The sequence below is a fragment of the Stomoxys calcitrans genome, chromosome 5 (genome assembly GCF_963082655.1).
Source record: "Stomoxys calcitrans chromosome 5, idStoCalc2.1, whole genome shotgun sequence".
In the NCBI taxonomy this organism is placed as follows: Eukaryota; Metazoa; Arthropoda; class Insecta; order Diptera; family Muscidae; genus Stomoxys; species Stomoxys calcitrans.
This window is the reverse complement of record NC_081556.1, coordinates 3540117-3684295: the sequence shown is the minus strand read 5'-3', so window position 1 is coordinate 3684295 and position 144179 is coordinate 3540117.

The following is a 144179-nucleotide window of genomic DNA, read 5'->3' as shown; positions in this document are numbered from 1 at the left end:
ATACTGATGATGGAGGCCACCGTGGCGCAGAGGTTATCATGTCCGCCTATGACGCCGAATGCCTGGGTTCATATCCCGGATTGAACACCAAAAAAAATTTCAGCGGTGATTATCCTCTTACTAATGCTGGCTACGTTAGTGAGGTGTCCTTGCATGTTAAAACTTCTCTATCAAGTCGCTATGGGGGACGCAGTTCGGACTCGGCATAAAAAGGAGGCCCTTGAGCTTAAATTTTAATGGGACTGCGCTCATTGATATGAAAGAAATATCTCCTGTTCCTTAATCGAATGTTCATGGAAAATTTATTGGATGTATACGCCTGATTAGTGATCGGTTTCAATCCAAAATAGTTTGGCCCATGGGCAGGCCACCATAACGCAGAGGTTGGGATGCTCACCTTTGACGTTGAATGCCAGGATTAAAAACCTGACGAGAATATTAAAAAAATGTTCATCAGTTATTTAGGTAATCAGCCATGTTAACTTCTCTACTAAATGGTGTCGCTTTGCTGCACATCTTTCGGATTCGGCAATAATAAGGTCCATTATCAATGAGTTTAAAAGTTATGGGAAAGCAATGAGATAAGTATCCTCGTTGTTCCTTAATGAAATGTTCATGGCAAACTTGCAAAATTTGCAATCCATTGGCTCCTGCCGACTTGTTTTTTTCAGCCGGTTTATAGCAAAAACAGGAACTAAATGTTCAAGGATTGCAAATGCAAATTTGCCCATGAACATTCCATTAAGGAAACTTCTCACATAGTAATGAGTGCTGCCCGATTACATTTTCAAGGGCAATGATAAGGGACTTTCTTTTTATAGCCGAGTCCGAATGCCGTGCCGAAATGGGTCACCTCTTCGTGGAGAAGTTTCTACATGGCTGCGATACCAAATGGTTTAGTGCCTCACTAATGTCTCCAGAAATAGGAGGGGATAACCACCGCTGAAAATTTTTATGATGTTCTTGTCAGGTTTCGACCCCAGGCGTTCAGCGTCATAGTCTGACCAGTTTTACCTCTGCGCTACGGAGGCCTCAAGGATTAGTTCTTTGTATTCTCGTCGCCTTCATTATAGGATACTAGCAGTTGGAAAAAAATGTGTTTTCCATATAATCTTTGCACATTAGATCCTTGTTTATCTTTACAGGAGGATGTTTTTGAACTAAAGTCATCGATTTGATGTTTAATTTATTATATAAAACTATCGTACTTTGGAGTTGGACTTCTAAACATCTATATCTCTAAATGCTCACCTTCAACTCTCCATTTCTCTACATTTCCTGGGTTAAGACGTTTTTCATCGCTCTTTTTTCCGATATCTCTTCTTCACTTAGAGTATGGCTACAGAGATTCTAGGGTTGCTTTGAAGCCCTACATTTTTGGCTTCGGCACTCGTAGTAGTACCTTGTGGGGAGACGTTTAGCATTTTCGATAGAGTGGGTAAGAGTTTTGCTCGTCGAGACAAAAACTTCTTTTTGCCAGCAATTTACAACCATTTATTTTTTTTTCATTCATAAACGCGAAAAAATTTAGTCAAATTGTTTTTATGTATCGTATTAATAAAAAATCCCTTAATGCTTACAAGCGCCTTAAATAAACTACTGGAAACACTTTTTTGTGTATATAAATGCGCTATAATTTCCCCAAAAGCGTTTCGATTTTGTTTGTTTTTTTTATGTTTTGCTACTACTACCTCACTAGAATGAAGTAATTTCCCAGCAAAAACAATTATTTACACCCCATGTGGCATTTAATTAAAACCAAGCGCAAAATATAATAAAATATAGGAATTACAGCAATTTTTTCTAAGGCTAAAATTTTTGAGAGGCCTTCTATCCTGTGGCTTTATACGCTCTTAAAAGAAAAGTAAATAAAAAAATTATTATAACGTTACCAAAACGCAATCAAGATAAGCGATAAAGTCTCGATGGTAATGCCACACACCCTACCAAGGTTGAGGTAAAAAACCCTCTTCAAGCAAAAAGAAAAAAATCAGTGGGTTTGTCGTTGTGCTTGGCTCATTTAGTCTCACGTTAAATGGCCAAAATAAATATTAAGTCTGGATAGCCAAAAGCCAGCCAGCAATCATCATCAGATATAACCAGCGAACATTTGCATACGCATTCAACAGAATTTGCTGGCATACCAGTTAAACGTAATTTTGGAAAGTCTGCCTTGGTTTTTCTTTTTCAATGTCCACAACATTGCGTTTGCTGCTGCTTCGTCCTTTGTGCAGGTATATACAGTGGCACAGAAAAATCTACATACATCATTCTAAAAACACGTTTTACAAAACGTAATTTTTTCACGAAAAAGTTTTTTTGCTAAATGTTTAATGTTGCTAAAATTGTTAACCATGAATCCCAGCATTATTAGGGAAGAATTTTATCCTAACTACGTTACAGTCAGTTTACATAACTGCTATTTATGAGAAAGTATGTAGACATATCTGTTCCACTGTATATTTGTATGTGTGTGGCCGAATAATTCGTAATTACCATCAAATGGTCATTTGTCAGGCTGTCAAAAAGCAAGGCAGCAAAGAAGACGAGAAAATAAGTTTTTCCAAAAACTAGTTGAAAAAATGCCACCAACAATAATTTTTCATATTGTTGCATGAATGTGGCATTGAGGCTGTAGTTGTTAGAGTGAGCACTAGTTTACATCTAAACAACATGGTTGAGAAATTTAAGAGAGTTCTGCTAAGGATCAGAAAGTATTGTCAAGAAGTCAAATCGTGATAAAGGGTTTAAAGGGAGCTTAACCAGGTTGTAGACCGACATGGCCAACACAATAAGCATCGAGAAAAAGGAAAAGTATCACCGGAGCCCATATAGCATGATTCGCAGGTCGCTTTTTATGCATGGAAGAGAATAGATATTTCTACAAATCAAGTTTTTGTATATAATTTTTTAAAGATTTATCAATATATACACTGGTCTTCCATTATGAACCATTTAAATTGTTACAGTTTATACTGCTGACCCCTTTGGCAAAAGATTTTCGTCAGTGGAATGGAATATTTATTATTAAATGGATTAATTTGTAATTAATATTTTATTTACTATTTGCTGTCGACTAGTGTAATTGTTTGAGTTGATTATTCGATTGCTGTTGTTAGCTAAAAGCACTCCTTTTTGGTTTTATTAATAGCAAACTGCCTTATTATTTATAAGTAAGCGCATGAGTGTGTGTGTTTATGAGCGGTGTAAACCGGAAACGGAAATGTTACCCCCACTTGCAACGCCAAAAAGAAAAGAACAAAAACCAACGTTTAAAAATGTTCATTTATGTGGGTTTGGTGGTGGCACACTTTACCACACACACACACACAAACATGATTCGGCTACTGTAAAGCTTTTCTGCGATAGTTGTTGGCCAACAAAACACGCATTAAAGTACTTTAAGAAATTAAATATAATTCCAGCACACAAAAAATCTAAAAGCAGCCGCCAACACCACAAAACAGTAGCAGGAAATAGCCATCAAGCTAAGAAAAGCCCATGGCAAAATCATGGGCCCAGGCCAAACGTCCGAAAATGGTATATAATTTATTTGATATGCCGTAAAAATGGTTGGTGTTTATGTTGAGCAATTCATCATCAAAGCAACAACAACAAAAACAACAACCTTCATCGCTTGCGCTGCCACTAACACAATCTTCAATCTCTACATGGAAAGAGTCCAAGAAAAAGAAAGGTTTTTCATTTCTTTTTGGGGAATAAGAAAACGATTTGACTTTTTTCCTTAAGGAGTAACTAAGGGCTGTGCGGCAACGGTATTGGGGGGGTGGGGGAGTAACTTAAGGGGCCCAAAAGCACTTTAGAAAATCATTATGTTGGTGTTGGCAACATTATGTGATTATGGTTGGTCATTTATAATACCAGAGAGCAAGTAAGAAAGGCAGGCTGTCAGTCCAGCAGGCAATCATCAAGCATAACAAAGTCATACCCCAAGAATGGCAACGAAACAAAACAAAAAAACAACAACAATCATTTTCCTAATATACATTTTGACATTTGTTTAATGTTGCATCAAAAAAGCAATGTTTTCAAATCTACATCGCCTTGACCGCATAAAGAATTTTCAGTTTCCTTAATCAAAGAGAGTAGGACTTGATGAAAAGTGTTTTTAGGAGCTTTAAAATATTCAATTCTATAAAATTATCAACAAATTAGGAACATTTTTGAAAATTTTCCATTATAATCTTTATGAAATTTTTTAAATAAAAGTGTGAAGTCAAGTAGCGGTATAGACTTCGCCTAAAATTTATTACGAACTAAGCAGCGAAAGATCAAGACTTCAGTTGGGAATCGATCCCACGTTACAGTGTTGCCCCAGTGGACAAAAATACAAAACATTTAAATGAAAATTATTATGAAATCTTTTAAAAAACTTCAAAAATCGGATCCGATTTTTTTAAATCCTATGACAAAAACGTAAACTACATGCTATTATAAGAAGTTTCTCCGAAGAAACCATGTAAAATCCTAATCCGCACATTTCGACTATAATTTTTTTTTTCTGTTCTTTCGATATGTGATATGGGTGGCGCCCATCTCCAAAAACACCCCCTAAAGGGGACAAATTTAGGACCATAACAATATGGGGCTCAAATGTAAGGTCTTTGGGAGTAAATCACAAATCTGATATCAATATTCGGGAAAAAGTGTCTATGGGTCCACCTCACACCCATAACACCAACCAAATATGACGTATTTGCTTACCATTGCAATATGGAGCTCAAATAAGAGGTATTTTAGAATAGAACCCGAATCTGATATATATTTTAGGGCCAAGTCACTGGTTGGCCGTCCCATCCCCCAAAACTCCCCCCAAACAGAACATGTATGCCGACTATAGAAATATGGGGCTCAAATGAAAGTTATTTTGGTGTAGACTACGAATCTGATATTAAAATTCGGTACCAACTATCTGGGGAACGTCCCACCCCCCATAACAACCCCCAAAAAGGATGTATTTGCTCACCATGACATTTTGGGTCTTAAAGAGAGTGGAGCACGATATTGATAGTTTTTAAGGCCCATACCCCAATCGGGACATATTTGCTGACTTTTCCAAAGAGGGGTATAAATGACAGGTATTTGAGATTACAGGCTTAAATGAAAGGTATTGGGGAGTAGAACACGAAATTGATACCAATTTTCGGGACCAATTTTCTGGTGGTCTACCCCTTCGTCAAAACAGTAAATGTTTTGGTAGACGCCTGATCACATAAACTCCCCTTATACCAATGACAATATGCGGTTTAATAAATGTTATTTGAAAGTAGAGTACGATGCTGATTTTTTTTCAGGGCTAAGTATCTGGGGTACTACCGAAAACACCCGTAAATGGGACAAACATATTGGCCGGTCATGGCAATAGGGAGCTCAGATGAAAGGTATTTGGTAGTAGAGGACGAAATTCGTACCCACTTTCGGGACCACAGTTATGGGGGTCCACACCACCCACTACCTTCCCACTCCCAGAACCCCCATGAGAATATCGGGCTCAAATAAAGTCTTTTAAGAAAATATTCAAATAAAGTCTTTTAAGAAATATTCTTTTTGTTGTGAAAATATTCGATTATATTTTCTCTGCGAATTGAAAAAAATATTAGGTTATGTTGAAGAGACGTTGCGGATTCTAATCCGCCCTCAGCCACTATTGACATACACCTGCTTCCCTCTGATGACCAGTTTACTGTCCGTAAAGATGTTCACACTCGGATCTCTGCCCGCAGATTATGTTTAGGCAGTCGGAAAAAATTCTCAGGGAGCTTTCTCTTCGGTGGCGCAGAGCATTCAAAGGGATGACTGAGCAGAAGAAAAATCCAGAACACATGCAGTGGAAGAGAACTGCTAGTGTGAAAGGTGCCAAACTTGTGTTAGTGTTGTGCTTACATTGTAGACAATTTTTTGCATTATATTCGATATAAGTACAACCTACCAATGCATGGCCCTTGAAGCTTTCACACCTAATATGTTTGAGTAGTCTTCTAACCAAAGCTGTGTTGTGATCTCTGGCTTTCCTTCTCCATTACATAAATCTCCTATCATTAAACTGATCTCGAAAGTGCAACAAACGAAAAAACTGCACCTGTTGTGTGTACCAACCCACAGGGATATTCTTGATAGACAGAAGAACTGAAAGCTGCCACTGTGAGGATGTCGCGGAAGAGGAACCAAGAGAACATCTGTTGTTTCGTTTGCCAAAGTGGCAAGCACACGGTTCTCATTATTTTATGTCTTGTCTGCTTTTTTCCACAAAATTATATATGAAAATCCATTTTCCGCGATACTCTAACACCCATAGCATTCTATTATTTCGCATTTGTTGCTCACTTAGCTCATGGATTAGCTGACCATTGTCTTTTTGCTCGCATTCTGGCTGATTTGTGAGAAAAGTGAAGCATGCCACTCTGTTGTAGTTTCCTTCAAACATAAAGTTGAGCTGTGCGTTGTCACAAGGATGTAAGTGTAGTAGAAGGGGGGAAAAGCCGAAGTATTTGTTGGCGCTGTTGTTTTCTCCAACAGACAGGACAACACTCATTGCCAGTGACATAACAATAGTGACGGTAACGTGCCGCCAGTAGTCGTAAACATTGTCCGCGTCAAAAGGACGGCTATAGAAACAGCCACAGACAAACAACAACTATAAGGCAGTTGTCTGTCACATTGAGCAAAACACACTGCAAATACTCGCTATCCAACTATACACCCACACCCACACCACACTGACACTCGGCTGGTAGTGGGGCAGACTAAACAAACCAATTTGAAAAAAGAGTTGTTCGTGCTTAAACAAGAAAGGACGGATTTGCTATGGCCACCAACCGATCAACAAACCAACAGCAGGGGGACCTATGTGAGATACAGATTGAGAATCCGGGAACTGGTCTTGGCTACATAAAATTTAACGAATGACGTGCATTGAGACAGATAAGTACCTTTTTGCAATTGTGTAAAGTCCCAGCCATATCGTCGGCCACGCATACGCACACACGCTTACGCAAGAGAAATGCTGGGTCATTGCTTTGTGAGAGATGTGTGGCAGTGTGTGTGTATGTTTGAGGACATACGGTGCCTGAGTGTGATTTACATTTAAATGACGGTAATGATTAGACTACAGTGACACATGGTACGTGTTGCGATATTTCTGTTAAGTTTTGGGGGAGTAGACTGATTGTGTCCCACATGATTGGTGAGAAATTATAGTCGACATAAAGTAGGAGGTTTGGGGTACTTCTTTAATCATGTATTCACAAAGTTTAATGGTTTCAATCAAATGCCTTATACAATAGGAGAGCATAATCACGAATACAGAGTGATGACAAAAGAGGCATTTATATGTTCACAAGGATTGGAACATTTGGCAATTATGACCAGAACTCCGCAAATTCTGGAAAATTTTGAAATGGAAAATTCTAAGTCTTTCCTTTCGCTGATGTGAAAAAGCCAAGCCATACTTTGGATCCGACCAAGTATCAAGCAGTAAGTGGATTTTTAAGCTACGTCCACCAGGCCACAACACCATATAGCATTGTAGAAACAACTGCTGAATACAGCCAGTGTGTAAAAGTGGTTTAGAAACCCAACGATTGTCAATAGTGTATAGGTATGTGTAGGACAAGAGTTGCCTTTTTCGCCATTTCCAAAATGTTGGATGCTCTAGTTAAACATCCGAAAATATTGCGTTTCAGTAACCGTGGGTACTTTTCCTTTTTTGCTAAAAAAAATAAGAAGCTTTGCTAGAGTATGGCTCAATTTGGACTTTTCTAAAATTCTTGAATATTCTGTTGTACCCATAGAAGTAATGAAACGTTTTACCTAAACAATTTTCACATCTTTCATTTTATACTTAAACCCCGAAATTTGGCCATATAGACAATTAACATTACCCAAGTACGAATTTCAATTGTGGTCAACACCTACAGTGATGATATTAAAAGTGTCTGGTGGTCGGATGTAATAGCCAGCAGACGATAATCTAATTACCTGCTTCAGGAAAATGTTCAATGCTCTGTTCTGTTCTCTATGAACCTATGGCAGTGACAACTCAACTCTCAATAAAAGCTATTTGAAAATCCTCTTTATTGTCAATGAAATTTCATGGGACGTATTTGTCGATAACTTGATTTTAGCAAACATTCCCAAAGAAATAGAGTAGAGTAATCGGCGCTGGAAAAGGGAACAATCACAAACTCTTATAACATAAGCTAGATGTAACAGTACTCACAAACTTCCATACATACCTGAATACCTTGGAAATATGACATGCATGTCATCCCATCGTTTGAAGTCCTTATGTTCGTCCAGGGTCTTTACCAAAAGAATTCTTAATACAAACATCCTTTAATCACTGTTTTGTGTTTGTGTGTGTTAGCATAGCAGCAACTTCATGTTGGCCTGGACTGCATGTTTGGTTGATAGTGGTCATTGATTGCATAAGCTTGGACTACTCTCGTCCGGCAGACGGCAGATTGAATGAATGAGTCGTTGAGGTATGATATCCCTATGACTATGTTTTTGGCCATAAACATCACTTGCCATTGTCAGTCAGTCAGATTTAAGGGGAGGCCAGTTGCAGGGAAAACAACAAAAAGGAGCGCCATGTAACAACAGGAACTAAGGCAAAGTGATAGCAAAAAAAAAAACCCACCCAATGAAAAAGCAGCAAGGATAGGTGAATGCACAAAAAACATACACCGGATACATGCATTTTAATAACCTCCTTTGTATAACAAGTTCATGTCCTGTTTTACTCTATTCCATTTGCATGCATTATATGCTCTAGCTGTGTGTCTGAATGTGTGTGTGTGTGTGTGCCAGTCTTGCTTTATTTGAGCTCTTCTCTATGCTTGTGGATTTCTATGCTGTTGTCGAACTACTTACTATTCTATGTTACTGTTGTGGGCTATGGCCATGTATGAGACTGTGTGTGTGTGTGTGTGTGTGTGTGCGAGAGAGTTTGGCTATGGATCTCTAGTCTGGTAGTTTATAATCAATCATATTGTTTACCATGCACAATTGGCCAAAAATGCTCGTTTACAAGCTTTGAGTCTTTCGATAGTTGAGTATAGTATTTATCCATCAACAACGAGGTGTGGTATGTTAAGTTTAAAAATAGGAATTCCAGTTTGCTGATATAAAAAAGAATTAAAAGGTCAAATCTTATATAGATCGGTCTGGCCGAGTCTTGAGTACCCACCACTGGAAACTGCTAAAATTGTACACATATTCGCTTAGTTTATATCTGGTTAAGATTGACGAAATAAAACAGGATATAAAACCGGTAAGGACGGGCAAAAGACGGGCTAAGCCGACTTTCAGATACCCTACACCACATAAGGTATGCAGTCTAAGTCGTCGAAATTCATATTTGTTTAAAATTTAAATGAACAATTTCGACCAAAATCCGTACATACAAAATTTTTAAAAGATCAGTTGATAAATGTGCTTGCAAAGGCCCTTAAGACGAAAATCGGGGTATACATGTGTATGGGAGCTATATCGAAGCGATTTCAATGAAATTCGCCTGTCATCTGTGGCAAATTTCGTGGGGATCGTTTAAAAAATCACCAAATTATTGCTGTACTAATAGTTAAAATAGAACGGACATATAAATGGGGGTTATATCTAAATCCGAACATATTCCCACGAAAATACCTACATATTGTTGTTGTTGTCGGAGGCCACCGTAGCATAGAGGTAAGAATGTTCGCCTATGACGCTGAACGCCTGGGTTCGAATCCTGGCGAGAACATCAGAAAAATTTTCAGTGATGGTTGACTCCTCCTAATGCTCGCAACATTTGTGAGATACTATGCCATGCATAGAAGCCACTTCTTCTCCCCCAAAGAGGTGTTGTACTGTGGCTCGCCAATATGACTCGGCTATAAAAAGGAGGCCCATTATTATTAGGGCACAGGGGCAAACTTCTTGATATGTGAGAAGTTTGCCCCTGTACCCTAATGGAATGTTCATGGGCAAATTAGCATTGTTGTAATCGTAGCAAAAAGCGTTTTGCAAAATTTTGACAAGATCAATTGATAAATGCACTTGAATAGGCTCTAGAAGTGAAAATCGGCTTATAATTCTGAATTTGAATTGATTACTTATCAAATTATTGCAGTAGTTGTCAAAATTGGTACCCATAGCAGAAGTCATAAAAGGAGACATTGTGCAAAATTTTGATAAAATTTTTTAAACTGTTCAGCCATCTTATTGAAACATGTTAAAGTCCAGTTTAGGTTTGTGAATTCAAATATACGTTCTTGAAAGATTTATTACCCAACCGTTATTTTGACATTATATTTTCGCCACTCCCAACATATCTAAGAAGTTTGGTCGAAATCGATTCAGATTTAGATATAGCTCCCATATATATGTTCGCCCGATTTTGAGAAATATTGCAATAAAGTGCTCTTTTGTTAACCGATTCTCTCGAAATTTAGCAGGAAAGATTTTCTTATGACTGTTAATATTACCGGTGAATTTCATAGAAATCGGTTCAGATTGAGATATAGCTGTCATATATTTATATCGTTCGATTTTCACTCCAAGAGCCACTGCAAGAGCATTTATCGACCAATCTTGCCAAAATTTTGCACAACGCTTTCCTCGATAACTACCACAATATCTAAGAAGTTTCGTCAAAATCGGTTCAGATTTAGATATAGCTCTCATATATATATGTTCGTCTGACTTTGAGAAATATTGCAATAAAGTGCCCATTTGTTAACCTATTCTCTCGAAATTTGATAGCAAGGGTTTTCTCTTGAACATCGACATTAGTAGTGAATTTAATGGAAATCGGTTCAGATTTAAATATAGCTCTCATATATGTATATATCGCCCGATTTGCACTTCTAGAGTCACAGCAAGCGCATTTATTGACCAATCTTTGGTCGAAATCGGTTCAGATTATTTGCAATAATGTTGTCATTTGTCAGACGTGGTTATTACAGTTTGAACATATTCGCCCGAAATTTGATGCGGATTGTGTAATTACCCATCTGAAAACATCCGCTGAGGTCCATCAAAATTGGTTCAGAATTAATTATAGCTCCCACCTATTGTATAGTATATTTGTATATTTACCACTATCTTTACACCTCCCCAACTACAAAGCGTTTTCTCATTCACTTTCTTCATTTGCATTCATCTCTATAAACTCTTTTTTGTGTAATGGCCATTCTATCTTTGCCTGGTTTAGCCATTTGTTTTCATTCTCTGACTCGTTTCAAATGTAGCAGAGAATCAGCACAAAAAGTATCAGAGTATCAGCACAAGCAAAGGCAAAGGCAACGACAACAATAACAACCAAAAATAACGACAACAACTCCACACTGAATCTCCGTTTAACAAGTGAAAACTTCCGTTTCCGTTTTGTTGTCGTGCTGTGTACTTTGTGTTTCAAGCAGCCACCTTCTTGTGGGTGTTAAGAAAAATACTCAATGGTCTTGTGTCCAGTGTGTTTTAAGACCGGTATAAAACAGTCTTCTTGGTGGCTGGCATTATGAGGGGTCTTCGTTTAATACTAGTATCCTTTACCAGCAATGGCCATTGTTGAACAGCTGCACTAAAGGATGGCAAAGATACTGAAATGCTGGTTTTTTGAAGAAAAGGACTTCAAAACATTGCTGCCTTGGTTTGTTTGTAATTGGGGAGTAAACTTTGTGGTTACACCATGTGGTTTCAAGGATACAGAGTCTTGCTGGCCACTATGTTGACCATTTCTTGCATAGCTGTCTGGGTTACCTGATGCGGCACTGTAACCTTTTTTTTTAAGGGTGTTGTTGCCTACCGGAAGTTGTCGTTTTTAACTGCAAACTGCAATTGTTAGCTATAGGTAATGAGTAAAGCGGAAGTTGTGTAGATTTTTTGCATTTTCAAATGCACCAAAGAGGAAGCAAAGCACCTGCTAAAGGAGTTTGTAATCATGTTATAACCATACTTATAACTCTAGCCAACGGCAACGTTTGTAGAATGGTTTGGTCTGGTCTGGTCTTTAGTATTACCAACAATGCAAGTAGAAATGCATTTACAAAACGAAAAATAGTTTTGTTCATTTCAACAACATTAAACAGAGTGGTTAAAGAGTTTTCTTTACTTTTATTTTTATTTCTCAACTTGCTTTTTCTTTTCACGGTCGTTTATCGAAATGTTTACCTTTTTAAAAGCAGCTACCCAAAACTTTCTTTTGAACATTCTACACATACAACATGGTAAACTAGTTTTGTAAGTGAAATTTATACGATTTGCATAGCAGAAATTGTGAACAATTCCATAGAATTTCAAGAATTTGCATAGGATCCTCCAACGAAAACTTGTTAAAAAGTTTATTTTGTAATATGTACTTAGGTTGTTAATATTTTTTGAGGGAGTTCGAATAAAATTTACAAACTTGTTAAAAAATGTGCCATGATATCAATTACCAAGTCTAAAACGTCTAAGGCAAAATTTTTTAAGTATAATTTTTGGGAGAGTAAGAATTTTTTTCTTGTTTGTCCGCCTAGCTGTCTATCTGTCCATGTTAATTGCGGGCAGAATTTAAATCTGTCTTGAAATATGGCGCGCTCATATTTTTTTTTAGCCTAGAGTTAAAGCCTATTGAAATTTGGTTTAGATCGCACAGTGGTTGCTGCCATTGGCCAAAATTCAAAAAATGAAAGTCTTATATTTGGTACCATATTGACTCTTAAGAGGTAAAGCATCTCGAAAGTATGGATGTGATTGACTCATTCTAACGGTACTCTTGAAGAATAGCACCAGACGAGAGTTAAGTGCAAAAGTGAGGTGAAATCAATATATTTAATAAAAGAAACAAGTAAAAAGGCAATAAGTTCGGCCTGGCCGAACTTTCGATACCCACCACCTCGGGTATATATGTAAACCCCCTTTCGTCACAATCCGGTGAAAATTGGATAACTTATGCACCCAAATTCGGCAATGACATTGAGTGGTCCAATAAATATAAGTCACTGTTGAATTTTGTATTTCAAATTTCAACAAAATCGGATAATAAATTAAGATTTTATGAGCTTCAGACCCTTAATCGGCACATCGGTCTATATGGCAGATATATCTTAATAAAGTCCGATATATACCATATTTTGGTAGGATGGCGGTTGGCCTAAAACTACTTACTGTTTCAAATTTCAGTGAAATCGGATAAAAAATTAAGTTTTTATTCGCTTCAGACCCTTTATCGGGAGATCGGTCTGTATAGCAACTATATCTAAATATAGTCCGATCCAACCCATATTTGGAACAGATGTCGGGAGACCTAAAACTACCCACTGTTTCAAATTTCAGCGAAATCGGGTAATAAATAGAGCTTTTATGGGCTCCAGATTCTTCATCGGGAGATCGGTCTGTATGGCAGCTATATCTAAATATAGTCCGATCTGAACCATATTTGGGTCCTATGTTAGGAGGCGTAAAACTACCCATTGTTTCAAATTTCAGCGAAATCGGGTAATAAATAGAGCTTTTATGGACTTCTGGCCCTAAATCTGGAGATCGGTCTATATGACAGCTATATCTAAATATAGTCCGATCTGAACCGTATTTAGGCCACATTAACAGATAAAGCTTTAATGGGCTTCAGACCTTTTATCTGCAGGTTTATATATATGGCAGCTATATATAAATATAGTCTGATATGAACCATATTTGGGTCAGATGTCGGATGGCCTAAAACTACTCATTATTTCAAATTTCAGCGAAATCGGATGAAAAATAAGGCATTTGTGGGCATTAGACCTTTTATCGGCAGATCGGTATATATAGCAGCTGTATCCAAATATAGTCCGATTTGGCCCGTTCAAGAACTTAACCAGCGTGCATCAAAAAGACGTATCTGTGCCAAATTTCAGCTCAATATCTCAATTTTTTAAGGCTCTAAAGTGATTACAACAGACGGACGGACAGACAAACAGACATTGTTAAATCGTCTTAGAATTTTACGACGTTCCAAATTATATATACTTTGTAGGGTCGGAAATTGATACTTCAATGTGTTGCAAACGGAATGACTAATATGTTGCAAACGGAATGACTTTTTATAGCCGAGTCCGAATGGCGTGCCGCAGTGCGACACCTCTTTGGAGAGAAGTTTTAAATGGCATAGTGCCTCACAAATGTTGCCAGCATTGGGAGGTGAAAACCACTGCTGAAAATTTTTTTCTGCGCTACAGTGGCCTCCAATTTTGAGGGCAATTAGTATTGAAGGAAAAATGTCAATGGGCCCTTCGCGTTTCTGATTTTTGGGATTGTACTGAGTAAAAAGTCGACTAGGCCATAAAACTTCGGTGAAAATCGAGCCTCCAAATTTTGACTTCTCAAACTTTTGTCACATTTTTTTTTTGATATTTTGGTCTATAACAGCCAAACCATTAAGATTTTCGATCCGGAACAAAAATTGTAGCCAAGGCAAGACTTAAGAACTCTCTAGTACAACGCAAATACATTGGAACGCTCCTTCAGCCGGTTTTGGCCTTGTGAAACATTGAAAATTTTTCGTGAAAATATTGATAAATTACTATGAACAAATGAAAATGGTCTCGGTTGATCGGGAGTCTATATGGCAACTAAATATATCGAATTATATTGTAGTTCGATTTGGACCATATTCGTTTCGGACATCGGTAGGCATAGTAAAACCCACTGTTCCAGAATTCAGCGAAATCGGGTAATAAATACGGTAATAATGAGCTTGAGACTAAAAATCGGCAGATTGGTTTATATGGCTGGCAGCTATATCGAAATATAGTCCGATTTGGATCATATTCGGTTTGGACATTGGTAGGCACAGTACAACTCACCGTTCCAAATTTCAGCGAAATCTGATTATACATGCGGCATTTATGGACTTAAGACTAAAAATCGGCAGATATATCGAAATATAGTCCGATTTTGATCATATTCGGTTCGAACATCGGTAGGCACAGTACAACTCACCGTTCCAAATTTCCAAAATACGTCCGGTGTGACTAGTATTGCAGTAATATCGTCATTCTTCTACCGACCCTCACGGAATTTGTCGCAAATAATTCTCTTATGACTTTTGCGAATGCTGTCGAATTTCATAGAAATCGTTTTAGATTCAGATAGCACCTATATATATGTGTCCCCCGATTTTCTTTTCTATAGCCTTTTCGCCAGAACTTTGGGATCCCTTACTTTTTCTTTCTTAAAGAAAAACTTTTAGTTTATCATTTTGAATTTTGTTAATAGTTTTTTTTAAATTTAAATTACTTGGCAAAAATATGGAGTTTTTTCAAATGTCTCAGCAATTTTGAGAAATTTCTAATCCCTTAAATTTACAAAAGTATCAACTATCTAATAGCAATTCATTTAAATTTGCATAAGATTATTTGCCTAAAAGACTTCAAAAACACTTCTCATCATCTGATTGGCCTTTGTGGGCTGTTTAAAAGTTTGCTGAGGCGTAACAAATCCTAGCCGCTTGTCAATGCCACAATGTTCCATTTAAGGCGACTCAAAAGTCATTGCAGCAAATTCGAATGTCGTCTTTTTTCGCAATGACAGTCAAAGAGATTGTCTTAACAGTTTGTTAAGATTTCCATTCACCATAATGGGGGCTATACAGTGGGTAATTCCATATTGAAATATTTAAGCAACCATGAAATTAAAGAGCTCTCCACTCAACCAACTAGACTGACTTCAAGCGCAGCAGCAGCAGCATCATCTGCGAATCCTTGCCAAACGATGAGTTGAGGTGGCTTTCAAAGCCACATTCAAATACATATTCACTCACTAAGGCTAAGGCAAAAAAAAGGCCAAAACCAGCCATCTCTGTATATATGTGAGTAGAATTAGTCAAAGCCCCAAAAGGAATATGGAGCATGGTTGAGTCAAAGCGTCAAGCAGCCATTAAGGCAGTCGCCTGAAACTAAGCAGAAAAGTAGAAAATTTGCACGAAAATCCCACCAAGTCATTGTGGTATGCATTGCCATTGCTGTTGCTCAGTAAATTTTTACGAAATTCAAGAAGCAAATTAGCAAACAAATCTCCATGACAAAAACTTTAACTGCACATATACACATACATACACATGGCCAAGCTACGGCCAGGCAAGGGTAAATATTTAAAACACAGGAAAACTTTAGCAATACCCACACAAACGCACGGGCTCACCAGCAAGGTGAATATATTTTTACAGACCTTGGGGTTGGCAAAGATTCCAAGGTGTTAGCTTAGTATTGGTATGCTAGAGAAATTGTGGTAACCGGAAATGGAGAACATATGCTAAAGTGTGTTTGTGTGTTCTTGTTATTTTGCCGTTGTCTGTCTGTTGGCCTTCTCTGGTTTAGTCTACGAAAACAAATTGTTAAAATTACTGCACCCTAAGGTGTAATTGAATCAACCCCGAAAGAAACAAAACTCGAATAATGAGTAAGAAGAGAACACAAACAAAATAAAATATGACTTATAAAGCGAATGATAACGACTTTGGCTAATTTCAACTAACTTCTAGCAATGCCATAAAAATGACTTTAAACAATTTATGTAGAAATTCATTATTAAATGTTGAACCGGGAAACGTTTAATTAAAGACGAATAAATTGATAACTTGGAAAATGTATGCAGGTATGCCTTATTTATAAGAATGGATAAAAATGCCATAGGATGGGAGTTTAAAAAAGAAATAAAGTTCTAATAATAAGCAATGGCTGATAGATGTTTATACCGCACAGCATTACTGTGGCGCAGGGTTTTATAGCTTTGAGCATTTGTTGCAACGCTGTGACCGAGAAAAGCTAGACCCATTGTTAAGTATGCCGATCGGTTTAGATTTATTTCCTGATTCGATTTAGATATGTCCTTCTGCCCATGAATTCTCGTAATCAAGATACAGGTAGACTTTGTTGTGCGATTGTCATTAAATTTTTCACATAAAACTTTTTTGGTCCAATGACGCATGCCATTAGGTAAGGAAAAAATCGGTCCAGATTAACATATAGCTCCCATATATATCTTTCATTCGGTATGTAGCTGCAGTAGGCAGAATTGCTACGTTCAGTACACAACTTTGAATGAGTTCAACATTTTGGCATGAGTTCAAAATGTTTGCTGGGGTTTTGACGTCTCAAAATTTCATCAAAATCGATCTACACGTAGATTTATATATAACTCCCATAACTCGCGATAAGCCAAAATTCTGCGTGAGGAAATATATATGACGTCTCAATAGGAGTACAAAAATTCATAAAATCTCTACCCTTGTGTGCCAGTCCACCTCAGATATCATGCTTATCATATCTATCTATTCTTACATGCCCATTTGAAGCATCATTGGGGGTGGGGCGACCCGCCTCGGAATAGACTCCAAATTTGTAAGTGTAAATCGGGCTAAACATATCTATCGGAGTTATATCCAAATCTAACCCGATTTTGATGAAAATGAGTAAAATTTCATGACCTTGCTTACAGGAATGTATGGACTCACAGACGGACTTGGCTAAATCAAATCCGAGTCGATCGGGATACTTATCAATGGGTTAAGCTCTTGTCTTTCCAATCGTTGCAAACAAAATGCACAAAGTTATAACAGCCTGTACCACAGTGGTGGTGTAGTGTATAAAAAGCTTCATAGTTTCATCTACTGAAATATCGGGTGATTTAAAATAACACTTTTTGTTGGAAAACCCTTTATTAAAGCCATACATTACTGTAGCCTTACTGTACAATTGTTGTACAGTACAGTACTGTAGCTTTACGGCTCTACGGTACAGTAGTTTTACAGTACCTGCTGCCAACTGGCTTTGATGTCCAACCACGTGAGGTTGTCGGGCCACAGCCCCGTCTAGCATATTGGTCTGGTCTGACTATTAATTTCTGAAACCGATCAAGTTGCAATAAATTGTACATTGTCCTTTTGGCCGATTTTCTAATATATGGACGAATGGTACCTCTGGCACCACTTATAATTGGTATGGCTGGATAACCTATATCCGACCCCATATAGGTTGCAATTCGATCTGTCACCAGTCATGTCTGGTGGACTATTTATCAGAAGTGGTTACTTCGCTGTCAAGTACCGCTAGTGCATAAGCCTGGGTTGTAAACTCCATCTTCTTCCTATAAGCTTTTGGCATAAACAAGGAACGTCAAATTCTTTCCGGCTCCAAATTCCCTATTTAAACGCTTGCTTAGCTTTCTGTCTATAATCACCCCAAGGAATTTAGCCGATCTTGATAGCTCCAAGGTTAGCCCTTGTAAACTTGGTAGTCTAAATCCAGAGACTTTTCTCCTACACTGAACAAAATTTTGTCCTAACTTTGAAGATTTGTTAAACTCAGATATAAAGATGACCAGTTTTCCAACTATAAAGGCAACAAATGTTTTTGGTGAAAGATTTTGTAGCACATATTAAGGATTTTTTATATACCCCCTTCTATGGTGGTGGGGATGGCGGTATTCCGTTTGCAATACCTCGAAATGTTGATCTAAGACCCTATAAAGTATAGTATTTTATCGTCTCGACACGATAGCGGTCAAACGAGTAAAATTGCTTGAAATTTTGCACAGATACTTGCTATTGATGTAGGTCGTTGGGGATTGTATGTGGGCCATTTCGATTCAAATTTGGATATATTGTAGTTCCTATGTAAACCGATTGGGCTAAAATTTTGCAGATAGCTTTCTGTTATGACTGCCAACCAACAACTGTGCCAAGCACGATCCAAACGGTCTATAACTTGATATATTGGGTTGCCCAAAAAGTAATTGCGGATTTTTTAAGAGAAAGTAAATGCATTTTTAATAAAACTTAGAATGAACTTTAATCAAATATACTTTTTTTACACTTTTTTTTAAGGCAAACTAAAAGTAACAGCTGATAACTGACAGAAGAAAGAATGCAATTACAGGGTCACAAGCTGTGAAAAAATTTGTCAACGCCGACTATATGAAAAATTCGCAATTACTTTTTGGGCAACCCAATATTTTCTATATAAACCGATCTCCCGATTTGACTACTTGAGCCCTTACATGCCGCAATTTTAGTCCAATTTTGCATGTAGTGTTATGACTCGGAAAGATCGGTTTAAATCTTTTAATGAAGATCATTTAATGGCTGCACACGTCTTTCGATTATCTGGCTGGTAAGAGTAAAAGTAAATATGCTTTGTTTTAAATACAAGATTATTCGAAATAGATGAAATTATGAGTCAATGGTGAAGTCATGTAAGATTCAGTTCCAGCTGATTTGAAATTCGAAAGGTTGTCTCTGTTAAGCTTAGCGGTTTTAATTTAAAGAACGTATTTTTTCAAAAATCTTGCTTCTTTGATCCGAAATCATTACCAAAATCCTTATGGGCGAAAGCAAGACCAACTTAGTCTTTCTAGGACTTTACCGCTTGGTGCTATTGGTGTTAAATATGTAATATTGTATAAAACTTTTGAATCAACAACCAAATCTTGTTAATATATAGAAAGTGTCATAAACTTTTATATTTGTTATATAAAATTTTGCTCTAGTTTTTCTGTATTTAAAAAAAAAAAAAATCTATAAACGAAATATAACCTACTTATAAGTCATTTACTGACATTTCTGCCCTTTCCCACACTTACCTGGTGTTCTAAACCATTTCCAGGGTTACTTCAACAATGTGGCAAATGCCCTTGAGCGGAAATGACAGCATAGGGCAGAGAACAAAAGAAGAAGAAACTTTTTTCTATTATTGTTCATTGAAACATTGGCAACATTTTATAGCTTTTATCTTGTTATTGTTCTCTTGCAGATTGTTTTCTTTTTCTGCACACTTTGTGAAAGTGTTTTGTGAGCCCTCTATTATAAAGAGTTATTGTTAGCTATATGATTTTTTTTTCTAATACACTGGTAAAAGTGGGGCTAAGGAAAACAGTGAATAGAGAGGTTTGATGAAACCAAATTGACGCAGAAGTGGTTTTAGAGGCTTAGAGAGTCAAAATTGGGGTTTGGTTAACTTGGAGCTATTTCCACTTTTGAAGCTATCTGGTAGGCATTTTGGGTGGGTTTTAGTGGTAATTTGTGTACGACACCAACGACCTACATCGATAAAAAATGTGTGTACCTAGTCTCAAGCAGATAGCTTTATTCTTCCGAACCGTATCGTGATTTCAAGAGATTGTGGAACGGACGGATATCGATTGATCGATTTTCGGGGAAATTGTATGATAATTTCGAGAAATTGATATTTTGAGGTTTTACAAAGGGAAAGACTATTTTCATATAAGAAAATGTTGAAAAATTAAATTAAAAATGAAAAGTTTATTTTAAGTTAAAATTCATGCGAAAATATAGAGTGGGTAGGCCCCATGAACATCATTAAGGATGTCATATCTGCCGATTGATGTCATCAAATAGAAGAAAACGTAAACAAAGAATGAATGTAAAAATAGAAAAAGTTGACATTCTCAATGCCAAATACTGCCAAAAATTTTATGTCGGCTGATTGCTTGGCTTAACCTTATTCAGTGAATCTTGGTTAAATTAAACAATAGAATCTTCAATAAATGTTCTTATGAATTTTTCATTTGCTTTATGTGATAAACTCATAATTCTCATTTGCAATTTGTTTTTTACAGAACTTTAAAACTTTCTACTGGAGTTGATGGTATGATGAGTTTCCACACGATTCGATACCGACCTGCTGGAGCTGTTCAAAGAAGCAACAAGTTGGATTGGGCAAAGCAGAGAATCTTCCCTTTATAAATAAGTAAGTATTATATAGTAGTAAAATAAAAATTTTATTTAAATCCGGGCTAAATCCTTGGTTGGATTCATGTATTTTATACCCACAACGTTTGTAACACCTCGAAATATTCGTCTAAGACCCCATAAAGTATATATATTCTTAATCGTCTCGACGTTCTGAGTCGATCTAGCCATGTCCGCCCGTCTGCCGAAATCACGTTAGGTCGTTGGGGATTGCAAATGGGCCATATCGAATCAGATTTAGATATAGCTCCGATATAAATCGATCTCCCGATTTGACTTCTTGAGCCCCTGAAAGCCGCAATTTTTGTCTGATTTGGCTGAAATTTTGCACATAGTATTCTGTTATGACCTTGTATAGCTCCCATATAAACCGATCTCCCGATTTGATTTCTTGAGCCCTTAAAAGCCGCAATTTTTTTCCAATTGGGCTGGAATTTTGCATGTGGTGTTATGTTATGACTTCCAACAACTATGCCAAGTACGGTTCGAATCGGTCAATAACCTGATATAGCTCCCATATAAACCGATCTCCCGATTTAACTTTTTGAGCCTTTGTTCAGCCCCATTTGTTGTCCGATTTGGCTGAAATTTTGCGCATGGTGTTCCGTTTTGACTTTCAACAACTGTGCCTAGTACGGTCTAAATCGATCTATAACCTGATATAGCTCCCATATAAACTAATCACCCGATTTCACTTCTTGAGCTTTTACAAGCAGCCATTTTATCCGGTTTGGCTAAAATTTAGCACGTGCTTTTCCGTTATGTCTTCCAACAACTTCTCAAGTACGGTTCGAATCGGTCCATAACCTGGTATAGCTCCCATATTAACAGATCTCCCGATTTGACTTGTTGAGCTCTTACAAGCCGCAATTTTTGTTCGATGTTTTCTGAAATTGAGCAGGTAGTGTTTTGTTATGACTTTCAACATCTGTGCCTAGTACGGTTCGAATCGGTCTATAACCTGATATAGCTCCCTTAAAAACCGGTTTTCCAATTTGACTTCTTGAGCCATTTTTTGTCCGATTTGGCTGAAATTTTGCGTGTGTTGAAATGTTGTACGGTCTAAATCGATCTAAATATAACCTGATTTAGCTTCCATATAAACCTCCCGATTTGACTTCTTGAGTCCTTACAAATGTTCATCGAACTTGCCTCTCAATAAGTCCATTGTTGCCCATGGTGTGTTGCATGTCGCACCGTCTTGTTAAAACCACATGTCATACAAGTCAAGCATCTTTGAAGAAGTACGGCCCAATGATGCCTCCAGCCCATAAACCGCACCAAACTCTGACATTTTATACCCTCCACCATAGGATGGGGACTATACTAATTTCATCATTCCTTTTGTAACACCTTGAAATATTCGTCTATGACCCCATAAAGTATACATATTCTTGATCGCCATGACGTTTTAAGTCGATCTAGCCATGTCTGTCCGGCCGTCCGTCTGTCAAAAGCACGCTAACTTTGGAAGGAGTAAAGCTAGGCGCTTGAAATTTTGCACAAATATTTCTTATTAGTTGGTTGGGACTGTAAATGGGTCGAATCGATCCATGTTTTGATATAGCTGCCACATAAACCGATCTTGGATCCGATATGGCTAAAATTTTGCACGTGGTGTTTTGGTTTCACTTTTAACAACTGTGCCAAGTATGCTTTCAATCGGTCCATAACCTGATATAGCTGCCATTTAAACCGATCTTGGATCTTGACTACTTGAGCCATTAGAGGGCGCAATTCTCATCCGATTTGGCTGAAATTTTGCATGAAATGTTTTGTTATGATTTTCAACAACTGTGCTAAGTACGGTTTAAATCGGTCCATAACCTGATGTGGCTTCCATATATACTGATCTAGGATCTTGATTTCTTGAGCCAATAGGGGACGCAATTCTTATCTGATTTGGCTGAAATTTTGCACGTTGAGTTTTGGTATCACTTTCAACAACTGTGCTGAGAATGAGGTAAACCGGTTCATAACCTGATATAGTTGCCATATAAACCGATCTAGGATCTTGGCCTTTTGAGCCACCAGAGGGCGCAATACTTATCCGATTTGGCTGAAATTTAGCGTGAAATATTTTGTTATGACTTCCAATAAGTGCGATAAAAATGGATCAATTTGGTACTTAACTTGATGTAGATGCCATATAAACCGGTCTGGGATCTTAAACCTCTAGTGGGCGCAATTCTTATCCGATCCCATGACCTTCAACATACGTGTCCAATTTTGTCTTAATCGATTTATAGCCTCATACAGCTCTCACATAAACCGATCTCCCGATTAAGTTTCTTGAGCCCCTACAAGGCGCAATTCTTAACCGAATATTGTATAACCCAATGACTTCTACTATGGTCTTCAACATTCAATTCACTTATGGTATGAATGGGACTTTAACTTGAGATATCTCCAATGCAATGCCATAACAATTCTTATCCATTATCGACAATACTGCTTATTTACGTACCCGTTGAGCCAAAAATTAGTTTCGCTTCTTCACCCTTTATTTGGTTGGTTGGGGTTTAGTGTTTCCCAAATATTGCATTATCGAACAAATTAGAGGGAAACTAAAATTAAAATATTCCAATTCGTACCACTGTTAATTTCGCTAAGTGTATTGGAGAATTTTTCCATAATGCCAGTACAGTAACCAAAGGCTTCAGTGGGTGGTGGTGGTACATAAACCAAAAGTCATAACTATACTAACTACAGCTCAATAGGTTTTGACATAGACGTGGCCGGTGGCCGTCAACATTGCCATCATCGACAACGGCATTGCCATCAACATCAACATCAACATCATCATCATCTTCATTGGAGGGAGGAGGGAGTGGGTGGTTGCTGTGGCTGTTATTGTTGTTGTTGTTTCTGCTGTGTTATTAGTTGCGAACAAACTTAAGCACTAAAATTGTTTCTGCTGCTTTTGTCAGCGCATATGTGTGTGTGTGTGTGTGTGTCTACCGCAAAAGAGCGTTTAAAACAAAGAAAAAAAATGGGGAAAAAACTACGAAAGTTCATATATTTTGTTTTGTGTTGGAGTGTTGTTTTTTTCTATGTTCTTTGGTTGGTAAAATGGTTTTACGATCATAAACTCATAAAGTTGCTATTGTGCAACACTTTACCACAAAAGTGCAACAAAGTGCAAACACTGGATATGGCAGTGGCAGGCAAAGCATCAATAGCCCCACGTCGCAAAAAGAATGCAACAACAATGAATTCTACAATTGTGGACCACACAAATTCAGCTACAGTAGCGGCTGCCACATAGTTTTAGCCAAATTCAACATACAAACAGAGAGTATTTTTTTTTTGCAAAGTTTTCAGGGCAATTGGGTTAAGCATTCCGCTCTTTGGCATTGGCTTTGCTCTAGGCTATATGGAAACAGCAGTAGCAGCAACGAATATCCTTTGCCTGCGGTCGAAAAGAACCAACAAAATCGCACTAAAATTGTTTTATTGCGATTTGGGCATTAAGGGAATGCTGCAAGTTCACTTTTGGTTGTATGTATTTCAGTTCTATTGCGGCCTTTTCACATTTGTTTTGTTTTAGCTTTTTGGCCATGGATATTCAGCGATTCTTTTGTGTGCAAAGAAAACTAAGCTTTGGTTACACTCCTATAGGAACTGAAAATTGTGCTAGGCGCCATTGGGCAGGTAATCGAAACAGGGGAAATATTGTATGTGCACATTGCAACAACGAATTAGCCTCATAAAATATTTGGTATTGTGATTTAGAATATTTTACTCACTTTATAAAGTGAAATAATCGAATGCGGTTTTCCTTTCTGTTGTGTAGTAGATTTTTTTTCTGGCTTATTTTCTACTAGGCGGTTGAATAAGCAAATTGGTTAAAATAATCAATGGAAAAGAGGTAGCAAAACCATTTAGGTCACAAGTCTTTCTCACAAAACTTTCATTCCAAGACAGGGGGGAAACTTTGGTTGATCTAATCAATGTTTTATTATAGGGCAGATAGAGAGATATATGTATTAACCACCTAGGAATTTGGAGCAATAGGTGGACATGCAGATACTATGTACCATGGTGTTAACCACGGTTTTAATGTCTAGTAGCATTTGATAGATGGTATATTAAATAATAGTTATGGCGATAGGTCATCCATTTAGGACCACAGATGTGAGGACATATGAAAGTACATTTCTGCGTTAAATGGTTATAAAATACTAGGTCAATGATTTTGTTTGCAGTATACGTTATGGCTTATTAAATAAATATCAAAAATGTAAATAATAAAAATATGAAATGTCATCAAAATGTGCAAAATGTCAGCCAAATCGGTTAAGAATTGCGCCCTCTAGAAGCTCCAGAAATCAAGACCCAAGATCGGTTTATATGGCAGCTATATCAAAACATGAACCGATTTGGCCCATTTACAATCCCAACTGGCTTACACTTATAAGAAGTATTTGTGCAAAATTGCAAGCGCCTAGCTTTACTCCTTCGCAAGTTAGCACTGCCTAACTTAGCACGCTTTCACTTGTTATACCCTCCACCATATAATGGGGGTATACAATTTTTGTGATTCCGTTTGTAACACATCAAAATATTGATCTGAGACCCAGCAATATAAATATATTCCAGATCGCCATGACGTTGTTAGTTGATTAAGCCATATTTGTCCGTCTGTCCGTCCGTCTGTCTGTCCGTCCGTCTGCCTCTCGAAAGCACGCTAACTTTCCTAAGAATAAAGCTAGGAGGGATTGTGAATGGGCAAAATCGGTCTATGTTTTGGTATAGCTGCCACATAAACCCATATAGGATTTTGACTATTAGCTTCTAGAGGGCGCATTTCTTATCCGATTTCGCTGAAATATGTACCAAGTATTTTATTTTAACTTCCAACAATTCTGCAGAGTATGGGCCAAATCGGTTTATAACCTGTATTCCTGACTTCTTGAGCCGCTAGGGGGCGCAATTATTATCTGATTTGGCATGAAGTGTTTTGGTATGACCATCAACCATTGTGCTAAGTATGGTCTAAATCGGTTCATGTTGTTGTAGCAGATTGTTGTGTTCTATCTTTCGTCTGCTTGATTCTGTTGAGTTCTGACAGGAACTCTGCAATTAAGATGGGGTGCGGTCTGGGTGTGAGTCGAGTGGGTCTGGCTGGGCAGTTAAACAGGTGGCGTGTATCGTGCCATGCCTGGTTACAATCGGGACATACATCTTGCACGTCGGCATCAATCCTTGCTCTGTAGGAGTTGAGGCGGCTCTATCTGCCGGAACATAATTGAGCCAGTACTACTCTAGTTTGCCGGGGGAGGTCAATTTCTTCAGGTGCAATGGGAGGCGGTCGTTCCCAAGGACTACATTCACCGGTAGCCATTTATCGCATCTGCTACCGTGTCTGCATGAATGTTGTCTAGACCTGCTTGACATGCCGCCTGATTTAGATGTTCTCTCTTGTAGCTCTGAACCTCACGCTCTAGATCATGTAGATCTACCTTAAGGCTTCTGGGCGGTGGATGTCTATCCACAAGATTATGGTTTGGATGGCCTCTGCGATAACAGCCTAAAAGGTATTGCTTAGACAGGATGTATTTATGTATTCGCACTGGTAGGATCTTTGTCTCCTGATGGAGGTGGTCCATATGAGAACTGAGAAGACAGCCCGTCGCAAATCGGTTCAGAACCTGATGTAGCTCATATATAAACAGATTTCGGATCTTTTCTTCTTGAGCCGCTAGGGGGCTCAATAATTATCTGATTTGGCTGAAGTTTTGCATGAAGTGTTCTGTTCTAACTTCTAACAACTACGCCAAGTATGGTTCAAATCGGTTAATAGCCTGATATAGCTCCCAAATAATCCGAACTCGGAAACTGATTTCAAGAGCATCTAGAGGGTACAATTATTATCCGCTTTGGCTAAAATTTTGCATGTAGTGTTTTGGTTTGACCGTCAACAACTGCACCAGGTATATTCTAAATCGGTTCACAACCTAATATTGCTCCAGTATAAACCGATTTCCCGATTATACTTCTTGAACCTCTAGATGGAGCAATTCTTATCCGATTTGGTTGACATTTTGCACAACGACTTCTTTTACGACCTTCAACATACATGTTAAATATGGCCTGGTCCATAACCTGATGTAGCTTCCATGTAAACAGATCTCCCAAGTTTATTTCTTGAGCCACTAAAGGACGCAATTCTTACCTGATTTGGCTGAAATTTTGCACAATGAATTCCACTTTCGCCCCCAACAGCCAAGCCCAGCATGGCCCCAATCGGTTCATAACTTGGTAAAGTTGAAATAGCATAGCTATTCTTATCCTTTACCCTTTGTTTGTCTAGTAACAGATTTCGGCCAAAGAACTTGAAAAATGCCATCCATGGTGGAGGATATATAAGATTCGGCACGGCCGAACTTACCACGCAGTTGTTTTGTTTATTTGTTATAATTCTATATTTATTTATATTAGTTTTTAATTATTTTTTTTTGTGGCCATTCTTTTTTACCATTCTTTGGAGAAAAGATGATGGACAGCACTGCTATCACATTCTCTAAAATAACTTTTATTGCCCTTTTCTTCTCTTTCGCTTTTTCAAAGAGACGAAAAAAATAATTTCACAATTTTTCCCTATACCTTATCTTTAGCAATGCTATCGTTTTGAAACAAAAAGAGCACCCGCTTTTTTATCAGCCAAATCTTTTAATTGCATGTCATCTGTTAAAGAAATGGAAACTCCATTGAAAATGAAATAATGAAACATTTTTGTTAAGGAAAAAAGGAGGGAAAGATAAAGAAAAGTCTCCAAAATGTCAGTGATTTCAGTTGCTTCCCAACCACATTGATTTGATATGGAGAGATGTCCTTACACCACCACTGGCAGACAACTTGACACAAAAGCACAATCTAAACAATTTGATGATATGAGATGAAGTCCTCCGCTCATCCAGTATACCATGGCAGCATACCCTTAAAGCAAGTGTAACCGCAACTCATTCAAACATAACAGACATGTTTTCGTTACGAAGTTAAGCTTGGCCACAATTTCCCAAAGCAATAAATCATTGACTTCAATTTGTAGTTATGACACCAATGTTGAAGTTGCAGCTGTGACTGTGATGTTGTTGCTGCTGCCCCCATTTTGGCCATGGCAGTATGCTTCATTTTGTTTGGCAGGCAAGTGTCTCTTTTGTTGGGTTATTGCGATTGCTGTCGCCGCCGCCACCGATGATACTTCATTCATAATGTTGCATGACAAAAGGCCAAAAAATGAACATACCCGCATCAAAAAAAAAAGGAAGTTTAAGCAACGTTGAAAGATGTAGATGAAGTTGGTTGGTGGACGCACAGCATAAACAAAACTAAAAAAAAAAACAATGGTTCTGTCCATTAGTAGGAGAAGGTGTAGCTTATAATGGTAGTCAGGGGGATCCCGCTAAGAGTGTCGTCACGACAAACACTTAACTGCCGCTGTCTGTCGAAATGGTCCATGGTGGCAGTTTTGACTTTGACTTTCCTCATCAAGTGGAGTGGTGTTGAACACTCAGTTGCTGCTGCTGATGTGGCCATTAAGCTTTCAATAAAGTAACGATGATAAGAACAACAACATCAAGTGGAAGCAGCAGCCAACAGTCAGCGACATTGCCAGCCGACCTTAGGGCAAAGGCAGCATGATGACTTTTACTCGCCTCGTCAGATATCGATTATTTATCGTCTTTTAGATTATTTGAGCTCTGCTTATTCATACCCTGGACTATGCGTTTCTGCTCTTGGTCAACGTTCGGTCTGTTATGGACTTTTTTTGTTGGCCTTATTCTTGTCACCGATGAAGGTTGCATGGAAATTTGATCCTCGAGGCTCAGAGAAAAATGTCTGAGTAGGGTGACATTTAAAATTTCCATGAAGGAAAAAGTGGGAATGTCTTTACGTAGCAGAATTAATCATTTTATATGTTTTACAAATATTATGGTGTTTTTTTTCTTCAATTTCTTCAATAAAAGAAGAGGAGAGCATCAGTTTCAGACAAGGTCGTTCCTTGATGGACAGTATTCATATCCAAGTTATTGCGAAAATGCGTCAAGGAAAAAGTGGGAACGTCTTAACGTAATAGGTTTTAATCATTTTATTTGTTTTACAAATATTTTCATGTTCATGATGTTTTTATACCTTCCACCATAGGATGGCGGTATACAAATTTCGTCACTCTGTTTATAACACCTCGAAATATGCGTCTGAGACCTCATAAAGTACATATATTCTTAATCGTCATGTCATTTTAAGTCGATGTAGCCATGTCCGTCCTTCCGCCTGTCTGTCGAAAGCATACTTTCGAAGGAGTAAAGCTCCTTCGCTCGGTTGGGATTGTAAATCGGCCAAATCGGTCCTTGTTTTGATATAGCTGCCATATAAACCGATCTTGGGTCTTGACTTCATGAGCCTCTAGAGGGCGCAATTCATATCCGATTTGGCTGAGATTTTGCACGTGTTATTGTGGCATAACTTCCAACAACTATGCTAAGTATGATTCAAATCGGTTCATAATCTGGTATAGCTACCATATAAACCGATCTTGGGTCTTGACTTCATGAGCCTCTAGAGAGCGCAATTCGCATCCGATGTGGCAGAAATGTTCTAAAACGGCTTTTCTCATGACATTCAACATACGTGTCCAATATGGTCTGAATCAATCTATAGCTTGATACAGCTTCCATATTTAACCGATATTCCGACTTTGCTTCTTGAGCCCCTACAAGGCGCAATTCTTATCCGAATGGAATTAAATATTACTCAATGACTTCTACAATGTTCAGCATTCAATTCATTTATGGTCCGAATCGGACTATAATCTGATATAGCTTCTATAGCATAAAAGTTCTTATTCAATATTCTTTGTTTGCTTAAAAAGAGATACCGCGCAAAGAACTCGACAAATGCAATCCATGGTGGAGTGTATATAAGATTCGGCCCGGCCAAACTTAGAACGCTCTTACTTGTTTTTCTTGAGGTAAATGGTAAAAGATTTTTATTCCAATTAAAGAAGACGTGAAAATAACACAGTTTCAGGTAAGGTCGTTGCTTAATGGGTAGTATTCATATCGATGTTATTGCGAAAATGCGCCAATGTACATTTTCCATTTTCTTTTCTTTTTCATTTTTTTCGAGTGTATGCAAAGTTTTCTCCGGCATTAACATCCAATTACAAGATTGACAACCTATTTTGATTTGATTTCATTTTGATTTCTTTCATTCTATTTATATTACTGAGATTTTTTCTATTTCGCATATATGTATCAGATTTAAATGGAAATCGTTCATAGGATTTGGGTGACCACAAAATAATCGCTTAAGCATTTGCTATTTCTTTCAACATTTTAACATTGACCACCATCCACCACTCTCCATCCAAACATTAATTTCCCAAAACCACACAAGAAAATACCACAATTGTAAATCAATTTTGGTGGTTTTTCTTCGAACTGATTTTTGGTGGTATGGTAAAGCATCTGCAATGGAAATTTTCTTGAGGCTTTGGCTTTTATTCAGACATTCCTTCATTCTTTGGTATTGATATTGCAGTTCATTATTCTAAATGGACTATTGAATTTTTGCGTTTTTATCATCATAAAATATTCCAAAAAATATTATGTATATTGACTTACTATCCACTCAAAGAGATATGGTGCAAAAAGTTTGCAATAGAGTGAAAATGTCAAAAAATTACTATGGGCTTAAATTGAAATTTAAAGGCGGTATTTTTCTTTTGGCATTTTTTCAGTAGATCCTTCAATTTAATTGGGTGGGTGTTCGACGTTGGGGGGTCCGTTTTTACTATTCCTTTGTTTCTCATAGTTTTCCGGGGGCGGGTCCCTAGCACAGCTCTCCAACCGCATGGGTTTTGTGAGATTGCACATATATCTCTCGTTGTGGCGAGCCGTTTGCTCCAAGATCCGACGCTCGTCTACAGCTGCCCCTAACCTGGGAACAGACGCTGATGTTGGCTATTGGTTATTTGAAGGCGCCTTGTCATCTCGAGTATCATTGGCACTCAGTATTTAATTAAGAGCCAGTACCACCTGACTCCTCACTGAGACTATCCTCTCGAAAAAATGTGCCAACTACAGAGGAATAAGTCTCCTCCCCATAGTATACAAGATACTCTCGAGCGTACTGTGTGAAAGAATAAAACCAAAAGTCAATGAGATAATTGGACCCTATCAATGCGGCTTTAGACCTGGTAAATCCACCCTAGACCAGATATTCACACTGCGCCAAATCTTGGAAATGACCCGAGAAGGACCTACCATCTCTTTGTTGACTACAAAGCCGCTTTCGATACCCCTTTACTTTCAAAGATATTTCAAGCCATGTCTGAGTTTGGTATCCCTGCAAAATTAGTAAGACTCTGCAGGATGACACTTGTTGATACGCTTTCCGCAGTTAGAATAGAAAAGAATCTCTCGGAACCATTTAATACCAAACGAGGTTTCAGGGCTGGTGGCATCAATGGACCGTAGTTCTTCAAAGATGATGCGAAACGTAACGTAACTGTGAATGGTGAGCGATACCATGAGATGATATTCAACTTTGTTTGCGCAAAATGAAAGAGCTTAACTTGCATGGCATGTGATTTCAACAAGACGGTGCCACATGCCACACATCACGCGCAACAATGGACTTATTGAGAGGCGGTGAACATTTTATTTCACGTTTGGGATTGGTCAATTGGCCGCCTAGATCGTGCGATTTAACGCTTTTAGACTATTTTTTGTGGGGCTCGTGTCAATACAGACAAGCCCGCTTCAATTGACGCATTGGAAAACAACATTGAAGCATTTATTCGTGAGATACCGTCCGAAATGTTGGAAATAGCATGCCAAAAATTGGACTAAGCGGATGGACAATTTAAGGCGCAGTCACGGTCAACATTTGCATGAAATTATCTTCAAACATCAGATTATATGGACCGTACTATCGATTCAAATAAAGATTTCATGTTTTTTTTCTGAATTTTATGTGATTTTTTAAAAACTTTCATATATCTCTGAAAAAAAGAGGACATATGTATCGTCGAAAATTGATAATTCGATGAGTTGCAAACGGAATAATTGACTATCCAGTGGTGGTGGTGGTGGAAATTAAAATGTTTAAAATTCGAACAATCGACAGCTGCAAAATGATACATCTTTATAGTTATTTTAAATTTTTTTTTTTTAGATTTTAGAAAAAAATCATTAATTAATTTAATTAAAATTAATTACTTTTACTTACTTTAATTGGCTATGACAGAACATTTGTTCCACTAGCCGAACGTAGAATAGCGTTCCAAGCGCAACGATCTTCTGCGCTCATTCTAAGATCTCCGACACCAAGTTTCGAGGTGTCTCCCACCACTTGATCTTTCCATCGGGCTTTTCGTTTTCCCGGTTTGCGTGTACCATTGTGTTTGCCTTCAAAAGACTTCTTTGTTGGAGCTTCTTCTTCCATTCTGACAACATGTCCTAGCCAACACACCTGTTGTACTTTGATACGTATAACTATGCTATCGTCGTCATACAGCTCGTGGTTCATATGTCGCCTATATTCTCCATTAACGTAAACTGGTTCATACATTTTACGAAGAATCTTTCTCTCAAATACTCCAAGCATTGCCTCATCTGTTTTCACAAGTACCCATGCTTCAGAACCATATAACAACACGAGTAGAGTTGTTATATGGTTCTAAGGTTCTATGGTTCGGTGTCTTGTATAGTGTAATATTCGTCTGTCGAGAGGTGACCTTGTTTCTAAACTGCTCACTCAATCCAAAGTAGCATTTGTTTGCCAGTATTATTCTTCGTTTTATCTCAAAACTGGTGTCATTCGTTTCGGTTACGGCGGTGGTAGATAAAGTTGCTGACTATCTCAAAGTTGTGGTTTCCAACATTCTCCATTTTCTTTATCTGCTTGGTTTTAAAAGGCTTTTTGGGAGTTGAAACATCCATCTCGTCTTATCTGCATTAACTGCCAGACCCATTTTCACTCACTTTCTTTAAAAGGCTGCAGTTACTACTTCCGGTGACTGACCTATGATGTCGATGTCGTCAGAATAGGCGAGCAGCAAGGTATTAAAGAGATCACACGATAGGCTGTCTCCTTATCTGACCATATCCAGATCGGCCCATATTTTAATACAGCTGCCATATAGACCGATCTGCCGATATAGGGTGTTAAGCCCATAAAATGCGCATTTATTACTCGATTTCGCCGAAACTTGAAGCAGTGAGTTGTTTGAAGCCTCCCGTCATTTGACCAGAATATGGTCCAGTTTGGTTCGTGTTTAGATATAGCTACCATATGCACCGATTGCCGAATAAGGGTCTTAAGTCCATAACTGCTTAATGTGTTAACCTATTTCGCTGAAATTGGGGAAAGTGAATTGTATTAAGCCTCCCAACATCCAAACCAAAAATGCCCCAGATCGGAACCTATTTTGATATAACTGTCATATAGATCGATTCTGCGGTTATGGGTCTTAAGCCTGTATGTGTTATAGGTTACCCGATTTCGCTGAATTTTGGAACAGTGTTGTGAACTCGGCCTCCCGCTATTTGAACCGAAAATAGTTCAGATCGGATTATATTTAGCTATAGCTGTCATCTAGACCGATCGATCTGATGATTTTGGAGTTTTAGCCCATTAGAACCGCATTTATTACCTGATTTCGCTGAAATTTTAAATAGTGAACTGTTTTAAGCCTCCCGTTATCCGACCAGAATATGGTATAGATTGGACCATATTTAGAAATAGCAGTCATATAGACCGATTTTCCAGTTTAGGGTCTTAAACCCATAACTGCTGCATTTATTAACCGATTTCACTGAAATTTAGAACAGTGAAGTCTATTAAGGTCCAGATAGGACCATATTTAGACAAAGATGTCATGTAGACCGATTTTGCAGTTTAGAGTCTTAAACTAATTTCTCATTTCGCTGAAACTGAGAACAGTGAGTTGTATTAGGCCTCCCGACATCCTAATTGAAAATGGTTCAGATTGGACCATATTTTGTTACAGCTATTATATAGACCGATCCCCCAATGAAGGTTATTAAGCTTATAAATTGCATATTTTGCCCATGAACATTCCACTAAGGAACAGGTACAAACTTCTCACAAATCAATGAGTGCAGTCCGATTAAATTTTTAAGCTCAATGATAAGGGACCTCCTTTTGAGCCGAGTCCGAAAGGCGTGTCGCAGTGTGACACCTCTTTGGAGAGAAGTTTTTACATGGCATGATTCCTCACAAATATTGCTAGCATTAGGATGGGAAAACCACCGCCGAAAATTTTCTCTGATGGTCTCGTTAGGATTCGAACCCAGGCGTTCAGCGTCATAGGCGGACATGCTAACCTCTGCGATATGGCTTTTGAAGCTTTATTTTTTACCTGATTTCGCTAAAATTCAAAACAGAATATGGTCCAGAACAGACCCTATTTAGATATAGCTGCCATATAGACGGGTTTTTCAATTTAGAATCTTTATGTAATAAAAATCGGATTTGCTGCCCGATTTCGCTGAACCTATGACTTGTACAATATAAGAGTTCTCGGCATGTCAATCAAAACTGATCTAGATCAGCCCAGATTTGTATATAGTTATGGATATGGTAGAGGAATTATAATATTGGGTTGCCCAAAAAGTAATTGCGGATTTTTCATATAGTCGGCGTTGACAAATTTTTTCACAGCTTGTGACTCTGTAATTGCATTCTTTCTTCTGTCAGTTATCGGCTGTTACTTTAAGCTTGCTTTAGAAAAAAAGTGTAAAAAAAGTATATTTGATTAAAGTTCATTCTAAGTTTTATTAAAAATGCATTTACTTTCTTTTAAAAAATCCGCAATTACTTTTTGGGCAACCCAATAACAAAGGATGATGAGTATATCCATGGTGTTGGTTATCCAATGTTCGGGCAGCCGAACGTTATAGGTTTTTACGTGTATTATTATTATTCCATCTATGTGTGCAACTTTAGTTACCAGAGTCAAATTTTTTATTGAAGGAAAATTAATGAGAAATACAAATAAATTGTTTAATTAATGTGGGGTCGAAAAAACAAAAACAAAGAGAGAAAAAATGTAAATTATTTATATTGTCAACAAAAGGTTATCATCATTAAAATATTTTCATTATTGTTAAGTGAAGTGCATTTTTGATATTAGAAAAAACCATAAATCATCATAATAATATTCAAATTATAATGTATTGCATTGGAATGTAAGTTGAATAAACTGCTTTGGATTCATTGAACCCATCCATGGGGAAAAGTATTTTGCCATGGCTTACTAAAGCAGATCATTCACCTCATTGCAAATATAAATGCGTAATGTCATAATGCATAACTTTAGTTGTTATTCACTTTAACTACCTTATGATAATGTTCTTCTATAAATAAACAATTATATAGAACTCATTTGGCATGCAAAACGATATGTTAGGCAAATAAAACGTGCCAGTAATTGCCAATGTTAACTTTGTGTTGTGAGAACATTTACTCTACAAAGTAAGCCGCAAAAGTCATTCATCTTTGCAGCACAACACCGAGAATTGTTGACATATTTATAAGAGTCCTGTGATATATAACGACACACCTTTAAACAACAAGTGCTGTTGAAAGCGTTACAATCGTTGCAAGAGATATGAGCTCAGTTCATTATTTATTGCAGTTGCATTAGTTTTAATAACGAAGGGTAGTTTAAAAATGTTGGTTAAAAGCTTAACATTGCAAATTTGCCTATGAACATTCCATTAAAGAATAGTGAGCAAACTTTGCACATACCAATTAGTGCTGTCCGTTTCAAGATTAAGCTCAATGATAAGGGACCTTCTTTATATAGCCAAGTCCGAATAGCATGCCACCGCTGAACATTTTTTCCGATCTCGCTAGGATTCGAATTCAGGGGATTAGCGTCATAGGCGGAAAACGCTAACATTTGCACCACGGCTTTACATAAGGAACATTATTTGTTAAAAGAAAGTATTATTTTTTAATATTTTTTTACAGAAGAACAAATGGCAGCCACCATAGACATCGGGATCCAGATATCACATGACTCATAGAAATGTCTGACTTGAAGGAGATTTTCATAATACCATTAGGTTCGAATGCCGAGAGATTTTTTTTTGTAAGATTTTCAGCCATGTAGAACTTTTCCACATAGAGATGAATGTAAGCGGCATTTCGTTCAGCTACGTCTATAAAAACGTGATCTTTAGCTTAGAGCTTAAAATTTAATTGATATGCTCAAAGAGACTTCGAGCTGAGCATTTTTGCCACAGTAGGGTGAGAGGGAATGAAATGGCGGCCAAACAGACAGAAGCGCGGCCTTATGTCGACGACAAACGGTAATGCCACATAAAACCAATTAAATCAAATCTTGGTCGAATCTTTGGCTGTCAAAACAGCCAAAATTGAAGCTTATTGCAACCGTAGAGGACTAATCGGTTTATGTCGAAGCTATATCTGATTATAGACCAATTTGGACCAGACTCATCGAGGATGTTGAATATCATAACAAAACACTAGGTGCAAAATTCAGCCAAATCGGACAACAATATCGGCTTCTAGGCGCTCAAGATCTCAAATCAGGAGATCGGTTTATACGGAGCTATATAAGATTTGGATCGTATTTGTCATGGTTGTTGGAAGAGCTAACAGAACACAATGTTTTTACCAATTGGGACAATATGGGTACCAAATGAAAGGTATTAAAAAGTAGAGTACGAACATGGCATAAAAATGTCATCCTAAGTATCGGGGGGGTCCCCCACCCCCAAAAACACCACTCAACAGGACACTTTCATTGCTTTGGGCAATTTGGGTATCAAATGAAAGGTATTTAAAAGTAGAGTACAAATCTGACATAAAAATGTATTCCATGATGTCTGAGGGGTCTGCCCACCCCGCAAAACCCCTTCAGCAGGAATATTTACAGATTGGGCCAATATGGGACTGAAATGAAAGATATTTTGGAGTTTAATGCGAACATCGTATTAAAAATTGGGTCCAAGTGCCTAGGTGGTCGCCCCAGGCGCAAACCCGCCCAAAAGTGGCGCCAAAAATAAAAAGTGGACCGATTATTGTCCCAATCGGTCCACTTTTTATTTTTGGCAATGGCAATGGTATTTGGGAGTAAAATATGAATGCAATGCAAATTTGCCCATGAACATTCCATTAAGAAACTGGGGCTAACTTCTCACAAATCAATGAGTGCTGTCCGATTTAATTTCAAGCTCAATGATAGGGGACATCCTTTTTATAGCCGAGTCCGAACGACGTGCCGCAGTGCGACACCTCTTTGGGGAGAAGTTTTTATATGGCAAAGTACCTCACAAAGTACCAGCATTAGATGGGGATAACCACCGCTGATAAATTTTCTGATATGCCTGCTAGGATTTGAAGCCAGACGTTCAGTATCATAGGCGGACATGCTAACCTATGCGCTATGGAATATGAATATGATATTTAAAATTGGGTTTAAGTACCAAGGAAACCGTCCCAAGCTCAAAGCAGCCCCAAAGTACCGCCAAAAATCGAAGTGGATCGATCGGGACAATATGGGACTCAAGTGAAATGCTTTCGGGAGTAGAATACGAATATGGTGTCAACAATTTCATCCAAATACCTAGGGCGTCGTTCCAAGAGTACCGCCCAGAATAAAAATTAAATCGATAGGCACAATAAAGGGCTCCAATGAGAGGTATTCGGGAGTAGAGTATGAATATAATATAAAAATTGAATCCAAGTATCTGGGGAGCCGTCCCAAGCCCAAAAGTACCGCCCAAAATCAAAGTGGACCGATCGGGACGATATGGGACTAAAATTAAAGATATTTGGAAGTAGAATACGAGTATGATATCACAAATTGAATCCAAAATCCAAGGGTGTCGCCCAAGTCCAAAGCCGCACAAAAAGAACCACCCAAAATCAAAAGTGGACCGATTGGGATAATATGGGACTCCAATGAAATGACCCTCTCCCTTACCCTAATTTGCAAAAACGGCAGATTTCGAAGATGGGTGGAATGATTTAAGTGAAATATTGTTTGCATTCTTGATTGATTTGATCCAATTTTGAGGTGGGGTACCTGGGGGGGCGGGGGGTCGTCCCGCCCCCAAAACGAGCAAAAGGGACTTTTGAACCAATCATGAAACTTTGTGTTCCAAATATAAGGCATTTGAGAGCAGCAAATGAATTTGGTATCCAATTGCGAGGGCTAAACGCTTGGGGGGTCACCCAACCCTAAAACACCGCCAGGACACAAACAGGACATATTTTCCGACCATGGCAATATGGGGCCCAAATAAAAAGTGTTTGGAGAAGGGCGCGGATCTGATATCAACTTTCAGGACAAAGTGTCTAGGAGGCAACCAAACCCTTCAAACAGGTCGTATATGCAAACCTTGACAATAATAAAAATAAAAGGTATTGCCGTGTAGAGCACGAATCTGATATTTTTTCAGTGCAAAGTCTCTAGGTGGCCGCCCCACCTTGAAACACCCCCAAACAGTATATATTTGCCGACTAGGGCAATATGAGGCTCAAATAAAAGATATTTGGGAGTAGAGTCTGATATCAACATTCGGGACCAAGACTCCCAAATAGGACGCATTTGCTGACCTTGGCAATTTGGGGCTCAAATAAAAGGTATAACTGGACATATTTTCTAAAACAATAAGGGGCTCAAATGAAAGGTATTTGAAATTAGAGCACGAGCTTCTAGGGGCACAAGAAGTCAAATCATAGAACTACTTTACATGGAAGTTATGTATCTCCAAATCTGAACCGGTATGGCCCATTTGCCATCCCCAATGATCCACATGAATAATAAGCATCTGTGCACCCCATAAAGTATATATATATTCTGGATTGTCTCCACATTCTAAGTCGATCTAGGCCGTCCGTCCGTCCGTCTGTCAAAATCACGATAGCGGTGGATCGCGTGAAGCTAGCTACTTGAAATTTTGCACATATACTTACCATTAATGTAGGTCGTTGGGGATTGTAAATGGGCCATATCGGTTCTGATTTGAATATAGCTCCCATACAAACTCCCGATTTGGCGTCTTAAACCCCTGGAGGCCACAATTTGATTTGGCTGAAATTTTGCAGACAGTGTTCTGTTAAGGCTTCCAAAAAGTGAGCCAAGTATGGTACAAATCGGTCTATAACCTGATATAGATCCCATATAAACCGATCTCCCGATTTGACTTCTCGAGCCCTTATAAGCCGCAATTTTTTTCCGATTTGGCTAAAACTTTGCATGTAGTGTTCTGTTATGACTTTCAACAACTGTACTAAGTAATGTCCAAATCGGTTTATAACCTGGTGTAGCTCCCAGATAAACCGATCTGCCGATTTGACTTCTTGAGTCCTTACATGCCGCAATTTTTGTCCGATTTATCTAAAATTTTACATGCGGTGTTCTGTTACGACTTCCAACAACTGTTTCATGTTCGGTCCAAATCAGTCTATAACCTTATATAGCTCCCATATAAACCAGTCTCTCGATTAGCCCTTTCGGTTCCTAGAAGCTTTAATTTTTGCTGGTTTGACAGAAGTTTGGTATGTAGAACAAAATTATGCCCTTCAACTAAATTTAGTTTGTATAAATTTTTAGCAGAATCCATGGTGGTGGGTTCCCAAGATTTGGCCCGGCCGATTTTAGCACGCATTCACTTGTTTTCTCTTCTTCTCTGCATTATCCTACCGCTCTCTTTGCAGAACGAAAGTTGAAGAGTTTGCTAAACTTTTTCCATACGAATCATTCTTAGCCTACAAAATGCATTTGTCAGCCCCAACAGATGCAACCAATAGAACAACAGCTTGTTTAGAAAATTCCTTAAACGACTAAAGAATATCAATCAATCACACCATCACAACTGCAGGGTTTTTAATCTTATAGTGCGCTTAGACTGCTTAAGCTTACATTGGAAATTCTTGATGTTACACCTGTAGCTTACATGGTCGATAAATCTAGATTATGTTCTTGATCCAATGGCGGAAGTTTTTCCATACGGTTGATGTGAAGTAATCTACATAACATCGAGCTACAATTGTGGACATTCTTATGGTTTGAAGGCTACATACAGTAGTTGTTGTGCGATGGGAAAAGATAAGAGAACAAAGCCAAGCCAAGTCGAAATATGCAAAACAATAACAGTGCCCCAAATTGGCTCATTTCCAAACGACCAAGAGTGGGTTTTGCTAACTTCTGTTTTATTATGCGAATAATTCTCAACCAAAGGCATTTGGTATTCTATAAGTTTTTCTGCTTCTTCTTCTTCTTTTGCTATTGCCGCTTGATCATAAGTTTTATGGGTTTTTGGTGGTCTTGGGGAATTTTTCGTTTTTGTTCTGCTGTTGGTCGCTTCTAATTTGTTTTTTTTTTTTTTTTTTTTGCATATTTCTTGTCTTGTGTCTTGTTGCTGTGGCCATGCTTTGATTTAGAATGCAAGAAAGTTTTATTAAAAGGCGTTTGTCTTCGAGTCTTGTAAAAAGGCGTTGACAAACAGATAAAATGCCATCGTTTTTGTTGCTCTTGTCTTGGCTATGCATTGTTGTCATATCTTAAAATAAGCGACCGCTTCGTATTCCAATTTTTCTCACAAAAAAAAACCTTACAACGACTACAGTAGTCGGTCGTATTGTGGTCAAAAACAAAAGAACTAAAATTGGGGGAAATGGAATTGGTTTTTATGGTAATTAAAGTCTGCAAAATGAAAATGTAGATTAGACGGACGACAAGCAAAGAGGCGTTCGAGTTTTGTCATGAAGGTTGGCCGGCTGTAGAAGTCGCATGTTTTCATGAACTCTTTTGGGGTTCAAGACAATTCAAACAAACTGAGATAGAGCAGAAAAAATGAATGAATAAGTGACTTGTGTTATTAATAAGGATAGACAATAAGAAAGGATATTGTGTTTAAAAAGCGAAAAGGAAGAGGAATAATAACAGGCGCCTCCTCATGTTTTATTGTATTTCTTTTTTTACATTTTTATAGTACGAACGAACATTTTGACTTTAATTTGAAATGTGATCCAATCCTTAGGTCCACCGGACACTAAGAGACTGAATAACAGGTGGATAAATTGACAGAAAAGAAAAACAAGTCATATAAGACACGGATGTCGAAAAGCCTAACATAAGTCACTCTATCAAATTTCAGCGAAATCGGATTATAAATGTGCCTTTTATGGGCCCAAAACCTTAAATCGGCGGATCGGTCTATATGGCAGCTATATCTAAATCTGGACCCATTTGGGAAAAAATGCAAACAATTGTCGAAGAGCCTAACACAACTCACTGTCCCAAATTTCGGCGAAATCGGGCAATAAATGCACCTTTTATGGGCCCAAAACCTTATATCGAGAGATCGGTCTATATGACGGTCTATATGGCAGCTATATCCAAATCTGAACCGATCTGTGCCATATTGCAAAAACATATCGAGGGACCTAACACAACTCACTGTCCCAAATTTCGGCGAAATCGGACAATAAATGCGCCTTTTATGGGCCCAAAACCTTAAATCGAGAGATTGTTCTGTATGGCAGCTATATCCAAATCTGAACCGATCTGTGCCGTATTGAAGAAGTATGTCGAAGGGCCTAACTTAATTCACTGTCCCAAATTTCGGCGACGTCGGACAATAAACGCGCCTTTTATGGGCCCAAAACCTTAAATCGAGAGATTGTTCTATATGGCAGCTATATCCAAATCTGAACCGATCTGTGCCATACTGCAGAAAGATGTCGAGGGGCCTAACACAACTCACTGTCCCAAATTTCAGCAAAATCGTACAATAAATGCGCCAAAATCTTAAATCGAGAGATCGGTCTATATGACAGCTGTGTCTAAATCTGGAACGATCTGGGCCAAATAGAGGAAGTATGTCGAAGGGACTAACACAACGCACTGTCCCAAATTTTGGCAAAATCGGACAATAAATGCGGAGATCGGTCTATATGTCAGCTATATCCAAATCTGAAATGACATGGGCCAAATTAAAGATGGATGTCGAGTGCCTTGACTCGATTCACTGTTCTAAATTTCAGCAAAATCGGTTAATAAATATGGCTTTTATGGGCCTAAGACCCTAAATCGGCGTACCGGTCTATATGGCGGCTATATCAAGATATAGTCCGATATAGCCCATCTTCGCATTTATCCTGCTTATGGGCCAAAAAAAATCTGTGCAAAGTTTCAGCTCAATATCTCAATTTTTAAAGACTGTGGCGTGATTTCAACTGACATACGGACGGACGGACATGGCTAGATCGTCTTAGATTTTTAGGCTGATCAAGACTATATAGGGTCGGAAATCGATATTTCGATGCAAACGGAATATACCCCATTCCTTCGGGGGCGAGTGTAATAAGGGATTGGAATAGTAGAAGCCATGCCCCAGGGGAGCATATTATCGCCACTTCAGGTCTACTATAAAAAGCTTACTAAGCATCCGAACTAAGGAGGGATTTTAAACCGCATGCTACGATACTAGATGGCGTTAAAATGCAGGGCAGTTAATCGGATTAGCTCTGTCGATAGGTCAAAGGGATCTTGAAGAGAGTATACGACTGAACCTGAATACTGACATTTTGCGAGGAGGGCAAAGATTGGACAATTCAAGGCCCCACGTTTCTTCCGCAGAACGATTTTGAAATCCTTAACCCCAAGAATACTAAAATTTTGCGATGAGGGCAAAGATTGGCCAATTCAAGCCCCATGTTTCTTCGGCCGAATGATTTTGATATGCGACAAGGTCAGACAACTGGTTAAGAACTTGAAGTATTGCATTCAGCAGCGTCCCCATAAAGCTCACAGGTGTAGGGCGCTATGTACAGGGATATTAGGCTCCAAATGGGGCGTGAATACGAATATTGTCCACTGGCTCTACGTGAGCATAATTAGACCAACTTAGAACTCAGCTGCATGATGGACAGCGATGAAGTGAAGGTGCAGCATAGACATTCAGAGAACCTTGGTGAAGACAAGGGTGATGCGTAACAAGCCTACTGTGTCACTGGAAACAATTCTGAAATGTCCAACCTATAGACAAGCAGATTAAATATTAGACAGACCCTGCAGCTATGAGAGAGAAGGTGCATAGAAAATAAGAGCAGCACATACCATCGCGCAATAATCGAGGGAACGATTAAACCTGCAGGGATTATAAGAAGTTTCGAAAAGAATACCTGAAACAACACTTAAGCTCATGAATCGACGCGCAGTAGAAGAAAATAAAAAAAAACTAGTAAATGAAATTTGGAATGTCCTCTTAACCCATCCACTTTTTTTTTGTATCCAACAATATTTGTACTAGGGCACTGGACACTATTCTAGATATCGTACCCATAGACATACAGATTAAGTGTGAGGCAGCCATTGCAGCTATGAGACTTGATGCGATGGGACAATCGAAAGAGTATATGAGCAGATCATACCATAGCGGTATAATCGAGGCAACAATAGAAAACCTAAAAGGGATGGGAGAGGTTTCCGATCGGCCTGAGACAACACTTGAGGTCGTGTGGAAGGCACTATTGACGGAAATCTATTATTGCCATCTGGAATATCATGTTACACGGATGGATCAAAGCTAGAGAACGGAGAGGGCCTGGGGGTCTACATTGAGAACCCGAGGACTGATATCTGTTTTAGACTGCCTGACCATAATACGGTCCTGTAGGCGGAGGCTGTATGGACTACCATGAATTACCATGTATGAGCTCGTTAAATTCTAAGTCATTCGGGTCAATGTAGTCCGAGTGCGTTGTTAGTGTTGTTGTAGAAGTGTGTTGTACACTTAGGCGGCAGCCGTTGCCGATGAAGGATTTCAACGAGTCAATCCGGTACATACAACCCGCTGCCATGGGATTGGTAGCTCCAAACCGTGACAAGTCGAGGCTAATGCTGAGGAGATGTAACAAGATTAATATGGCTTTCCGTATCATTATGGGAATCGAGGACAACGAAGACATTTATCCAGAATAGGGTCAGCAAGTAATTGCGTGTGCAGTGAATCGTTGAAGCATTCCCTATGCCGCTGCTCAGCTTTCGTGAGTGACACATTCCGGCAATTAGATGTGGATACACTACCAACTCAGGGGCTTAAAATGAAAAAGGTTAGAGATTTTATGAAGAACATTAATTTTCTGGTGCAGACATTTCTTTTTACAAGTTTGAGTGCACAACTAGTCAATGACTGGTGAGGCGGCCGTTGCCGATGAAGGACTCTATTAGGTAAATCCGGTACGTGCAATCGGCTACCATGGGATTGCTGGGTTGGGTGGAATAGATAGTGGCATGGAGCTGTTTAAAACCTATCACTGTCTTGACAACTAAACTTAATTTTTAAATAATTTTTTTTTTTATATTTTTTGCAGATATTGCATGCTTTTTCTCTGGAAATGGAAATCTTTTTTCATCTGAGGAACGAGGGCAAACTTCTTGCATATCAATGAGTGCTGTCCAATTCAAGTTTTAAACTCAATGATAAGGGGCCTTCGAGCCGGAACGGCGTGACGCAGTGCGACACTTCTTAAGGAAGAAGTTTTTACATGGCATAGTACTTCACAAATGTTACCAGCATTAGGAGGGGATAAACACCGCTGAAAATTGCTTTTGATATTCTCGGCAGGATTCGAACCCAGGCGTACAGTGTCATAGGCGAGAGGCAAACCTCTGCGTTACGGTGGCCTAAAAGAAGATTATTGCAAACACACACAAAATTACGCAGTGCGTTGCATCATCAAAATTGTCGCCAGCTTTTTATGCATGAGGTTCAGCGCTACAAGAGAGAACATCTAAATCAAGCGGCATATCAAGCAGGTCTAGACAACATTCATGCAGACACGGTAGCAGATGCGGTAAATAGCTACCGGGTGTATGCAGTTCTTGGAGACCGACCACCTCCCATTGCACCTGAAGAAATTGACCTTCCCCGGTAAACCAGAGTAGTTCTGGCTCAATTACGTTCCGGCAGATGCAGCCGCCTCAATTCTTACGGAGCAAGGATTGAAGCCGACGTGCACGATGTATGACCCGATTGCACGATACACGTCACCTGTTTAACTGCCCAGCCAGACCCACTCGACTCAGACCCAGATCCCTGTGGATGCACCCCTTAGTTGCAGAGTTCCTGGGTCTTGACACTAAACAGAATCAAGCAGACGAAAGATAGAACACAACAAACTGCTACAACAACAACAAGCTGCACTTTAATATATTGTAGGAGATAGTGGCAGAGCCCTCCCCGTTTACCCATTTTGGAAGAATTGGAGAAAAAATAGACATTCTTACTCAAAGTATTGGTTTTTGTATTTGTAATTATTTAATAATCATAACATACTATTTAATTGTTACAATACATTCATAATAAGTTACCTTGTTTGTTGCACAATATTAAATATTTATTTCTAATTTTTTATATGCATATACATCTACATTACACTAATTAAACTTATGTTTAATAAGTTAAATTTTCATTTAAATGTTGTATTAATTTTAAATCTATGTTTTAGTTAAAATATATATAAGGATACCGTCCAATTAGTTTTTATTTTTACTTTGAAAATGAATTTAGTTAAGAAATTGTTGTATACTATTCATTATTTCAACAAATATTATTAAATTTTATTTTAATATTATTATATTTTTTGTAATAATTGTATGCAAAATTATTTAAATAAATAAATAAAATAAATTCACCAACAAAATCTTTTAGTTTTGTTAATTTTTGCTAATTGGTGGGTTTTTGAATTCAAAATAATAATAATTGTCGCTTAAAATTGCATGAAATTCGGTTTTTTTTAATTAATTTTTTTTAATTTTGACAATTTTTTTTCTGAGTGTAAAAGTTGAAAAATGAAATTTTCTAAAACTTGAAAAATGCCAGTTTTGGTACCAGGCGCCCAGAATTCAGCAGTAGGTGGTTTTAGTTCGCTGCCCCTAAAGGTATGCTCCGAAATTTTTCGTTAAACACAGGGTGGTTCAAACACGAATAAATTTAGTAAAAATTTTTGTAGCATACTTTTAGGCGCCAAATTAAAAAGCCATATCCCTTTTAAAGAGGAATGCATTTTATGAATCCTAGTTTATTTCCAAGCGTGGAAATTAGTTGAATAATAAATAAAAACATTTTTTTTCGTATTTTTAAATGGAAAAGATTCTTTATTGAGTAGTTATGGAGAACATATTATATATATTCATAATTGTTTAAATTTAAAGGATTCTTTTAATTACATTTTAAGCGTAAATAAAGTTATCTAAACATCAACTTAATCCTTTTCTAAACCCTTGTCCTTTTAATGCTTCATCGAAGTAGATTTTTTTTATATAGCATTTTCTGCAACCCTTTTAAAGATTCCGCCCAATTTAAGCCTGTGATTAAGTTGTTTGTGGTGAATTTTAATAAACGTATCTGAAAAAAAAAATAAAAAAAAAATTAGATAGAAAAGTATATATTTTTTATAAGCTTAAATCATAAAAATATAAGTACGAGAATGTTATCATACTCTCCACCATGGGGTTGGAGCTCAACACTAACTTTTTATTGAGTTTAACATCTTGATTGCCAACACATTTTTTCTTTTTTTTTTGTTTTATTTTGTATTAATTTTATTTTTTTAATTAATAGCCGTTTTTTATTTTTAAATTTTATTTTTTCTTTTCAGTTCTTACATCATTTTTTTTTAAGAAAATATTTATCCTTTTTTTTTGTCAGTTTATGGCAAATAAAAATTATTTAGTCATAAATCTTGAACCGCCTTTTTTCTTTGACAGAATTATTATCTTTTCTAGAACAGAAAGTGGCGTTAAATAGAACAGTCATGGCAGTGAATACAAAAAATAGATAAATCGCTAACAACTCAAGACAAATGTCCTTCTTTCCCATAAATTGAGTCTTTGCAAATATTTAACATTTTGGGCCCCCAACCACTGCACCATTTTTTGGGAGTAATGTCCGTTTTTTGCAAGGCTAAGGATATACGATGACATCACAAAGACATGCTTTTTTGGGAGTGGTAGTGGAAAAATGGCAAATCTTAAACAAAATGAGTTTTCAAAATAAACAAATAATTTATTTGAACAGTTCAACTCGAGTACTTATGGCAAAGAGGCGTGTAACAACACAAATGCCTCGCCTCATGATGAAATATGAAACAAAAATATTTCTTAAAAAAAAAAAACAATAGAGACAAATGAAGAACACCCCACTGAAAACACTTTACCACAGAAAAGTACAAGTAAAATTAAACAAGTATTAGTCGAAGTCAACCGTTGGTATCCCTACAGACAAGTTAAAGAATTTTTGCGAAAAATGCGAAATCAATAGCGGGAATTATCAACTATGATTGTTGTTAATTTAGAGATGAGGTTTTTTTTATTATTTTATCTTATCTTTTCATTTGTAACATCTCGAGGTATCAAATTATCTGTTTCAATGGAAAGGGTAATAAAACTAAACTAAACCAATATAGGTTTAGTTTAATTTAGTTTCGAGGTACTAACACTGAGGTACTAAAATTACTTTTTTCCAAGGGAAAGTGTACTAAAACTACTCTATGCCGTGGGAAAGGGTACAAAAACTACCCTATCTCAAGGGAAAGGGTACTAAAACTACAATATCCCAAGGGAAGAGTATAAAAGCTACCCTATCCCAAGGGAAAGGGTATTAAACCTACCCTTTCCTAAGGGAAAGGTTACTAAAACTACTCTATTCCAAAAGAAAGGGTATTAAAGTTATTCTTTCCCAAGCCAAGGTAACTAAAACGAATCTGTCCTAAGGGAAAGGGTACTAAAACTACCTAATCCTAAGCGAAAGGGTACTTAAATTACTCTATTCCAAAGGAAATGGTACTAAAACTACCCTATTCCAAGCGAAAGGGTACTAAAACTACCCTATCCTAAGGGAAAGGGTACTTAAAATAGTCTATCTCAAGGAAAAGGGTACTAAAACTACCCCATCTCAAGAGAAAGGGTACTAAAACTACCCTATTCTTAGGGAAAGGGTACTAAAACTACCCTATTCAAAAAGAAAGGGAACTAAATCTACCCTATCCCTACAGAAAGGGTACTTAAATACTCTCTCCCAAGGGAAAAGTATTCTATCCCAAAGGAAAGGGTACTAAAACTACCCTTTCTCAAGAGAAAGAGTACTAGAACTACCGCATTCCAAGGGAAAGGGTACTAAAACTACCCTATCCCAATAGAAAGGGTACTAAAACTACACAATCCCAAGCGAAAATGTACAAAAATTACACTATCCCAAGGGATGGGGTACTAGAACTACCCTATACCAAGGGAAGGGGTATTAAAACTACCCTATCCCAAGAAAAGGGGTACTAAAACTACCCTATCGCAAAAGAAAGAGTACTAAAACTACCCTATCCTAAGGGAGAAGGTACTTAAACTACCCTATCCCAAGGAAAATGGTACTAAAAGTACCCTTTCCTAAGCGAAAAGGTACGAAAACTACCCTGCCCCCAAAGGTAAGGGTACTAAAAATACCCTATCCTAACGGAAAGGGTACTAAAACTAGGGAGAAGGTACTAAAACTATCCTATCCTAAAAGAAAGGGTACTTAAAATACCCCATCCCAAGGGAAATGGTACTAAAACTACCCTATCCCAATGGAAGGGGTACTAAAACTACCCTATCCCAATGGAAGAGGTACTAAAACTACCCTATCCCAAGGCAAAGGGTACTAAAGCTGCCCTATCCGAAGGGAAAAGATACTAAAACCACCATTCCCAAAGGAAAGAGTACTAAAACTACCCTATCCCAAGTGAAAGGGTACTAAAAGTACCATTTCCCAAAGGAAATGGTATACTATCCCAAGGGAAAGGGTACTAAAAGAACCCTATCCCAAGGTACGGAAACTACCCTATACCAATAGAAATGGTACTAAAACCACCCTCTTCCAAGGTATAGGGTTTAAGAACTACATACCAAGGGGGAGAGTGTTTTAAGACTACCCTATCTCAAAGAAAAGCTAGTCTTAAACCAGGGCTACGGAGTCGAATTTTTTAGACCGGAGTCAAAGCTGGATTATTTGTCCTAAACTCGAACCAGAGTTTGGTTCGGTTGAGGACGCTTGTCCCGACACCGAATCACTCCGACACTGACTTAATACTCCGACTTGGACTCGTGGTCGGGCTAGACAACGCAGCCCTGCCTTAAACTGCCAACGGCAAAAAACTGCCTCTCTTCAGGGTGTTACAAACGTATGCCCTAAGTTGGAATTTCCTATTTTACTATACTTATATAGGGTATCAAGACGCTTAACGAATGTCTGTTTTTTCATTTCATTTCCTTTTTGTTCTTGCGATTTCAAGCTGAAGACCACAAATGAGCTTGGCGAAGAAACGTATTGCTGTAATAAATTACTTTCGATATGTTGGAAATGGTTTTTTGGAGTTTCCGTTTCCTCAATCGCCTCGCTTCGCATCACAACGCAATTTAACTTTTCAAATAAGCTTAACAAGCAATCCATACGCCATCGTCATACGTACACCTGACAGCTTCAACGACTGAGTACAAATTTATACACTGCAGAACATTTGGTGGTACAGATGATTATGGTAAAAAAAAAAAAAAAAAAAAAGAAACTCAAAAGGAAAGTGTATCGCATCAAGCAATGTGGGGAATATCTCACCTGCAGTACAAGAAATCGTACCAAGGGGGAATGGGGAGGCCACAGAAGCTGTTTTGGGGGCGCATACCAAAGGTGTGAATGGGAAATGCTGCCAATGTTTGATGCCTTTGTGTAATAGAGTACTTAATTTTATTTATGGTCTGAAATAACGATACACAACAAGAGTCAGTATGAGAAATGTTTTAATGAGTGCGAGTATGAGTGATCTTCAATTTGTTTTGCTGCTGCTGAGCAGTTCCTTAAAGGAAGGAAAATATATTTTCCAAACTTTTTTGGAGGAGCTGCTTGATTGGAATTTGTAGGAAATACATCAAAATAGAGAAGGAACATTTAATTGAATGAAAAATTTGCAAAAATTTTGAATTTATATCGATTTTGAACTCATATGAATTTAAAGAGAGTAGCAAAGAGATTTTGATTTTTTGGGTAGGCCATTTTTTGGTTTTTATTTCTGTTTTACAATTATATCAATACATCTTTGGCCTTCTGTTTGTCTTCTTCTCATATATGTAGAAAACTGCGTCGCATGCAGCCCCTTCTTTCGATCAAATTGATCCAAAATCAATTTTCATATCATCTTCGATGTGGGGGCACACATTTACATTCATTGCTGGCTTTGGTAAACTGCAGGATATGTACCACAACGTATTGGGAAAATGATAATATACCAACAACAACAATGGACTCTGACTGATAAGTGGAAATTGCAATTGAATTATGCAAAGGACAGCTAAATAGGACTAGAATGAATGGAAATAGGCTTTGTTATCCCTTTGATGGGGCTAGGCAGTATTATGCGACGACAAGGGAATACAGATCTCTTGCTGTGTTCTTTAATAAACAATGCCAGTCAATGGACCACAACTACTGTGGCCATAACATAACATCATGTCTGTGTGCAAGAGCTTCCAGCCATTGGTCCATGTTAAATAAATGGAAAATCTCATCACCAGCAGGGGTAGCAGGCAGCTCTGGAAATTTCATTTAAAAATCTATCTTTTGTCTGGTCTCTACGTCCCGTCTTGCTTTTCTTCTTGCAAAACTGCAAAATTGTCATTTTACAATTCAATGAAGTGTCAATAAAACGGTTTGTCCGTCTACCTGTTCGCAAAGAAATAGGAAAAAAATCCTTTACCAGGAATAACTAAAATGTTTTCTCCCATTACTTATAGTCCCAAGCAGTCATGCATTACAGATCGCATACCAAAATGGAAATGAAACAGAAGGGGTTGTGCCACTTGCTCAACCATTTGCCCATATGTGTGCACATATGTCCCAAATGAACCTTTAAAGTAGAGCCATCAATTGAACATACTATTGTATAAACTCCTGAGGGTAAATGGGCAAATGGGTATTAAGCAATCTATCAAACATTTTGTGATTAAATCAAGTGGAAAAATAGTTCTGTGACAAGAACAGATAATACTACCCTACTATAAAGAAGGTGACAGTTGGATATCTCTCGAATGATTACCCACCCATATGCTCCCTCGGTTGCCCGCTTGAATAGAAAGTAATTTATTGAATGAATGATCCCAGTTTGAAAAATGGTGAAAAAAAGGTAAACGAAAAGGTGTTGACCAGAGTTAGTGATTTGTTTTATGGGACTTTCATTCTTCATCGTTTAGGGAAGGAAGGCGTGTAGGTTAGTTTAAAGAAACGGCATGAGAAAAGGGAAATTCCTATTAAATAGTTACACTTAAGATTGCTTTAGATACTGGAATGTATTTTACCAAATAAAGTTGAAGTGATAGAGGAAAAAATGAAAGCTTTTTTTAATAAACACTTGCAAAATTCAGATGTCAAAGTTGATTGAGTCGCTAAACTAGGGCTATGCTACAAACATAGAATTTGTTTTACTGATTAATATTGAAGAAATTAAGGGAAATTAAAAATGTAGAAAAAATAGTGCAATTTAGGAATTTAAAATGAATACAATGTTCAGACAACAAACTACAATAAATAAAACCCAAATCTTAGGTTCGTCAAGATTTGGACCCAAGATTTGGGCCGAACCTTGGTAATCATTCATCAAGGATTTAGGATTAAAAATGTTCACAAGGTAACTCATTTTCAGAAACATTGAGCTTAAACTTGTATCGGCGAGTATTGATATGAGAGAAGTATCCCCGCTGTTGCTCAATGGAAAGTTAATGGGCAAATTGTTTATAGCTCAGTTTATGTTTAGATAAAGAAATTAAAATCGGGTAATAATTGAGGATTCTAGGGGCTCAAAAAAGAGTTTAAGGAAGATCGGTGCTCAAAAAGTCTAATCGGTTTATGTGGATGCTAGAGGGGTGCACAATTCAAATAATTTTATTCACGCACACTCACGCACGACTTATTTAAGTTGACTCACGTTCGGGCACATTGACGAAAAAATGCAAAATGCCCATGAACATTCGACTAAGGAACAGGGGCAAACTTCTCACATATCAATGAGTGCAGTCCGATTCAAGATTAAGCTCAATGATAAGGGGCCTCCTTTTTATAGCCGAGTCCGAAAGGCGTGCCCCAGTGTGACACCTCTTTGGAGAGAAGTTTTACATGGCGAAGTACCTCACAAATGTTGTCAGCATTAGGAGCGGAAAACCACCGCTGAAAATTTTTTCTGATGGTCTCGCCAGGATTCGAACCTAGGCGTTCAACGTCATAGGCGGACATGCTAACCTCTGCGCAACGGTGGCACGACTCACTAAACCTCACTTTAACCGTAAGTCATGATTTTTTCTCGGTTAACATTTCCGTATCAAAGCGTATATCAGCCGCGAATGCCGGGTAATGGCGCAGAAAATGCGCCAACGCACAGTGGGATAAAACAAAAAAAAAATACTAAAAGATATAGAGGTATTTGGAATCGTTAGAGCTGTGCGTAAAATTTCAGGGGCCTAGGTTGTCCGGGCGCCTTTTGGCAGTCGGCCAAAGTTGGTCACCGTGGTATTTGAAAAATTTGTTAGGGGTGCTAAATTTTCGTTTGTGGCCCGATTTCCAAAGTTTTTCCTACACAAATTTTAAAATAAAAAACGAATAAACGATATCTTGATAATTCTATATCAGCCGCAAAGGCCGGGCAATGACGCAGAAAATGCGCCAACGCACAGCGGGATAGAACCGAAAAAAAGTCTACTAAAAGATATGTCGTATGAAAAGTGGCAGAGGTATTTGAAATGGTTCGAACTGAAGTGTAAGCAAAATCGTGCGCAAAATTTCAGGGGCCCAGGTTGTTCGGGCGTCTTTTGACAGGTGCCTAAAGTTGGTCACCGCGGTATTTTAAAAATTTTTTAAGGGCTGCTAAATTTTTGTTTCCCACATTTTTCTACAAAAATTTAAGAAAAAACAAGTAAAGGCGTGCTAAGTTCGGCCGGGCCGAATCTTATATACCCTCCACCATGGATCGCATTTGTCGAGTTCTTTTCCCAGCATCTCTTCTTAGGCAAAAAAAAGGATATAAGAAAAGATTTGCTCTGCTATTAGAGCGATATCAAGATATGGTCCGGTTTGGACCACAATTAAATTATATGTTGGAGACCTGTGTAAAATGTCAGCCAATTCGAATAAGAATTGCGCTCTTTGTGAGCTCAAAAAGTAAAATAGAGAGATCGATTTATATGGGAGCTGTATCGGGCTATGGACCGATTCAGGCAATAATAAACACGTATGTTGATGGTCATAAAAGAATACGTCGTACAAAATTTCAGGCAAATCGGATAATAATTGCGACCTCTAGAGGCTCAAGATGTCAAGATCCCAGATCGGTTTATATGGCAGCTATATCAGGTTATGAACCGATTTGAACCTTATTTGAGACAGTTGTTGGATATCATAACAAAATACTACGTGCCAAAATTCATTCAAATTGGATAAGAATTGCGCCTTCGAGAGGCTCAAGAAGTCAAGACCCAAGATCGGTTTATATGACAGCTATATAAGGTTATTAACCAATTTGAACCATACTTGGCACAGTTGTTGGATATCGTAACAAAACACTTCGTGCAAAATTTCATTCCAATCGGATAAGAATTGCGCACTCTAGAGGCTCAAGAAGTCAAGACCCCAGATCGGTTTATATGGCAGCTATATCAGGTTATGAACCGATTTCAACCATACTTTGCACAGTTGTTGGATATAATATCGAAACACGTCGTGCTAAATTTCATCCCAATCGGATAAGAATTGCGCACTCTAGAGGCTCAAGAAGTCAAGGCCCAAGATTGGTTTATATGGCAGCTATATCAAAACATGGACCGATAAGGCCCATTTACAATACCAACCGATCTACACTAATAAGAAGTATTTATGCAAAATTTCAAGCGGCTAGCTTTACTGCTTCGGAAGTTAGCGTGCTTTCGACAGACAGACGGACGGACGGACGGACGGACATGGCTAGATCAGCATAAAATTTCACGACGATCAAGAATATATATACTTTATGGGGTCTCAGACGAATATTTCGAGTAGTTACAATCAGAATGACGAAATTAGTATACCCCCATCTTATGGTGGAGGGTATAAAAACGAATAAACGATATCTTAATAATTCTTTTTGATTTTTGCACATTAACGTTTATTAAAAAAAAACAAAAACAAATTCTTCTCGAAAATTTTTGCAAAATTAAAAAAGAAGCAGGCCTTGGTCAAGATTGCAACAAAAAAAAAAATGAAAAGTCTAATATCCCCGAAGCAAGACGTGATATTGTAGAGCCCAAGCGGGTGGATTTTTTGAGCAATATCCAGCAAACAAAAAGTTTCGGAAGTCGGCCCACAAATGATGATTTGGGCGCCCCAAAAAAATTTCGAAATACAGAGGTGACCAAATTTAGGGGCCTGCCAAAAGGCGCCCGGAAAACCCAAGGCCTTGAAATATTGGATAAGATCTCAGCTCTAACCATTTCTAAGAGACAACTCTACCAATTTTCACTCGGTGTATTCTTTTCTGGTTCTTTTTTCGATTCTATCCCACTGTGCAACGTTTTGTCATCTTCCTACAAACGCTATCATTTGCCCCATCTTTTTTGCATAAATGCGCATGTAGTTCTGCCGAAAGACTTTTTATTAGTCTCCTCTTTACAGCCCCCCAGCTTCAGCCTTGGTTTTTTTGCGATCCGAAACTTCCACTGGTGTATTGTCGTCCATCTAACCGCATCAATGTTCTATAGTGCTACGTGAGCGCCATTCACTCGATGCCATTAGCTTGAACTGCATCCCCTTAAAAAGCTTCTCATTCATCTTCCTTACATATGCTACATACGATATCACTTGCCCCGTCTATTCTACATAAAAGCGCCTGTAGTCTTGCCGAAAGACTTTTTAGTCTCTTGTTTAAAACCCCTCAGCATTAGCATCGTTTTGTAACGATCCGAAACTTCCATAGGATTGTTATCGTCCTTCTGTACGAATCATCAAACGCGCGATCTTCGTCCATGCCATTTACTTGCGTCCACTTAAAATTCTGCGTATTCACCAAATTTGTAAACAGCAGTCTTCTGGCTCTAACAGTCAAGTCTTCTGGCCTTTCATTTCTTCTTTCTCCGCTATAGCCCGACATCAAAATGATGTAGATGGTGTCAATCTCAAAGAAGACTTTAATCTCCTTTTAACACTTCAAGGCCATTCGCCTTACCCTCCTGATTGGTATGCCTAAATGGCCTCGCGTTGACACTGTAGTATTTCAAGAAATCCGTGACTACCCGGATTTTCATCAGCAGGATCGCGTTATAGTCAATTAGCCAGAAGCAGTAGTCGGTCTTTGGGTTCTCAATGTAGACACCATTCTCACATCATGGTACACTTTCTATTCGCGTAACATGAACTACCAAACGATAATACTAGAGTTCCGTTTAACCAAGATCTCGCCACTCATCCAATCCAGTCGGGTTTCCTATCATCGATTTGATTATCGCGCGATGGTATTAACTAGGGTGGTAACTAAACCGGTTTTTTCTTGAACCGGTTTTCGAAATGTCGAAAAATCGTTTTTTTTTAAATCGGTTTGATTCTGCACATTTTTTAAAAACCGGTTAAACCGGCTAAAAGTTGATGCTCTTTAAAGTTTATTGAAATATTCTTTAAAAAAAAAATAAAAAAATTAAGACAAAATGTAAGTGAAAATTTTCTTAAGATTTAGTTTAAATGAAATTATTCTTAAGACAAATTTTCTCAAAAGCAAACATCTCTTTGAAATCTTCTCAATGGGGAAAAATTGTTAAAAAGGAACAAATTTTAGTCAAGTTTTCTCTACAGACATAATTTTGAAATATTTTCTCTAAAGGCCAGATCCCAATGAAATATTTTCAAACACAAAAAAGATCAATGCAATGAAAGGAATAATTACAAAATATGATTAAGAAATCAACTATAAGCATGGGAACATTTAGGAACAGGGCAAAAACCGATTTATCAAAAATCCTGAAATGTGGCAATGTTTAAGAAATCGATTACTATATTCAGCCTTTAACTCGAAAAATCATTTTTAAAAAGCTAAACTGACTTCTCTTTGACCTGCTCCTCCTCTCTAACCACTCACCCGTCTTAAGTCTCATAGATGCAGAGCATTGTGCCAAATGCCCTAATATTCGAGGTTCGCATCGCCCCGCTTTTGCTAAGACAACACGTTCTCTGAATCTGTTGTAATGTCCTTATGTTGCACTTCCACTTCATGGCCGCCACCCGTAGTACGGAGCCGTAAGTAGTATTGGTATACTTAAGCTCTTGTAGAACCAGAGGACTATTTTGGTAATCAGACCCCTTTTCGAGCGTATGGCCGACCTGTGCAGTTCCCAAGTTCCCAAGTACGCTCTCGGATGTGTTACTTCCAGTTAAGTTTCCTATTCAAGAACACTTCCAAGTATTTGAGCTTATCGAATTTGGAAATCGTTCTATTGTGGAAACTTGACTCCTCGAATCGGCAAATCTTCCTCGTAAACAGATGAAGTCAGTTTAGGTTCAGATTCCTAGATGTAGACCAGACGTATGCTAACATCAAGATCCTTTTGACTTTTCTGCATAGCTGATTCAGATACCTTCCACCTAGAAGTATTCTAAAGACGTCTGCATACCAGATAGTTTCAAATCCCTCTTCAGTCAAAATCAGTAGTACGCCATTTATGATATTTGCCTTCAAGAATAGCGATAACATGTGCTTTTGTGGCATGCCCAATACCTTTTTCTACAATTTCCTTATTCATTTGGTGTGGGAGAACAAGTATAGTACGTACAAAATTGCAGCCAAATTGAATAAAAAGTGAGATGCCTAGAGCTATAAGAAGTCAAATTGAAGGACCATTTTTAATATACAACGACAACCATCAATAAAAATTACAAATGAAAATTTGCCCTAAATATTCCATTAGGGAGCAAGGGACAAACTTCCCACATATATATGAGTGCTGTCCGATTCAAGTTTTTAAGCTCAATGATATGGGACCTCCTTTTTATGGCCGAGTCCGAACGGCGTGCCGCAGTGCGACATCTCTTTGGAGAGAAGTTTTTACATGGCGTAGTAGCTCACAAATGTGCACAGGAGGGGATAATAACGGCTGAAAATTTTTTAATGATATTCTCGCCAGGCTTCGAACCCAGGCGTTCAGCGTTATAGGGGGACACTGCGGACCTCTGCGCTACCGCGACCTCAATAAAAATGATCTGTGTAAAATTTCATTTGCTTGAACGCTATTCTGATTTCTAGGGACGGACGGAAATGGCTAAGTTCCATAACGATCAAAAATTCGGGTATGGTCAGGGTTTCACTTTCGCTTTTGCCCTAAAAACAAATTGTTATCATATAAGCAAAAACCCGAACCTAATTGTTTTTGGTTAGCAACTATTTGATTTTTTACAAGAATAAGAAAAAATGTATAATATTCATGCTCGTGTTTCAAGGGATGAAAGGGAGAGTGAAATCTAGAACTCATCAGTTTGCCGTATGTATCACGACCATTTACTTTACATCTGGTGTTGCACGGCGTATACGTTATGTAAAATAAATGCAAAATTCCACATACGCCACCTCGACCACAATATAAAGTTTTACAAACTCAATAAACAGGCAATTCCACTTGAATGTCAATGCCCATCGCACATGCATAATTGCTCTTTACAAATCCTTTAATTATGCTTAAAGCTTTGATAAGTGTAATGAGTTTCTTTTTTATACAAATACCGCTCAACAAAAAAGCTAATCTGAAAAAAAGAGAAGTCCCACAATTACTATCGCATGTCATGTTTAAGACCTTTAAGCCCCTTGATAAACACAGACAAAAACAAAAAAGAATAGCAAAAAACAGACAGTTTTAGCCGCACAACACACACAGTCAGTTACATACAAACACGCACATAGCAATTTGAAAGCACTTAAACCATTGCCTGAGAGGCATTTAACTCTAATGACAATTCCTCTGCTCTGCCTTTAGCCCAATCATTGTTGTTATTGGCATTGCTATTCATTTGAGGCAATCGTTTGTTGTTGTGACATGGTGTAATGATTTATAAAATTAATGTAATTTACGTATTTATTGTCATTTGTTGTCGTTGATGATTTTCTCGTTTCGTTTTTTTTTTATGGCAATGCCAAGTGTTACACAGCAGATTAGAGCCTAAATCCTATTGTTGACAAGCTTTTTATGCTTGGCTTGGATGTAAATCCAGGCCAAATACTATTTGTGTGGGCGTTGTATGGAAATATGATTTGACTTTTACTAATGTGATGATGATACGAAATAATGCTGCTGAGAACAATGAACAGTGGGCAAGTGAAAGTAAACAAGTTAAAGTGTGCTTAGTTCGGCCGGGCCAATATTCTATACCCTCTACCAAGGATCGTATTTGTCAAGTTCTTTGAATGACTGTTTCATTATATTTATGAGAAGGTTAGTTGAAAAGAGGGTGCAGATATTAATCCGCCCCATGCCACAATGGACATACACCTAAGCCATACACCTGTGCGCTCTAAATACAAAAAAAGTAACCTCGAAAAACAAAATCTAAGCTAGAAATTCCGTGCTACTTACAAAATCCTTAATTGTTTTCCATGCCATTCCCCTAAGTTGGTTCTTATCTGGTATAGTGTCTCCACCTAAGTGCCGGTATCTGTAAGACGCGAAAGCCGGGCAATGACAAAGAACATGTTCCAACGTCTCATCATCTTTCCCGCATGCACTACACATGCTATCACCTACCGCACCGATTTTACATAAGTAAGCTCGTAGTCCTATGTGTCCCGCTATGATACCAATAGCCATACTGACGTCCTTCTTACTTCCTTTCAGTAATGGCTTCTTCTCACGATCTGGATCCCCCATATGATTTTCGCCGTCCTACCGACCGTTTCGCTGTTCCACAATGTTGCATGCGCATTCGTCGCCCACTCTCTTAACTCGGACTGCGTCGACAAGAAAGGCTTCAGGTTAACCAAGTTTATTGAGGGCAGTCCTCTGGCCTTCACCGCCAAATAGTCTGCCCTTTCATTTACCCTTACCGCGTTATGGCCCGGCACCCAAACGATGCGGATTTTGCCATCCTCAGAAGAGGCGTTAATCTCCTTCTTACACTGTAAGACTGTTCGTGGTCTTACCGTCCGGGTTGTTATTACCCTTATGGCAATTTTACTGTCGGTAAATATGTTCACACTCGACGTCCTCGCGTTAGCACCACACCACTTCACGCATTCCGTGATCGTCCGGATCTCCACCTGCAGAACCCTATTATGGTCAGGCAGTCTAAAACAGATCTCAGTCCCTGGGTTCTCAATGTAGACCGTACTTGTCGTGGCTGTTAGAAGTCAAAGAAAAATACCACCTCCAAAATTTCATCCAAATTAAGTAAAATTTGCACCCTCAAATGACTCACAGTGTCAAATTGAGAGATCGGTTTATATGGCAGCCACATATATCAGGTTATCAACCGATTTAGACCATATTTGGCACTTTTGTTGGAAGTCATGCCAAACGGCCTATGCAAATTTCAACCAAATTGGATAAGAATTGCGCCCTCTAGAAGCTCAAGAAGAAGAAGGAGATCGGTTTATATGGCGGCTATATCAGATTTGGACTGACTTAAACCATACTTGGCACATTTTTTGGAAGTCCTTCCTCAAGGATATGTGCAAAATTTCAGCCAAATCGAACAAGAATTGTGCCCTTCAGAGTCTCAAGAAGTCAAGACCCAAGATCGGCTTATATGGCAGCTATATCAATACATTACCCGATTTGGCCCATTTACCTAACTTTAATCAAAAAATGCATTTATGTAAACTCTGTTATACTCTTTTACTCTCTGCCTATATTTATTCGAAGAAAGTGACAAGTTATATCTAAAGTGTAGAGTATCTGCTATTTACGGAGGGTATCTACAAAAAGATTCAGTCTTTCCTTTGTTACTTGTTTTTTTTTTACTAATAAAAAAATTTTCTGTAGGCAATAATGAATGGAAGAATTTTCCGTTGACATCTTTCCCATTTCTTTTTCCATTCCATTCCTTTTTTGCCTTACCCCAAAATCTTGTTGTAGTATAATTGCCAATGCACGGCAAAAATAAAATGTTTGCAATAAAAGAGAAAGTTTTGCAACTGATTTCAACATTCGGTTCATATTTCAGGCACGAATATAAAATATTTACTTTTTTGTTTTAAAACTGACCTAGATTTTATGATGTTTAGCTATCGGCAGCATTGATATGCATGTTCAATGGTAACATGTGAAATGTGGCAATGCGCTAACAAAAATTTAATTTTTTTTACTTCTGTTATTTGCTGCACCATCTATCCTGTATGCACTTAGGGGAACGAAATTTTTAAAATAGGTATTACTGGGAAATTTCATATGGAGTCACAAACTAAAAAGATAAAAAAAGTCGGTAGTGCAAAAGCCCAAAGGGTTTTGAGTTTTCCACCCCTTCTCAAACGGCTAATTACTAGTTTTTTTTTTATCTCATCCCACTGTGCGATAAGTCACATTAAGGTTTCGCGTAGTTTGACGGTGAGCCGATCCACTGACATTTGGGTTTGATACTCGGTAAGATAAGTCACATTCAGGTTTCGCGTGGTTTTGACGGTGGCACGGGTCCACTGATACTCGCGCCTTGTTTTTGAACATCAGAGTCTTACTATACTCCACCCGGCATGGGATAGCTGTGAGCACCACACAGAATGGAACATTGAGGTCCGAGCTGTATGGTGTTCATTGCTGTCACGAGAAGCTTAGCCGGGAGCTACCGGGTGAGTCCACTGGTTGTGGATAGTGGAATGCTCCATACGGAATTGCTGCAACGGCAGTCGCAGACAATCAGCGATATAGAGCGGAGAGTCTCAGTGAGAGGCCGGGCGGTACCGGCACTTGTACAAAAACTGAGTGCCTATGATGTTCGATATGACAAGGCGAGTTATTGACGCCTTCAAATAACCAATGGCCACTCTGTTCCGCGAGGCGATTGGTCCTTTGGGGCGGAAAGAGCTTGCTCGCCAACTCAACAGATAAAAATGTGGCTACAACAACAACTATACTCCTACCTACCTCCCAATCAAGTCCCATATTGTTCCGATCGGTCTATATGGCCCTCCTAACACTTGGTCTAAAATTTTTAAATCTTACTCTATTCCCAAATACCTTTTATTTGTCATGTTTTGTACTTTTCCTTACATTACACTTTTGAGGGGTTTGGAAGGGTCGTGTCTCTAAGGAACTTGACCCCAAATTTAAATATGTGATTTTTGGATTTGGATCGCTATTAACATAAAAACAAAAATTCGCAAAAATCGCTCCACCTATCTCTGATGTATCCCGGATACACCGAAAATATGGGAACGCTTCTTTTTCTTTTTATGCCATATCAAAAGGGTCCTTAAAACAGTTTGGCCTGAGAACTCAAAACCCTTTTGGGGCTTTGCTCTACGGACTTGGTACTTTTATCCCTATTTATAGGTTCCCACCCTCTGGTTATGAGCATCGTGTGACCAAGTTATCGAACGTGTAGCCAAACCGCTGATTTTACATTTTAAGCCCTCAGCGATTATATCTCTGCACCGGAATGACCTTGCCACATGCAATTATGTGTACATACAGAACGTGTTCCCGCTGGTGGCTATACCGCACATTGAGTGATCCCTTAATAAGGTACATACATTTATCCGCCAGCGGCAGCGTTAGAGATATCAGGGCTGAATCTGATGTAGATAAGGGCAAGTATTGGGACCGCATTGATAGGAATGTTCCTGCTGTGGAATATGTAAGGACTGGAGGCGACAGAGGCCAGAGTGTGCGCTAACACGGACGATATGGGTATTATTGCCACCGGGAAATTCTAGGAGACTTTGGTTATGCTCTGAACTCTGGAGTTTCCAGCACTTGTCTTGGTAGTGCCAGTAAGACGGAGTCGGTCTTGTTTTCATGTAGGACGAAAGAGCTTCAGATTACCGACATTGCCAGGACAACCTAGTAGCTATCGATATGGGCAAAATTCTTCAAGGCGATTTTGAATAAAAAACAGAACTAGGGGCTTGTGTATGGAGTCTAGAGATACTTTCCCAGCTCTTTATTCGTGCTAAAGGTTCGTTGTTAACAAATGGGGCGGTATTCGGCGGTGGTGTTAGAAGTTATGATCTATGGATGTCATGTCTTGTGGCATAACGAGGGTGAACATTGTGGACTACATGGTTTGGTATATACCTTGGTGGAGTGTCAGAAGAAGCGAATAAAATTTAAGTATTCTGATATTTTTACAGCTGAATCGAATATGGATAGTGTAACTGGTTGTGGAATTCACAACGTTGTTCTACTTATCGACAAAAAAAAAAAAAAAAAAAAAAAAAAAAAAAAAAAAAAAAAAAAAAAAAAAAAAAAAAAACACAAAAACAAAACAGCTCATTTCGTATGAGAAATGATTCCTGTATTTTTTAGGTGGAAGTCTTTTCGACTACGGGAACTATGGAGATCGTGATGTCAAAGAACATCATCCGAAAAAACAGATTGCACCTGGCAAGTGTTGCCTAGGCCAGAAACTTATATAGCAGCCCTCGTGCATGCGTTTTTATATGATTTTGAGACATGGGTACTTGTGAAAGTACACGAGGCTGTGTATGAAGTGTTTTAGAGTCAGTTTTTTAATGGTTCAGTTTGCATTGATTGAGAATATAGACGTCGCACAGTGGGAGAAAATCGAAAAAACTAGTAAAAAATATGCTGTGTGAGAACGGGTAGAGATATCTCTTTGAAATTTGAAATAGTTAGAGCTGAAGTTTAAACGAGATCGTGTGTAAAATTTCAAGGCCCTAAGTTGTCCGGGCGCCTTTTGGCATGCCCCTAAATTTAGTCACCTCGGTATTTAGAAACATTTTTCGGTTTTTTTTTACTGGAGTTTGCTCAAAAATTTCTACAATATCAGCTTGAGCTCTACAATATCTCCACTGGTTTCGGAGATATTTGACTTTAATATTTTTTGTGCAATTTTGCTCCAGATCTGCTTTATATTTGGCAATTTGCGATGGCATTTATGGTTCGATTTTCAATTTTATGCATGATTTGGATTTGTGACAACATTTACAATGACTTAGCCGCGGATAGTTTCCACATCTAACTATTCAGTTAAAAGTTCGACAGTTTGGAAGTCAAAAAATGTGAAAAGATGTATTTTTTTCATTTTTAAGCCAAAAAAAAAGTATTTTCATTGATAAGAATTAATTGAAAAAACTTGCTTGCAATTTTTTATTGAAGAATTGGAAAAACCCGTGGAGTTAAAAATTTCCAAAGCCCAGATCCCCCAATTGGGAACATGGTTTTGTTTTACTCCATATCTCCCCTAGATTAGGTAGGTTAGGTAAGAGTGGCAATCCTTTACAGACTCACTTAGACAATTTTAAGGACATTGTGATACCACAGTAGCGACAGACCAAGGCTTCTGGCGGGAATCGAACCCACTACCCCTGCACTGATAGTTCAAGCACGCTACCAACTCGGCTACCGGGGCGTCTCCTAAACCCATGGAAAAAATGTTTTGCACCTAACAATATTTGTAGCCTCCACAGCAAATTTACTAAAAAAAATGCCGATTTGGAAACCATCTTTGCCCAAAAGGGGTATTTTGGGGATTTTTGAAAAAAAAAATCGGGCAGAATTTATTTTTAGTTTTTTAAGGACACATTTATTTGGAATATTCATTTTTTATCTCTTCGTTTTTCCCCTTTTAAAAATCAGACCATAGATGAAGATTTGGCAGACCGAACAATTTTCCGAAATACCGGGGTGACCAATTTGAGGACCTGCCAAAAGGCACCCGGACAATCCAATGCCTTGAAATTTTGCACACGATCTCGATAACACCTCGGCTCTAACCATTAAAAATTTCAAAAATCTCTACCCATACTCTTATGGCATATTTTTACTAGTTTTTTTCGATTTTCTCCCACTGTGCAACGTATCAAAATTTAACGGTTGCCTTGGCTAGGTATGTTGTCACTTACAATGAAATAGCCCCAGCGAAGTAGTCTTTTGAAGGCAAGCACTGTGGTATACGCAAACAGGGACGACCCAAACTCCGATGGAACGATCAAGTGGTGAAAGACATCTCGAAGCTAGGTGTCGGAGATTATAGAAGGGGTGCTGAAGAGGCGTTTGAAAATCGATTCAAAGTTCAGCTAATGGGATAAATGTTCTGTTATAGCAAATTAATGTAACAAGTATACGTAACGAGGGACGACCCAAACTCCGATGAAACGATCAAGTGGTGAAAGACATCTCGAAGCTAAGAGTCATAGATTATAGAAGGGGTGCTGAAGAGGCGTTTGAAAATCTATTCTAAGTTCAGCTAATGGGAGAAATGTTCTGTTGTAGTAAATTAATGTAACAAGTTGGGATTATAAACGGGCAAAATCGGTCCATGTTTTGATATAGCACCCATAAGAAGTGATCTCACGAATTTACATCGTGGAGTAATTGATGTCGCATTTCCTTGCCCATTTCTTGCAAATTTCGTCTATTTTTTTATAATTTCCAACATTAATGCCACTTAAGGTTATGACTTCTAACATGAGTGCTAAGTACACTGTGAATCGGTCAATAACCTAATACAGCTTCCATATAAACCAATTCCTCTATTAGAATTCTTGAGCTCCTAGGGAAGTACTGTCCAATTTGCCTGTAAAATATTTCACGTAAGGAAATTTTCCCTTAAAAGTTTGAAATTTGGTTATCTTTAAATTTGTTTAAACCAATCTTTAAAGTTAGGACTTAAATTTTTTCAGTGTAGACAAACCAATGTGTTGTTCTTTTTTTTCTTATTATGCAATAAACATCAGCTTATAAAAAAGTAAATCCGTTTTTCATCAATGCTCTTAGCATATATTTAAATATCAATTTGCATGTGACCCATATTTTATGCATTCACATGGTAGCTTCATTTAACTTTTTGGTTTTTTTTTTGCAAGACCGCGGCCATATTTTAAAATGTCACTTTTTAACATTCCTTAATTTGCTCTATTTTTGCGGCATAGCATAATAAGGCAAGTCATTCGAAAGTTATTGGTTTTACATTAAGTGCGGAAAAATGAATGGTTGTCCTTGTGGCAAATGCATTTTCGATATTGTCACAGCAAATGTCAATGCATTTTAATAAGCTGCAACTGTTGGAAAAGTAAAATAAAAAAAAAATAAAAAAAAACTGAGGAATAATTATGAATATGCAAATGTGACCAAATTGGCCAACGGAAAAGAAATGACATGAAAGTCAGTGGAAATGAAAGTTCGTTATATCTGATGCCATGTCCTTGAATGTGCTATGTGGTCGCAAAAGTCCTAAGGGCCAATAAAAGAAAATGTCTTGGCCTTTATAGATAAGAAAAATTGTGTGAGTGTTTAAGGCCATTTGTGGTCTAAATTCTAATTACTCATCATCTGAGAGAGGAGGGGACACTACATAACAACCCATCTACCAACCTCAGTTTCAGTTTCAGTTTTTCCCAAATCCTATTGTTGACCATTTCTGGAACACCCATCGCTATGACCAATTAAAAATAAATTACTTTGGTGATGACACATGTATGATAACCGCAAATTTGTTATAATACGCCAACAAAACAAAAAAAGAAGCCAACACAGAGTCACAAACTTTCAAAGAGTATCCTTTTGCTGATGTTTGTTGAGGGTTTTTTTTTTGTTGTTGGTCTTTTTGCCATTGTTGTTAAGCATTTAGACAATATCGTTTCGTTTGGCGTAACTATTGTTGCCAACAATTCATGTAAGAATACAAAAATTGCTTTTGTTCAAATTCCTTTTGGATGGACGCTCTCTAACAATTACCCCCAGAGATAGTGTCAAGAGCCAGACTAACATATGATACTCCTTCCTCAGGATGCTAAGGCCATTGTCCATGGGCAACAGAGCACAATACTCACACTAAACTACAATAAATGGTCAGTGCTCTATTATAAATGAAATTACCAAATAGTATGTAGTGCTGCCACATTTGTACTAAACTTGCACACATATACGGTACTTGGAATATTTGCTTCTAAATGTTGGCTACAAGGAAATTAAACCAAAATGCTATTGTCTCATAAAGACTTCAAGCCAAAAAGTTATAGGATGTAAAGGATTTGTGCTAGCCAATATGTTTGCATGAACTTATCAAATTAGCCTTAGGGCTTACGCAGATGATTTAAGGAAGCATATGCCTGAGAAGGGTTTAGACAAATAGAATGGAAGACAGCTGAAACTAAAAAAAAACTATGTATGGTGACGAAAGGCAATCGGGAGAAAAGAATTTGGCCCAAAAACCTTCAAAATGTGTCTGATTTATATTCCACTAGCCAAACCGGTGGCCACCGTAGCGCAGAGGTTAGCATGTCCGCCTATGACGCCTGGGTTCAAACCCCGGCGTGAACATCAGAATAATTTTCAGCGGTGGTTATCCCCTCACTAATGCTGGCTACATTTGTGAGCTACTTTGCCATATAAAAACTTCTCTCCAAAGAGGTGTCGCCCTGCGGCACGCCGTTCGGACTCGGCTATAAAAAGGAGGCCCCTTATCATTGAGCTTAAAATTAGCTCGGACAGCACTCATTGATATGTGAGAAGTTCGCCCCTGTTCCTTAGTGGAATGTGCATGGGCAAATTTGCATTCCAGCCAAACCGGGCCCGCTCCGAAGCGCCTCTTTAACGCTCTTATACCTTTTATTTGAGCCCTATTTTGCAATGGTCAAAACCTCCCTCGAATGTCGCAGATCTCTCAACGAGATGGCTGAACTGCTCAAAATTCATCTGTTCTGGGTGCCGGGCCACAGATATATCCCAGGGAATTGTAAAGCGGACGAGCTTGTGAGACTAGGAAATATCCAACACATTTCAGGGATACTGAAATCTGTGGGTATGCTTTCAGCGAGTTTTCAGCAAAGTTTTCAGGACCAGGCCCGAAGGGCAACGAATGATAGATGGTCACAAAGTGGGGGCTGTGAGCATTCCAAAACTATGTGGCCTAATCTAGACTTTAAGAGATCTATCGCTTTGCTGTCATTGGCTAGAACAGACATCTCAGTCATTGTGACCGTCATGACAAGTCTCTGTCTGATCGGAAACACGATGATAGACTGAAGGTTGCCAACAACGACTTTTGCAGAGGCTGTGAGGACATCGAAGAAGAAGAGACTATAGAATACCTTCTATGTCAGAAGGAGTTTCACTTTAGGTTCTCATGTTTCTGAGAACTTGTCTGATTTAGCGGATGTGAACACTTGCAAGTTATTAGGATTTTTAAGACAATCTGCATATTTAAACGGTAGCAACTAGAAAGCATCTTCCTTCTTCTATTCCTGTGGCATCTTAATGGACGAAAACGTTGAAGTGAGTCTGATGACTGTCACTTAAAACTTATCTATCCCCTTCTAATGTTGGCGACATTTGTGAGGTACTATGCCATGCATAGAAGTCATGTAGACAATTTTTCCCCAATTCGCACTGCGGGATGCCGTTGGGACTCGGATATAAAAAGGAGGTCCTTTATCATCCCATATTACCATAGTCGGTAAATAAGTCCTGTTTCATTTGAGCCCTATATTGTTGTGATTGGTCTATTTATTCATTTGAAGGGGAGCGCTTTTTGAGGGTGGGATGTTACCTCAAACATTTCGCCCAAATATGGATGCCGAATTCGTGCTCTACTCCCATTTACCTTTCATAAGCCCAAAATTGGCATGGTCGATAAATATGTACGGTTTGGATGGAGTTTTAGTGCTAGGGCTGGCACTCCGCAACTTTGCCCTAAAAAAAGGTATGAAATTCGTTCTTTACTCCTTAAAAACCATTACTCCTAAAAACCAAGATTGATATGTTCGGAAAAAATAAACACTTGGCCCCAAATCTGGATTCCTTATTTACTATCAAATAAACTTCATACCATCTTTTCGTGATGGGTCAAAAAATCTATACTATAGCATTAATTTAAATGTCATTTTTCTAGTCTACTCCCAAATTGCTTTAATTTGAGTCGGCTAACATTCGCATTCAGGTGTTTTTTTTTGGGGTGAGGACACTTCCCATTACATGTACTTAATTTTATTGCCAAATTCGTAATCTGCTCTCGAAACCTTTCATTTGATTCCCATATTGACATGAACATCCAATGTGTCTGTTTGGAGGAGTTTTAGGGTTGTGGCGGCGGATAGGTATTTAGACTCAAATTTCAATATCATATTCGTATTCTACTCTCCACTACCTTTCATTTGATACCCATATTGTTCCGATCGGTTTACTTTTGATTTTGGGTGGTGTTTTTTAGGTAAGGGGAGGGTATGCTCCTTCTGATATCGGAAAATCATATAGCCTATGTTTCGTCCCAGGCCAAACTACACAATCTGTGAAAATTTCGAGAAAATCGGTTCTACCGTATTTGAGTCTATACGGAAAAAACAAATGAACCGAGTCCGATATCGTCACGATTGACTAATATGCCCATTTGGGGAGTTGTGGGGTAACCCACTATACGTTGTGTGGTGACTCTCTATACTTTGATCTGAGTTTCAAATCCCGATTCGTAATCTACTCCTGAATACCTTCCATTTGAGTCCCATATTGATATAAACGTTCATTTTGTCTGCTTGGAGGAGTTTTTGTCTCCTCCAATAACTCATCATTTTCCCCCACATGCCCTACATATGCTATCACTCGCAGCACCGATTTTGCATAAGTGAGCTCGTAGTCCTATGTGTACCGTTATGACACCAAAAACTATACTCACCTCCTTCTTACTTCCTTTCAATAAAAGCTTTGTCAGTTCAGATATAGTCCCAATAGCATGGCGTTATCTTTGTTTGCCTAAAAAAGAGAAAGTGTGCAAAGAACTTGGTAAATGAGATCCATGATGGAGGTTATACAAGATTCTGCCCGGCCGAACTTAGCACTTTTATTCGTTTTTTTTACTGTTATTTTTTTTAATCCTTTATCAACAAATACATTGAATAAGTATTTGTTTCAAAAAGACTTCCCACACATTCAATGCAATCTAGTTATGAATCCTTATTTGGCTTTTGTTTCAATGATTTATAACACCAGCATTCCGTCTCTCTCGCGTGACTCAACATTTTCTGCATCAAAAGGTTTACACATGTCCTTGTTTAATTTGGAAAACAGGATTACCTTTTGTTGCTATACAACAGCATATATGAAACTACTATAAAGTGTTAATCCTTTATATGAAAGCTTCGAGTGTGTGTGTTTTATTGCAAAACCATATACCATATACGGCAGAAATAAAACGAATGTTGCAACAGAGAGCAGTGTCAATGCTACATGGTACAAATGAAATTCTTTAGTGCTTTAGAATTAGTACTCACTGATGTCCTGCAGATTTAAGAATGCCATGCTGCTGGCAATGCTTCTCACATAAGGAAAACCTTTTGTTTTATAACATGACTGTAGTGTATAAAACCATAAAAGTAGTATAAAACCATAAAGAAAAGGAATAACACAATAATAACTGACGAGCGTATAACAGAGCTGTTACTTTTTTGTTGTGCAAAGCAGATTAAAGGATTTGATGAAGTAACTACAAAAAACAAATATTTTGTGTATATATAAAAATCAAGACAGTAAAGAATCCTTTATATAAAATTCAAAGTGTGTTTCTTTGTCCATCTGTTTGTTTGTTCCGAATAGAGTCGAAAACGGCTGAACCGATAGTCTTGAAATTTTCATAAATTGTGTAGGTTGGTCTGGAAGGAATAATAGGCTATACAATTTTTGATGTCGGAAGGGGGGCGGACCCTCCCCTTTACCCCAAAAACACCACCCAAAAATAAAATTAGACCGATTGGGACAATGTGAGACTCAAATGATAGGTATTCGAGAGTGGAGTACCTTGATATTAAAATCTGGGTCCAGGTACATAGGGGCCGCCCGACCCAAAATCGCCCTCAAATAGGTATATTGAGTGATAATAACAATATGGGACTCAAATGAAAGGTATTAGGAAGTAGATTACAAAAATGGTCTGTAAGGAGCAATAGGCTATATAATTCGTTAATATCTGAAGGGGGCGGACCCTCCCTCTTACTCCAAAAGTACCAGATAAAAATAAAAGTGGACCGATTGGAACAAGTTATTAGGGAGTCGATTACGAATATGGTCTGGAAGCAGCAAAAGGCTATATAGTTTGTTGATATCGGAAGGGGGGCGGACTCTCCCCCTTACCACACAAGCACCACAGAAAAATAAAAGTGTACCGATAGGGACAATTTAGGACTCAAATGAAAGGTATTCGGAAGTGGAGTACTAATTTAATAAAAACAAACATTAGGTCCAGGTACCTAGAGGGCTGCCCCGACCAAAAACCCCCTCAAATAGGTACATTGACAGGTTATAACAATATGAGACTCAAATGAAAGGTATTAGGCAGTAGATTACGAACATGGTCTGTAAGGAGCAATAGGCTACAAAATTTATTATTAACGGAAGGGGGGCGGACCCTCCTCCTTACCCCAAAAGAACCACATAAAAATAAAAGTGGACCGATTGGAACAAGTAATTCTGGTCTGGAAGCAGCAATAGGCTACATAATTTGTTGATATCGGAAGGGGGCGGGTCCTCCCCCTTACCGCAAAGCACAACCAAAAAATAAAAGTGGACCGATCGGGAAAATTTAGGACTCAAATGAAAGTTATTCGGAAGTGGAGTACTAATTTGATAAAAAAAAAACATTGAGTCCAGGTACCTAGAGGGCTGCCCCGACCCAAAGTCCCCTCAAATGGGCATATTGGCTGATAATAACAACATGAGACTCAAATGTATTAGGGAGTAGATTACGAATATGGTCTGTAAGGAGCAATAGGCTATATAATTTGTTATTAACGGAAGGGGGCGGACCCTCTCACTTACCCCCAAAAAACCACATAAAAATAAAAGTGGACCGATCGGAACAATATGGGACTCTTATGAAAGTTATTAGGGAGTCGATTACACATAGGGTCTGGAAGCAGCAATAGGCTATATAATTTGTTGATATAGGAAGGGGGCGGACCCTCTCCCTTACCTGGACCGATCTGAACAATATGGGACTCATATGAAAGTTATTAGGGAGTCGATTACACATAGGGACTGGAAGCAGCAATAGGCTATACAATTTGTTGATATCGGAAGGAGGGGCGGACCCTCCCCTTACCGCAAAAGTACAACCCAAAAATAAAAGTGGACCATTGGGGGCAATATGGGACTCAAATGAAAGCTTTTCGAGAGTAGAGTACGAATTATGTTTTGAAAATTTTGTCGGGTCCGCGCACCGACCCGGAAAACCCACCCAAATGCGCATTTTGAACGATCATGACAATATGTGACTTTTAAATCCCTCCCCAAATGGAAATATTTGCCAATCGTAATAAAGGGTATAGAATTTGGGAGTAGATAAACCACTTGTTTATGGGGAGATACATAGGGCATTAAGTAAAAAAAACATATATTTCGCGTGGTGTTGATGAAGGTGCAGCGAAGCTGGCCGGGTTCAGCTAGTATAATAACATGATAACAAGGTGAGAGTGTAGTTAAAACATCCATAACTCTTATGAGATGTATTTTTCTCAATATCAATAAATGGTAATTTTCTTACTATTAAAAGTTCTTTTCGAAATATTTATTTCGTTTGATATTTACATAGCCTAAAAGGCGGACGTAGCATCACTTTCTTCTTTCTGATTCAACAATGCCCGTCTGATTGTCTGTCTGTATTTCTAACTTTCCACCCATTACTGTAGTAAAAGTATACAGCCTGTTCCGGATTTCAAAATCGCAAAACTCAAAAAAATTTTATTCTTACAGAATAGAAATTTGATTAGAGTATGTATTTAAACTTCTATGTGGCAAGATCTGCAAGAATGAAGGCAAAGAAAGTCTTTTTGATAAAAGGAACAGGCCTGATACATAGTTCAACATTTAGGTAGATAAATTGAGGAGACTTTGACCTTAACAATATAAAGTATATGATTAAATCGTAAGGAGTTTCTCTTTAAGCACTAATATCATATATTGTAAACTGATTGGTCCAATCTCATATTTTGTTCACATATGATTTCACTTTTATTTTAAAAAATTTTCTTTATTTCTTTTAGTTAAAAATCGCCCCTTTTTATCCAACTTTAGTGTTACATCAAGTATCCCCATGTTGATGCCTTGTCAAGGCTATCTTTCCCATGACTTTCTTTTGTTTCTCTTTCTTTCATTTCATTTGAAATCTTGCACTTTGAAAAAAATCATTGTTGTTGTTCGTTGTTGATGGTAACACAAACAGCTCGTTTGTAACTACAACATCAAGACGTACGACCAAGGACATTTGTCATTGTTAAGATGTATGAGTATGAGCATAAGACAGAAGGCAACAAGGCAAGGGTATTTTGACGAGCATAATGCAGTTTGTGTTACACCACCATCATCAACAATCAGGACAACTTAGACAATGGCTAAGCCAGTGTGGCAATGACAACAGTTGCATCTACCAGAGTGGCAACAACATTCTAGGATGTAGTAAGTTTGGTTGTTTGTTTTAAATTTAGAGAAATAAATTCTATATTTGTGAGATAACACACTGTGGAACAAAATTAAGTCGAAAATTAGTGGAAAGCTGGTATAAATAATGAAAGAGGAAGAAGAAAAAAAAACCACCTTTCGTCATAATCCGGTGAAAAATGCATTATGTATGCCCCCATAGCAGCTATATCGACCAAATTCGGACGGACGGACATTGAGTGGTCCAATAAATACAAGTCATTGTTCAATTTTGTAGAATAAAATATTGGTCTTTTAGGTAGTTATATGCAAATATAGAGCGAAGCATAAACGATATAGATCTGAAGCGTAAACGACACGGATGTCGAAAAGCCTAACATACGTCACTGGGTCAAATTTCAGCGAAATCGGATTTTAAATGGGCTTTTTATAAGGCCAAGACTTTAAATCGAGAGATCGGTTTATATGGCAGCTATATCCAAATCTGAACGGATCTGGGCCAAATTGAAGATGGATGTCGACTGGCCTCACACAACTCACTGTCCCAAATTTCGGAGACATCAGACAATAAATGCGTCTTTTATGGCCTCAAAACCTTAAATCTATAGATCGGTCTATAAGGCAACTATATCCAAATCTGAACCCAATTGAAAAAAAACATGTCGAAGAGCCTAACACAACTCACTTTCCACAATTTCGGCAACATTGGACAATAAATGCGCATTTTATGGGCCATAAACCTTAAATCGAGATATCGGTCTATATGACAGCTATATCCAAATCTGAACCAATCTGGGCCAAATTGAAGAAGTATGTCGACTGGCCTAATAAAACTCATTGTCCCAAATGTGGCTTTTGTTTGCCTAAGACCTTACATCGGCTGATCGGTTTATATGTGGTCGATATCAAGATATAGTCCCATATAGCCCATCTTCGAACTTGACCTGCCTATAAACAAAAAAAGAATCTGTGCAAAGTTTCAGCACTATGTAAAGGCTTTAGTGAAATCGGATTATATATGCGCCCTCTAGCGGCTTTTTAAGTCATATCCAGAAATCAGTTTATGTGGAAGCTATACCTTAACAAAGAATGATTTGGCTCAATAATAAGAAGTATTTGTGAAAAATTTCAAGCGCCTCTACATCATCGAAAGTTGGCGTGCTTTTGACAGACAGACGGAAGGACGAATTTACAGATGGATGGAGAGACAGAAAGACATACAGATAGTTAGACGGAAAGACGGACAGACAGAAAGACAAATAGACGGACAGATGATGGACGGATAGACAGATGACAGATGCACGAACAGTCGGAGGGACATCAGTAGAAAAACTTAAAATGTCATGAAGATCAAGAATATAAAAAAACCTTAAAGAGTCATAGAACAATACTTCAAGTCAGTCAGTATACCTCCATCTACGATGAAGGGTATACAAATGATTTCCTTGATGGCGGGTAAATAAGCAAAAACTTAAATAATTTTTTTTACATTTTTACCACTTGATTGTATGCAAATTATTATTTTTTGCCGCTAGCAAATTTCCATAAACGTTAATTACTTTGTCTGAAGCCTTATTGGTCTATATAAATTTTATAATTTAATGAAAAAGTGCAATGTTTTGCTTCCAACAAGCGCACTCAGTATTAAATTTCTGATTTTTTTCTTTTTTTTTGTTAAAAAGTCAAAAGTTAATACTCTCGGCTCATATGAGTGACAGACCACTCATCATAAATCAATTGTCTGCGCAACAACAGCAGCAGCAGCTGCTGTAACTGTGGCTGCTGTTTGGAGGGATATTAACCGCTGTGGCTGTTTATATTTCTTCGATATTATGTCTGCCACATCAATTTCTACATCCAGTGGAACAAGTGATGCAATGACCAAACAAACGAGCAAACATCCACTCACTGGTCACTTCTGGCCTTCCTTGTGGCCCATGGCTAAGCGGGTCTTTATGGCCCAGGTATTGCGTTGCCAGTCATCGTTACCATTTGGAGTGACAACACTTTGTGGCGAAGCTCCTCAACTCTGTCTCCATGCTCTTAGTATTTAATGATTGGCATTAAAGGCAGCCGGTAAATCAAGCAGAGCTGACCTTAGGGGACGGTTGACAGAAATTGTGTGTGATGATTTCTATGTGCCAGTGATGAAGCGGATGGAGTAGCATGATGGCTACCTGTAGCTGCCGTCGTATTGCAGAATGCAAATGTGTGCAAACTTGATGACTTGAAATGTTTTGCATAAAGTGCTTAAGATTATGATGGATTGCCATTCACTATGAAGTGGTAATGAAGCTTCTAACTAAAGGCTAAAAGCAATCCCGAAAAAAATCAATGAATATTAATGGGAAATTATTGGAATGCTAACTAACAGAGATAAAGTTTACCCAATCTCTTGCTTGTATATACATTGGGGACATTATTTCTCATTTATTCAACTTGCTTGCATGCTTTTAATTAAAGTTTTTTGGGGCAAACGTTTAAAATTCCCATGTCAATGGGAAACGAATTATTGCACACATTTTATGTTTTTTTAGCCATCAGTCAAAGGACCACAATGCCAAATGAACCATACAATGCAGTTTTTTTTTAAACAATTTTTGTGCTGTCAGAAGAGTAGACCCAAGGCGTTTTTGGCATTGCTTTTAGTCTCATAATGCGTAAAAAGGGGAATTTGACTACTATGCAGATTATTGAGGCAGTTCTTTTTTTCATTCCAAGGTCTAGTACAGCAATTGCTTGAAGCGAATTTAGCTTGAAGGCATTTTGTAAAAACACCACACATTGGGGCTTTTACGAACGTAGTGGGGCAAATATTCCCACAAGGAATGACGTCTGCTTTAAAATTTTTGCTCGTTGATAAGGGACCTCCTTTTTATAGGTGAGTCAGAACAGCGAGCGAGCATTTGAATGGGTGATCTGAAGATGTTAAAATTGTCAGCATAATAAGTAAGAATATAAGCAACGCTGAACGTTTTCATAAAGATTTCAACTGGATTTTAGCCCAAGTATCGTAAAAACCAATTGGCCCTCAACTGCTCGAAACACTTTTGTTGAAGTTGTACAGACGAAAGCTTTTCACAAGTACAACACGATCGTATCCACCAATATGCCAATATAAACCCCATAGTGAGTGTCATTCTATATATAACGTCCTTTTCCTCTCTTTCTTTATGTCACGAACATTTTGTATGTTTCTTTAATTTTATCTAATTTTTGTATGTCAGTAAAGAATCTAAATATGGTAGAAGTATACATTTTATGAAAGGTTTTGCTTCATAAAATGTATAAATTTTTCCAAAGATTCGTTCACCATAGTTAAATTTACATACATTTATGTTAGCCATCCATTAATCCCAATCTGCACTTGCAGCCTCAAAGCCCTATATAAGGTTTGGGTGTAAACCAAATCCTCAATTGTCTGTGGGTTTTACAAACAAACTTCCACAGACTTGCAATGTTGATACTCTTCATTTGGTTTCGTTTTCGGAAAATGTTTTGCAGATTTTCCTAATGACCCAGGGCCAGACATGCATATGTGCATGCATCTACAGCCTCTTTTGCTTATCACCTAAGGCAACAGTTATGCTGTGTTCAAAACTCCAACGTGATCCTCTTTGAAATATCAAGAAAAAAATGTTTTTCAAAAACCTCAAGTTCTCAGAAAAAATCTTTAACACAAAAATGAAGTATAGCCTTAATGCTTAAATGCATTGTTCGACAACTTCATAAAAGCTTGCCATTTTCCATGGTCATAAATGCAAAGGACAACTCTGTATATTCCATTTCGTGTCAGCCTGGCTCAGAATTGAGTTATGCGGGCTTAAGATAGTTGCATAAAACTTCAGGACATGCATTGGCCACAAATCATATTAATATGATATCTTGGAAATTGAAACATATACCAGCGCATAGTCTGCGTACCACATTCTCAAAGCAATGCCAAGTACAACTCTAGTACGTGAACCCTTTAATACTTCGAAGGCCAAAAGTCTTAACTTTTGGCCACAAAGTTTCTTTTACACTTTTTGCCAATTAAGAAAGGATGGGAGGAGGAAGAAGAAGATGCACAACTCATGTCCTTCAACTTTATAAATAAAAAAACGTCATGGTTGTGGGTTTGTGTACATGCAGCTATGACAGTATCAGGGGAAGGGTCAAGGCATAACTTCATCATCAAAAATATCGATGGGTTTTTCATCATATGCTGCTGATGGTGTGTGCGGACATTTGTTCGTATGTGTGGGTAAAATAGTTGCAAACTTTGGCATTCATGCATGGCATAAACTATTGAGCAATTACATGCCGTACATTGAAAAAAAAAAAACAACACAAACAACGAAGTGTAGTAAAGAAGTTTTACAATAAATTTTTCACAATAAAAGGCACAATATCCATTGAAAAATTATTTCGGTGAAATTTTCTCTTTTCTAGAAACGTTAGTGAAATTTGTACAAAATTTTTAATTTTGCCTAAGAAAAATTTTCACTGAAATTGTGTTTTTAGCAAAATTTTCGCTGAAATTTTGCCTTTTGAAAAAATTTCACTGAAATTTGTCTTTAGAAAAAATTTCTCTGAAATTTTGCCTTTAGAGAAAATTTCACTGATATTTTTTCTTCAAAGAAAATTTCATTAAAATTTTGTCTTTAGAGAAAATTTTGTTTTTCACTGAAATTTTGTCTTGTCTTTTACTGAAATGTTGTCTTTAGAGAAAATTTCACTGAAATTTTGTCTTAAGAGAACATTTCGCTGAAATTTTGTCTTAAGAGAACATTTCACTAAAATTATGTCTTGTCTTTCACTGAAATGTTGTCTTTAGAGAAAATGTCACTGAAATTTTGTCTTTAGAGAAAATGTCACTGAAATTTTGTCTTTAGAGAAAATTCACTGGAATTTCACTGAAATTTTGTCTTTGGAGAAAATTTCACTGAAATTTTGTCTTTAGAGAAACTTTCACTGAAATTTTGTCTTTAGAGAAAATTTTACTGAAATTTTGTCTTTAAAGAAAATTTCACTGAAATTTTGTCTTTAGAGAAAATTTCACTCAAATTCTGTCTTTAGAGAAAATTTCACTGAAATTTTGTCTTTAGAGAAAATTTCACTGAAATTTTGTCTTTAGAGAAAATTTCACTGTAATTTTGTCTTTAGAGAAAATTTCACTGAAATTTTGTCTATAGAGAAAATTTCACTGAAATTTTGTCTATAGAGAAAATTTCACTGAAATTTTGTCTTTAGAGAAAATTTCACTGAAATTTTGTCTTTAGAGAAAATTTCACTGAAATTTTGTCTTTAGAGAAAATTTCACTGTAATTTTGTCTTTAGAGAAAATTTCACTGAAATTTTGTCTTTAGAGAAAATTTCACTGAAATTTTGTCTTTAGAGAAAATTTCACTGAAATTTTGTCTTTAGAGAAAATTTCACTGAAATTTTGTCTTTAGAGAAAATTTCACTGAAATTTTGTCTTCAGAGAAAATTTCACTGAAATTTTGTCTTTAGAGAAAATTTCACTGAAATTTTGTCTTTAGAGAAAATTTCACTGAAATTTTGTCTTTAGAGAAAATTTCACTGAAATTTTGTCTTTAGAGAAAAATTCTCTGAAGACCAAAATGTCGGTAAAAATTTCCTCAAAAGAAAAAATGTTAGTGAACATTTCTCTAAAGATAAAAATTTCAATGGAATTTCCACTAAAGACAAAATTTCAGTCAATTTATTTTTAGACAAAAGTTTCGTAAATTTTCTTTTTTGAGAAAATTCAGTTATTTTTTTCTTCTGAAGTCACAATTTTAATAAATTTTTCTCTAAAGACAATATGTCAGTGAAATTTTCCTTAAAGAAAAAATGTCAGTGGAATTTGTTGTATTCTGACAATATTTCAGTAGAATTTTCTTTAAAAAAATTTCAATGAAATTATCTCTTAAGACAGAATTTGTTCTTTAAGACAAAAATTCAGTGAAATTTTCGCTACATAAAAAATTTCATGAAATTTCCTTTGAAGACAACATTTCATTAAATTTTTGTCTAAAGACAAAATTTACTTAAAATTGTCTCTACAGACTAAATTTCAGATAATTTGTTCTTTGAAATCACAATGTCGGTAAAAAATTTCACTGACATTTCGTTTTTTGCCAGTGCCTTGTCCTTTTCACTCACTAACTAACCAATTACATTGTTTACATTTTTCTAACCATGTGAGAGGTGATTTGAGTACACCAACAACAGATGTAGCAACATTAAAAAGAAGAGAGTGAGAGAAAAAAAAAGACGCAGACACTTCAAACCGTCATAGGTAGGTACATGGTAGGTACAATGGTTTATGTGTAATTTCCGACCAACTTGAAAAATTGTAGCCAAAGGCAAACAACGCACTAGACAACATCACCAAAACACACACACACATTCATACGTGGCTAACTAACATAGATGTGCCTATGCAAAACTTTAGGCAGGTAAAGCAGTAAAAACTGAAAGGGGAACTTTAAATCCGTTACTACTTCCTTGTTCCTGTGTGTGTCCGTATGTGAGCATGGGTTATTGTCTTGTTAAACTCCAACTATCAGGGCAACAAACAGTTGGTGTTTTTCTCTCTTAAATGTGTGTTCATGTTTGTAGCCCTTTTGTACTCGTACTTGCATATGGTGTGGTATGTGTGTATCGCATCAACCACATGGCAAAAATGTAAAGTTTTAAAAGTAATTGAACAACATGTATAACAATTTTCTTCGATTTTTTCTACCATGCCATTGAGTCTACGAGTACACACTTACACCTCCGTGGACTCTAGCACTGAGTGTTTCTTTCAAATGAGTGTCTACGTACATACATGTGTTTGAGGTATGTGTTTGTATGCTCTAGACAGTTTATTTTTAAAATGCCGACATTGGTCTATGGTTGTTTGTTGCCTGTAAATACTGTTAGCATAGTTTGTAAGCGTTTTAGCCATAATGTTAGTTGGTGTTACCAAATAGTGTCTTCTTGATGATACTTGGTTTGAAGCAGACAATGGGAATGAGGTTCATATAAAAAGGGCGGTAAATTAAATTGACTATTGAGAAAATTTTCAAATTTTATGAGAAATCCAGTGCAAGTTTTCTTAAGATAAGGTCTTCTAGGACAAAACATATCTCTTAACTAATATGAGTTAAAACAAAATTAAGGTTATGACAAATACGAGTACCAAGTTATGCATACCGACCATGACAATATGGGGCTCAAATGAAAGTTATTGGAGAGTAAAACACGAATTTGCTATCCACATACGGCGAAGGTATAAAGGCAAATATCGGCTAAAAATATATATGGGAGCTATATATAAATCTAGGCACATCGGATGAAAGTTATATATGGCTGCTATATCTAAATCTCAACCGATTTTGAAGAAATTTTGCTCATATGTTAGGACGTCAAAAAAGGCACTTCAAGCCAAATTTGGTAAAGATCGGACCAAAAATCTGGCTTCTACAGCATTAATAGTTCAAATCAGATGAAAGATGTATATGGAAGCTATATCTAAATCTGAACCGATTTCGATGAAAATTTTTACATATTTTGGGACGTCAAAAAGAAAACGTTTCATTCTAAATTTGGTAAAGATCGGACCAAAATTGTGGCTCCTGCAGCCTTAATAGGACATATCGGACTAAAGAAATATATGGGAGCTATATCTAAATCTGAACCGATTTTTATGAAATTTTACACACGTATTAAGAGGTCATAAGAAACATCTCATGCTAAATTTTGTAAAGATTGGACCAAAAGTGTGGATACTAAAGACTGAAAAGGCCACATCGGATGAAAGATATACATGGGAGCTATATGTAAATCTGAACCGATTTTGATGAAATTTTGCACACGTATTGGAGCGTCACCTTGTGCCAAATTTGGTAAAGATCAAATTAAGATTGTGGCGTTTACAGTTTTAAACAAGTAAAAGCGTGCTGAGTTCAGCTGGGCCGAACCTTATATACCCTCCACCATGGATCGCATTTGTCAAGTTTTTTTTCCGGTATCTCTTTTTGGACAAACATACGATAAAAGGAAAAAATTGCTATGATATTGGAGATATAATGTGAAGTTATCGTCCGATCGGACAATAATTGAACTGAATATTGGAGACCATAGTAGAAGACGTTGTGTAAAATTTCAGCCAATTCGAATAAAAATTGCTTTCTTAAGGTACTCAAGAAGTAAAATAGGGAGATCGGTTTATATGGAAGCTGGTTTTAGGCTATAGAACGATTCAGGTCATAATTGGTACGTATGTTGAAGTTCGTGAGAAAAGTCGTTGCACAAGATTACAGCCAAACGCATAATAATTGCGACCTCTAGATGCTCAAGAAGTCAAGATCCCAGATCGGTTTATATGACAGCTATATCAGGTTATGGACCTATGAAAACCATATTTGGCACAGTTGTTGGAAGTCATAACAAAACTCCTTATGCAAAACTTCAGCCAAATCTGTTTAGAATTGCGCCCTATAGAGGCTGAAGAAGTCAAGACCCCAGATCGGCTTATATGACAGCTATATCAGGTTATGGACAGATTTTAACCACACTTAACACAGTTATTGGGAATCATAACAAAACATCTCATACACAATTTCAGCTAAATCGGATTAGAATTGCGCCCTATACAGGCTGAAAAAGTAAAGACCCCAGATCAGCTTATATGACAGCTATATCAGGTTATGGACAGATTTAAACCACACTTAACACAGTTATTGGGAATCATAACAAAACATCTCATACAAAATTTCAGCTAAATCGGATTAGAATTTCGCCCTATAGAGGTTGAAGAAGTCAAGACCCCAGATCGGTTTATAAGGCAGGTACATCAGGTTATGGACCGATTTGAACCACACATTTCACAGTTGTTGAGAATCATAATAAAACATCTCATACAAAATTTCGGCAAAATCGGATAAGAATTGAGCCCTCTATTGACTTAAGAAGTCAAGATCCAAGATCGGTTTATAGCGCAGCTATATCAAAATATGGACCGATATGACCCATTTACAATCCCAACCCATCTACACTAATAAGAAGTATTCGAGAAAAATTTCAAGCGGCTAGCTTTACTCCTTCGAAAGAAAAAGCATGCTTTCGACAGACAGACGAAAGGACCGACGGACGGACGGACAGACCCAAGGACATGACTAGATCGACTTAAAATGACATGACGATCAAGAATATATATACTTTATGGGGTCTCAGAGGAATATTTCGAGGAGTTACAAACAGAATAACGAAATTAGTATACCCCCATCCTTTGGTGGAGGGTATAAAGGGCACATCTGATGAAAGATGTATATGGGAGCTATGTCTAAATCTGAACCGATATTTTTTCAAAAAGTGGCTTGTGCCAAATTTTATGAAAATCGGACAACAAATGCGACCTGTACTTTGATTACAAAAATACATGGACAGACAGACAGACTGACAGACATAGCTAAATCGAATCAGGAAGTGATTCTAAGCCGATCGGTATACTTATCGATGGGTCTACCTCTTCTCCATCTTAGATTTGCAAAAGCACTGTACCACAGTGGTGGAGTAGGGTATAAAAAAATGTCATTGATTCTTTCATCTTATAAATCTCAATCATAGGCTTTCTGCACCATAGGAGGGTAATGCCTTCCTTTTCGCAAGTACCTCGTACAGCTGGTTAAATCCTTGATAGGTTCAATGGTGTTCAAGCATCGCAAAATACATAAACCCTCAATTTTTAACAAATATTTGTGGTTTTCGTAAAATGGTATTTTCCGTTTACAACAACTGGTGGCGGAGATGTTCGTTCACCATGTATTTGAATGGGGCGGAGTAGTTGCTACTTCACAATGAATAAAGGAATGCTGCTATCAAACACTGTTGTTGTTGTTTTTGATGTAAAAGTTTTCATTTTACTCTGTTCAAACATAACTGTGAATAGAATTTTTAGGGAGCAGAGTAACGCCTGAAAGTGCTTGTGAATGGTTTTTGCCATACTGTTAAAACTATGCACCCTCATAATGTTGAAGGCTGAGAAGGGTGGTGGCTGTGGGCCATAACAGGAGGAACCTGAGGAAAACGAAGCTACGAAGTCTGTTGTCGGTTACCTTGTTAGCCTTGAAGTGTTTTCTTTTTTTTTTTTTTAGCAACAATGTTGCTCTGGTTATGTTGGTTTCTGGTTTACAGCACACACACACAGCTCAACGCAATGGAATGCTCCAATAACGAAGGAGAATAAAAGCAGTACCTACGATAAAATACAGCATAGTTAGAGCACATGAATGTTGTGGAAAAACTTCTAATAAATGGTGGTTTCAGTAGCAGCACAGTACAGGACAGACAAACGAGAATCAAAAGGACATGCCATAGCTGAATATAGAACAGAACTACTGTATGTGTGGGTGATATTAAATAAAGCCCAGCTAAAATGTAAACTTTTCAGAGAATTATGTTGACTGAGATAGTTCTGCCACAGCCTGTTTCTTTGGTGCCAGTTCAATTTAAAACAGGAAATATTCAATATTCATCAAAGTTATGCAGGAATTGAATTTCCTTTGGTCAAAAGTGAATGAAGGGGACCTTCTGGTTAAATTTGCAACAGGAGAATATTGTCATCAGAATGAATGCCTTTCTGGGCAAGGCAAATACCAAGGATTCTGTGGGATATAAAACATATAACATTTCCTAACCAAGCCAACTTAAGTAAAGCTTTTACCCTATTGCACCATAAACTTTCTTCTCCGTTATTAGCAAAATTCCCTAGAATAAAGTCATGAATTCCTCAATTATATAACGTATATATTAAGCCAAAGCATGCAGTTCCTTGCATACATTAAATCACTTAAGTTGCCCTTTTATTTAGGTCCTGTTTTCCTCCTCTGCCTCTTTGCCATAAATCCTTGGTAGAACAACTTGTATTCAAGAGTTAAGACAGCAACATTCATAGTTGGTGAAGCAGGACAACGGGAGTAAAACAAACAAATAAACAAATGCATTTTGTTGTCATGTCTTGAAGATTTTAATTAATTTTACAACAACAACGATGACAAACTTTTGCACAAAGATTTGCGAAGCAATTAGTCAAATCACTCACTAAACTCAGCAGCAAAGCATTAGAACGTTGGTGTCTTAACATCTCGACTTGGATGACACAGTAAAACGGCTGCTGCTGCTACTGCTGCTGGTGCGTGTGACCCAAAAGGAAACCAAAACTCTTTCACAGGCATTGGCAAGGAGTAGTCGACGGGGACAAACAGCAGTTTGCCACCAACTAAGTTCACAATGAGACAACAGTCGTTGTTGGAAGCTGACGCAGAACGTGTTGTGACATAAATTGACATAAGGGATTACTTGATAACAACTGTGCCCGCATCACCATGCCACCGCCGGCAAGAAACAACCCCTCTACACCAGCCCCTTTTAAGTCATCCACAAGAAATGCCACATTCTTTCGTTGATAACTCTCAACTAATGACAGATGTTTTCGGGTGAGTTGATATGGAGACATGATGTGGAATGTCTTGTCGTTCTAAAACAATTGCAATTGCTTAGTGGGGAAATATAAATATTAAGAAAACTAAGATATCGCAGTAGCAGGGAAGTTTACTTTAAGCAGGGACTTTAAGTTTCTTATTCTTTAGTAAGCCAACTTTCAAACGAATGAGGATAGTTTCTTGAAATTTTGTACAAATATTATTGACTAAAGTAGGTCGGGAGGGATTGTTAATGGGCCAAATCCAATTTCCGTCCGTCCGTCCGTCTGTTGAAATCATGATAGTGGGCGAATGCGTAGAGTTAGGTGCTTGAAATCTTGCACATATACTTAATATTGATGTAGGTCAGTGGGGATTGTAAATGAGTTCAGATTTAGATAAAGCTTACATCTAAACCGATCTCCCGATTTGACTTCTTGAGCCCCTGGAAGCCGCAGCTTTTATACGATTTGGCTGAAATTTTGCATGTAGTGTTCTGTTATGATTTATTACAACTGTGCAAAGTACAGTTGAAATCTTTCTTTAACCTGATGTAGCTCCCATAAAATCGATTTCCTGATTTGACTTCTTGAGCTTTTAAAAGCCGCAATTTTCGTCCGAATTGACTAAAATTTTGCATGCAGTTTTCTGTTATGACTTCCAACAACTGCACCAAGTACGGCCCGAATCGGTCTATAACCTGATATAGCTCCTATAAATTTATGCCCTTGTTATACTTACCATAACATTGTGGATTTTTTTCTTCTATATAAGGAGAAACTCACCTGAAAAAAAAAAAATAAATTTTATTAGTTATATTACAACAAAATTTTACATAACAACTTATGAGGAAAACGCATTAAGATCGACCGTGCTCTACGGTAAATGTGCAAATTTGCCCATGAACATTCCATCAAGGAACATGGGCAAACTTCTCACATATCAATAGATGCTGTGCGATTCAAGTTTAAGCTCAATGATCCCAATAAACAAAATACGAAAAATTATGGTGGTTGGTTTACCCGTGCCGACTCGACGTCTAAATTCGGATGTAGCACTTTCTAAAGAACCAATTGGAGGCACAAAACAAAATTCAAAATTTGCCCATGGACATTCCATTAAGGATCAGGGGCAAACTTCTCACACATCAATGAGTGCAGTCCGATTTAAGTTTAAGCTCAATGATGAGAGGCCTCCTTTTTATAGTCGAGTCCGGAAGGCGTGCCGCAGTACGACACCTCTTTGGAGAGAAGTTTTACATAGGAGGAGAAAACCACCGCTGTAATTCTTTTGTTCTGATGGTATCGTCAGGATTTGAACCAATGCGTTCAGTGTCATGGGCGGTGGCCTCCAATTGGAGGCACAATTTTCCTTAATTTTGCCATTTTATTTGGATAAACTTTTCCCACTTTTGCTTTTTATACCCTCCACCATAGAATGGTGGTATACAAATTTCGTCATTCCGTTTGTAACACCTCGAAATATTCGTCTAAGACCCCATAAAGTATATATATATTTATGATCGTCATGACATTCTAAGTCGATCTAGCCATGTCCGTCCGTGCGTCTGTCTGTCGAAAGCACGCTAACTTTGGAAGGAGTAAAGCTAGTTGCTTGAAAATGTTGCACAAATACTTCTTATCGGTGTAGATCGGTTGGGATTGTAAACGGGCCATATTAGTCCATGTTTTGATATTGGTGCCGTATAAACCGATCTTGGATCTTGACTTCTTGAGCCACTATAGGGCGCAATTCTCATCCAATTTGGCTGAAATTTGGCAAAAGGTGTTTTGTTAGGATTTCCAACATATGTCTTAAGTTTGGTTTGAATCGGTCCATAATCTGATATAGCTGCCATATAAACCGAAATGGGATCTTGACTTCTTGGGCCTCTGGCGGGCGAAATTCTTATCCGATTTTGCTGAAATTTAGCATGAAGAGTTTTGTTATGATTTCCAACAATTGTATGGTAAAAGTATAGTTCAAATCGGTCCATAACCTGATATAGCTAACATATAAACCGATCTTGGATCTTAATTTTTTGAGCCACTAGAGGGCGCAATTCTTATCCTATTTGACTGAAATTGTACATGAAGTGTTTGTTATTATTTCCAAAAATAATGCTAAGTATGGTTCAAGTCGGCCCGAAACCTGATATATTGGGTTGCCCAAAAAGTAATTTTTCATATAGTCGGCGTTGACAAATTTTTTCACAGCTTGTGACTCTGTAATTGCATTCTTTCTTCTGTCAGTTATCAGCTGTTACTTTTAGCTTGCTTTAGAAAAAAAGTGTAAAAAAAGTATATTTGATTAAAGTTCATTCTAAGTTTTATTGAAAATGCATTTACTTTCTTTTAAAAAATCCGCAATTACTTTTTGGGCAACCCAATAGCTGCCATCAGGGACGTAGCCAGGGGGGGCCCTCGGGCCGAAATATTTTTTGAAATATTTAACAATTACAGTTGCTTTATGTTTTCAGCTTGTTTGCGTGAAATTTTATGGAAACAAAAGTCATTTAAAACCAATAGACCGACACCAAATGTCTCCGCGGATGGGTTAGTTCCTACACCCAATAGCGACCAGCGACCACAATTTTCAAAAAAAGAGGTATCTTCACCAATTTCACAGCAACAGAAGAATGTTGACAATTTTTGGTTTTGACAAAATGTGGGGTTGCCTCCCTTCCAAATAAAATCCTGGCTACGTCCCTGGCTGCTATATAAACCGATCTTGGATCTTGACTTTTTGAGCCACCAGAGGGCGCAATTCTTATCCGATTTGGCTGAAATCGTGCATGAAGTGTTTTGTTATGACTGCCAACAACTGTGTTAAGTATGCTTTAAATCGGTCCTGAATGAATATGCTTCAAATCGGTTCTTGAGCCACTATAGGGTACAATTCTCATTAAAATTTTGCATGAGGAGTTTTGTTATGATTTCCAAAAACTGCGCTAAGTATGGTTTAAATCGGTGTATAACCTGAAATAGCTGCCATATAAACCGATCTTGGATCTTCACTTCATGACCCACTAGAGGGCGCAATTCTCATCCGAACCTGACATAGCTGCCATATAAACCGAATCTTGACTTCTTAAGCCTCTGGAGGTCGCTATTCTTATCCGATTTGGCTGAAATTTTGTACAAATGCTTCTACCATGACTTTGAACATATGTGTCCAAAATGGTCTGAATCGGTATATAACCTGATACAACTCCCATATAAACCGATCTCCCGATTATGTTTCTTGAGCCCCTATAAGGCGCAATTTTTATCCGAATGGACCGAAATATTACCCAATGACTTCTACTATGGTTTCCAACACTCAATTCATTATTGATCCAAATGGGACTATAACTTGACAAAGCTTCAATAGCATAACAATTCTTCTCCATTATTCGTTTTTTGACTAAAAGGAGATGTTGCACAAATGCGATCCATGGTGGAGGGTATATAAGATTCGGCCCAGCCTAACTTAGCACGCTCTTACTTGTTATGTTTTGAAATCGGCAACCAAAACTTTTAGCACTAAGCAGCATCAACACCGATTAAATTCTCTTCTCATATGAACTAAAACAAAATTCATTTTCAAATATTCCAAACACTAAGCTTAAACCACAAATTTCAAAAAATATGAACTAAGCACCACAGTTATGGATACAAATCCCCCATTGAAATGTATCCTTAATTGCCTGAATAAATTTAATTCAGTTTCATAAGCCCCTGAAAGTGTAAGCTCTTAAATATTGTCATTCATAAACACGGTCACGGCTGCAGAATAACTGACAATTTGTCAGAAAGGCAGTAATTCAAATTGTACAGTACAATGGCAAAAGCAATTAAAAGCCAAAAATTAAAATAAATTGTTGGCTGCCATATTAAAAACCATAATTTCATTAACAGGCAACAACAACCCATTTGAAGGCAAATATTTGCATTTGCCTTTCTGCCATTTAATAATTTAAGGCAACAACACTTTATGCAAACTTGCCAACTCCAACTGGTTGGGGCATTCAATATTCGGTCTAGGTTGTAGGCCTTAGGCCATCATCCATTTCATGACGTTAAGGTGTGGGGCATGGCTGCATATAAAATACAAAATTATTTTCTCACTTCAGCCGTTGCCACCGTAACACCACCACCAACTCCCTGCAGCAGCAGCATTTGAGGTCTAGTCTATGTGGGAGGCAGGGAACTTCAAACTGAGTTTAATTTTATTGTCAAACTCAGACAAAAGGTAAATAACTGTTTTAAAATGCAATTTCAATTAGCCCTGAAAACAAAAGATAATGTCCGTCCAGCATTGCCTACCTACCGCCTGGCATCTTTGAACGCATGATGCTGCTGTGGCACAAAATTTCAATGTCAATTGTCGGAACAACAATAATGTTAACAATACTTTTTGAACACCCAAAAACTCAAACATGAAACGATTTCAGAATGTTCATACTTCAATATCAGCAGCTTTTGGTAAAGGACAAACGAAAAAATAAACGAACGCAACAAACAACAACGCCAGAGCAAGCAAATGGCAACAGGAAGGACGCAAGCATTGCTTCATGCAAAAGGGTACAATGCCACAATAAAATTGAAATCTGGCCTGAGGCTATAATAACAAAAATGAGTTTTCCGAGGGCGCACCAAAAGTACAAAACGCAAAAAAAAACACACACACACACAACGTTCCTACCATTGTTTTTATTAATAATGGACGTTTTTATTTTTATGGATGGTATGGGGCTCTGTGTGGAGCTCTAGGTCGCCCTAGCTCTGCTACTCATACAGAGTGTGAAGTATGGTGATATGTCTCAGTGATAGACTGAAAGAGAGCCAAGAGTTGGTGGTTATCGCCAAATCGCTTTGTTGGCCTGCTGCAATTATTTACGCACTAACTAACAAAGTCACAATTGAAGCGTGCAAAAATTTTAGGAAGATATGAGGGATTTGAGCATTCGAAATTAGTTCGGACTGAAAGTTTTTCAATTTGGACTGGAGTTTTATTAGCAAAATCACAACCGGTTTGCTGGAATGGAAATTTTTGCTGGAGTGAAAATTGCTGGGATTTGGAATAAAGTAATATCAATGATGAATATGTGAAGGGAGGAAATAAGGAGTATCATGGGGAAAGAATTTACTTTGATTAAATAAAAGCTAAGCGATAGACGCAATGCCAAAATCATTGAAGATGCTGCGAAATCCATACCCAAGGGACCCATGGTATGACCAGAAGTATCAAAGTTTAGCTGAAGTGAAAAATTCGGCATAATAACTAATCCTGCAACGCTCTAAGCAATATAGAGGCATCGAAAAGAAGAAAATACCTCTCCCCAGCGGTTCCGAGCCCTAATGCTTTAGTCGGGCAATCTTCCGAAAAAAAAGTATAAAAATTTTGAATTTTTTTTATTTCCTAAGCCTATGTGGGAGGCTACCGTAGCGCAGAGGTAAGCATGTCGGATATGACGCTGAACGCCTGGGTTCAAATTCTGGCGAGACCATCATAAAATTTCAGCGGTGGTTATTCCACTCCTAATGCTGGCGACATTCGGAGGTACTTACTACCTACTTTAATTGGCTATGACAAAATATTTGTTCCACTAGCCGAATGTAGAATAGCGTTTCAAGCGCCTCGATCTTCTGCGCTCATTCTAAAATCTCTGATGCCAAGTTTCGAGGTGTCTCCCACCACTTGATCGTTCCATCGGGCTTTTGGTCTTCCCGGTTTGCGTGTACCACCGCGTTTGCCTTCAAAAGACTTCTTTGCTGGAGCTTCTTCATCCATTCTGACAACATGACCTAGCCAACGTAGCCGTTGTATTTTGGTGAATGTAACAATGTTATCGTCGTCATACAGCTCATACAGCTCGTGGATCATACGTCGCCTATATTCTCCAATAACGCAAACTGGTCCATATATTTTACGAAGAATCTTTCTCTTAAATACTCCAAGCATTGCCTCATCTGTTTTCACAAGTACCTGAACTTTACAACTTACTCTAGTTGGAATGGTTGTAAAACACCATGATCCATTTGACATCTCCTGCTGATGATTTATCTTGGTCGAAAATGAAATTGCGATACCGGAAACCAGTCAAATGCTTTTAGCAACAATACACTTTTTGCTGCATTATAAATGTTTTTTGCTATACTATTCTTTGAAAAGAAAGCATTAATCAATGGTCTAAAGTCGGAGAATAACCTGCAATGGAATCTCAAATATTTTTTACTAAAAATATCGACTCCGACTCCCCAGCCCTGATTAAAACATCATGGTAGGAGCCTGAATTAAGATGTCAAAGCTGTGGGTAATTCTTTCATAAGTTGAATAAAAAATAAAAAACTTTTATAAATAGTTTCATATGTATATTTTCAAGTTTTCCCCCAAAATTTCCTTAAGCACTTTACTTAGTTTTAAAATTTAAATGCCGAAATTTACAAAATTTTTTATATGTACATAATTTTTTTTTGAATAATATTATTATTTCCTAATTAACTTCTGCACTTGATTGTTGCAATTGTCTCTTCAATATATGTACCTAAAACTATGCAACATTTAACATTTACAATTCAAAGCTCAAAAGTATGCTTCTTGTTATTGCCAAAAATTCTAAATGGTTAAATACTCTCAAATTAACTAAACATTATTTTCAAAATTGTTATGGCTTATAGCTGAAACGTACGGTAAATTGCTACTTACTGGTATTTGGCTTCTAACAAATTGCCGGTAATAAATTTCTTCGCAATTACTTTCGCAAGTATTTTATTAACAAATTGTTGAAATTTCTTAACGAACAAGTTTCGGATATGTAAACACTGGCAGTATGGCAAAAGCGGTTTACATCCATAGAAAGAAATATGTGTGTGTGTATATATGGGAGTGCCCTTCTAGAGGACGATGATGCAGTTATATCATTGGGAAGAAAGAAAAAGGATGAATTGCTTTTACATATTTGTTCTGGATTACGCATAAGCAGCCAAAGAAATGTTGTTGAAATGCTTGCTTTACGTTGATAACGTGGTATACAATAAATGGTAGCTAGTTGCAGTTGGTTGGGGCTTTTGTAACTGGGTCCTAAAAGTTAACCCCTTTTCATATGGTTCTATAAAAATATTTTACAAGTTAGCATAAATCAAGAAAAAGCTTTAAAATTATAATGCCAAAATAATCATAAATTTTATGAAATTTTTTCTTTAGATAAAATTTCATGAAAATTCTGCCTGTAGGGAAAATATCATAGAAATTTTGTCGTCGGAGAAAATTTTGTTGTTAGAGGAAGTTTCATGAAAATTTTGTCTTTAGAAAAAATTTCATGGAAATTTTGTTTTTAGAAAAAAATTCATGGATATTTTGTCTTTAAAATCAATTTCATGGAATTTTTGTCTTAGAAAAAATTTCATGGAAATTTTGTCTTCAGAAAAAATTTCATTGAAATTTTGTCTTTAGAAAAAATTTCACAGAAATTTTGTTTTTTTTGAGAAAATTTCACGAAAATTTTGTTTTTAAAAAAAATTTCATAGAAATTTTGTCTTTAAAAAAAATCCATGGAAATTTTGTCTTTAGAGAAAATTTCATGGAAATTTTGTCTTTAGAGAAAATTTCATGGAACTTTTGTCTTTAGAGAAAATTTCATGGAAATTTTGTCTTGAGAGAAAATTTCATGGAAATTTTGTCTTGAGAGAAAATTTCATGGAAATTTTGTCTTTAGAGAAAATTTCATGGAACTTTTGTCTTTAGAGAAAATTTCATGGAAATTTTGTCTTGAGTGAAAATTTCATGGAAATTTTGTCTTGAGAGAAAATTTCATGGAAATTTTGTCTTTAGAGTATAATTCACAGAAATTTTGCCATAAGAAAAAATTCCATGAAAATTTTGTCTTAAAAGAAAATTTCATGAAAATTTTGGCTAAAAAAAGAAAATTTCATGGAATTTTTTTCTTTATAGAAAACTCGCCGAACCGGGCCCGCTCCGGTGCGCCTTCTTTACCTCTCTTATATCTATTTAGGGTGGGGTCACATCGCCCTGAGTGTGTATATCGAATTCGTGCCCCTGTAGCCTATGTCCGCTTATCACGCTGAACGCCTGCGTTCAAATCCTGCAATAACATCGGACAAAATTTAAAGCAAAGAAATGTCGCACTGCGGCACGCCATTCGGACTCAGCTATAAAAACAATGTGGCCCTTCTTGGTTCCTGGGTAAATTTTTACTCCACTCCCTAATACCTTTCTTTTGAGTCCTATATTATAGTTCTTTACTCCCCGTTGATTTGATCTCCATATTACCATAATGGTTCAATCAACCTATTTGACTTATTTTTGGAAGGAAAAACACCACCAAGACTTGAACACAAATTTTATTGTCATATTCGTAATCTACTCCCAAATACCATTCATTTGAGTCCCATATAGACATGGTCGGCTAATATGCCCATTTGGGGGTACTTGGGGGTGGGGCGACCTATCTTTACTAGGACCTAATTTTTTATGTCATATTGGTAATCTACTGTCGAAAACATTTCATTTGAGTCCCATTTTGATAGGAACGTCGAATAATTCTGTTCAGAGGTGTTTTTGGTTTGGGGCGGCCCGCTGGGTACTTGGACCCAAAATTTAATATGAAATCCTTTTTTAGTCTCCAATATCTTTCATTTGATACGCATATTGTGCTTATCGATCCACTTTTGGTTTTGGATGGCGTTGTTGGAGTAAGGTGGAGGGACGAACGGTCCCTTCGATATCTAAAAATTATATTGCCTATGTATTCTTCCAGACAAACTTATACAATCTGTAAAAATGTTAAGAAAATCGGTTCAGCCGTTTTTGATTCTATGGAATAAACAAAGAAAAGCGGGTCTCATATAGTCATGATATGCCCATTTAAGGCGTATTTGGGGGGTAGAGTGACCCCTATACTTCGATCTGATTTTGTTTTGCCAGATTCGTAATCTACTCCCGAATACCTTTCATTTGAGGCCCATATTGACATGAACGTCCAATATGTTCGTTTTGGGGAATTTTAGAGTTGGCGCGGCCCGATGGGTACTAAGATCCACATTTTAATACCATATTCGTATTCTATTTTCCAATACCTTTCATTTGATACCCATATTGTCCCGATCGGTCCACTTTTGATTTTGGGCGGTGTTTTTGGGTAACGGGGGAGGGTCCGCCCCCTTCCGAAATCAACAGATTATAAAGCCTATTTCTCCTTCGTGATCATATTCGAATACCTTTAATTTGAGTCCCATATTGTCATGATCGTCCAAAAAATCTATTTTAGGGGGTTTTGGAGCTGGGGTGGCCCCCAGTTACTTGGACTTAATTTTTAATATGAAATTCCTACTCTTTTTTCCAAATTTTTTATTTTTTTTTTTAAATTTTTTTTTATAATTTTTTTTTAAACTTTTGAATACCTTTTATTTGAATCCCATATTGTCCCCATCGGTCCACTTTTTTTTCGATAGTACTTTTTTGGTAAGGGGCAGGGTCCGTCCCCCTTCCGATGTCAAAAAATTAAATAGTCTATGCTTACTTCCAGACCAACCTACACAATCTGTGAAAATTTCAAGGTAATCGGTTCAGACGTTTTTGAGTCTATACCGACAAACAAACACAAATTCATTTTTGTATATAAAATATAGAAATTTTGGTTTTAGAGATAATTTCCTGGAAATTTTGAGAATATTTCATAGAAAATTTCGTAGCAATTTTGTTTTTAGAGAAAATTTCATGTAAATTTGGTCTTAACAGAAAATTTCATGGAAAATTTTCCTTATAGAAAATTTTATCCTTAGAGAAAATTTCATGGAAATTTTTTTAGGGAAATTTTCATAGAATTTTGTTAAGAGAAAGTTTCATGGAATTTTTATCTTTTGGAAAATATCATGGAAATTTTGTGTTAAAAGAAAATGTTGTGGAAAGTTTCATAGAAATTTTGAGAAAATGTTATTGACTTAAATCAATAAATTTCAGCCATGTCCATTTAAGGATCCTTTTTTGGTTTAGTAGGGATCTCGTGCTGTTCTTCTTCACCAGCATAAAATGTAGAACATTTTTAACCGTTTTATGCTGCTTGTTGTTAACTTTGCCATTGTATTTTTGAATGATATGCAGAAATTTGTAATAAACTTTGTTTTTGCCCTCAGATTAAACAGATTGAGGGAAAGGGAATGTTAAAAATGGAATACCTTGGCGAAAGGTGAAAAGTTTAAACTTTTCCTTTTTTTGTGCTGCTAAACAGAGTGTTGAAGTATGATTTTTATTTATTGCCAAAGGTAAATGATAAGAAGTAAAACTTCAAACACACAAAACAGGCAGGAGATCTTGTTCTGCGTCAATGACGCAGCAGTTTAAAGTTTGCTGCTTGCAGCAGGTTGAGGGAAGGTAGACTAAATAAATCAAGCGTAACATTTACAATTATTCATTGTGGTGTTGCTGTTGTATGGCTTTTTTGCTGGGAGCCAAAATTAAACATTCCCAAGATGAATAAACAGTAGGGCATCTTTAAGAGTATGCATTTCTAAATTTATGATTTCAATTTGAAGCAAACCCTTTTTTGGGGTTATATAAAGAATCCTTTTTTTTATGGACGAGTTATTATTCGATGTCATAATGCCATGGCCGTTGCCATTTTTGGGCTTTTCCTTTCTCCTTGCCTTCCCTTTGTCATATTCGATTGTCATATTCCATTTGCTCCCGCCGGGTGTCTGTCTGCTGCCCCTCCGAGTGTCATCTCAGTGCGTGCTAGTGTTAGTTATGGTCTTCAGAAAACGATAAGTACAACAACAAATTTAATTTCACGCTTGACGCCCTCATTTCCATTTTCTCGATTATTCCTTGGTAGTTCGTTTCGTTTTGACTTTATTTTTTTATTATGTGTTTTTTTCTTCTTCTTCTGGGTTACACTACCGAGTCGCATATTCTATGATATTTTTCTATTCTAACTTTAGATTGTTCCTTCTCCCTTAATAAAATTTCTAAATGTACCGTGGCCAATAAATTTGCCATATCGTTGTTCTTGCTCACATTCGACAAAGGCCAAAGTATCAAAAAAAACAAGTAAAAGCGTGCTAAGTTCGGCCGGGCCGAATCTTACATACCCTCCACCATGGATCGTACTTGCCGAGTTCTTCTCCCGGCATCTCTTCTTAGGCAAAAAAGTATATAAGAAAAGATTTGCTCTGCTATTATTACATTATTACATGTTGGAGACCTGTGTAAAATGTCAGCCAATTCGAATAAGAATTGCACCCTTTGGGGGCTCAAGAAGTAAAATAGAGAGATCGATTTATATGGGAGCTGTATCGGGCTATAGACCGATTAAGATCATAATAAGCACCTATGTTGATGGTCATGAGAGGATCCGTAGTACATAATTTCAGGCAAATCGGGCAATAATTGCGACCTCTAGAGGCTCAAGAAGTCAAGATGCCAGATCGGTTTATATGGCAGCTATATCAGGTTATTAACCGATTTGAACCATACTTGGCACAGTTGTTGGATATCATAACAAAACACGTCGTGCAAAATTTCATTCCAATCGGATAAGAATTGCGCACTCCAGAGGCTCAAGAAGTCAAGACCCAAGATCGGTTTATATGGCAGCTATATCAAAAGATGGACCGATTTGAACCCGACTTGGCAAAGTTGTTGGATATCATAACAAAACACGTCGTGCAAAATTTCATTCCAATCGGATAAGAATTGCGCCCTCTAGAGACTCAAGAAGTCAAGACCCATGATCGGTTTATATGGCAGCTATATCAGGTTATTGACCGATCTAAACCAGACTCGGCACAGTTGTTTGATATCATAACAAAACACGTCGTGCAAAATTTCATTTCAATCGGATAAGAATTGCGCACTCGAGAGGCTCAAGAAGTCAAGACCCAAGATCGGTTTATATGGCAGCTATATCAGGTTATTGACCGATCTAAACCAGACTCGGCACAGTTGTTGGATATCATAACAAAACACGTCGTGCAAAATTTCATTCCAATCGGATAAGAATTGCGCACTCTAGAGGCTCAAGAAGTCAAGACCCAAGATCGGTTTATATGGCAGCTATATCAAAACATGGACCGATATGGCCCATTTACAATACCAACCGACCTACACTAATAAGAAGTATTTGTGCAAAATTTCAAGCGGCTAGCTTTACTCCTTCGGAAGTTAGCGTGCTTTCGACAGACAGACGGACGGACGGACGGACGGACGGACGGACAGACGGACGGACATGGCTAGATCGACATAAAATTTCACGACGATCAAGAATATATATACTTTATGGGGTCTCAGTCGAATATTTCGAGTAGTTACAAACAGAATGACGATATTAGTATACCCCCCATCTTATGGTGGAGGGTATAAAAAGGAGACAACAACGACAACATGCTGGGCCACCAAGCATGTTAGCAAAATGCGATATTTTTGTGACAAACTTGGAAAATTAGATGTTAACAAGAATGTTTGGCTGACTCCTTTTTTTCTGGGGTGTTAAATCCCCTTTCCCTATTCAAAACAAAAACATTTATGACAGCAAGACAAGTCTTTTTTTGGGGAAGGACCCAAAAGGGTTTGGAGGGAGGAGGTGTATAGACCTATGGAAATCTAATGATATTAGCATCGATAAAGCATTTTCTTGGGGGTAAAAATGTCTAGAAAACCTAAAAACAATCGCACTTTGGGTCATACGACATTGAGGCATAAATTATTCCAAAATGTTAAAAGGGTTTAAATATCTATTGAGAATGTATAGGAATATGCATAATTTATAGGTATTAACAAAATACTTTCCCTCCTGCACTCATTTATTAAGACAATCTTCGTTATAAAAAGTTGGCAATGCTAAAGAACTTGGCTGGATGTTTAGCCCAATATACTATGTATGAATGTGGTGGTGTCTAATTTTTTTTAAATTTGGTATGATAGCTAAATATCTCTTGATACTCTTTAAAGTGAAAATAAGACCTAAAAGAAAGAAGTGGTTATATAATATCCGATAGGATGTGGTAAAACCTTAAACCAATAACGGCTGACCCTAGATTTCTTCGTCCTTTGAAATTTTATATATTCATTGTACAGAACTTTCAAATTGGCGCACATTTTTTTAAAAGTTTTTTAAAATAATATTGAAAAATTTTAATATTTTTGGAAAAAAAAAAACATTAAGGAAGGACAAAAGTCGGGTGGTGCTGATTGTATAATACCCTTCACCTACCCTATAAGTACAATGTGGAAGCTATATCCAATTCTGAACCAATTTTAATGGACCTCGGCGAGCAAATATATTCAAACTGTAAAAACTATGATTGACAAATGACAACATTATGGCAAATCACCCAAAATCTGACGAACATATATATGGGATCTATATCTACTTCTGAACCGATTTCGAAAAAACTTCTCAGATAATGTAGTAGTCGTCGAGGAAAGCGTTGTGCAAAATTTTGGCTAGATTGGTCAAACAATGCGCTTGCAGTGGTGCTAGGGGTAAAAATCTGGCCATATACATATATAACAGCTATATCTAAATCTAGGCCGATTTCTATAAAATTCACCAGTTTTGTTGAGAGTCATAAGAAAATCCTTCCTGTAAAATTTTGACAGAATCGGTTAACAAATTAGGACTTTTTGCAATATTTCTCAAAATGGGACGAACATATATATGAGAGCTATACCTAAATTTGAACCGATTTCGAGTAAACTCCTTACATACTGTGGCAGTCGTCGAGGAAAGCGTTTTGCAAAATTTTGGCAAGATGGGTCAATAAATGCGCTTGCTGTGACTCTAGAAGTTAAAATCGGGCGATATATATATGAGAGCTATATCTAAATCTGAACCGATTTCAATGAAATTCACCAGTAATAAAATGAGAGTCAAAATCCCTCCTGCCAAATTTCGAGAGAATCGGTTAACAAATGACCATTTTATTGCATTATTACTGAAAATCGGACGAACATATATATGGGAGCTATATCTCAATCTGAACCGATTTTGACCACACTCTATATATATTGTGGTAGTCGTCAAGAAAGCGTTGTGCAATATTTTGGCAAGATTGGCCAATAAATGTGCTTGCAATGGCTCTAGGAGTGAAAATCGGCCGAGATATATATATATATATATATATATATATATATATATATATATGGGAGCTATATCTAAATCTGAACCGATTTCCATGAAATCCAGTAATGTCGAAAGTCGTAAAAAAATCGTAAAAAAATTCCAAATCATATCGGGAGATCGTTTTACATGGGAGCTATATCTAAATCTGAACCGATATAGTCCATTTGCAATCCCCAATAACCTACATCAATGGTAAGTATCTGTGCAAAATTTCAAGCGGCGAGCTTTACGCGTTCGACCGCTATCGTTATTTGGCGAGACGGACGGATGGACATGGCTAGATCAACTCAGAACGTCGAGACAATCAAGTATGTATATACTTTATGGGGTCTTGGACGAATATTTCGAGGTGTTACAAACGGAATGATTAGGTAAGTACACCCAGCCATCATTTGATATCTAAGAGTGGTAATTGACGACGTATTAGTTTAACTTGACTTAAAAAAAATAGTAAATTTAGCTTGTCCCATTTCTTGGCGGTCATACACCTCAGTCAGTGATCGGCTTGTTTGCGCTCTACCAAAGAAACCTCGAATAGCCTAAGTAAGGAATTTTGTGGTTTTTACATATTTCTTAATCCTTTTTTATACCACGCCTCGGATATGGCTCAATCCTGGTATAGGATCCAATCTCAAGGGGTGGAAATTTTTCCATACGAAAGTAGGCATTGGCATTGGAAGTGGTCCAACGTTTCCTTGTCTATTCCACTTGACCAGCCTAAGGTCGCACGGATCTCCTCCCACTTTTCTCGTGTCATCACAATCAGGATCTCCCCATTTTTGCTTCCTTCTGTTCCGCCGTGCTATTTTTATCAAAATGCGTGCTTTGTTAAAAGAAAGTTCATCGCGCGCTTCTTCTATTCTGCGGCAAAGCTCAATGAAGATCAGCCCGAAACAATGCGAGAGCTACCAGTGTATCCTGAAAAAGTCATAGTTTGGTGCGGTTAATGGGCTGGTGGCATCATTGGACGTACTTCTTCAAAGGTGGTCCGAATCGTAACGTAACTATGAATGGTGAGCGCTATCGTGAGATGATATCCACCTTTTTTTGCCCAAAATGCAAGACGGTGCCACATGACACACAGTACGCGTAACAGTGGACTTATTGAAAGGCGAGTTCAGTGAACATTTTATTTCGCGTTCGGGACAGGTCAATTGACCGCTTAGATCGTGCGATTTGACGCCTTTAGATTATTTTTTGTTATAGCTCATGTCCATAAAGACAAGCCCGATCCGATCTCAAGGGGTGGACATTTTTCCTTACGAAAGCCGGCCTTGGAATTGGAAGTGCCCCAATGTGTCGTTGTCTACTCCACTTGACCAGACTAAGGTCGCACTGATCTCCTCTTACCTTTTTTTTGTCGCCACAATCAGGATCTCCCCATAGAATCTTTGCTTCCTTCACATTCTTTTTCCCACAGCTACGAGTCATGCGTGCAGTAAGTGACCAACATGTCACATTCTCTCCCTTGGAGAAGTTAGCCTTCAAATCAACATATTAAACGCAGCCCAAATAGTTTAGGTTTTATTTCAAATGAAGTTCCATGTATTGAAGGTTCATTCTGATAAAATTACGTTAATATGTGGAACCGTTTGGGTACCCAAAGATAATAATTATGACCCAAAAATCAATTAATAACTTTGCCATAATAAAAAAATAGTCACCTAGACCCTCTACATGAAACTCGATTCGAAGGATTAAAATTCATTTAAATTCATTTACATTGAATTGACCATTCTTTTTGTGTTTTTCTTTAATTTAAAACTTGAGCTCTTTTAGTGTTTGTTTCCTTGTAGCTTTGCGTAAAGTACTAACATTTGAGGTATGCCAAAAAAATGTCTGCATTTTCTTTGGTTGTCCCATTGCTGTGGTTCAACAAAAAATGTTAACAGTTAATAAAGCTGACGCCATTTACTGTTGTTGTGCGAAAAAAACTGAAACTCCAACTTGGGCTGGGGCAATACAACGCATTGGCACAAACTGTAATTCCAACATTGACAACAATAAAGTGCAGCTTCTGCCCTTATAAAATGCCCACTCAGATGTTGGCCGAAGGCCAATCTTAGAGTTAGAAGATATATGGGGAGTTCCATAAATAAAATTTTTTGCATTAGGTTAGTTCAACACACAGACAGACAGAGAGAAAGACACTACAAATGCCTTATTGCCCGCACAAAAAATGAGATGCCAGGGGTAAAATTTGGTAGGTCAGTGAACCAACTGCTACAAATTATGCTGGTTGCAGAGAAACATTTGATGAAAACCTTAAACTGTTTCACAACATGGGGGTCATTCACTTATATACGAAAAGTGGATGGATACTTTATGCGGAGCATGAGTTTAATTGCAAACAAGAAATTAAATATTTGTGCCCTTTAGATAAGAAATGTCTTCATTATTTGCGATGGTTTGAGAGGTTTACATTGTACTACCTCTGCTCTGTATATATATCTTCACTTTTCATTACTTGATAACATTCTTTTATTTATTTTTCATTATATTTGCAGCAATTAAAGCCGCACGTAACTCCCCTGCTACCCAAGAGCCCAAAGAGAGGACTCTGGGGAACAGACTCCTTTGTTGCATGATAAACAACCCTTTAATACTAGACTGCCTAGGCCGCGAGCCACATTCATTTTAATTTATTCATTATATCAACTTGAAATCACACATAAAGAAGGAAGTGGCGGCAACGCCAAACAAACCTATACATGTCATTACATCACCACTCACTCGGTTTCTTTTATTTCAATTACTGGGTAACACTTCAGCTTGCAGCAGCCACAGCTGAGGGGGGCCCTCAGCCTGTTCAATGTTGAATGTTGGAAAACCTTTTTGGATCACAAGTAGAGTGCAGTGATTTCCAGTAAAAGTGAGTGGAGTGTACATTAAAAATTATAAATAACCGGAAAGTATGGAGTGCAGAGTTACACACCCTTAAAATCATCACCACCCACCATCGAATTGTAAACCTAAAGGGGTTGGTTCTTTGTTGACATATGATGATTAGTGTAAAACACTCGTCCCTCCTACCACCACTTATTGCCATTCGAACCGATGCTGTGTTCTTTTTTATCAGCCCATATCAATTATGGCCGAGTAACGCAGCAAAACCACCCTCTCATTGACATAATGAAGTCCATTAAATGATACCTTCATTTGTCACAGCAAGCCACATCAAGAGTTGAGTGATTATGATTCATGTGAGATTTTCGAATAATTTCAAGTGTTTGTATTGCCATTAGGCATGACTTGGTATAATTTCTACTGAGTGACGACTACGTCTGAGATTTGTATGCAAAATCAATTAAGTTACACATGAATATTTAAGGGATATATTTTGAATAAAATTAATTGCCAGAATAATGATTACACACTAATGAATGGTCATTTGCATATGAAAAAGAAATTATCCCCACACGAATATAGCGCCAGAGAGAAAAATTAAAGCTTCTTTTCCTATAAAAGACATCCCTTAGGGGTTGCCATCATACTAAGACGAGAATTTTTAATTCTTGTGGGACAAAATAATATATTCAGGTGTTTCCGGTTCTCATTAGACATGGCTTGTATAGTATTTCTTCATATGTAGTGCCTCCAAAAGATTAAAATCTAAATAAATATTCAATTTATTTTTTTTGTAAAAAAAAATTATTTTGCCATAATGATGCCTGAAAGGAAAGAAAATTTGCTTGTGAAAAAGAAAATGTGTTTGTTCATAAATACTTAAGGAGTTTACAGAGTTATCCCTAATACACCAGTCATAAGATTTTACAAAAAAAAATGTTCTAAGACATTAATATTTGTATTATGTGTTTAAACTTCAATGTACGAGAGTATTGAAACCAATATCAAGTGTCATTTAAATCAATGAAAACCCACATAAATATTTCATTGATTATTTCAAAGCTATTTAAAAACAAATCGCACTGAATCAATCGAATGGTAATTTGCTAATGATTTGTGGGAATTTCCCCTACGGAAAACCCCCAAAAATACGGAAATACCCAGACCATTGTAACAGTGAAAGGATAGTGAGAAATCGATTGTTGACACAACAAAAGATTCTCACAGGAAAGTTTTTAAACTAATCATCAATGGGTAGGGTGGTTATTACGCGAAATACTCAAATTATATATGCACGTATTCTTAAAACGTCACAAAGTTCTAAGATGATTTAGTAATGTTTGTCTGTTTGTGTATAGTTATGAAGATACAGCCCCTCAAAAAATAAAGGTATCTTGCAGAGTTTTCCGTATCGATTTTTTTCATCTTATATATAACCAGTAAGGTAAGGTAAGATTCGGGCGGTGCCGACTTTATAATACCCTACACCTACCCACCTCATAAGTACAAAGTTCCAGCAATATCCAATTCTGAACCAATTTTGATGGACCTCGATGTATGGTTTCAGATTTGTTATTAAACAATCCGTAGTAGATATGCTTAAACTTAATATATACGGTTGACAAATGATAACATTATTGCAAATTACCCAAAATCTGACGAACCTATATATGGCAGCTACATCTAAATCTTAACCGATTTTGACCAAACTTCTTAGATATTGTGGTAAGCATCGAAGAAAGCATTGTGCACAATTATGGCGTTTGGAATGAAAATCGGGCGATATACATATAATTACAGCTATATCTAAATCTGGACCGATTTCTATAAAATTCACCAGTAATGTCGAAAGTCATAAGAGAATTCTTTCTCCCAAATTTCGAGAGAATCGGTTAACAAATGAGTACTTTATTGCAATATTTCCCAAAATCGGACGAACATATATATGGAGGTGTATCTAACTCTGAACCGATTTCGAGCCAACTTCTCATATATTGCGTTAATCGTCGAGGAAAGCGTTGTGCAAAGTTTGGTAAGATTGGTTAGTAAATTCGTTTGATGTGACTATAGAAGTTAAAATCTGGATATATATATATGAGAGCTATATCTAAATCTAAACCGATTTCCAGTAATGTCGAGAGCCAAGAGAAAATTCTTCCTACCATATTTCGATAGAATCTCTTAAGAAATGAGTACATTATTGCAATATTTCCCAAAATCGGACGAACATATATATGGGAGCTATATCAAAATCTGAACCGATTTCAACCAAACTTAATAGATATCATGAGAATCGTCGAGAAAAACATATTGAAAACTTTTTGGCAAGATTGGTCAATAAATGCGATTGCAGTGGCTCTAGGAGTGAAAATCGGGCGATATATTGGGTTGCCCAAAAAGTAATTGCGGATTTTTTAAAAGAAAGTAAATGCATTTTTAATATAACTTAGATGAACTTTAATCAAATATACTTTTTTACACTTCTTTTCTAAAGCAAGCTAAAAGTAACAGCTGATAACTGACAGAAGAAAAAATGCAATTACAGAGTCACAAGCTGTGAAAAAATTTGTCAACGCCGACTTTATGAAAAATCCGCAATTACTTTTTGGGCAACCCAATATATACATATATTTGAGAGCTATATCCAAATCTGAACCGATTTCTGCGAAATTTACTAGTAATGTCGAGAGTCAAGAGAATCGGCTATAAAATAACCTTTTTATTGCATTATTACTGATAATCGGGCGAACATACATATGGGAGCTATATCCAAATCTGAACCGAATTTTTCCAATTTCAATAGGCTTTGTCTCTAGGTCGAAAAACATGTCTGTACCAAATTTTAAGACGATCGGATGAGAACTGCGACCTATACTTTGTAACATGAACAGACAGACGGACAGGCAGATAGATAGACGGACACAGCTAAATCGAATCGGAAAGTGATTCTGAGTCAAACGGTACACTTATTAAACAAATACACTAAAATATATTACCCGGTACCACAGTAGTGGTGTAGGGTATAAAAATGAATTTGTGTTTGTTGGTCGGTTTCTTTGTTTGTGTGTTCCGTATAGACTCAAAAACGGCTGAAACGATTTTCTTGAAATTCACACAGGTGGTGAATAGGGTACTACATTTTTTTATATCTGAAGGGGAGGCAGACCCTCCCCCTAGCCTTTATTTTCAGAAACCTCAGATCTCGGAAATGGGTAGGCGATTTAAGCGAAATTTTGCGAAAATTGGTATCCAAATTTCGGATGGGGTACCTAGGTGGCCGTGCCGCCCCCAAAACCGACGAAATATGTGTATAGACCAATCACGACAATATGGAACTCAAATGCAAGGTATTAGCAAGTAGAACACGAATCTGATATCCAAATGTGGGACCTAATGTGTGGGGGCCGCCCTCCCAAAAACACCCCCAAAGAGGACAAATTTACGACCATAGAGAGACTCAATGAAAGGCCTTTGGGAGTAAAACACGAGACTCAAATGAAAGGTCTTTGGGAGTAAAACACGAATCAGATATTAATAATCGGGAAATAGTGTCTATGGGGCCATCCCACCCCCCTAACACCACCCAAATAGGACGTATTTGCTGACAATTGCAATATGGGATCAAATAAGAGGTATTTAAGAGTAGAACACGAATCTGATATATATTTTCAGGGCCAAGTCACTAAGTGGCCACCCCATTCCCCAAAACACCCCCCCAAACCGGTCATGTTTGCCGACTATGTAAGGTATTTAAGAGTAGACCACGAATCTGATATCAACATTCGGGACCAAGCAACTTGAGATTAGAAAATGAATTTGATAACCAATTTTGAGGCTAATGGGAATATGAGGTTCAAATAAATAATATTTAAGGGTAGAGCACGATGTATTTTCAGGCCTAGGTGTTTGGGGGACCAATCCACTCCCCAAAACACCCCTAAATCGGACATATTTACCGACCATTTCAATGTGGGGCTCAATTGAAACGTATTGGGGAGTAGAGCATGAAATTGATACCCGCATTCGGGACCAATTTTTTGGGGATTTACCCCTTCCACAAAACACCCCACAGATAGCATTTAGTAACTGACCATCGTAATATGGGGCTTAAATAAAGGTATTTGGTGCTAGAATACGAATCTGAAATCCTTCTTTTTTATCTATCCCTGGTCTATACGCTTAAAAGCTCACTCGCTCTCTCTCTCTCTCTTGTAGCAGATACACAAGAGAATAATTATTGGTACGGTCAACGAATAATCGTTTGCGGCTATTGAACCCTTTTACCATTAAAGATTTATTGGTTTTACAACAAAAGAAAATTACTTTTACTTAGGAGAAGTTGCTAAAGGGTTTACAATTAACAAAGTTAGATACATCCGATAATACTACGTTCATGGCTAAAGTTTGATATGTTGCAACGAAACGTTACATAGTTACAATAAAAGAAAAACGTTGTAATAAAAGTATTTTGTTTCTTGTAAAAATGTCTCAAACGTTTTATTTTTTTGCGTGTATACCCTGTAGGGTCGAAAATGATTATTGCGATGTCTTGCGAAAAAAACAAAAGAGGATATTTTCTATGGTGTTGGATCTAAAAATTTACAATAAATCTTTTCACATTTCAAATGACATTACATAGCTTTTGTCAGCTTTTAACATTTTCTCATGTCCCTAAAAATTTCTTTTAACAATTTTAATCTCTTACAATATCATCAATTATATGATTCTCAAACGCTACAGGACACGATGGAAGACAGCAATTAAACAATTTTCTAACAATTTATAAGTTAATGTTAATTAAAGGCATGAAATGCTTCATTAATAATGATACAGAATTGACTTTATTTTCTTCTAAGCTACCTTTTGGCCTTTTATTATTATGCTCCTTCCGCCATATAATTTATTTAATTGATTTGCAATCTATTTGACTTATTGTTTATGGCAACATCATCAACTTTCATGACATCCCATTCAATTAATTTATGTTTTGTTACACCTCCTTGGGACCCCTGTGCCACTCTCTCTTGGTCTCTTTCCCTCTCGCCGTAAAGGTATGCTGTGTTGAGAGGAAGTATCCTAGGTTGGTCAGCAAATTAAATATTCAATTGTGATTGAAAATTGATGTGCATTCAATGACTGTGAAATTAAACGATAATTAGCTTTAATTTTTAATGCGATAAACACGACAATAACAATGTTATGAGGGCGCTGACAAAAACAAAAGTAAACAAAAACTCATGGTACGAAAAGAATGAAGAATGGAAGGAGAACGATGATAGATAAATTCTTGACAATATAAATTGTCAAGCGGCAATTCGATCATAGATAAGTGTTATGGACATTCGAGGACGAAAAGAACAATTGCACAGCAAAGGAAAAAGTTTAAAGTTTAATTTAAACATTCTTCTTTGGCATTTGTCTTATTTTTTCGTTTTGTTTTTGTTCCCACCTGTCACCTTTGCATGAACTAAAGAGCAATTACTTTCAGCAGATTTTCTTTTTTCTTTTTACACGCATCCCCTGAAATACAAATGTCCTTTCAGCTGTGTGCGTACACAAAGAAATGCTTTGTAAGTATGCTGGTATTTCCCAGAAAGGAATGAGGACGACGTTGGCCTTAATAGTCTGTCGTCTACCGCTTGTCGTTATTTGTCAGCAACACCGGTTGAGTTTTAAATGCCAGACAGATATATATGGGAAATTTTACGATAATTCGGGGGGGATTAGATTAAATTGCTAAAACTGTAATGCAAGTTATGGTAAAATCAACTAGTAGGTAAGACCCAGATGTATTATAGCATAACACATCTGGGTCTTACCTAATTGTAAAATTTAATGATCTTCGACCTAACAAGCAAACAACTTGAAAAATGAAAAATTCGACAGAGCCCAGCTGGGATTCGAACCTGGGCACACGGAGCAGCGGCGAGAGCCATTGCCGTTGTCTTAGCGTTCAAAGCCATCAATACAACTTCCAACAGATGCACAAAATCATGTTTAGTACGGAAGAAGTGTAATTTGCCACAGAAAGAATGTGTATGATTACACAAAAATACATGCATTGGAAACAGAACAGCTAATAGACATGGTTGTCGAGCGTTGTTAATGTGGTAATTGTATCATAGATGCGTTTTCGCTATTAATACGATTCCAATACAACATGACAACGCACGGCCCTTGAAGCCATCACACTAATATGGTTGAAAAGTCTTCTAACCAAAAACGAAACGTGTCCCATAGTGATTGGTGTGTGTTGCCATCTTTGGCTTTCCTTTTCCATTTGCATCTCCGATCATTGAGCTCGTCTCGAAAGAGAAATAAAAAAGAATTGAAAATTTTCTTTCGTCTAATTGTCATCAATTTTTTTAAACCTCGCATACTTTTACTCCATTTCATAGGATTTTATTATTCAAATTTATTGAACCATAAATCGCAACTTCCTTACTTTTGCACATTTTGTTTTTCTGTACTTTCTGATTTGTTGTGCAATGTCTCTCGCCCACCGTTTGTATTTCATTTAACAATTGTCATGTGTCGTCTTTTGTCCTTTTATCCTGCTGTTGTGTGCTGTCAAATGAATGATTATTAAAATAAAAAAAGGAAAGTAAAAAAAGGATAACTGAGCCACAATGAGCAAATGATCCATGGAAGGAGCACTCACAGCGTGTTATGCCATAGTGCAGTCAGACGTGTCAAATGTGCAACATCTGTATTAAAATTAATGTTGCAAAGGCAAATGTATTGGTCATGGAATGGGGATGCGTAAAGAATTGTGAATGTGGGGCGGTGAATGACATTTTGCACAGAATATGCAGGTGGTCGTTGTTGTGGCAATTTCATGATGAAATGATTTCATATTTATGTCTTTAAAAAGAAATTTCAACAAATTTATATGCACATTTGTGTATTAATATTCATTTTGGAGAATGAAAGTAAAAAATGCAACAAATCATTTGGGGGAGAAAAATTATGCAACAGTTGTGAAGGTATAAATTAATGTTTACTAACTATGATAAAAAGGCGGAAAATGGTAAAATCCATCATGGCATATTCGATGAAGTTTTTATGTCCTCGAATTCCCTTGAATTTCGTCATTCCTCACACAATTCGAGGATATATTAACCTAAGACACCATAACGAGAACACAGTACAAATTCAGGTACGCTGGAATCTGATTGGCTTGAAATTTTACCTGAGATGTTATGTTAAAATAAAATGAAAAACATTTCTGCAAAACCACAGTTTTAATGAAATCTTTTATATAAAAGTCAAAGCGTGGCTCTTTGTTTATTTGGCTGGGCAGTCCAACCCCTCAAATTGACATATAGGCCGAATGGATCATTATGAACTCAACTTAAGGGTCTTTTTGGGACAAAGTGCGTACGTGTTATTTATGAGTCGTATACATTTTTTGGGAGCCAAATTAGAGGATAACTGTCCAGGGGGCAACCTACCTCCCAAAACCAACCCCAAAGTAACATGTAGGTCTATTGGGGCAATGGGAGACACCTCGAAACTTGGTGCCAGAAATTTAAGAATGAGCGCTTGGAACGCTATTCTACGTTCGGCTAGTGGAACAAATATTCTGTCATAGGCAATTAAACTAAAGTAAGTCAAACTTTGTACTTATAGGGTAGGTGTAGGGTATCATACAGTCTGCGCCGCTTGAATTTAGTCTTTTTATACCCTCCACCATAGGATGGGGGGTATACTAATTTCGTCATTCTGTTTGTAACTACTCGAAATATTCGTCTGAGACCCTATGAAGTATATATATTCTTGATCGTCGCGACATTTTATGTCGATCTAGCCATGTCCGTCCGTCTGTCTGTCGAAAGCACCCTAACTTCCGAAGGAGTAAAGCTAGCCGCTTGAAATTTTGCACAAATACTTCTTATGGGTGAAGGTCAGTTTGTATTGTAAATGGGCCATATCGGTCCACGTTTTGATATAGCTATCATATAAACCGATCTTGGGTCTTGACTTCTTGAGCCTCTAGAGTGCGCATTTCTTATCCGATTTATCTGAAATTTTGCACGCCGTGTTTTCTTATGATATCCAATAACTGTGCCAAGTATGGTTCAAATCGGTCCATAACCTGATATAGCTGCCATATAAACCGATCTTAGGTCTTGACTTCCTGAGCCTCTAGAGTGCGCAATTCTTATCCGATTGGAATGAAATTTTGCACGACGTGTTTTGTTTTGATATCCAATAACTGTGCCTAGTATGGTTAAAATCGGTCCATAACGTGATAAAGCTGCCATATGAACCGATCTTGGGTCTTGACTTCTTGAGCCTCTAGAGTGCGCAATTCTTATCCGATTTGGCTGAAATTTTGCAAGACGTATTTTAATCTTACTTTCAACAGCTTTGTCAAATAAGGTTCAAATCGGTTCATAACCCCGAAGGAGTAAAGCTAGCCGCTTGAAATTGTGCACAAATACTTCTTATTAGTGTAGGTCAATTGGTATTGTAAATGGGCCATATCGGTCCATGTTTTAATATAGCTGCCATATGAACCGATCTTGGGTCTTGACTTCTTGAGACTCTAGAGTGCGCAATTCTTATCCGATTGGGATGAAATTTTGCACGCCGTGTTTTCTTTTGATATCCAATAACTGTGCCTAGTATGGTTAAAATCGGTCCATAACGTGATAAAGCTGCCATATGAACCGATCTTGGATCTTGACTTCTAGGGCCTCTAGAGGTCGCAATTATTATCCGATTTGCCTGAAATGTTGTACGACGGATTCTCTCATGACCATCAACATACGAGTTTATTATAGTCTGAATCGGTCTATAGCCCGATACAGCTCCCATATAAATCGATTTCTCTATTTTACTTCTTGAGCCCCCAAGGGGCGCAATTCTTATTCGAATTGGCCAACATATAATTTAATTGTGGTCCAAACCGGATCATATCTTGATATCGCTCTAATAGCAGAGCAAATCTTTTCTTATATCCTTTTTTGCCTTAGAAGAGATGACGGGAAAAGAACTCGACAAATGCGATCCATGGTGGAGGGTATATTAGTTTCGGCCCAGCCGAACTTAGCACGCATTTAACTTGTTATCACTTTTTTTTCTATAAAATTTGGAATTTCGAAGACATTTTTAAAAGACAAATTTCGATAAAAATTTATATTTAGGTAAGCTGAAATATTTTTGCCCCAAAAGAAAATGTTTTTTAAAGATAAAATTTTAATAAAATGTCCTCTTTTCAATGAAGATTTTCGAGTATTAATAGGAAGAATTTTTTGATGATATTAGCTTCGACTTCATTATCCGGCCTTACCAAAATAGTTCCACATAGTCATACAGTCAAAGGATTTTTAAAAATCCACATACTCTTCTCGGAAATTATATCAGCATAAGTAAAATAACTTTTTTATAGATGTCATTGTTAAATCTTTGCACCTCCCACGACCAACATCAACATTTTTAAGCAACTTTTCTATTTTCCCAGGTGTTTGCTAATAGTTCCACGACAGTGTGGTTTTTGATGGGATTTTCCCCATTATATTGCATAAAAACAAAAAAAAAAAAAAAAACAAGGAAACCATACCGCGGGATCGTTTTGCTAAAAGTTTTTTAATGAGTTTTTGGGTGAAATGTTATATGAGGGGTTTTTCTTCCTTCCGTAGAGTTACGCATTGCTAAGTACACTTTGGATATAAGGATACGAGTGAAACTATTTTATTTTTCTTTTAACACCAGCTCATAGCAATGATGAGTTGTTTGGCAGCAAACATATTTAAGAGGAAGGTAAGGGAATTTATTTTGCCAACTATTAAGAAGAATTTTCAAACTATGAAAAAAAACATACAGCGGTCAAAAAAAGTATTCATCATTCAATGTTTTTTTTTTAATAAGTCTACAAAAGACAATTGGAATAAAAACATATTAAACTAATGATGCAGTAGTGCTTGTGTGATATATATGTACACAATTTCATTGTTTTTAAAGAAAAAAATAGTATTTATTGGAACAAAAAGGGCCATTTTACAGCTGAACACAAAAAATTAAACAAAAAAAGTATTCATCATTGCAAAAAACAAAAAAATAAATAACATAATTTAAAAAAATTAATACTTTGTTATTCGACCACCGCGTCTTATAACTTCTTTTAAACGGTTTGACATCGATTGGACTAATTTAGCGGTTATATTTTGGTCTATATTAGTCCATTCCTCCATTATCACCTGTTGCATTTGACTCTTGCTCGAAAAATTGCGCGTTCTCAATTTGCGTTCGAGATGTTCCCAAAGATGTTCAATTGGGTTCAAGTCGGGACTTTGAGGAGGAGTTTTAATGACTTTGGGGCAGTTATACAGCATCCACATCTTGGTATTTAAAGCAGAATGTTTGGGGTCATTATCTTGATAATATTGAAAGTTATTACCAAGCCCAAGTTTTACAGCACTATCTTTTAAATTCCTCTTTAAAATGTCAATGTAATACTTATGATCCATTACTCCATTAATAATTTCAAGATTTCCCGCTCCTGAAGCCGCCATACACCCCCAAACCATTAAACCACCTCCACCATGTTTTACAGTAGCAACTGCGTTTCGTTCTTCAAGCTCTGTATTTGGTTTTCTGTACACTATGACCTTTCCATCGCACCCAAAAAGATTAAACTTGCTCTCGTCTGCAAAAATGACTGTTTTCCAAAATGATTCGGGCTGTTTTACATACATTTTTGCGAAGTTTAGCCTTTTCACTCGGTTTATTTTATTTATAAAGGGCTTCTTACGTGCAGTTCTTCCTCTGTAACTATGCCTTTTGAGTGTATTTCGAATTGTTTGTGTAGTAACTTCCTTCCCTAAATATTCCATAGTGTTTTTACGAAGAATGGTCGCATTTGTCTTCGGAGTTTTCTGAACTTGCCGCACTAGCCAACGCACATCTCCAACTGAAAGTGCTTTTGGTCGACCAGATCTTGGTTTATTGTCAACAGTTTTCGTTTCTGTCCACTTTCTGATGATGGATTGTATAGTAGATCGTGGTCTATTTAATATTTCACTGATAGTTTTTTGAGTTAAACCATTCCTGTGGTGTTTTATTATTAAAACTTTTACCTCATCAGAAACCTCGTTTTGCTTACGACCCATTTTGACAAAAACTATATTTTCAATGAAATTAAATATTTGCTGTCAAGGGCAAAGCCTCATTTACTAAATAAAACAGAAAAGGGGGATTCCCAAATAATATTTGAATTTGACTTTGATGATAGCACATCAATGATGAATACTTTTTTTGTTCTGTTTTTGGTGTTATTATATAAAATTGCATTTTTTGCGCTAATTAAATTTATTTTTTGAATTTATTTTAAAACATATTACGAAAAATAAACTATTGCATAAAACTGCATTATTTGTTTACTTTAAATTTTCTTCAATTACCCAAAATAAGTGAATTTATTATCAATTTTGCTAATGATGAATACTTTTTTTGACCGCTGTACAAATGGCACAAATGGGTTTTAGTCTCATTATGCAAGCAGGGGAAAGCTTAAAAGTATAGTAATTTTAAATTCTTCTAATTGTGAAAGATATAGAGGATTGGGCAGGGCCAAACCTAATGCCTATACACATGTTTCAATTTACTTATAGTTTAATTAAATCTCGGATTTTTTGTAAAAGCTTAAAAAATTATTTGGATTTTAGGTCACTGGCAAAGGTTAATAGAAAACAAGCTACCACGTAATGCTATTAGAAAAATCCTATATTTGTTTACCAAGTCCATTCCAATCTTTCTTCCTGATTACCCGCTCATAATAACTTAGAATAAGGTAAGTAATTATACACAAATGCTGAGTATGCCATTTTATCAGAGTTTGTTTTTAATTATTTAATTTGTGTTTAGATCCTAGGTAGCTAGCTGGGAATGTATGTAGGTTGAAATCAAGGTAGCGTTACAAAAGCCACAACCTTTCTAATGCTTTGTAATTTCCCTACCTTTAATTAACTGATTACATTCCCCCCAAAAAAAATTGGCAACGGTGTGTGTTGACCACAACAAGACTTAACTTTGGGTACGTGATTTGTCTTTCACACACATGCAAGTATGAATTTAACCATCACAAAGCAGTGACCACTACATCAACAAAACAAGCTTCGTTGTTTAGCTACAAAGCCACTTATTTAGCAATTGGCTTTTTATACACCACACAAAGCCAAACTTTGATATACAATGTAAAATGTTCATGGCAAATTCCAAAAAAAAAACAGAGCAGAAAGGCTCTTTTTTTGTTTCTGTAAAACCACAAATGGGAATGAAAAGATTTTTGGTTTGGAAAACAAAGAGGACAAATACTTTTTGTTAAATTACTTTTGTTGCTTTGCCCAAGGCCTGTAAAAGGCTACAGTTTAGATTTAGATTTGCTTTTTTTCGGAAACATGGATTTTGAAACTCATTTACCTTCATTGAAGTACTTTGTTAGAGAATTCCATAGCGCAGGGGTTCCATCCACTGTCCCATTTCAAGAGCCGTTTCATTTCCATCAACTTTTTATTGATGTTTTTCTTTGTTTGCTCTCCGTGTATTTTGCGAGTTGTTTTATTTGTGTTGACTTTGTTTGTTTTATGTTTAAAATGAACATGAGCGGATTTGTCGTCATGTCCTTACAACTCCTTGAAACGTTTCGTTGTCTTCTTCCTCTTTCTCATCCAATACATACTCAAAAATGATGTTGGATAAAGTTTTAAGCCCAAACAAATAAGTCTAGAGGCTGTATCAAAAGCTTTAGAAGGTATTTCGTTTTAATACAGTTGAAATTCTATAATGCCTTCAAGTCAAATGCAAAAAGGAGTAACAAACATAATTATATAAATTTAAATTTTTACAACCAATGTTCAAAATGGAAACAACCAAATGGAAACACAAAGCTAGGCTCAAAATTGGGTTTCTCAAAATATGTGGCAGATGGTATTGAATCAACATGTGGTGAAAAAAGGATATAAAGAACTTGGTTTTTCTGAATTATAAAAAAAAGAGTAGTGAGGGGGGTTAGGTCCAGCTGCTGACATATGTAATAGTAATAAATCCCGGCACGGGATAAATGTGAGCACCACACAGGCTGGAACTTTGAGCTCAAATCTGTGAGGTGTTCTCTGATTGCTGAAAGTGGAATGCTCCATAAACAGTAGATGCAAATGCAGTCAAGGACAATCATCGACATAGAGCAGAAAATCTAAGTGAGAGACCGGGCGGCACTGGAAAAAATGCATATTTTGCCCATGAACATTCCACTAAGGAACATAACAGGGACAAACTTCTCACACATCAATGAGTGCAGTCCGGTTGAAGTTTAAGCTCAATGATAAAGGGTTTCCTTTTTATAGCCGAGTCCGAACGGCGTGAAGAAGTGCGACACCTCTTAGGAGAGAGGTGTTTTTTACATGGCACAGTACCTCACAAATGTTGCCTGCATTAGGTGGACATACTTGGTTTGGCTGTTCGAGATCCCTCTAGAGGCTCAAAATATATAATCAAGAGATCGGTTTACATGGGAGCTGTATTAGGTTTTGAACCGTTTTGAACTATACCTGACAAAGTTGTTGGAAGTCAAAACAAACAACTTCGTGAAAAATATCAAACAAATTGGATAATAATTGCGTCCGCTAGAGGCTCAAGATCTGAGATCGGTTTATATGGCAGCTATATTAGGCTATAAACCGATTAGGGCCATACTTAGCACAGTTATTGAAAGTCATAACAAAACACCTCGTGCAAAATTTTAGATAAATCGGATAAGAATTGCACTCGCTAGAGGCTCAAGAAGTCAAGATCTGGGATCGATTTATATGGCAGCTATATCAAAACTTAAATCGATGTAGCCCATTTACAATACCAATTGACCTACAATAATAGGACGTATTTATGCAAAATTTCAAGGACGTTGCTTTATTTCTTCGAAAGTCAGAGTGATTTCTTACCTACACTAATGGGACGTATGCAAGTGCAAATTTTGCGTCATGAACATTCCACTAAGGGGCAAACTTCTCACATATCAATGAGTGCAGTGCGATTCAAGTTTTAAGCTCAATGATTAGGGGCCTTTTTAAAGCCGAGTCCGAGTCCGAGGCACGCCTCCTCTTTGGAGAAAAGTTTTACATGGCATTTGTGCCAACATTTGTGAGGTACTCACAAATGTTGCCAGCATTAGGAGGGGAAAACCACCGTTGAAATTTTTTTTTTGATGGTTTCGCCAGGATTCGAACCCAGGCGTTCAGTGTCATAGGCGGACATGCTAACCTCTGCTTGAAATTTTGCATGAATAGGACGTATTCATGCAAAATTTCAAGGACGTAGTTTTATTTCTTCAAAAATAAGAGCGTTTTCGACCGACGGACGTACAGACAGAGATAAACCGATTAACAATATCAGAAGGTGTTCTATAGTCTCTTCTTCTTCGATGTCCTCACAGCTTTTGTAAAAATCTTTACTATCTAATCTTTACTAAATTCTATACAGTGACCTGTCATGGCGGACACAATGATTGAGGCATTTGTTCTAGCTAGTGACAGCAAAGCGGTAGACCTCTTCAAGTCTAGATGAGGCCACATAGTTTTAGAATGCTCACAGCCCCCTCTTTGTGACCATCTATCATTCGTTACCCTTCGGCCCTGATCCTGAAAACTTAGTTTACATGTCGCTAAAGGCACACCCACAGATTCCAGTTTCGCAAGTTCGTTTGCTTTACAATACCCTGCGTTATCTCTGTGGGCCGGCACCCAGGATGTTGAATTTTGAACTATTTAGCCATCTCGTTGAGAGATCTGCGACATTCGAGGCGGTTTTTTTGTTCAGAAATACGTATTCCAGAGATTTAATGGTAGCCTGGCTTTCAGAGATGACATTTCATACTGATATCTAAATGGTATGAGAAACAGACCTTCTTAAAGTAGAAATGATAAAATTTGGTGCAAAAACTTGCGGCTGAAGGAGTGTGAAGATTGAGGCATCACAATGGGCTACACTAGGGTATTAGCGGATATCAAGACTTTGTTTTGGTATCATCACCTTCCACCCTAGGGTCTTTGTTTAATATTTCGAGGTGTATAAAAGGTAATGACGAAACATAACCCTACGCTATGTGGGAGGGTGTTACTACGGCATTCACTCACACATATTTCTTTGTATACTTTGGCGTATAATTAACATTTGTTGATAATTCATCACTCACACTCTCATAAAACATTAAATCATACAATATAGTCATTTACCTAAAATCCTCCGATGCACAGTGGGAGAAAATTAAAAAAATTGTAAAAAATAATCCATGTGAGAAAGGGTAGAGATATCTCTTTGAAATTGAATCAAAATACGGAAAACTGCAATTTTTGTGATACAGACCCTAAATCGAGAGATCGGTCTATATGGCACCTATATTGAAATCTGGACCGATCTGGGCCAAATTGCAGACGTATATCGAAGGGCCTAACACAACTCACTGTCCCAAATTTCGGCGACATTGGACAATAAGTGCTCCTTTTATGGGCCCAAAACCTTAAATCGAGAGATCGGTCGGTATTATAGCTATATCCAAATCTAGACCGATCTGAGTCAAATTGATGAACGATGTCAAAGGCCCTAACACAACTCACTGTCCTAAATTTCAGCAAAATCGGACAATAAATGTGGCTTTTATGGGCCTAAGACCCTAAATCGGCGGCTCGGTCTTTATGGCAGCTATATCCAAATCTGGATCGATTTGGCCAAATTGAAGAAGGGTGTCGAAGGGCCAAACACAACTCATTGTCCCAAATTTCAGCAAACTCGGATAATAAATGTGGATTTATGGGCTTAAGGCCCTATACTTTATAGGGTCGGAAATGGATATTTCGATGTGTTGCAAACACATACCCCCATCCTTCGGTGGTGGGTATAAAAATGAAATTGGAACCACAAACGCCTTTGCAAACTGCAAAATACGAAGCCAATCTCGGCTAAAATTTCAACAACTAAAAATTAAATCTCGTATATCCTTATCTTGAGCGGACTCTTTTGTATAGATTTTTTGAACACTATCCAGCAAAGAAAAAATTTTGAAAACTATTTTTTAAAGTGCAGATGTGACCAAGTTTAGGGGCCTGCCATGAGACGCCCGGACCCCCTAGAGCCTTGAAATTTTGCACTCGATCTCGATAACACCTCAGCTCTAACCATTCCAGAGATATCTCTACCCATTCTCACACGGCACATTTTTTTGTAGTTTTTTTTTGATTTTCTCCCACTGTGCGATATTAGTAATAACAAAACCTTTTACCTTTAACACTTTCATCATTTACAGACTAGACAGGCATGCCCATTTCCTCATGCCATAGTTGCCCTTTGATTAAAAGCTCATTCGGAATTATGTTTAATAAAGCAAAGAAGTAAGCAACAACATTTTAACCATAAAGCACTTTTATCCAAAAGCAAAGTTTGGATTACTGTGTTGTCAGTGTTAATTCAATCTTTATTTCCTTCCGTTGCCATTTCGTGAGAAAGGAAATGACAAATGCGCCTCAAAATGGCAACACTCTGCTCATATTGGTTTCATGTTGCATGCAGAGACGACTATTTCCCATCCTGAGGCACGCATCTGCCACTGAAGAACCGCAATTTATGGTGGCACAAAACGCCAACGGTGGGAAAAGTGCAAAACAAAAAAGGAAAACTCACTTAGTCCTTGTGTGATAGGGCTTTACCCGAATGGGGGTTGACAAGAAACACTCGTACAACACTCGTAGCTTGCAGGGAGGTGACCAGGGCTTCCTTCAGGTGAAATCAGACGTGAGTGGCAGTGCGTGCAGGCGAGTTGTGATAAAAGATGTGTTACATTTTTTGAAGGCAAATTGCAAATGACACATGTGTAACAAGAGATGGCGTGTCAGTTGGTAATTAAAAAATAATTGCCAAAGAAGAATAAATGCATGAGCAGGAGGAGGGGAAAAAAAAAGAATGAAAAAGCTGCAGACAGCAGCAAATAAATGAAGAAGGATATTATCGAGAGAAGTTTGTGTTGCTTGATTGGCTTGGGTGACTATGCAAACTTTTAATTTTATTCATGGATAATTCTGTGCAAAGAAATCATAGAAGGCAAGCGAGATTGATACAAGTGATCCTATTGAAGAAAAAATACAAATTTGTGATTTGAAGGAAGAGATTTTTTTTGTTTTTTATTTAAAAAAAAATGTCTTTTATGAGATTAGTATCATTGAGGGAAAATCTAGGATATCTATGAAAATGTTGGCTAAGAAATCGTGCTAATTGTTGATTATATGTAAAACAAATATTCAAGTTTTTTACATCACTTTCTGTGGTTTATTTTAGTACTATATAATGCAAATGATGATTAATCGTTTCTTATTATCTGTTATAGCTTGATATCGATAATTTACCAGTTCAATTTTGCACGATATTCTATTCAGAATAACTAACTTGCACTAAACAGAAGTAAAATAAAACACAAAAATCTCTTATTTATATTATCCATTTCTTCGTTTTTCAATTCTATTTAAGAAATAGAACCTCTGCATTGAACAAAAGACAAAAAACACAATTCCCGTCATTTTTACTATTTCTTATGCCCCACAATTTGTAATCATGTCAATGATAATAATTCGCACATGTTGTCATGCATTTTATGGTAATCCTTGCATAACATTTGCTGCTGAATATCTTTCCAGCTTACACCCTCTTACGAATGCTGATTACATTTTTTGGTTGGACAAATACTTTGATTTCTATCATCAATTCATAAATTCCACCCTTTCACCTCCTTCAAAAGGTTAACCGCAATTTCCCTCATGCCATACCATCACCTGCTTGAATTGCGGAAATGCAATAATCGTTGCCATACATTCGGGTGCACATTTCATTTTATTATGTGCCACCTCAAAATCCTTTTTCATTCTTTTAGCAAATGTGCTCATGTATGCATTGCATTTGTATTGCTGCTCACAAACACACACTCAGCCATGGAGGAACATTTTAGTCACGTTTGGCACATGTTATGCATATTTGAAATCATTACAAAATACTTTTGAATTAAAGTAATACCGGGGAATGCTAATAAAACGCACTCAAACTCGTAACTATAGAAAGCATTGAGAGTGTGTGTGGTGTGTGTGTGAACATTGTTTCTTGGGTTTATGTGGAGCTGCGTGTGTGTGTGTAAGCAAATAGCATTGCCATAATGAAGGCATGCACGTCGAATGCATACGTGTAAGTGCCTCATTTGAAAACAATAACACCAGATATAAATGGGAAGAATAGCTAACGGAGGAATGGACAAATTTTCTATAGAAATAAAATTTGGACAAAAAATTAAAGAACTAAAATGTTGAAAAAATTTTTTTTGGGATAAATTTTTCATAAAAAGTAATTTTAAGAAATATGTAAAGAAATAAAATTTTGTACAAATTTTCAATGAAATAAAATATAAAAATGTATAGAGAAGTTGGCATCACTGTTCTTGAAAAGTTGACTTTTTTATTGCTTTTCAATCGTTGTGAAATTAAATTTAAATATTTCGGTTCTAAAAAGCGATTGTGTCTCAAAAACCAATTGTTTACAAAAGCTAAATCTAAGGTCACTTGAAATTGTTCAAATATGCCGCCTACAAGCAGACGTAGTGTTTTAAAGAAGAAAAATGTCTGTGTTGAGTGCAAATTGGAGGTGGATGAAGACGAAGAGAGCATTGATTGTGATAAATGCAACAACAGTTTTCATGTTGTTTGTACGAAGCTTAACAAAAAGCAATTCCGCCACTTGCTTGCACATGAAGATGAGGAGTTTGTTTGTCATGTATGCGACAGCAGCAGCAAAAGCAACAACAACAACAGCAATGGATCTGTAGCAGCTGAATTGAATGCTATGAGAATGGAGTTAAAGAAACTGGATGAATTAAGAGAAATGAGAGAGACTATGATGTTTATGTCGAAGCAGTACGATGACATTCTGAAGGGTGTAAGCGAGAACAAGAAAAAAATAGATCTGGTACAAAAGGAAAACAAGGAACTAAGAGCAGAAGTGAGTACACTAAAAGAGACAGTGAAATTTCTAAACAATCAAAGAGTGCAGAATGATTGTCTGATAACTGGTATCAAACCAACTGAGAATGAAACAGCTGTTGATGCTGTAATGAAGTTGTCATCTAAATTTGGCGTTGAAATGAAAGTTGATAACATTTCTGATGCATATTTTCTTAACAAGAAGAAGAATGATAGCCAGACTGTGGTCGTTAAATTCAATTCGAGAATTGCAAAATCGAAACTGATGGCTGTTAAACCTAAATTAAAAGCTCAAGAGGAATCTAAAAATATCTTTGTTAGTGATTTTTCAAGCAAAGAAACCATGAATTTATTTAAATACGCAAAGTCATTGAAGAATGTTGGATTTCGGGCTATTTACACAGCAAATAATAAGGTTTTCGCAAAACGGAGTGAGTTGTCTAAGCCAAGACTTTTGAAGAATGAGGATGAAGTGGATAAATTATTGGCAGAAGCAACTACGCATCAGCCCCAGAAACGTCGATCCCAGCAAATGATGATACGTGTAGAGGAATCTGACAACGAGTATGAATCACCATCATAAGTAGCTTTTAAATATTAAAGAATTTGTTCTAATATTTTATATCTTTTTTTTTTTTTTTATGATGAATAATAATTATATATCTAATCTTTCGGATTTCAATAATATACAAATTTCAAATAGGAAACTTTTCAACGTATTTTCTGTAAATATTAGAAGTATATCTTCAATAACAAAATTTAATAGATTTAAAACTATGATTGCCAAAATTTCTGCTTTGCCTACGATAATTGCGGTCCAAGAAACTTGGTTCAAAATGGATGTTGTTGGTATATATAACATTCCAGGATATACATCTGTTCATTGTTGCCGATCTGATGGTTATGGCGGAACATCAGTATTTGTTAAGGAAAATTTGCATTTTACAGTTTCTCAATGCAAAAGTGAGGACTTGATTGATTCAATTGCTCTAAAACTCCATAATGTTAAACTGCACGGAAAGCCAGTCACTTATATTTCGTTTTATAGATCTCCAAAATGTAATTCATCCAAATTTGTTGATTTTTTGGAGCAATTACTTTATGCGTATGGTAGAACACCTTGTGTTTTAACTGGTGATGCGAATGTTGATGCGCTGCATAACGAAAATTTCAGTGCTGTTTCGAATATGCTGTTGAATTATGATTTTAGAAACTGCCATGAAATGATAACAAGACCTGTTAGCCGTACTTGTCTTGACCATGTGTATTCGAATATTTTAGGGTCCATGTCAATCATGGCGGTTGGATGCATGTTAACTGATCACAATTTAATTTACTGCCAAGTGAATATTGATGAACAGTTAGATAATATTGTCAGACATAATTACTCCTTTTGCGATTATGATAAATTGAAGACTACTATTGATTCCCACCTTCAGACTCTTTCTCTCTTGGGAGCACCCACCGAGGACCTTAATAATTTTGTTACGCATGTAAAAACTGCTGTAGATTGTTCTACCGTCACCCACCGAGGACCTTAATAATTTTGTTACGCATGTAAAAACTGCTGTAGATTGTTCTACCGTCACAAAACCCCTAAATGTAAACCAAAGAAATGCCATTGCACCATGGATAAATGGGAATCTCTTGAAATTGATTGACTATAAGAATCGATTATTGAAATTAAGAAGGAAATGTCGCAATAATGACAGTATAAATAGCCAATTGAAAAGAATCAGTAAAGTTATTAGAAATTCGTCAAGAAATTCAATGAATAATTACTATATAAATAATCTGGCTGACATCAAAAATAATCCAAAGAAAACATGGCGCTTTTTAAATGAAACTCTGGGAAGAAATATTAAAACACAGCTATCTTTTAAAGATGATGATGGTAATATCATAACGAATGATAGGAAGAAGGCCGAGTTATGTAACACTTTCTTTCTTAAGTCTGTTATAAATCTAAAAAATATGATACCGATGTACCCAGGAGACAGTTGCAATTCATTGGGAACCCTATGTTACAACCAAAACCATCTTGATTTACATTTTACCACACAAAGTGAAATAGAAAGTGAAATCTCAGCGCTTAAATTAAATAAAAGTTGTGGTCATGATAATTTGCCGCACAACGTACTCAAAGTTTGCAGTAGCAATGTCAATCATTATTTGCTGAACATTTTTAACAGCATGATAGTGACATCAACTTACCCACAAAGCCTTAAGATACATAAGGTAATACCCATTCCTAAGGGTAGAAATTCAACAGTTATTGAAAATTTAAGACCTATTTCTGTGTTGCCATCTATAAATATTATATATGAACGAATTATTCATCGGCAAATGGCTGCATTCTTAGAAACGAACCGAATACTTACTGATTGTCAATATGGTTTTCGCAGAGGATGTGGAACTGACGAAGCTGTTATTAATGTACAAAACTATATATGCAAAATGTTGGATAAAGGTCACAATGGCGTAGTAGGCATCTTCTTTGATTTATCTAAAGCTTTTGATATGATTGATCACAACATTTTATTAAAGAAGCTGGAATTTTATGGCATTCGCGGTAGTGTACTACGGCTTTTCAAATCTTATCTGGTGAATCGAAAACAATTTGTGCAAATGGGGGACAGTAAAAGCCAACTGGCTTCTATTGAACATGGTGTACCGCAAGGCAGTGTACTAGGCCCGTTGCTGTTTTTAATCTATGTTAATGACCTATGCAATTTGGAGCTAAAAGGACGGCTATTTATGTATGCGGATGACATATGTCTTTTTTATCCGTACAAGTCCACGACCGTGGTTAAAACTTATATGGAACGAGATTCTGCATTAATTTTTGAGTATATGCGACTGAACAAATTGTTTATAAATAGAAAGAAAACTAAATTAATCAGATTTAAACCATACCCTGGCCATAATATGGACTTTAGCATCACTGTGGATGGAGAAACTATAAACGAAGTGAATGTTGTCAAATATTTGGGCATATATATGCAGTCAAACCTTAACTGGAATCATCACATAAATCAGCTAAAGTTGAAAATATCTCCAGCACTTGGATTGTTGTATAAGTTCAAATACAAGTTCGACGAAAGAACCAAATATCTAATTTATCAAACATTAATACAGAGCCATCTTAACTATTTGGCTGTGGTCTATGCATACAGGAACACAGGCGAGTTAAAATCATTGCAAAGGCTTCAAAACAAAGCTCTGAAAACTGTTGCAAACTTACCATTACTTTATCCCACCGTTTCATTATACGACAATGTTTTTCCAACTATTTTGCCAATTCATGGAATTTATAAGTTGCAGCTTCTTCTGTACGTATATAAATGCATTCACCACATAGGGCACCACACAATTGAATTTAATCTAAACCAAGTTTCATTCAACACCCGCAACAATCAACAGCTGAGAGTAGCATTGTGCCGCACAGAGACCACAAAACAGAGAGTAGAATATTCTGGCAGTCATGAGTTTAATGATATACCGAGCGATATAAAGTCTAACCCAATTTCAATTTTTAAAAGATTGCTAAGGAATTACCTTAAAACACAAACTGAAACACTTTTGTAAATTAAATTAATTTTCTTCTAATAAGATCATTAACCTTTAACATCGTTTAATTTATTACTGATCAAACATTGTATTAAAATAATTGAATTTTGTTATTTTGCCAACTAGCCTCTATTATGCCTAATGGCGCTGAGGCGTTTATAAAAACTAATTGTAAGTTTTATAACGTATAAGTAAAAAATAAAAAAAAAAAAAAAAAAAAAAAAAATATAGCAAAAATTTACAAAATTTTCTAAAAAAACAAAATTTTTACAAAATTTTCTATAGAAACAAAATTGTTTCAATTTTTAAAAAAACAAATTTACAAAATCTTATATATAGAATTCAATTTGTGTTTGTTTGTTTGTCCGTTTGTTTGGTTGTTCCGTATAGACTCAAAAAGGGTTAAACCGATTTCCTTGCAATTTGCACAGATTGTGAAAGTTGGTCTGGAAGGAAACCTAGGCTATATAATTTTTTGATATCGGGATGGGGGCGGACCCTCCCCCTTACCCCACTAGTACTACCCAAAAATAAAAGTGGACCGATTGGGACAATATGGGATTCAAACTAAAGGTATTCAAGAGTAGAGTACGAATTTCCTAATAAAAGTTGGGTCCAAGTACCTGAGGGGCCGCCCCAGCACCAAAACCCCTTAAAATAGGTTTATTTGACGATCATGAAAATATGGCACTCAAATGAAGGGTATTCGGGAGTAGATTACGAATATTGTCAGGAAGTAGGAATGGGCTTTATAATTTATTGATAACGGAAGGGGCGGACCCTCCACCGATACCCCAAAAACACCAACCAAAATCAAAAGTGGATCGATAGGGACAATATGGGTATCAAAAGAAAAGTATGCGGGAGTAGATAACGAATCTGGCATACGAATTCATGTCGAACCCCAAAACCCCCCAACCCCAAAACTCCTCTAAACAGATATATTCGAAGTTCATGTCAATATGGGACTCAAATAAAAAGTATTAGGCAGTAGATTACAAATATGGCATAAAACATTAGGTCCAAGTAATGGGAGGTCGCCCACCTCCAAATACCCTCAAATGGGCATATTAGCTGACCATGGCTACAAGGGGAGAATGAAAGGTATTAGGGAGTAGATTAAGAATATCACATTAAAATTTGTGTTCAAGTCTAGGTGGCGCTTTTCCTTCTAAAGATACGTCAAATGTGTTATTTGACCCTTTATTACAATATGGGACTCAAATGAAAGCTATTTGAGAGTAGAAAATTAATTTGATAACCAACTTTGGAGCCAAGTGTTTAGGGGTACGCCCTAAAGCACCTCCATAACTGAACTTCATTTCCGTTGGGAATAAAGAACGAATTTGATATCTATTTTCAGTGCAAAGTGCCGGTGGCCGCCCCAACCCCTAAAGACCCCACAAACGGTTCATATTTACCGGCCATGGCAATATGGGGCTCAAATTAAAGGGATTTGGAAGTGCAGCACGAAATTGATATCCATATTTGAGTCGATACGTGTGAGGTGCCATCCATCCCGTAATGAGAAGAACATTACCACAAAAAACCGAGAAAAGGCAAATTCCCACAAATCAATTAGTGCTTTCCAATTCAAGTTTAAACTCAATGATAAGGGACCTTTTTTATAGCCGAGTCCGAACGGCGTCCCGCAGTGCGCCACCTCATTGGTAGAAATTTTTTAAATGACCATGCATAGCATTGTACCTCGCAAATGTCGGCAACATTAAGAGATAGAAAGCATTAAACAATGGTCTAAAGCCGGACAATATCCTGCAATGGAATCTCAATGGAATAGCATTTTGACAAAATTTTCTATAGAAATTACATTTTGGCAAAATTTCCTATAGAATTAAAATTTTGACAAAATTTTCTATAACAATAAATTGTTGTCAAAATTTAAAATTCTCCTATTTGTCGCAATAACATGTCCTTTTTAGTACTGCTGCGGTCAGGTCACCTTCCCCAATTGGATTGGAATTTTAATAAAAAGCGTATAGGAAAATCAAATCTAACAAAAAAAAACCCCAAAAGAAATTCAATCAGCAGTTGGAATTTTCTCTAAAGACGCATACTTGACTAAATGGTAAAATTTTAGCACTTATTTTGTCAACAGATTGCAAAAGAGCATCCTGTCCATCAATAGCAACAACAACAGTACAGCGACAACACAAAAGCACAACTGGCGAAATAAAAAGTTTTTTGATATCCACTTTTGCTGTGTTTTACGATTCGTTTATGTAGCCATTTTCGATTTAGTTGTTTGGCTGAATGGTTGCTCTATGCTGCTATTCAAGTGTTGCTGTTATGGTCGTCGTCGTTGTTGTTGTTGTTAATAATTCTTTTGAAAAGTAATGCCAAATTTACTTTTTAAGTGGCGATATCGCATCGTTTGTTCTCCGTTCGTTCGTTATCATGGGCTCTTCATTTAAGTGTTGTCATTCAATTTCGATAGATTGCGTTTTTCGTTTCGTTTTAACTTGGCTTTGTATCGTTTTTATTTTCATTTATTTTGGGTTTTTATGGACGATTTTCCTTTTGTCGCCTTTTTTGTTTTCTAGACTTTGATGGCTCTATAGAGGCGGCACTTGTGTTTTTTATGACAGTCTGCTTGTTGGTATGTATGGATGCATTTAAAGTGGATGTTGTTGTTTTTATTTTTCATTTGAGAGGGTAAACAAAATTTCAAAACTGTTAAAACATTTAGCATATCATGTTGCATGGGCAAAAGGAATGTAACGATGGACAAGGTAAAATCAAAAATGCAAAAAAAAATTCTGCTTTTACAAAAAAAAGAACAAATTTGTTGCAAGGTAACTTAAAGGAAATAGTTGTTCGAGCTTCTTATAAAAGGTAGCACTCTTATATTTGAAGTTTTCAAAAAAATCTAAGAAAATCTGTACAGCTTATAAGAAAAAACCAAAATGAGACCAGCAAAAAATGTTAAAGTAAAACCAGCAAATACAAAATGTGAAAGTTATAGCGTTGTAGTACTCACCTTTTTCATAGAACTATTTTGTCCTCCTCTAGACTGAAAATAAACAAAGAGGTTGAATTAGCTTTAGAGAAAAACAAAAGCCAAAAAAATATTTTTTTTCTGTGGACACAATTTTTATAAAAATTAATATATTTATTTAAATAATTTTTATACCCACCACCATAGGATGGGGGTATACTAATCGAAATATGGATCTAGGACTCCACAAAGTGTATTTATTTTTAATGATGTCGACATTCTGAGTTGAACTAGCCATGTCCGTCTGTCGAAATCACGATAGCGGTTGAACGCGTAAAGCTAGCCACTTGAATTTTTGCACATATACTTCTAATTGATGTAGCTCGTAGGGAATTGCAAATGGGCCATATCGGTTCAGATTTAGATATAGCTCCCATATAAACCGATCTCCTGATTTGACTTCTTTTGCTCTTACAAGCCGCAATTTTCGTCCGATTTGGCTGAAATTTAGCACTTGGTTTTCCGTTATTACTTCCAACAATTGTGCCAAGTACGATCCAAATCGGTCGAGAACCTGATATAGCTCCCATATAAACCGATCTCCCGATTTGACTTCTTGAGTTCTTACAAGCCGCAATTTTCATCCGATTTTGCTGGAATTTTGCACATAGTGTTCTGTTATGACTTCCAACAACAGTGCCAAGTACGGTTCAAATTGGTCAAGAACCTGATGTAGCTCCCATATAAACCGATCTCCCGATTTGACTTCTTTTGCTCTTACAAACCGCGATTTTTATCCGATTTGGCTGAAATTATGTTATGACTCTCAACAACTGTGGCAAGTGCGGTTCACATCGGTCTATAACCCGATGAGAACTATCATGTTGTAGCAGATGGTGGTGGGTTCCCAAGATTCGGACGCTTAGAACACTTTTACTTGTTTTTTTAAGTAAACTTGTGGAATATGTTATTTTTTTGAAATTTTATTTCTAACTTTACCACACTCATAGCAAAACTTTTAAAGCATCCCAATTCCCCAAAACTGCAATATCAATGTGTTTAATATTACCTTTCGATTAACATAAACATTCACGCATAGACCTTCGAGCACCAGCGCTTAAGCATACATCAACAAATACACCCACCACATGGGTCCGAACACTCGTTAAATAAACATGGGCTACAGCACACAAAAAGACACCTCCATGAAACACCAATACAACACAGTCACAGGGGACGACCACTAATGCCGATAATATCAACCACATCACATCACATATAAACATGCCAAAAGTTGTAGATAGCACACATGCAGGCATGCATGAGTGGAGCGGAGCAACTCGCACACTCATAAGCGACACATAAATGGTGAAAGTTAACATGTATTTTAGCGGCGGAACCCATGCTCAGAGCCCACGTCATATCATGGCACAGGCACAGACACCGACACAAGCATAGGCAAATGCGAACGCTTTGCTGTTAAAATGATAAATGTCGGCGACATGTTCGCTATGCATGGGCATAAATATAATAAACAGCTCCACTACTACACATAGTATCTCGGTACGCATAGCTACGTTTGTTTGAGTATTGTCGAACGTGAAGTAAGAGCGATTGTGTATATGATATAATATGCGAATTTATGCTCGAAAGGGCGGTGTGATTTGTAAGTATGTGGGTCCGTATTTGTTTGCTTGACATGTGATGACACAAAATAGTATAAACATCAACAGGAATTCATAGACACATGCTTGGCTATACCAAGCATACACACTATTACAAGTTAACGGGCCCATATATATCGCAGGCACACATACATACACCAGAAGAGGACAGTCATCAAATGAAATGGAGGACTTGTGAATACGAATGTATCTCTCTATCATGGCATAGAGTTACTACTACCAAAAGTGATGTTTAATTTTATGCAAACCATCTGTTGGCTGTATATCATTTTTGGGCAACCCACACCCACCCGTACTGTGTTGCACACACACACACATCTACATATAAATCATGCTGTATGAATGATTTTCACTTTAATTCCATTCGAGTTGGTCGTTTGAGTGGTTTTTACTTGTAACACTCACTCGTTCACATTTCCCAAAATATCATGAATTTTATTTAGGATTTGAATAGTTGACTGCTTGTTGTTTATGGTTAGTAAGTGGGTTTGTGTGTGTATGTTATGTTGGGTTTTTTTTCTAATGAATTATTACCTAAAACTCTAAAAATTTGAACAAACATATTGCACACGAAAACTACGCATGTAAGCAATTGCATTATTAGGCTGTAAAGGAAGCAATTAGTTCAAAGAAAACAAAAGAACTTAAAATTAGATTACAATTGGAAAAGCCATAAAAGCGTAAATTAAGTCATTTAAGTTTAAATGCAAAGGAAAACAAGTAAAAAAGCGTTAAGTTCCGTCACCAACTCGGGTATATATCTAAACCACCTTTCATCAAAATCCGGTGAAAATTGTATACCTTATGTCCCATAGAAGTTATATCGAAATATGTTCCGATTTGAATCAAATACTAATAAGCACAAGTTATTGTTCAAATCTGTATAACAAAATAGGTAGCTATGTCTAAAAATAAACCGATCTGAATCATATACAACATGGATGTCGAAAAGTCTAACATAAGTCACTGTGTCAGATTTCAGTTAAATCGGATTATAAATGCGCCTTTTATGGGCCCAAAACCTTTAATCGAGGGATCGGTCTATATGGCAGCTATATCCAAATCTGATCCGATCAGAGCCACATTGAAGAAAGATGTCGAAGGGCCTAACACAACTCACTGTCCCAAATTTCAGCAAAATGAGATAAGAAATGTGGCTTTTATTGGCCTAAGATCCTAAATCGGCTGATCGGTCTATATGGCAGCTATATGCAAATCTTGATCGATCTAGACCAAATTGCAGAAATATGTGGAGGGGTTTAATTGAACTCTTTGTCCCAAATTTCGGGAACATCGGACAATAAATGCCCCTTTTATGGGCCCAAAACATTAAATTGAGAGATCGGTCTATATGGCAGCTATATCCAAATCTGAACCGATCGGAGTGAAATTGAAGAAGGATGTCTGAGGGCCTAAAACAACTCACTTTCCCAAATTTCGGCGACATCGGACACAAATACTTCTTATTAGTGTGGGTCGGTTGGGATTCTAAAGGTGTTAAATTGGCCGATGTTTCGATATAGCTGCCATATAAACCGATCTTGGGTCTTGAGCTTCTAGAGGGCGCAATTTTGGCTGAAATTTTGCACATACCGTTTCGGGATAATTTCCAACAATTGTGTCAAGTATGGTGCATATACTTTTACAGCTGCCATTTAAACCGATCTACCGATTAGACATGTTGAGCCTCTAGAGGGCGCAATTTTTATCCGATTTGGTTGAAATTTTACATACGTCGTTTTGGGATGACTTCCAACAACTGTACTAAGTATGATCTAAATCTGTCTATAATCTGATATAGCCGCCATATCAACCGATCTCCCGATTAGAATTCTTCGGCTTATAGAGGGCGCAATTGTTATCCTATTTGGTTGAAATTTTGCATATGTCGTTTTGGTATGACTTCCAAAAACTGTGTCAAGTATGGTCTAAATCTGTCTATAACCTGATATAGCCGCCATATAAACCGATCTCCCGATTAGACTTCTTCAGTTTCTAGATCTCCCGATTAGACTTCTTCAGTTCCAACAACTGTACTAAGTATGATCTTAATCAATCCATAACCGGATATAGCTGCCATAAAAACCGATCTCTTGATTTGACTTCTTGAGGTTCTAGAGGGCGCAATTCTTATCCAGTTTGGCTGAAATATTCCAAATGTCGTTTTAGTATGACTTCTAGCAACAGTCGGGTTATAACCTGATATAGGAGCCACATAAACCGATCTCTCAATTTGACTTTCTGAGCCTCTTGAGGGCGCATTTATTATTCAATTTTCCTAAAATTTTCGAGGTGATATTTTTCTATGACTTGTGCGGCATGACAAGTACGGTCCATATTGGTCAATAACTTCATATAGCTCCTATATATTTGAAAAAGTATTTCAAAGAACTTGACAAATGTGATCCATGGTGTAGGGTATATAAGATTCGACCCGGCCGAACTTAGAAGGCGTTAACTTGTTTTGTCTGATTATTTGTTTGACTATCAGTCTGTATCTGTTTATCTCTTTGTTTGTCAGATTGTCTGTAGCCTTTCTATTTGTCTGTCTGTCTGTTTGTCTGTCTGTACGTCTGTTTTCCGTATGTCTTTTGATATGGTTATAAGGTTTTTTAGACGTGTGGTTTTCAATCTCGCCACACTTTTGTCGGAGTTTAAATTTTGCAGCTGTCACTTGATGTATGCTGATTTTGATTTGCCATTTCTTAATGAAAAGATTTGTTGCTACAAAAATTGGCCGAAAATTGGTGCTATCGCCTGGTATTGGGTTGCCCATATAGTCGGCGTTGACAAATTTTTTCACAGCTTGTGACTCTGTAATTGCATTCTTTCTTCTGTCAGTTATCAGCTGTTACTTTTAGCTTGCTTTAGAAAAAAAAGTGTAAAAAAGTATATTTGATTAAAGTTTATTCTAAGTTTTATTAAAAATGCATTTACTTTCTTTTAAAAAATCCGCAATTACTTTTTGGGCAACCCAATATTTTTATGGGCAAGTCTCGGGTTTTTATGAACATTTTTGTTGGAATTTTATTAAACATTTTTTCGTTTGTGCGTTCAAAACATTTTTGACCTAATTTTAAAGATTTGAACCAAAGACTAGCAAACTTAATCTAAAGAAGATCAATTTTCCAATTTTTTACGGAAACATTCCCTTTGGCGAAAAATATTTTCCTTCATATTAAGGAGTTTTTATTTTAAATGGTAGGTTAATAAATCCTTAACTTTGAGTCTCGTTATTATAGGCAAAAATCTAAAATGAAGGTCAAAAATTTGGTTGAAAGTTACGAAATTGACCTTGGGACACGACAACATTGAACCGTAGTTAAGGACTCAAAGTAGCCTTACAAATAGGACCGTTTTTATATGCTTAATTCTTTTAGGTTAAGATGCTAAGTTAAAATTTTTTTTTAAATAATAATTGGACAGTCATCTTTGAAGTAAAATAAAAATGGATGATCATGTCCATTAGTAAATAGGAAATTAGATTTAAAGATTGCATATTAAAAGTCTTGGCTCTTTGGCTCGTTTAATTGCTAAAATCCTACGAATAAGGAAAAATCTTTAATTTTGGACCAACTTTTTTTTCAGTGTGTTTAAAAATTTCTATAGTACGACCCAATGTCTTCAGTTTAATATTGTGTTGCAAGACTTTGTGTGATGTGCTTTTTTTTTGTTGAAGGATTTGCTTACATTTTCATTGCAATGTGAAGTTGTTCGACCGTTTCTGGCTTGGAACATATTTTAATGTTAGCATGTACCCTCATGTGTGTGTGTGTGTTAATATGTGTGGGTGTGGAATGTTAGCAAATCCATTACTCTCATGTTAGTGCGTACGTGCGTGAGTGCCTGAATGTCTTTGTAAATCAGATTGTTAGTTGTTATAAAGCACAAACACTTTTACCTACATATGTATGTGCTACCTACCATCATAGTGTTAGTGTGTTAGTGATAGTCATAGTTATGATGATAGACAGATATATGTTACGTGTGTTTCTTATGTGATCATATTTCATAAAATTTACATCTGTCAGATATTCACACACCCCTATACACACACACACACCCACACATATGAGTTGTCAACACAATTATTAGAGAGCATTACGAACAGCACTACAACCATAGATTTAAGAATAAATACCAACTATTTATGCATGTGTCTATGTATACAGTTACCGCACCGGCTTATTTATGCACACTCACATAGTCAGCCACAAAGTAGTGGCACTCTTACCCTAAACTGTGACATTTCTTTACGCATACATAAGTAATTTGTTGATAAATATCTAAAATATGTGGATATGTATGTGTGTGTGCGTGTGTGGGAAAAGAGTAAATTACGACGATTTCAAGTGAAATTTTTATAGAAAATCTTCCAAAAACAATAACCAGGAAGGGAATGTACAGGATTTTTGGTGAACAACATTTTTAAGGGAATTTCCTTGCCACGAATTTAAATAACTCTAGAGTGTGGTTTTTGTGGTAGAAAATAAACTTTCTCAAATGTAGAGAAGATTAAACAAATCTTTCAGCCTTGGCAGCAGTAAATAAATCTTTTAAGATTAAAAAAAAAATTAATAAATATGACATCGCATATAATATGTGACAAAGAAATGCTTTATGCACATCCTATGAATCTTAAGAGAAATTGCTCAAGGGATGTAAACAAGCAAAAGGTCATTCATATAAATCCATAAAAGAAAGAAAGAGAGACTCACGAGGGCATAACAATTTCAATATGGGTCATAAAGACATTTAATTTTATGTGTGTTTGCAAAAGCCCAAAAAAGAACACACGCATTCTCACACACACTCGCACAGAATACATATGTATGTGTGTATGGATATGTCAGTCCAGATATAAAATTTATATAAATTTGTATTGGAAATTGAACACATAAAGATACAATCTTTGGCCAACGATCTTTCAAACTATGAGGGTATGTGTGTGTGTTTGAGTCCCATTCATACAAAGCGTAATTCAATTGTATTTATACTTTCCTCCCCCCTTTGCTGGTCTCTACGCTCTTATCCCAAAGATTGATTGTTGCCATTGGAAAAAAGGATACCAGAGCCCCGAGTTTGTTCTGCTGTTGCTGTGGTTCTGGCTGCCTGCCTTTGCCATAAATCGTACAATTGTCCATACAAATGGACCCATATCCATTCTTTTACGCCATTCCTCGGTCGATGTATGGTAATTGAAAATAATGTTGACGATCGTAAATCGTAAAAGCAATGCTCTGGAGAAGCAAAAGGACCAAAAGAGAAACATCATATTAAAGCAAATTACGACAAGCGTTTAAAAAAATATTTTTTTGAAATGTTATTTTAGGGATAATCGAACATTTAAATAGAAAGAGAGAGATAGTGAAATAGAGAGGGAGAGAGAAATTAAAACAGAAAACTATTCGAATGCAGGACTGTCAGATTTGCCGGTTTTTTGGTATCTTTTCGATTCTTAGCTTTAAAACTATTCCTATATTTACTCTTAAACTCCCGATATTTTCTAAATTTCCTTTAAAATTTTTCATATGCTCTACCGAAGGTTGGATATGTACCCCAATGTTTCCAATACATCGGAACATCCATTTCATACCTTACAATGTATATAAGTTCGTGATCGTCGTATAATTCTAAGACTACCATGCTGCGTATACTTTATACAAATTCTCAATTATTGGTACTCATACGCTGAGGTGTTCAAACCCAATCAAGCAACACTAATTATTCCCTACATCACAAAGCACAGTGGGAGAAAATCGAAAAAAAACTAGTAAAAAAGATGCCGCGTAAGAACGGGTAGAGATTCTCTATGAAATTTGGAATGGTTAGAGCTCGTCTGCAAAATTTCAAGGCCCTAATTGATTCAGGCGCCTATTGGCAGGGCCCGAAAAGTTGTCACCTCTGCATTTCGAATACTTTTTCGGGCTACCAAATCTTTATTTGTGGTCCAATTTTTAAAATTCTTTTTTGCTTGAGGTCTACAATATCTCCACTGGTTTCAGGGATATACGAGTTTTAATTTTTATTTGTTGGAATTTTAGCCGAGATTGGCTTCATATTTTGCAATTTGCAAAGGAATTTGTGGTTCGATTTTAATTTTTATGGATGATTTAGATTCGTGACAATATTTGCGACTGTGCCAAAACAATTGTCTACGGCTGATTATTCAATTAAAAGTTATACAGTTTAGAAGTAAAAACATGTGAAAAAGTGAATATTTTTTTAAATGAAATTTTTTAGCATTTCTCATGTGCTTTTTTTCGCACAGTGTAGTGGAATATACCCGCACTTGTTTTTATGCTACTTTTTTAGTGGAAATTCAAAGGCCAAACACCCTAGTCCGAATCCGGGCGAGAATATCTTTCTTTTCTAATGAATGTTGTCGGAATGAAAGTTGAGCTTATTGACAACACTCATGAGAGAAGTTTCCTTGCGGTTCCTTCGTAGATTGCTCGTGGAAAAATGTGCAAATTCAAAAGCTGTGATCGGAATAAAATTTAAGTTATAAAAAAAAAATGATTTTTATTCCAAACTATCATTACCAAAACAGATTGTGATTTTCTGATTTGGGCAAAATAATTTCAAAGGCTAAAAAAATCCAATGGAATTGAATTTTGACAGTAAAAAAACTAAAAAAAAATGGAAAATTTTGCGCATTGTTTGATATTTTCCAACACAAACAATACACAATGGCAACAAAGAAACCTCACGCACAGCACGTATTTAGTCTGCATGCATAGAAAGAAACAGCCTTTAATCTGCAAATCTTCTTTTGAGTTTAGATTTTTTTTGAGGATTTTGTTGTCATTGAATTGCATACTGCTGCCCTAAAACTATTTTCGTAATGAGTTTAAAATTAAGTCAAAGAAAAATTTTTTTAAAAAGATTCGCTGTTTTCTTAACTAGATGTAAAAACAACTCAAAGCAGTCAGCACGAAAACTTAGTTAAAGCAGGAAAAGAAGAAAAAAAAACCAAATCATCTGCAGAGTTATCTTTATCACTAAAAACAACAAAAACTGACTTGAATACCTGGTAGTGGTAATGAAAAACGAAAAACTTCTACACAGCTTTGGAGGGCAAACGAAGATTGAAAAGCAAAAACAGTGAAAACATTTAAATTTGCCACAAAGCCAAGGAATGAATAAAAAAATGGAAATGAAGATGAAAAAAGGAAAATAAAAAGCAAAGCAAATGCAATGCCGTTCGACACCGTCTGTTATCTTGGAATTGCTTAAAACGCATCTTAAATGGAATTGTAACAGAGGGAGAGAAAAAAAAAACAGCAACAAATTCCGAATCTATGCGAAAGCAGATAGAGCAGGTTAGCTTAGCAGCTTTGCTATAAAATCACCGCCATCTACATGAGATTGTGAGAGAAAACAAAAAGAGAAAAAAAGGTTAGCTACCCCCATGTATAGGAACGAACGTATGTTTTAGTCCTTCTGTTCTGGCTTACGGTTGTTCATTTTATTCAATTACACCTTTGGGTGTTGTAATGCCAGTTGAACCATCGAAATGGGAAAACAGTTCTAGAAACAGAAGCGCAAGATGACACCCCCCGACATACTCAGGAGAGAACCAAAGGCTAAGGCAGAATGGCGAGCAAGCAACCAAGCCAACATACACCAAGCAAACATAGACAACATTCAACATTAAACGGCAGCCCTCATAAAAGTCTTTGGTTTGTGTTTGTGTTGTGTTGTGTTTTTTGAAAATTACAAATAAAATCTTAATGTGGAGTCTGATACAAGAAGATCTCATTAAAGCATTAGCTGTAGATGAGAGTAGACGATGAGGCAAACGAATTTAACAGGAAAGAGATTTTCTAATAAGAATTATTTAGTCAGCTTAAGCAGCACCCTACAGTATTTAACTGGAGATAGGTGGTGCTAGGGACTTTGAACGAATCCTCAATGAGATGCGTTTAACATAGGCGGCTTAATAACATAGGCTAAAATAACACCGATAAGGGTTAAAAACAGAGTTGTCTTAGCTATATCACTTCACTTGGAGCCTCATTGTTGTAAGGTCAACTTGGGGGGGTTAAAATGCTATATAATTTTTCGATATCTGAAGGGGTGGACCCTCCCTCATTCCTATATCAAAGTTAGTTGGACCGATTAAAACAATTTTTTTTGTACCACAATACAAAGAAAAAAATCAAAATCCGTTGCAATCATGAAATTAATTGATCTAATTAACTGATTAATTAACCGTTTTTGAAGAAGTAATTAAAAAAGATTCAATTAATAAAATTGCATATTCAATTAAAAAGATATTGAAAATTTTGAAATTTTCAATTAACATTTTTAATTGAAATTTTTTTTGAACTTATTTTTGAAAACCGGTTCGTAGAATCGGCTTCCATGGGATTGCTATAAATTTACCAAAATATGGGGTGTATGGACCTTTGAAATCTTCTTCCAGTTATAAAGTAGGGATCGATGAAATATGGTGCTAAAGAAAATCCAATTGGGGCTACATTGCAGATATTATGAAAGAAGGGGTAAAGGATCTAACAAAAATTTGTAATACAAGCATTTTTCGATTCAATTAAAAAAAAAAATGATTGCTTCAAATAATTTTTTTTATGTAAAAAAAATTTTTTATCACGATTGTGATTGAAAATTCTTTCAGATTCAATTAAAAAATTAATTGAATGCTTCATTGCAGATGTTATGAAAGAAGGGGTATAAGGTCTAACAAAATTTTGGAATACAAGCATTTTTCGATTCAATAGAAAAAATGATTGATTCAATTAATTTTTTTAAATAAAAAAATTTTATTTCAATTAAAAAACTTTTTAATTGATAACTGCAAATATTTTAATCACTACTGTAATTGAAAAAATCATATTTAGTTAAAACAAGTAAAAGCAAGTTCGTCTAGGCCGAATTTTGGGAACCTAATTTCGGAATTGCGGCTTACAGGGGTTCAAAGTCAAATCGGGAGATCGATTTATATGGGAACTATATCAGGTTATAGACCGATAACCTGCACATGGTGTTAGCCAAATCGGACCAAAATTGTGGCTTCCAGGGGCTCACGAAGTCAAATCGGGAGATCGGATTAAATAGAAGCTATATCAGGTTATAGACCGATTTGAATCGTACTTGGGACAGTTGCTGGAAGAGAACATAAGAGAACACCACATGCAAATGTTTCGTACACCACATGCAATGTGGCGCACGAAATGTTTCGTTCTCTTTCGAAATTTTTTTTATTGAAATTTTATTTTGAGGAAAATGTTTTTTTTTTTAATTTGAGAGGAAAATTTCTTCAAAACTGGTTTTTGATGATGTATTGATTATTCTAAGAAGAGGGATGAATTCTTTCGTATATACATTCAGACAGACACTCACAACTGCTAAAAGCATAAAGTGAACATGATTAAGTATTAAATAGACGAAATACTGCTGTATTTTAAGTAGGGTAGGTCAATTTGTAAGGACAAAGAAACACACCAAAGCGTCCAGGAAACTATGGGTCTAAAATCAATTTTTAACCCATATTAATAAAAATACCTACTTTGTCGTCAAAACCCGAAAGCGCGATTGAAATTTTAGACCCATAATTTCTTGGGCAAAACTTCATAGAACTTGCCGTAAGTTTCGATTTTGACAACCGCCACAAATTGACACACCCTAATGTATATTCCCATCCTATGATGGGGTTTACTATTTCTCCGCTAGGTTCAGAGCTTTTCATCTCTTGTTTTATATACTACTTATGTTCCACCGTCAAGTACGGTATTCCCAATTCGTTGCTCAACACTTGTATCTCTATGTATATTAGATTTCTTTTAAATACTTTAAGCACTGACTCCATTTCAACTTCAATAAGATGAGCTCATCATACATAAAAACATTCCAAGGTATGTTAAAGACAGACAGACAGACTGACTGACAGACAACTGCCACCATTGAGACTTCCTCAGTCAGTCAAGGGTCGCTGAAATAAAATGAGTTGAGAATGTAATGGATTTTGCTAATTTGTTTTTTCATTTTCGCGAAAATATGTTTCCATATCCCCAACATTACTGCTGGCTTTTAGTATTTCTTCGTTCAACCCCAAAACAACAAGCAAGAAGGATTTTGAAGGATGCACAGTTGAGAGGTTAAAGGAAACAAACTGAAATGACTTAGCTGGGGGGAACTTTAATGACTTAAAGTAGCATTGCCCCCTCAGAAAAGACATTCAACAGACCCCACTTTTGATTTGCGGGAATGGAATGAGAAGTTTGTCTGCTGTCTTATGTTTGTTTAGTTAAAGAATGAGCAGTTTGTCTGTCTGCTGTCTTATATTTGTTTAGTAAAAACTGAAGTGATATCAAAGGCATCCTGCTGAGGTCAACAAAGGAATGTTACTGCATTCCTGTCTAGGGATGATTTCATATCCTTGCGAGTCCCTTATTATTATTTTTTTTTTTTTTTTTTTTGGTATTTTAAAGACATCGACACCCATACTCATCATCATCAAGCAACCAAAAGTCATAGAATTTTATTTCTTTTTTGAAGTTCTTTTGGTAACATTTGGAGTCCTTTGGAAATTCCTTTGCCAAATATATTCATAACTGTAATGAAGAGGAATTGAAAAAGGGAGCCCTCCCACAGAGAAATGAGTTACTTTGCTTAATTTTCTTAAGAGCAAATGAAGAAGCTACAAACGGAAATGTAGTACAAAAACTCCAATAGGGAGTTTTGTTCATTTTTTTATGTTGATATATAAATCGGATTTAATATAGCATTTTGGTTCTTCCACCCCATCTACCACAGTTCAAAAAGAACCAAGCTATAATTTCTGTTGCTTAAAGAAGACTTCTTATGTTTTACTGTCAATCTATGCTTCATTAATCATCATCTTTTGGAGTCTTAAGAAAATGTGTTGTTTCTATTTCGAGGTTACTTCATTTGAATCGAAAAGGAAAAACTTTAACGCTTTTTATGCTCCTCAAAAGAGGGTACCATAAAATAAGTAAAAGCGTGCCAAGTTCGGCCGGAACGAATCTTATATACCCTCCACCATGGATCGAATTTGTCAAGTTTTTTGCCCTATACCACTTTAAAGGCAAATAAAGGGTAATGGATAACAATTGCCTTGCTATTGGAGCTATTTCAGTTTACCGACCGATTCGGATCGTACTTGGTTTGTATCCTGGAGACCAAAGTAGATGTCATTGTGCAAAATTTCAGCCAAATTGGATAAGAATTGAAGCCTATAGGGGTCCAAGAAGTATCGGGGAGATCGGTTTATATGCAAGCTATATCAGGTAATTGACCAATTCAGACCATATTTGGCACGTATGAGGAAGGTCATAGGAAAAGTCGTTGAAAAAATTGTAGCAAAATCGGATAAGAATTGCGCCATCCAGAGTTTCGAAAATTCAAATCAGCAGATCGGTTTATATGGGAGCTATATCAAGTTTTTATTCGATTTGGGCCATACTTTGCACATTTGTTGTAACTCGAAACGGAAGACTTCGTGCAATTTCAGCCAAATCGGATAATAATTGCGCACTAAAGGCTCAAGAAGTCAAGATCCAAGATCGGTTTATACTTAGCACAGTTGTTGAGAGCGCACAACAAACCGCTTACTGGCTTAGGAGTATGTCCATAGTGACATGGGAAGGATTGATATCTGCACACTCTGTTCAACCTTACCTAACCTAGAACAGTTTTTGGAAGTCATAACAATACACCTCATTCTAAATTTTTGCCAAATCGGATAAGAATTGCGCCCTTTAAAGGCTCAAGAAGTCAAGATTCAAGATCGGTGTATATGGCAGGTATATCAAAACATGAACCGAATTTACAATCCTATCCGACCTACACTAATAGGAAGTATATGGGCAAAATTTCAAGCGCCCAGTTTTATCCATTCCAAAGTTAGCGTGCTTTCGACAGACGGACGGACAGACATAGCTAAATCGACTTAGAATGCTTGTTGGAAATCAGATGAATATTTCGAGATGTTACAAACGGAATGACGAAATTAGTATACCCTCCGTCCTATGGTAGAGGGTATAACAACGGAAACTTTATGTTCTTGTTTAAACACAATAAAAATAAATATTTTGGCCATAAAAAAGCTTCTAAGAAAGGGACTTTTTTGTTTGTTAAAATCTTTTTGTGAAGCGATTTAATGCCATTTCCTGTGCTATTTCCTTAACCAGAAATAGAATAAAGAGATATGATTTCCTTTTAAAGGATATTTAACTGTTTTTTATGAACTTAAAAAAAATTTAAGACCTAGATTTGACAACGACTAGATTTCTGTGACAATTGTGTATTTTTGGAAATGGTATAAAGCCAAACATATTTTCCGTTTGGTTAGTGCTATTTCCCTATTGAAAAGGATTAAGGTTTCCCTACCTTTTAGCTGGTACATCAGTTTAAGATTTTTTTTACTTCAAAATATTATATTCTCCCAACTTTAAAACCTTTCTGGCCAAGTAATGCGTTAAGCATTTTAATTTTCCACCACAGTTGGAAAAGCTAAAGACCATCCATCTGTTCCCGTTTTTATCTCGCATGTAATAAATTGTTCTGTTGGTGGCACAAACTCCATTTGTTCACCCTTTATCTATGGCCAAATTGACCTTTTTCACAGCCAATCCTCCATTTTTACTTTATGCACGACATGCATTCACCAATACAACGATGTGTGTGTGTGTGGCATTGTGTTGGGGTTACATATGTGGTGGATGTGCGGCGTTGCTCTTAAGCAATTAGTCATAGGAAAAAAAGGACCTCAAATCCATGATTTTGAACGTGAATTAGTTCACATAGTGGGTACAGAGGCGCATTTAAATAGTATGTATGTGTGGGCGGAAGAAGGGGTTGGGTTGCTTGGCCATTTGTTAAAGTTAAAAAATGATCATTTTTTTAAGTGCTATTTGTTGTTAAGGAATTTCCATTACTTTTCTGTGGGCATTAACCGTATTTTCAGTGCCATGGAACAAAACTAATCACAAGGATTTAAATGAAATTAATTCCACAAGAAAGAGCTTGAGTTAAAAAATTTTAAACTTATTTTTACATTTCAACACAAGTTTCCATCAAAGTAAAAATTTGACAAATTTGTCTATTAAACAATTTTGACAAAATGCTGTTTATTATAGAAATCATACTTTGACATAATTATAGATACGATAGAATTTTCACAAAATATCCTGTAGAAATGAAATTTTGGCAAAATTTTAATAAAAAATAAACTTTGGCAAAATTTTCCATTAAAATAAAATATTTGCAAAATTTTGTACAAAAATAGAATTTTAACTAAATTTTCAATAGGAATGAAATTTTGATAAATTCTCTTCATTTTTGAATTTTTATACAAATTAAATTTTGACAAAATTTTCTATAGGAATATATAATCGAAAAAATGGTCTATAGTAATAAAAAAAAAACAAAATTTTCTATAAAAAGGTGAGAAAATTTTTTATAAAAATAAGATTTGTAAGAAATTTTTTATTAAAACAAAATTTAAATAAAGCATTTTTATAAAAATTAAATTTAGGTAATGGTTTATTTAAAAAAAATAAATAAATAATTTAAATATTATTTTTAAAAAACAAAAATTCGTAAAAATTTTATTTTTATAAAAAATTGTTTCACTTTTTATTTTTAGAAAATTTGTAAATTTTTCTAATTCTGTAGAAAATTTTTCAAAATTTATTTTTCTAAACAATTTTTTTTTAATTATATTTCTATAGAAAATTTTGTCAAAATTTAATTAATTTCAATTTCGATCGAGAAATACCAACAGGTGCGATTTTTCTTTTAATACAAAAAATTCTTTTAAAATTTAACAAAAAAAAGGAAATTTTTTAAAAAAATCAAATTGTAACAAAATTTTCAAAAGAAATAAAATTTTAATAAAATTCTCTAAAAACTTAGTTGTTGATAAAATTTTTTTATAAAAATTAAATTTTGACAAAATATTCTATAGAAATCAATTACGAAAATTGTTGTCATAGAAATAAAAAAATTGACAAAATTTTCTTAAAAAATAATTAAATAAAAACAATTAAATATTTTACGAAATTTTTGGTTAAATAAAAAATGTTATTAAAAAAAATTTAAGCAAATTTTTGGAAAAAACTAAAATATTGACTATAATTTCTTTAGAAACAAAATTTTGAAAAAATTTTCTATAAAAATACAAATTTGCCAAGATTAGTTATATCAAAATTTTGATAAAAACATTTTCGTGATTTTTCAAACATATCCTAGCTCGAGATAATATTCAATGCTTACTATTCAAAGAAGTTGAACAAGTGTGTATTATTATTCAAAATACTTTGACGGGCTTGGTGGATCACGATTTCTGATACGCCATGTATCTTCGTCAACACCTTTGTAAAATTGATTATGGTGCCCTACATGTAGAACACGCTTTTGCTACGAAAGAGAGCTCCATAAGTCCTCTCACTCTCCTTAGCGCGGTAAGAGAGAAGAAAGCCTTACCTTCCAATATTCCGATACAAACTGTGGTATTTTCTATAAAAATAAAACTTATATATAAAAATCAATTTGTGTGTTCCTTATAGGCCTAAAACCAGCTGAAACGATTTTGTTGAAAATTTCGCAGATGTTTCATAACAATCAACTGGTGAAAATAGGGTACTACATTTTTAGTTTCTGGGGTCCACCCCTTCCCCAAAAGACCCCCCAAATAGGACTTATTTACTCACCATTGCAATATGGGGCTTAAATAAAAGGTATTTGAGTATAGAATACCAACCTGATTTCGAAATGTGGGACCAAGTGTTTGAGGGGACACCACCTCCCAACAAACATCATCCAACCATAGCAATATGGGGCTGAAAAGAAAGGTCTTTGGAAGTAAAGCACAAATCTGGTATCAATATTCGAGAAAAAGTGTCTATGGGGCCACCGCACCCCCATAACACCACCCAAATAGAAAGTATTTGCTTGCCATTACAATATGGGGTTCAAATAAGAGGTATTTTAGAGTAGAACACGAATCTGAATTATATTTTGAAAGCCAAGTCACTGAGTGGCCGCCCCATCTCCCTGAAACACCCCCCAAACCGGTCATGTTTGCCGACTATGGAAATATGAGGCCCAAATGAAAGGTATTTGGGAGTTGACTACGAATCTGATATCAACATTCGGGACCAACTGTCTGAGGGCAGCAAATACGTCCGAAAAGGATGTATTTGCTCACCAAGACAATTGGGGTCTTCAAGACAATGGATTTCGATATTAACACTTTTAGAGCTCAAACCGGATATATTTGCTGACTTTTGCAATAAGGGGTTTAAATGAAAAGTATTTGAGTTTCGAAAACGAATTTGATATCCAATTTCGAGGCCAATGGCAATATGGGGTTCAAATAATTGATATTTGAGAGTACAGCACGATGCTGATTTATTTTCAAGGTTAAGTATTTGAGGGACCATCCCACTACCCAAAACATACCTAAATCGGACATATTTACCGACCAGGTCAGTGTGGGGGTCAAATGAAAGGTATTGGGGAGTAGAGCATGAAATTGATACCCAATTTCGGCACCAATTTTCTGGCGGCCTACCCCTTCCGCAAAACAAACAGCTATTATTTACTGACCATCCCAATATGGACCTTAAATAAAGATATTTGGGAGTAGAGTACGAATCTGATATCCAAATATGGGACCATGTATTTGGGGCACCGCCCATTCCCCAAAACATTCCATTACCCAAAACACCCCACAAATTTACCGACCAAGGCAATATGTGGCTCAGGGTTAAGTGACTGAGGAACCACCTCACCTCCCGCTAAATCGGACATACGTATTTACCCATCATGGCTATATGGGGCTCAAATGAAATACATTTGGGAGTAGAGCATGAAATTCATATACACTTTCAGGACCAAGTTTCGGGGGTCCACACCACCCCCTAAACCCAGCAACCATCACCCTGGGGGTCTTCACACTCCCAAAATCCCCAATCCCCAAAATCCCCGGGCCTAAATAAAGTCTTTTAAGAATGGAATACATCTAACATCCAAACTTAGATGACCCTAAAACCGCCGACCGAATTCATAGAGCATCCCTTCTTCAGTGGCATTCTTCGACGAATTACCCAGTCAATCATCAATGCTATAAGCTTAGACAAAAAAAGTTGTATAGAAACTGTTTCCCACTTCAGTAATTTCC